This window comes from Pelmatolapia mariae, linkage group LG2, assembly GCF_036321145.2.
Source record: "Pelmatolapia mariae isolate MD_Pm_ZW linkage group LG2, Pm_UMD_F_2, whole genome shotgun sequence".
Classification (NCBI taxonomy): Eukaryota; Metazoa; Chordata; class Actinopteri; order Cichliformes; family Cichlidae; genus Pelmatolapia; species Pelmatolapia mariae.
This window is the reverse complement of record NC_086228.1, coordinates 32,060,357-32,204,535: the sequence shown is the minus strand read 5'-3', so window position 1 is coordinate 32,204,535 and position 144,179 is coordinate 32,060,357. Positions and strand designations below refer to the sequence as shown.

Here is a 144,179-nt window from a genome sequence, read left to right as displayed (position 1 = left end):
TATTACACTTACCCTCACATACACGCACACTACAATCTGTTAGCACAAACACACCTCCATACAAAACTTGCACATAAACATGCATGCACTCACAGATAGGGTTTTCTCATGGACAGAGTGTAGGCCACCGGCGCTGTGCTCCCAATCCATAAATCATAATATTTCAGCAAAAGCAGAATTTCATTTCCCTGCAGGCGTCTTATCAGGCTGAGGAGGGATATACAACCCATCACAATGCTCGTTTATTATCTCCATGAATAGGCTGTGGCAGGGTTACGGCTATAACCCACTGAGAGCAACCGGAGACTGGATTAGACTATTAACTGGAATAGCATATCAGGGCTAAGTCTTTTTCCTAAAGCATCAGTATCATGCTCCCCTCAAGATATTCACTATCCAGATGCAGCCATGGCCATAGTGGGAAGTCTCTTTCATTGGTCTATCATTATCTATTCTCTATTGACTTGCACAGCTGAGTGAATTGGGGTCCCTGCAAACCCATTCTGGCTCCAACCTGAAGCCTCGCCTTGTTAAAACACTACTGCACTGCTTTAGAGGCTTCATCACAGCCATTCCAGGGCATATTATTACATAGTACAACCTGCTGCAAATGGCAAAATTAAACCTGCTTCAAAAGGCTAAATTAAACTTATAAACACTGATGGACTGGGTACATCACTCATAGGCAGCCTTCTGTTTGATTAACTCATCATTATTCTGTTAAGTTAAGTAGAAAAGACTTAAACTTTGCTTCCTTTGCTGGATTGAAACATGAATATAATATAATATACTTGAAAATAATTTGATATATTATTTTGGGCTTTAAAGGTGAGTTATTGCACACAAACTGCCATGTTAAAATGCAAAATTAACAGTATGAAAAGGCAGTTTTGATTTCTATGTATATGTGGTCATGGTAGTGCAGTCACAAGAGAATTAGAAGAATGAAGATTGAAAATGCCACCTGGGGAATTGCACCACAGGAAATGTTGTTCTAATGAAGCGTAATTATATTACCAGTTAATCACAAAGCACACAGGCTCATTATTGACAAGGCAGAGGCATGGCAAGTTCATTCCAATAATGCGTTAAACGAATTGTATCAAAAACAAGACTGGAGCTGCAACAAAAAGGGACGTTGGAGAAAAAAAAGATGTACTTTTGCAAGATCTTACAAAAGTTTTGCAAGATCCTGAGAAAAACTTTTTTACCTGCATTTATCATACTGCCATCATTACCTGTGAAGCTGTCCAGAGTATTGCAGCTGGTTGTTCATGAATTCATCCAAGATCACCAGGTCAGAGTATACCTTGCAAAGAGTGTTTTCCCTGCCACAAAAAAATATCTTCAAATGTCTCTCACAAAGCACTGAGTTAATGCCTTTTTAGTTTAGGCCAAGTTTAAAGTAAAAATCTATTAATCTCTCTTCTGGGTGTTTGACTTCCATTGCTATGGTTATTTTCCAGGTGCAAGTAGTGACTTGAAAGTACATGGACTTAAATGAAAAACCTTTAAGAAACCTATGGCCTAAGAGGTTTATTCAAGATGTTTCAGTGCTTAAAATTCTAGTATCTTAATAGCCTTAGGAGCTACTGCAAGATATCTGTGGACCTCATGAAGACATCAGCCCTTGGTTTATAAAGCATTGTTCTGAAGCCTCGAGGTTAGCAATTTCACTGTTGCTGTGTTAACGCATGTGATCAAGGTTGCCAATCTGTGGGTAAATTCTTTGTCTTTTCTAACCATAAAACCTTCCTCCAAATAGCATCCAGAACACAAAACATCATTTTTGTTTACCTATTACATTAGAGAGTAATACAGATATTTCAATTAATTGCATGTGTAATTAATTATGATTAATTGTAGAATTAACACCATGAAATTGCTTTGAAATAAATAAATTAATCATCTTAATGTGTTAGTAGCACTCCTAAAATCAGAGTGTGAGGTCCTGCCAGACCTCGGTGCAGTGTTCAATACCGCTGACCATAATTTTTTATTACAGTGATTTCAGCACTCTGTGGGTACTGAAGGTACTGTGCTGCAGTGGTTTGTATCATAGCTATCTAAAAGACTCCAATTTGTTCATGTAAATGAACAAATTGGAGTCCTTCACACACTAAGGTTAATTATGGAGTTCCACAGGGTTAAGTGCTAGGACCAATTCTGTTTACATTATACATACTTCCTTTTCGTAGTTTCATTAGAAAGCATTGCATACATTTTCACTGGTATGCAGCTGTACTTTCTTGGAGTCATTTTTTACCAGAATATGTCATTTAATGTGCATATTAAACATATATGTAGGATTCTTTTCTTCGATTTGTGCAATATCTCTAAAATTAGAAACATCCTGTCTCAGAGTGATGCTGAAGAAATAGTTCACACATTTATTACTTCTAGGCTGGACTACTGTAATTCATTATTACCAGGATGTCCTTAAAATCCAAAATGCTGCAGCAAGAGTACTGACAGGGACTAGAAAGAGTTGTCTTCTTGGCCATATTGATTTCTCTTTTCAGTTAAATCCAAAATGAAACTTAAAATCTTTCTCCTCACAAACAAGGTACTGAATAATCATGCCCTATCTTACCTTAAAGACCTCACAGTACTGTATTATCACACCAGAGCATGTTGCTCTCAGACTGCTTTTTACTAAGTAGTAAAATGGTATCCAGATCCCTATAATCAATAAAAAGCTATTCTATTCTATTCTATCCTAGACTGCTGCTTCTTGTGTCATTTTGAGGCTTTGAGGCAAAGGCATGATGATAGACTGTTTCCCAGAAGGGCACCACTGATCCGACTTCAGCCCATGTCTTCCCAGTAGCAGCGGCTGTACCAGGCTTAGAAGCTAAGCTACACAAGAAGCCAGGAGTTGGACTTTGCTGTCATAAGTGAAGCCACACCATTGAAAGCATTTCACAGATAGTGTGAGCTTATCCTTCTTATCACCCTCTGCTGACAGCCTTAGGAGTCAGCAGACATGTAAAATCCACAAATCATTTCATTAAATGTTTTGAAGATGTTCAGGCCGTAGCACTCCACTCCACTAAGATGATATTATACGGTAAGAATGAATTAGCATCACAAGAATTTGTTAATCTTTTCCAGATTTCACCTCCTGCTGATTTTAACATTAGTTAGACATCAGTATGCTGAGATGGAAGTCAGCGGGCTGCTAATGGGCCATTTTCACAGAGCAGGACACACTTTTATCTTTTATTAATTAGATTCTTTTTATTTGACTTTTTTTATTTTCATTAAAGCACACACTACAGTAAGCATGTCTCTGTCTAGCTTTATGTGCATCTCTTCAAAGTGTATGTATAAGCTACGTTCTTATTTCATCTCATCTACCATATTATATTCTATGATCTTGAATCCGTAACATGCTTTAGGAGTATCAGCAACTTATTCTTCAACATATTATTTTATCCACCCACACCTCATATTGGTGTGTGAGATCCTGCTTTTGAATAATGTAAAGATCTCTTTTTATTTTTTGAACCAGATGTTACAACCTCCTGACCCTCTGAAAAAATACAGAGCTAAGGCACCTCTATAGTAGTCTATGGACAGGGCATGGTTACCCTAGTGAGTGCAGGAGTTATAGTTAGATAATGAATAAGTCTTCTGTAGTTACCAAAATGGTAAATGGCTACCAAAATGCTAAATAACAGCTTGAGTGTATGTTTTATACCAAGTCATACTTAATTTTTGGTAGACAATAACAGGTCTGCTTTTTGCGAGAAGTTCCCAGTTTTGGTACATGTGCTCACAAACTCTGTCTAAAAATAAATGTTTGGTGGCAGCAAATGATTAAATTATATTTTAAGGTCTCTACAAGCAAAGTGCAAAACACAAAAGCACAGGAAATAATTGAGAATCTGCTGGTGGAAAACACGTGTTTCATGCTACACTAACACTGACTTTAAAGGTTTTTCAAGTGGGACTGCTCTCATGTCTTCAAACTACCAAATTTAAATGTGTCAAAGCACCAACATCAAGAAGTTGGGGCAATAACAGAGGCATCTGAGAAAACATTACATTGTACCTCAGACTAAGAATATACACTGAATAGGAAAGTAAAAAGTAAAATTAACTGGTACTTTTTTGGTAGCACTTTTTACTACGTGCCACATTCACCCTTTCATACACAGATTCATACACAGATTCATACAGTGCTTTTAACCACCACACACTCACTCCAGTGGCTGTATTGTGGGCAATTAGAAGTTCACTATCTTGCCTAAGCACACGTCAGTACACAGACTGGAGGAGCCTGGGATCAAACCACCAACCTTCAAATTGATGAATGACCTAAGCTGGCAGTTCTTTGTTTCTTGTATATGTAGTGTGTTTCCTGCAGAGTGGCAAAAGTACATTCAGATATTTGTGTTGAAAAATACTGCAGTAAAATTCAATGTACTGATTTAAATTATTTACCAAAGTAAAAGTAAAAAGAGTACATGCTGTGAAATTTAGGAAGTAAAAGTAGCTCTTTGAAGGATATTTCTACCTGCTATTTTTGTGCAAACCTAACTAAACATTGTGTTATATTAATATAACAATAAAATAATGTTAGTGGACGGGAATACAAAACTGTTTTTTGACTTTGCTTCCATACCTAAACAAATGAGTGTAATCAGAGGTTAGAGTGAGATTCACCAGGTGGAGAAAACCCTGTTCACTCGTAGTGCTGTAGTGGCTCAACAAAGGGAAATGTACCAGAATTCACAGTAACTTCTAATAAGAGCTCTAGTAGAGTTTCTTTGATAAGCTGATATGTATTGCTGCTGCTGCTGCTGCTGCTGCTGCTGCTGCTGCTGCTGCTGCTGCTGCTGCTGCTGCTGCTGCTGCTGCTGCTGCTGCTGCTGCTGTTGCTCTGAGGTTTACTGCTCTTTCATGTAAGCAGGTGTTTCAGCTACTTTGGATAATTTCCATTCTCTGACCCGGCATTATACTCTTTATACTATGTTTATACTAAATAGTTGAGAGTTGGAATTATGCAAAATTCAGTGAATGAATATAATCACCAGTTCTTAACTCTTCTCAAGCTTAAATTAATCTCTGCTACCACTCATGTAACCTAAATCTGATCATGAAAATCACAGCCACTGCGCACCAGGCCGAAACAGTGCTTTACTGTAAATTCATCACAATACAACAAGATAACCTGTTTATCCTGCATTAAACTGCCTTGTATTTTCATGCAAACTTTAATTACCACGAAGTTAGTACACCTCAGTTTATTTGCAGTATAGTTGCAGGACAAACGGATCCAGTATCTAATTTTAAAATAGAGGACATGTAAGCTTTAAATTTCCAGTTTTTGAAAAGCAAATAAAACCTCCCATTTTCCTCTCCTGTCCTGCCTTTTTTATATCTTTCTGAGTGAAGTTATCTCACACTCTTTTCTCACCCTGGGAAATACACCAGCTGTAACTTTAGCAGCAGATACGCTGTGCAACAAACTGCACACAAACAATTTGTGTGTTTCCTGATCTTTGTTTAGCAAACATTGGCTTTGAAATTAACTACCACTTAAAAAATGTTACTCCCTTTATGCTACCTCCTCATCTGTAATGCCAGTTAGATGCTGAAGTACCACGACCACAACCTAATGCCATCTGCACCAAAACACATTTCTAGATCCTTCTGGCCCACTTTAACCCCTGAGTATGTCCCTACAAATGATGTATAAATGATATGTTTTTGCCTCTTTCATGTGATATGCCCTAGTGATGGATATACTAATAGGATTTTCTCTTATGTTGGTTATTGGTCCCTAATGTGTAGGCACACAGTTAAATTAAATTAAAACATGTTAAATCTAAAGTAACAAGCTTGTTTTGAAACTGTAAGGAGTAGAACAGATGTTTGTGTTAAAATGTAGGGAGTAAAACGTCGTTAAATACTTAAGGAAAGTATAGATACCTGAAAAAGTATTTGTACTTTGCCCCACTTCTGGTTTCGTCTAACAAAAAATATTGTTCCAGCATTGAGCGTTGTTTAAAAACATTCTGTTGAAAATGAACATATGTGAACTTTGATGGAGATGAAATCTCCCATTGGCCTGTACTGAGCTAACATACTGACTGGCTGTTCATCAGCCTAAGAGGAGGAGACATTTGTGACTCTGACAGCTGATTGGCTGTCTGAAAGTCATCAGAATGCAGCCATGCGTTGGATTGGCTGCACACCTCTCAGCCAAGCTGACATGCTAATGTCAGTGGAATAGACAGTGATAATGTCATTCCAGGTAGATAATGTATTTTGACTAGCTGAGATAGTGGGATTATTAGCATGATAATGAATCCAGACAATGAAAGCACAGTTAAAGAAGATGATCAACACTGACAAGTCAGCGATGAATAACTTTATTATTTTCTATTTTAATTTAACATTTTCCTATAATTTGTCTTCTTTAATCTAACCTTAAGCAGGCAGGTATTAAAGAATGAATTCTGATTCAGAATGACAGCTATGCTGTTACATTACAGCTGCTGGAATGACATATTGTTATACTATGTAAAGGAAATCTAAATGAAATGCAGCTATTCACCTTCTGTTTAGAACTGTATCTCTCTGTAAGATGAGCCATTGAGAAACACAGCTTTTTTTCACTGTTTGAAGTCTCAAAAAAAAATTGTGTCACAAATAAAACATCTGGGAAAATAGCCGTGTTTTAATTCAACTTATCCAAGGACCCACAAAAGAAGAAAATCTCGAGCAGGCATGTTTATCAGGCATTTGAACCATAAACATAAAGATAGACATCGACAAGAGGTGATTTCTGTGTCTGAACAATCATGAATATGCATTATCTCTAATGGCCAGCAGGGGTAGATACTCTGGAAGTAGAAAATAAATAAACTACAAGAAAATGATATCAACTCCTGACATCTATGGCCTCAGTGAACACCTTCCTGATAAGTTCATAGTTTTAAGTCCCCGTTGAATACATGATGTTCATAAAGGATAAGATGTCTTGTGCTTTTGCATCCTGACTTTGTTTCATTTCTTTTCTTTCTGTCTGTACTGGTCTCACTGGTTTCATCTGTTTCCTGAACATTTATATCCAGTCATCAGTTTACATATAGACTGTACACAAAAGATGGACACAGCCACGGTCACACGGAGACACACATGCCTGCTAATTACTTGTAATGACCAGGCTAATAAAACACTACAAATACACTCACGAAACTGAAGGACAAACTTCATGAATACTCTTTTTGCACTCAGCTGTGAAGATGTTTGTTTCTGCTGCGATACCATTGACCAGTTTAACATGGGAGTCTATGGGAACTCATCTGCTTCTGAAGTCAACTACAACCAGCTGACGTTTTTCAACATTCTTGGTTGCTACTTGCTTTTGTCACCTATCATTTGGTTTTTAATATTGTAATGCTTTAATGTTTTAGTGTTGTTGTCCAGTGTTGATTTAGTTATAATATAAAACATAAAATAGCATAGGGTTAGAACAAGGGTCATCACCACTGATGACTTCAAAGGGTTGAAAAAAAAATCACATAATTGTTTTCTTTGTTTTAACGATCACAACAAATCACATTATTTTAAAACAAAAACCATTTAGGAATACAAACATAATTACTGTCCAAAGATAGTAACTTATAATGAATAATGTACTACTGATGTTAATATAAAGTTTACAAACACGTCATTGCACAACTCCAAAGGATATGCGGCCAATAAATGAAAAAGCAAAGTTGCACAGAGTGAAAGCTGCTTCCATAATAGATTTTTTATGCAATTTTATACACCTGTCCTGTGGAAAGCTTTCACCTTCACAGTGTTATATGTTTCTTTTACATGCTGATTCAGTCCCCTAGCAGTGCGGCAGACAAGACTTAGCTCACATTTCGAACTGTTACAGTGTTGTAATGTGACGTCTGCGTTTGTGACGGTGGTCCGGATATGCTGCAGTGTTCGGCTGCTTGCATTCAGATGCAGATCTGCACTAATTAATTCTCATGTTAAAGGGAATTAAACATTATCCTGAAGAAAAGAGCATGCCGGTGTGAGTCGCTTTAATATGTAGACCAGATGAAACGAGAACTGTTTTTCTGTGATAGACATGCATTTATTCACATTTCCCCTAGCCAATTTCATTTCAATGTGAAATGAGGAGATGAGGTTAGGGGACGCAGAGAGGAGAGTTAGCTAATAGAAAACAATGATCGCTGTTTTATTCTCTGGAGGCTATTCTGCTGTTGTCAGTGCTCTCTCTTGCAAGCCGCACAATGCTTAGAGACAAAGAGAGAGATCAGTGGGGCCAAGTGCCTCTTCTAAAACACACGGCAGCTTATTAACCCCAACATGCACACACACACACAGACACACGGAGCATCACAGCGGGCTGCAAACCATATCAGGGAGTAATATATTGAGGTTATATTCAGGTTGTAATGGTGTTATTAAAGCAACAAGCTCAGGCTGAATAGAGAGAAAATCCTATTAAAATAATTATAGAGTCCTGGGATAGTAGTGAGAGTGAATGTGTGTGTGTGTGTGTGTGTGTGTGTGTGTGTGTGTGTGTGTGTGTGTGTGTGTGTGTGTGTGTGTGTGTGTGTGTGTGTAAGTTAAGAAAAGGAGAAAGCAAAACAGCTTGGCTCCATATGTTCAAATATAATAGCCTGTGTGTGTGTGTGTGTGTGTGTGTGTGTGTGTGCGTGCGTGTGTGTGTGTGTGTGTGTGTGTGTGTGCGCGCGTTTGCGTCCTTGGCTAATGTCTAGTAATTGACTCTGCTAATAGTGATTGCCAGCTAATTTTATTTTCGTCAGCTTTTAGCTTAATTAGAATGCATTGCTGCTATATTCACTCAACCTGGACCTCTTAGAAATAATTATTTCTACATCTAATTATAGAGTTATATTGTTACAAAAATTATAGTCCACTAGGTAGCATTAAAATCTAATTCAAAAATCTAGGTTTCTCTTTCTCTGCATTTCTTCTGTCAGTAGCTTTAGGTATAGTTTAAATATTAACACAGAACACTGAATGTTTGTATCGATAGCCTGTGTGGAAAAATACAACATTATTCTATTAATTAATACAAGTTATTTAATTTATGTGGGGCCTTTTCACCATAGACGTTCTTTCAAGGTGCTTTGTATGAAGACTCTATAATAGAAGAACAAGAGACCCACCAATCAGATTATCCCATATGAGCTCACATTTGCTGACAGTAAGGAAAAAGAACTCCCTTTGAACAGGAAGAAACCATGCCCAGGCAAGAGTATACACTTGTAGTGACTGTTTGAGGAATAGTGGGAAAAAAAATGTTTTTGTAATTCAAAACCAGAATTTTTTTTGATACTTTTGATGTTTTATACACATATATATATATATATATATATATATATATATGTGTGTGTGTGTGTATATATATTTTTATATATATATATATATATATATATATATATATATATATATATATATATATATATATATATATACTGAGTCGATGTCTCATTCATTCTTGGCATACTGATTGAAGTCATCCATGTACAAGAGGTGGCTGACGATTGCTCCGTTCCATAGTCGGTATCTGTAGCCAGTCTTGTCAATGACCTTTTCTCTGCCCCACTCATGTATTGAGCCGTGTGCCTATTCATCTTAGCCGCTATGGTGCCTGATAGGAGGTTCCATGTGATACTGAGGCAGGTTATTGGCTGGTATTTGGATAGGACCGGTCCCTTGTCCGGCCTTCAGTTAGCCATTCTGGGTGTCTGTCATCATGTCTCTCATTGACTAGCAGCTGGTTCATTTGTACTGCCAGACACTCATGGAGTGCAGTCAGCAGACGTGTGTAGGCAGCTGGATCGCCTAATGGTAAGACTACGCTTATAGACATGCCTATATACAGTATATAAGACCAGTTTACAATCACCTCCCAGAGAGCAAAGTTCCTCATGATTAACCTGTACCCCAACTTGCTAGTAATATACAACAAAACTGTAATTACAAAAAAAAAAATTCATTTCAGTTCAATTTTGTTCATACAGCGCCAAAACAGTTTATATTAAGGTAAGGTGAAGTAAAGACTGTACAATAATACAGAGAAAACAGAGAAAACCCCAACAATCAAATGACCCTCTATGAGCAAGTGCTCTGTGAAAGTGAAAAACTCCCTTTTAACAGCAAGAAACTTCCAGCAGAACCAGGCTCAGAGAGGGGCAGCCATCTGGGGTGATGGGAGGAAGACAAAAAAAGAAATTGTTGTTTAAGAGAGCCAGAAATAACTAATGATTAAATGCAGAGAGGTGTTTAAATACATAGTGAGCGGAAAAGGTGCCTAAAGAAGAAATACTCAGTACATCATGGAAAGCCCCCTGTGGCCTAGACCTATTGCAACATAATAAAAGGGACAATTCAGGGTCACCTGATCCAGCTCTAACCATATAGTTAGAGCTTATCAAAAAAGAAAATCTGAGGCCTAATCTTTAAAGTACGGAGGATGTCTGTCTCCAGAATCAAAACGTGCAGCTGTTTCCCAGTCCGAAAGCTGAAGGCTCTGCCTCCCATTCTACCTTGAAATATCCTAGCACCACAAGTAAGCCAGCAGTGTGAAAACAAAGTGCTCTATTGGGGTGATACGGTACTATGAGGTCTTATTCAAGATCTTGTATGTGAGGACCAGGGTTTTAAATTTCAGTTAGGATTTAACAGGGAGCCAGTATAGGAGAAATATGCTCTCTCTTTCTAGTCCCTGTCAGCAGGGGCGGATCTAGAGAAATTTTCTTAGGGTGGCATGAGGGTGGCAAAGAAACCAAATGGGGTGGCAAAATCAAAGCCTTTTTTTTTAAACACATATGCATGTGGTTACATATGGTTAAAATGATTCAAATGCAGAAAGTATACACGTTTTTCATATTGTAGCGGGCCAGGGCTGTTCGGGGTTGTTCTTACAGTTATGTTTGTTTATGTTGCCATGGTTACAAGTGACGCTCCCTCTGCGACTGTGTGTTTCCGGGTGAGAGAGCGCCTTTTTGTGTGTTGTTGTTGTTGCTGTGTATGTTGCCGCGCTGAGCGGTTGGCTAGCGGCAGTGTTCTCCAGTAAAAGTAAATAAACGGCTGTGCTTCCTGGCTAACACGGCGGAAAGCAAGACCGAACGAAACCTCTGTCTCCTCCTTGCCTGAGCTCGCCACATTGGTGTCAGAAGTGGGATAGCTCACCCTCGCCATAATGGAGAGAGACATTCGGAGGCTAGAGCAAGCTATCGAGGAGAACATTACCCGCTTGGGAAGCTGGCGATTGAAGAGAGAGGACGTGAGCGGCCATGTAAGTCCCCCGACGGGTCCCGATGGCGTGAGCGCACCGCGGCAGCAGCCCGCCACGACCGACGCTAGGGCAATGCTTGATGGGCTGCCTCCGTCGGCCGACACACCGGGCCCCCGACAGCGAGCAGTGATGCCTGCAACGCCAGCTAAGGTACCGAAATATAACGGGCTAACCCCGCTAGACCCCTACCTCTCACAAGTACGGCTAGCCGCGAGACATAATGGCTGGAGCGACGAGGAGGCTGCTACACACCTAGCGCTAGCATTGGAAGGAGATGCACTGCAGGTACTCCTTGACCTAGCCGCGTCAGAGCAGCATGAGCTCCAGGCCCTCACCATAGCACTCGAGAGGCGATTTGGGTAGCGGCACTCCACTGATCAGAGCAGGGAGCAGCTGACCAACCGGAGCCGTAGGCCGGGGGAGAGCCTGGGCACCTTTGCAGCGGATGTGTTGCTGTATGCTCGTCGTGGCTACCCAGAGTTCCCAGCAGCAGCCCGTGAGGAGCTTAGCCTGCATGCTTTCCTGCGAGGACTTTTTCCAGAGCGACTACGCCAACACGTCCGCCTGGCCATGCCTCAAACACTCCGTGAGGCACTCCTTGAGGCTGAAAGGGCCGAGCTGGTGCTCGCCTCTCCACCTAACCAGCAGGTGCCCCCCCCCAAACTACCCCCAAATCAGAGCCGCAGACTGCGACGGGGAGGGGGAGGTCGCGGAGATATGCCAGCTGCAGCCCTCAGTGCCCCGGAGGCGTCCTCGTCGACCCACCGACCGCTGTTACCGGTGCAATGAGCATGGCCACGTGGCGCGTGACTGCCCAGCACCTGCCCCGACGGCCAGAACTACGAAGCCTCAGGGAAACGGGGTGGGAGCGGTGTAGCGAGGGGACCACCGTCCCAGCTTCCTGTCCCCCTCCAAGGACGATGCACGGTGGTGGGCCGGGTTGGGCACCTCAAGGGACTCTACCTGAGCTGCTGTGTTGAGGGCCAGCCATGCCGGGCCCTGGTGGACACGGGGTCTACCATTTCCCTGATACGACCTGGAGTGCTCCCTGAAACGTCCGGGTCGTTGGTGAAGGGTTGGTCGCCCACCGACACCCAGCTGATGACAGTGACGGGGGAGAGAACTGATATGCGGGGGAAGAAACCGTTGCAGATCCGAGTGAAGGATCTGGAGCTGGTGCACGACTTCTGGCTTGCTGACATTCAAGACCAGTGCATCATCGGCCTTGATCTGCTGACCCGCTGGGGGGCCTGCGTCGACACCGCAAAGCGGGCTATCACTCTTGGCACAGAGACTCTCGCCCTCCAGTGCGGTCAAAAGCAGGGAGCGGAGGGGACCAGAGCCAGACGAGACAGGCGTCGGGCAGATGCCGCTCAGCAGATTTCGGGTGCCGGTGGCTCCGGGTCATCTCTACTCACCTCAGCCCCGGCCTCTCAGCCCAACAAATCTCCCTCGACCGAGACAACCGAGGCCGTTGGTGACCTGTGGCAGCGCAGCAGCGTAGGTCTCAATGGTGATCAGCGCCAGCGGTTGAGGTGCCTCCTGGACGAGAATGTGGATATCTTTGCCACCAGTGACAAAGACTGCAGGCAGACAGGGCTGGTCCAGCGCACCATCGACACCGGCTCTGCCCAACCCATCCGTCTGCGCCCACACCGGCTGCCCCTCTCAAAACGGCAGGTGGCGGAGGAAAAGATCCATGAGATGGCTGCGGCTGGGGTGATCGAGCCATCCAACAGCCCATGGGCGGCACCCGTGGTCCTGGTGGGGAAGAAGGATGGCAGCCCGAGGTTCTGCGTGGACTTCCGCCAGTCACCAAGAAGGACTCGTACCCACTTCCACGGATCGACGAGGCCCTAGATTACGTCAGCGGCTCCAGCTGGTTCAGCTCCCTCGACCTACGCAGCGGTTACTGGCAGGTGGAGCTAGCCCCCGAAGCAAGGCCTAAGACTGCATTCACCATTGGACAGGGGCTGTGGCAGTTCAGGGTCATGCCATTTGGGCTGTGCAATGCGCCAGCGACGTTTGAGAGGCTGATGGAGAGGGTGCTTGTGAACATCTCTCATAGCCGCTGTGTTGTGTACCTGGATGACCTGTTGGTACACGGTGGCGACTTCGACAGTGCACTGTCCCACCTGAGCGAGGTCTTCGGTGCCATCCGTCGAGCCGGGCTGCGGCTCAACCCTGCGAAGTGCCGGCTGTTGACGAGAGAGACTTTGTTCTTAGGCCATGTGATCAGCGCTCAGGGTATCGCCACCGATCCCGCAAAGGTGGCTGCGGTCCGGGATTGGCCGACTCCCTCGAACGTCAAAGAACTGCGGAGCTTCCTAGGCCTAGCCTCCTACTACCGTCGGTTCATCAAAGGGTTCGCGACGACAGCCAGCCCCCTCCACCGCTTGACCGACAAGGGCCAGCCGTTTGGCTGGGGTGATGCCTGCGCTGCGGCTTTCGCACAGCTGAAGGAGGCCCTCACCAGAGCCCCAGTCCTGGCCTACCCCGACGCCCGGCAACCTTTCATTGTGGACACTGACGCTAGCAATGTAGGAGTCGGGGCGGTCCTTTCCCAGCAGGACGAGGCCGGAGAACGAGTGGTGGCATACTTCAGCCGTGCTCTGGGGCGAGCCGAGAGGAACTACTGTGTGACCCGGCGGGAGCTGCTGGCCGTAGTGCTAGCGGTGCGGCACTTCCGGCCATATCTGCACGGCTGCCGGTTCCTCCTGCGCACTGACCATGCATCTCTGACTTGGCTCCTGAACTTCAAACACCCAGAAGGTCAGGTGGCCCGCTGGCTGGAGGTCCTTCAGGGCTACGACTTCGAGATCCAGCATCGGGCAGGTCGACAGCATGGCAACGCTGATGCCCTCTCCAGAAGGCCCTGCATGGCCGTCGAGTGCCGCTACTGTCTGCGACAGGAGGAGCGGGCCCAGGAGGCGCTGGGGGTGGCTACTGCTCAGGCCACAGCCAGCGGAGGGGGATGGCTCCCATTGACCACGCAGCAGCTGAAGCGGGAGCAGGAGGCCGATGCGACGTTGGTTCAGGTGGGGGCCTGGCTGGAGGCGGCGCAACGCCCCGACTGGACGGGGGTGTCGGGACAGGAGCCCGAAGTGAAGGCCTACTACTCCCAGTACAACAACCTGGAGACCCACGACGGCCTCCTGTACCGGAGATGGCGGGCCCCCGGGCAGGGCAGAGATCTCCTGCAGCTGTTGGTGCCTCGGTCGCTGCGGTCGCAGGTGCTCGAGCTCGTCCACGGCTCGGTGGGGGCCGGCCACTATGGGAATGCCAAAACTCTCCGCCGTCTCAGAGGACGGTTCTACTGGCCTGGCTGTCGACGGGATGTGGAACTTCATGTGCACTGCTGTGACACCTGCACGGCACAGAAGGGCCCAACTCAACGCTCCACTGCCCCCCTTCAGCAGTACCTGGTGGGGGCTCTGATGGAGCGAGTGGGAGTGGACGTCCTAGGGCCTTTCCCTGTTACGGAGTCAGGGAACCGGTACGTGTTGGTGGCCATGGATTATTTCACAAAGTGGCCGGAGGCCTACGCGGTGCCGGACCAGAGTGCATCGACGACGGCGGAGAAGCTGGTGGAGGAGATGTTCACCCGTTTTGGGGTCCCGGCTGAGCTCCACAGTGACCAGGGGCGTAACTTCGAATTGAAGGTTTTCGGGGAGATCTGTCGGCGGCTGGGGGTGGAGAAGACGAGAACCACACCGCTTCACCCGCAAAGCGACGGCTTGGTCGAGCGCTTTAACCGCACGCTGGCCACCCAGCTCGCCATTCTCACCAGCCGCCACCAGCGGGATTGGGTCCTTCTGCCCCTGGTCCTTTGGTCGTATCGGACTGCGGTTCAGGAGTCCAGCCAGTGCACACCTGCCGCTTTGATGTTTGGACGGGAGCTCCGGACGCCTGTGGATCTGGTGTTCGGGTCCCCCCCCGAGCCGGAGATTGACGGTGGGCCAGAGATGGACTACTACAGGAGGCTGAGGGAGCGGCTGCAGGTGGTTCATGACTACACCCGCCAGGCCCAGGCCAGCGCCGGAGTGCGACAGAAAAGAGCCTACGACACCAAGTGTCGGGGGAGGGTTTTCGCGCCTGGCGACAAGGTTTGGGTGTACTGCCCGGTTCGCAAGAGAGGAGTGTCCCCCAAACTCTGCAGTCACTGGCAAGGGCCGGCGGAGGTCGTGGAGCGGTTAACAGAAGTGGTGTACCGTATTTGCATGCCGGGCCCAGGGCGCATGGTGGTGTTGCACCAGGACAGACTCTCACCGTACCGACCGCTCGCTCCGGCAGATGCCAGGGCAGGGGATGCTGGTGTCACCCCGTGTTCTGATCCGAGTGACTTTTCCCCCGCCGGTCGGGATCGGCCGGTGCGCCAGAAGAAGACGCCTGGACATTTGCAGGACTTTGTGTTGGGTAATGGGGTTGTCGGGGACGACTGACCCCTTAGGTGGGGGCTATGTAGCGGGCCAGGGCTGTTCGGGGTTGTTCTTACAGTTATGTTTGTTTATGTTGCCATGGTTACAAGTGACGCTCCCTCTGCGACTGTGTGTTTCCGGGTGAGAGAGAGCGCCTTTTTGTGTGTTGTTGTTGTTGCTGTGTATGTTGCCGCGCTGAGCGGTTGGCTAGCGGCAGTGTTCTCCAGTAAAAGTAAATAAACGGCTGTGCTTCCTGGCCAACACGGCGGAAAGCAAGACCGAACGAAACCTCTGTCTCCTCCTTGCCTGAGCTTGCCACAATATAAATATAGTCTATAACTTAATTATTGTCTGTAGCCCACATAATTACACACTTTAGTTACATAAAACATGTGAGTTTTGATCCTATGTACTGTATAGCCTGTATAATAAATAAATATGTAGCCCAATAACTATAAAATCCAGAAAGGTACACAACATGGGATGGTTCATATACAAACACAAGTCTAACTTAAGTTTCACGCTGTTTTTTGTTAGAAAACAATCACATTGTTACTTGCTTAAATTACACAAAATGTCAGAAATCTGCACTGTCATGAACAAAAATTTAAACCTAATTTTTTATGATTTGTTGGATTAACCCACTGAGGTCTGAAATACAACAGCCATTTTTGACTCCTTATGAGTTTACGTTTGGATTTCACCCTCAAATTGTTTCATTTTATTTTTTCCCCCTTGCCTTGTTTGGTATCATTCTTTTCAGCTCAACTGAATTTAGTTGTTTTATCACTGACATACTGCATTAGTATTACTGATCTGAAATCACACAAAAAACTTAAAATCCTAGTAGTATTTTTTTATTGTAAAAAAGCCACAGACACGTTGAGTAAATTTTTATAACTTGAAATGCAAATATAAAAATGTACATTTTGTAAACAGATACAACTATTTATCTAAAAATGCAGCCAATACACCTGCCGTTTTTTTCATTTTCATTATCATAACTGTGGATTTACTGGCCTGTAATTAAAATCTAAAAACTTTGAAGTCCGAACTTTCAATGTGGGCTGAAATAGAGACTCAGCGTGGCTGCAGCTTGTTGCTATGTCAGCTTACATCAGTCATGTGATTTGGAGGTGCAGCCTGTCTGTGGACCCCACGGGTTAATAACACTCACCTTCCTTCCATTTCCAGAGTGTAACATCCAACCACCTGTGTGAAATCCGAAATTCCCATGGTGTTGTTCAAAATGTGCTCTGGCACAATCATAAACATGGCTTGCTACTGAAAACAAGAAAAAAGCCGGTCCTGCAATGGACTGAACCATTTGTTAATGGTGGAGGGGGGACACTATGCAATATATTCAGTTTTAGCATTTATATTCACTGTTGACTGTAACTACGCTCAAACTGTTAATGCTATCTTATTTTAATAAACAGCACTGTCATATGCAAAACTGGGGTGGCACTTGGGGTGGCAAGGGATCATTTTAGGGTGGCACTTGCCACCCTATGCCACCCTTCTAGATCCGCCCCTGCCTGTCAGTACTCTTGCTGCAGCACTTTAGATTAACTGAAAGGTTTCAGGGACTTTTTCGGACATCTTTATAATAACAAATTGCAGAAGTCCAGCCTAAGAGTAATAAATGGATGATCACTCTGGATGTTTCTAATTTTGAAAGTATTGCACAAATGGAAGAAACCAGCTCCTTAATATGTGCATTGAAGGACATATCCATAAAACGACTCCTCATAGTGTTACTGGAGGCAAAGGTAATGCCATCCAGAGTAAGCATCTGGTTAGATACCATATTTCTAAGATTTTTAGTGCAGTCTTTAAGACATTCCTGCAGTTTGACTAAATGGTGTGTGTTATTTGGCTTCATACATAGATGAAGATTGGTGTCATCTGCATAGCAGTGAAAATGTATGCTATGTCTTCTGATGATACTCCCTAAGGGAAGCATGTATGATGTAAACAGAACTGGTCCTAGCACTGAACCCTGTGGAACTCCATAAATAACCTCAGTGTGTGAAAAGGACTCTCCATTTACATGAACAAATTGAAGTCTATTACAGTTTTTTTCTATTGGTTTGGCGCAGTTTTCACAAGCAATTGGTACATTTCCAAAACTCTTAGTACTTATATCACAACAGATCATCAAAGGTGCACCTTTTTCAAGCATTTCAGCATATTTTCAATTGTGTTAGTACAATACACATCATGACAAAATATCCTTGACACTACACAAAATAAGTGTTTCATCTAAATAAATGTTTCGTTCACAGTTACTGCCTTTCATAATGTTATCACTATAAAATTTTGGATTTGCATCTCTTATTAGTCAGTTTAATACATTTGTCTGTCACTTAATTCAACTGATCTTAATGTTTAATCAATGAATCATTCATTATGTCCATGGATTTCCAACTTGACTGATTGTTGTCTGGTCATTTGTAAGTTACACATTGCTGCAAGAGCTTTCAATCTAGAAATGCTAATTGCTAATTGTTTCTCCCTGATGATCACAATTAGTTACCATATAAGTAGAACTGTGTTTGAGACTTTGCACTGTTCAAATATGGAGCAGGATAGACTCGTAGGGAGAGGAAACCTTCATCGGAGAGGTGGTGGTGCTCCTCGACAGAGAGGTGGTCTTCAGAGAAATGTAGGCAGAAGACAACGCACCATCATCTCTAATGAAGTCCGGGCCATCATTGTTGACCATGTGGTTAACAGAGGCTTTACCATGGCTGAGGCTGCCAGGTTGGTACAGCCTAATTTACAAGGGTCAACTGTCAGCTCTGTCATCAGAACTTTTCGCCAAGAAAACCGGTATGTCTGCTATAGCAACTTCACTTCTAAAATATAGTACTCTATTGATGAACAACATGTAATTGTCAGTTTACAGTAATGTAATTTGTAATACTTCAATATTGACAGTATATGATTGTCCTCAGAAATAACAGGAGACAACCTGGTGGTGGTTGCCCACGTGTTTTGACTGACCAGCAGGAGTTGGCTGTGGTGGAAATGGTCAGGGCAAGGAATGACATACGGCTGTCTGAAATCAAACAGGCTATTGAGAACAGCAATGACACCTTTGCCAATGTGCCATCAATTAGCCTTCCAACGATTGCCCGGCTTTTGAAGAAGAACCAGGTTTCCATGAAACAAATTTACTCGGTTCCTTTTGAGAGGAACAATGTCCGGGTGAAACAACTGCGTTCAGAATATATTCAGGTACAACGCTAAACTGGCATGCAATTACTGTAACAGTACTGACAACTATTAGTTGTAAAAAAAAAAGCTAACTAAATTATCATTTTAGAGGGTGATGGAGCTGGATGCTGCTGTGAATCATCACAAGTATATTTTCGTTGATGAGGCCAGTTTCAATCTGGCAAAAACTAGACGCAGAGGACGTAACCTTATTGGACAAAGGGCTACCATCCAAGTCCCTGGACAACGTGGGGGAAACATCTCAATGTGTGCAGCTATATCTGAAGATGGTGTGGTAGGCTGTAGACCAGTTCTAGGGTCATACAACACTGAACACCTGATAGTTTTTTTTAAATAAACTGGAGCAGGCCTGTCAGGGAGAAGACATCGTCTATGTTGTTGTGTGGGACAATGTCAGCTTCCACCATGCACAGCTGGTTCAGGAATGGTTTCAAACACATCCTCGCTTCATGACCCTCTATCTTCCACCATATTCCCCTTTCCTCAACCCAATTGAGGAATTCTTCTCTACATGGAGGTGGAAGGTGTATGATCGCCATCCCCATGAGCATGTCTCCCTTCTTCAAGCCATGTGTGAAGCTTGTGGTGATATAACTGCTGAGCAATGTCAAGCCTGGATTCGTCATGCCGGGAGATTTTTCCCACGGTGCCTGAACAACGAAGACATCCACTGTGATGTTGATGAAAATTTATGGCCCAATGTTAATGACCGGCTTGATTAATTGTGTAAAAGTGATAAGAATAAAATAAAATAAAAATATATTTTGCTTATGTAAATGACTTGTTCTGGGGACATCTCAGGCCCTCCAAGGTTTGGAGGCCTATCTCCCCCCACCACTTCCCCTGCCGGTGGCAGACGCCCTCAGACATCGATGCGTTGGTGGTTCTTTGTGTCCGGGGGTGGGCGTCCGGGTACACACTGGCTCACTCCTTGGTGGCTGCTTATCGGGGCCTGGAACCTGGGGCTCGCTCAGGCCACTTCGGGGGTGGGGTGCCCTCGGCCTCTCGGCCTGGGGCTCGGTCACTCAGGCACAGCTGGCTGCCGGCGGAGCTCACGGGCACGTCACTGCAACCCCCCCGGCTTCTGCTCCGCGGCTGCTGAGTGATCCCTCATCTGGGACTCTCCTCAGCTCTTTCTGGGACAGTGGCGCGGCTGCCCCTCTGTTGGTCTTCCTTGGTCTCTTGTGTTCTGGGGGCCTCTGGATGTCTGGAGTTTTGATCTCCTCCATACCTGCTTCATGCCCTGGAGGATGGGACTGTGGCCCCCCCACACCCTCTGGCAGATCATTACATTAAGGAACCTTTTAAATACAAGCGCGCTCATGCTCACAGGTGTACACACAGCTGATCACACACACAAACTACACCCTTTTTGGCTCCTACCTCAAAGCACACTGTGCGCTGTCGATCTTACGTGCTGCACAATAATGTTTAATATTAAGTATTTAGTGTTATATTCCCATATATCATTGTGATGTTGTTTATTCTATTACTCTCGTTTTCTTCTGCTTGTTTTCTTTTTTCTTTCCCAACAGGTGATCCAGTCGATCGATATATGTATTTTTTTGTCTGCTTATTTTGTTGGTTTTTGTTTTTTGCCCTTTATCCCCGTCCCTCTTCTTCGCTGTTTTTTTTTTTCTTCCCCCTCTTTCTTTCTCCCTTTTCTTTTCCCCTGTCCCGTATCTAGCAAGTAAAAAAAATAAATTAATTAATTAAATAAAATAAACAATAAAAGGTAAATCAAATGGACCATTACGGCAAGGCTGGGATGGTCCATTTGGTAAAGTAAATCCGTTGGGCATCTTTCTTCGCCTTTAGACAATAATTCTGATGGCAAAAGAACCAAACGGGACAGGTTTAAAAAAAAAAAAAAAAAAAAAAAATGACTTGTTTTTTTCCTCCCTTTTTCATGTGTGTGTGTGTGTGTGTGTATGTATGTATGTATATATATATATATATATACATATATATACATATATATATATATATATAATTTTTTTGGATGTCTGAACATAAGTGTAATATTTGCTGTGTAAAGTTTTACAGTTCAGTTACACTCATTCATCACCAAGGACAATTTGAAACGCTTACCTTGTATTATTTGCTCCTGAATGAAATGATTGGTAAAAGTACTACGTTGAAAAAAGATCTTACTGTTTTGTTTGGGTGATTAAAGCAAATGTTCTCAAAATATATCACAATGATCATGTGTTCTGAAACAATGATGAAGTGGAATGAAAATATGTGCAAATACAATGAAATCATGACATCAGATTTGAAAGAATGACTAGTGGTGTTACAAATGTGATCAAATGTGAGTTTTGTACTGAGAGATTTGAAAATGCACACTTTGGTTATGGAAATAGTACCAGACCTATTTAAAAAAACTGTAGATAGATATGATTCAAGTACCTTTAAAACCTACAGCGTGCTCTAATCCCTGTAATAGGATATTATGGTCGACAGTATCGAACGCTGCACTGAGGTCTAGCAGGACAAGCACAGAGATGAGTCCACTGTCAGAGGCCATAAGAAGATCATTTGTAACCTTCACAAAAGCTGTTTCTGTGCTGTGATGAGCTCTGAAACCTGACTGAAACTCTTCAAATAAGCCATTCCTCTGCAGATGATCTGTTAGCTGTTTGACAACTACTCTTTCAAAAATTTTGAGACAAAAGGTAAGTTGGAGATGGTCTATAATTAGCTAAGACAGTTGGGGCAAGTGAGGGCTACTGCCAGCTGTGGTATGTAGTTGATTAATAGAGATATGTTGATCATATTTAAGATTAAAGCATTAATTAATGCTTTAACTTCTTTGTGAGTCTTTCAGGAATGAGGTCTAAATGACACATTGATAGTTTGGAGGACATAATTATGCCAATTGGAGATAAAGAGTATAAATAAATATCAGTGGGATTGAAAGTAGCTGTAAATAATGTTACGCCTATGAGATGGTTATGAGTAATTGTTTTCTTTTTAAAATTTTTATTTTAGAAGAAATTTATGAAGTCCTCACTAATTAAGGTTAAAGAATGCTCCACAGTGCTCTGACCTATTGTCAGTGTGGCTACAGTGCTGAAGAGAAACCTAGGATTGTACTTTTTTCTTTAATCAGTGATGAATAGTAAGATGTTCTAGTTTTACGGAGGGCTTTCTCATAGACCAGCAAATTATTTTTCTAGCCTAAATGATGATCTTCTAAATTAGTGAGACCCCATTTCCTCTCCAGCTTACAAGTAATCTGTTTTAAGGTGGGGAGTTGGGAGTTACACCAGGGAGTCAAGCACAAGTGATCTGAGGCTTTGTTTTTCAGAGAAGGTGTAGTTTCCAGCGTCATATGCAGTGAAGATGAAAAATAATAACATGATTATCAATCTCTGTGGGAGTAGAGTTCAGGTAGCTGCTCTGCACTGTGTTAGGATATGGCATTGAAGTAGATAACAGTGGAGGAATTATACCCTTAAACTTAGTTACAGCACTTTTCACAAAGTCCAATCTGTAGTGGTCAGTATTTATCAAAAGTGGTCCAAGGAAAGAAGAGTGGTAAACCAGTGATGGGGTTTCCAAGGATCACTGATCCACATGGAGAGCGAAGGTCTGCTGTGGTCCGATCCAAAAGACGAGCTTCTGCACCACAAAAAGCCGAAAAAGGCAATGCTAGTTCTGAAAATAATACACAGTGTTTACTGTGTATGGGGCTGCATCGTTGCAGACCAGTCAGGGTGCCCATGTCCACTCTTGAGGATAAAAAAGTTTTTGGCAAATATGAGAAGATTTTTCCATTTGTGGATAATGGATTTGACTGTGGTTGGCCTTAGAAATGTCTTTGTAACCCTTTCCATACAGGATGATGCCAGTTACTTTATTTCTCAGCTGTTCTTGAGGGGTTTTTTAGAAGGTGCCACAATGTGTTGTTTTGGGGATCTTTTAACCTATTCACTTTGTCACACAGGTTCTATATAAGTGGTTTCTTGATTTAACAGGTTTGGCAGTAATCAGGCTAAAACTGAACTCAGGTTTCCAAAAAAATGTAGGTAATCACAGTTAATGCACCGAGATGTGAAAGACTCACTGCCAGTTGTTGCAAACGATTGCAGTTCTTGCCGCCAAGGGTCGTGAAACTAGTTACTAGGTTTAGCGGTCACTTAATTTTTCACATACGTATGCAATTATAATTTCAAAACTGTATATTATATATTTACTCTGATTATCTTTGTCTAATATTAAAATTGGTTTGATTATCTGAAACACTTAAGTGTGACAAATATGGAGAAAAAATGAATCAGGAAGGGGTCAAATAGTTTCACAGCACTGTAATTGCCTTGAGAAGAATTATCAGAATCAGAATACTTTATTAATCCCAGAGGAAATTTTTGAATCCCTTTTCTACAGGAGGTAGATCCATATAGAGAAATGGACTTTAAATTTACTGCTATCGCTAGAGTCAATAGTGGCATATAAAGCATGGGGAGTGGAAAGAGAGGGGTGAAGGAGGGAAGTGATCAGTGCATTATGGGAAGGCTCCAGTAGCCTGAGCTTAACATATCTCAGATAACTTGATTCAGTCCTAATAGACCTTTTTTATACATTTATTAGATGGAACCACTGGTGGAATAGTATGAAAGGTTTTAAGAACATAGTCATATGAAAAAATGCAACACTGCCCTTTTAGGTCCAGCAGGTGGGAAGGCGAAGGCGAAGACTTGCTGCTGGTGGCATTTGTGCACATGTGGTTTGCACTATAACCGCTATTTAGACACTCAGATCCAAATGTATCCAAGATATGACAATGGGCTGACCTCCCAGCCCATTGTTCCTTCAGTGGGCTGGTTTCAGTCATTATGCAAATGTACTGTTTATAAGATTTGGGGAAACCTGCAGTCAGCTGAGACTGAAGAAGTCACTTGGATGAGTGACGAAACGTTTCTCCCACAAAACGCTACGTCCAGATGAACAGATTCAACTTTTGGAGATATGACATTTTGTGCACAATAAATGGTCTGGTTCTTATATAGCGCTTTTCTACTCTCCCGGGGTACTCAAAGCGCTGTATACAACATGCCACATTCACAGACTCTAAACTGAGTGCTTTTTTCTAACAACATTCACACTCCGATGGATGCATCGGAGAGCAACTTGGGGTTAGTATCTTGCCCAAGGATACTTGACATGCAGACTGGAGGAGCCAGGGATCGAACCACCTTCCGATCAGTAGGTGACCTGCTCTACCTCCTGAGCTACAGCCACCCCAGATACAAAACAGGCTGATCATTACCTGGATACTCGGTGCATGTGTACACACTCATAGTACCAGTTTAAGCCACATCAACACCCTGAAACAGGAGCAGCCAAACCAGTCATGACAGCTCAATTTTGATCATTTCCATATTTTTCCTGCTGTCAAGGAAAATTAATATTCCATTTTATGACACTTATTGTCAGCAGTTACACAATAACTGCAAAACTAAGAATTTTCTCTGAATTTTTGCTATTATCATACTTATACTGTGAGCTATTAGATGAGAATTCATAAAAAATTATTTATTTTATTTATATTTTAGGTCCCTGCAATACAAGCAAATTGAAATAGAGAAGCGCAGACATGTGCTCTCTCTGTGAACTGTGAAAAGGATCTGGTGCAAATAGTCACAGTCTTGCCACTGAGCCTGTGATCACAATTTTAAATCCCTGACATGATTTTTTTTCTCCAGAGCAGATTAAAATATTGTGTTATCTTAATTTGGTAGCATGAACCAAATCATTTACAACACACTATAATCACTTTAAAACTGCTGTAATGAGCTCCACTGGGGAAATTAGGAGGGCTGATACGTATTATCTTGAAAGAAAATGTAAGCTCGTTGACACGGTGCTTTTGGAGGCTATGAGGGCACATTTACTTTCTGTTCAGGTCCCTTTTTTAATCCTGGTACATCTTCACATCTCTTACTTAGCCTGATCGGGTTTTCAGCGTACACTTTATATTTCTTTGACTCAAAAGAAATTGATGGACACAAACCTACTCTATGCTATTTTTAATTTTCAAGACCACATTAAATATTAGCAGTGGATATGCTTTCACATGCACATCAAATTAGTGAATTAACTCGATAGTAATATATACATGATGTATAACTCAAGAATATCAATTTCTGCCCCAAGCCTTGGTATCCAGCTGTCTGACAACTCAGAGGTTAGAAATGTTAAGGTGCCTGGGTCATCGACCCAGTGTTTTGTGTTTTTGGTTCTTTGATTTTGTTATTTCATTATATTCTAGCTTTGCTTTATGGGTTATAGGATTATTCTTAGTTTAGGTTCTCTGGGTGGGTTTTGTTAGAGTTTTAGTGTTCTGGTTTTCTGTCTGTGAGCCATAGTTGCAGTCTCCCCTGTCTGCTGTATCCCCGTGTCCAGTCAGTGTCTGTGTCTGCCCTGGTCCCACGTCTCTGTTCCCTCTGTTGTAGTGCCTGCCTGTGAGTCTGTGTCTGTAAGTTTAGTCTGTGTTATGTTTCCTGTTTTACTTTGAAGGTGCATGTCTTATGTTAATGTATCTGGTTTTGCTTCCCCTGTTTCGTTAGGCCTGATTTGCCCCAGCTGTGTTTCCCTCCTGTTACTCATTCCCTGATTGCTCCCGCTGTGTATATAAGCCCTGTGTTTTCATCTGTTCGTGTCGCGATCTACCCTCTTCCTGCTGTGTGTTCTGTCTGCGTAAGTTTATTTGCAAGTTTGTTACCTTTTGAGTTTAGCAATAAATCAGAGTTTGAGTTACTTTCCGCCTCCGAGTGTCTGCACATTGGGTCCTCCTACTACCACTCCTGCCTGCACACAGCCTTCACATGACAAGAAATTGAGATGTACAATACAAAACCTCTAAAATGTACATTTAAAATGAACAAGGCAATCCTGTAGAATTAATAAGACTATACACTTGGACATTTTATACAACACATACAATAAATAAACAACCATCATGACATGCTTGAAATATCTGTACTAATGCACTAATATGAAAGTGAAGGCATACTTTCTTTAGATTCAAAGGTTTTATCTTTCAGTTCATCTTGCTATAATACACAAAACCTCTAATTTGTCTGTCTGTCCACAAACTTCTACACAGCAGCAACCAAATCTGAAACACACGTACCTCTTAGGCTACTGAAGTTTCTTATCTTTATCACATATTATTCCAAGCAGCTACTTTCAACTGGTAGAAATTGTAGTGTTTATGAAATTATTGTTCAAGCAACAGGTTATTGTTTTTTTCCTAAATTGCAGAAACACTGTGTGAAAAACATACATGCATCCCATTATTCAACAGCTTGTAGCAACACTTTTAGCAGCAATAACTTGAAGTAATCATTCTCTGTATCAGTCTCTCACATCATGGAGAACTTTGTCCAACTCTTGGCAAAGTTGTCTCAGTTAACTGAGGTTTGCAGGAATTAATTTGTGTACAGCTCTCTTTAGGACTCTGGCAGAGCATTTCAGTTAAAGGGGACACGAAACGCTACAAATATGAAGGCTAATTTACATCATGGAAACCTAGGGTTGCCAACTGTCCTGTTTTAGCCAGGACAACCCGTATAATGAGCAAAATTCGTTTGTCCCTTATTCTAACTTAAATGTGGCCTGCATTGACCATTACGTGCAATATCACTTTTGACCAACAGATGGCACTCTTAGGTCAAATCAGATTCGGGATTTCTATCAGACAAGTGCTTGTGAAACCGCTCTGACCAAAGTGTTTAATGACATATGTCTGAATACAGACAGTGGAAAAATGTCAGTCTTAGTTTTACTGGATCTCAGTGCAGCATTTGATACAGTTGACCACAACATATTACTCAAACGACTGGAGAACTGGGCAGGTCTTTCAGGAACTGTACTAAACTGGTTCAAAACATACTTAGAAAACAGGAAATACTTTGTATCAATAGGTAACTTCACATCTGAGCAGACAAGTATCACATGTGGAGTTCCCCAAGGTTCCATCTTGGGACCCCTTCTGTTTAACATTTACATGCTCCCACTGGCACAGATTATAAAGAACAACAAAATAAACTATCATAGCTATGCAGATGACACACAAATATATATCACAATGTCACCAGGAGACCGAGGCCCTGTACAGGCTCTTGGTAAATGCATTGAGGAAATTAATGACTGGTTGTGCCACAATTTTCTCCAGCTAAACAAAAACAAAACTGAAGTAATAGTCTTTGGAGCCAAAGAAAAACGATTACAGGTCACCAGAGAACTTCAATCTATACACCTAAAAACCACAAACCAGGCGAGAAATTTGGGTGTAGTGATGGATGCAGACCTAAACTTAGAAAAACACATTAAGACAATAACAAAATCAGCTTACTATCACCTCAAGAATATTTCAAGGATAAAAGATCTGATGTCTCAACAGGACCTGGAAAAACTAGTCCATGCATTCATCTTTAGCAGGCTTGATTACTGTAACAGCATCTTTACAGGTCTACCTAAAAAATCAGTCAGACAACTACAGCTCATTCAGAACTCTGCTGCTCGAGTCCTCACTAAGACCAAAAAAGTGGACCACATCAGTTCAGCTTTGAGGTCTTTACACTGGCTGCCTGTCCGTCAGAGGATAGACTTTAAAGTTCTGATGCTGGTCTATAAAGCTCTGAATGGTTTAGGACCAAAATACATCAGTGACCTCCTGACCCAGTATGAACCTTCCAGATCCCTCAGGTCATCTGGATCCGGTTTTTTATCAGTTCCCAGAGTCAGAACCAGACACGGAGAAGCTGCATTCAGCTTTAATGCTCCATATATCTGGAACAAACTCCCAGAAAGCCTCAGATCAGCTGAAACACTCAGTTTATTTAAATCCAGGTTGAAGACTCACCTGTTCTCAGCTGCTTTTGAATAAAGCACCAAATCCACACTTTTAAGCTTAAATTTCAAAACTTACATTTTAACTACTGATTTTATCTACTGTTCTGATTTTATCTACTGTTTTGATTTTTGATTTTATATACTGTTTTGTTTGTTTGTTTGTTTGTTTGTTTGTTTGTTTGTTTGTTTGTGTTTGTTTGCTTGTCTTAATCAATTTCAAATCATGCTTTTTATTTGTTTTTGCTTTTTAATGTCTCTGTAAAGCACTTTGAATCAACTTGTTGTTGAATTGTGCTATATAAATAAACTTGCCTTGCCTTGTCTTGCCTTGCCTTGTGTCAGGTCACTTCTGTCGCTAGTTAGCTAACACAAACTAATGTAAGTCTACTAGCTGCAACCAACCAACCACATGACGTCATGTTCAATACTGACAGAAAATGGCGCTAAACATGTTTTTAAAACTTTAAGCACTTATTTCTTAAATCCAGCTTCACAGACTGTGTTACATCTATGTCAGTTTTTAAGCGCAAGGCTCAGTGGTGTAAATTAGCCTTTATATGTCTTGCATTTCATGTCCCCTTTAACCTGGTCCTTTGCAACGACTGCAAAATAAGCCCAAGTCATCACCCTTCTTTTGTGTGACTTCTTTTTTCGTGTCCTTTGACTGAGCGTCTGTTTGTTTTCCTTTCCTGTTTCCTTTATGTGTTCCTGTCTTCCCCCCCCCCCCCCATACTACTTTGGATTCATAAAGGTCAGGTGTTTTGTTCTCTTACCTGAGTTTCAGTCCTGCATTTGGATCCAGCCAGTCTACCTTGACTATAACTCTCTTCCTATGCAAGCAGTAACAGTGTTCTTGATCTTTCCCATTTTGTCATAGTTTTTGTTCATTAATGACATAGTGTAATATGTAATGTGTTGCTGTTCATTTAATTGTATTTATCTCACTTCAAGACCTTGTAACCACAATTTTTATTTATATAAAAATATAGTATTTTATTTATAATTTTTTATTGTGTCCTGATATGTCAAACTTTAGAATTCAGCAAGCTTTTACTTTCTTTTTCACATAACTATCTATACCCCAGTCTCTCTGTGCTTTAGCAGAGCATTTCAGCACTTCCTAATTTACAAGAAATTTGACAAAATTGCTCCATTCCATTATTCTGACTTGTTGGTGGCAAATGTGTTTGGTCTCAGTGTGCAGATGGTGTAGCAAAGAGGAGACAAATGTGTGTATTTAAGCTGCTGAGATTCTGTGTATAGGCACATGCACATGCAACAGTTTCTGTGTGTGGGTGCACTCTGATAGACATCAGGGAGCCAGATAGCTGAAGGCATTAGGAGAGGAGAGGAGGACATTAATCTAAAGAAAATTAAAATCTGGAGCGGTGCATTTAGGATGGAAAGCGACCGCTACTTCTGATAAGAAGTGGTTAAGGAGAGCACAGATTTAGATAAATAGGCAGGAGAGAGAAAAGAAGAAAGGAGGGAAAGCCAGAGAGAAGAAGAACAGGAGGTATAGAAGTGAGGAAAACTAGATTATGTGGAGTGTGCAGAAAAAGCTGGAGGTATGGAAGGAAGGAACAACCCAGAAATGAAAGGAGGGATGGAGTCAGGGACTGAGAGAAATGAGAGGAGGTAAGGTGAAAGCAAAAGAGAAAGGGGAAATAGAACGGAGTGTCCAACAAAATCACCAGGACCTGAGCAGGCTGCTAAAATGGCCTCAGTGTGAATCTGAGTGTGTGTGTGTGTGTGTGTGTGTGTGTGTGTGTGTGTGTGTGTGTGTGTGTGTGTGTGTGTGTGTGTGTGTGTGTGTGTGTGTGTGTGTGTGACCAGACCATACTCCAGATAACCTGATGTTATTGATGCTCAGGACCACAGAGCCACTGCTATCTACATGTGCTGCATAACACAGGCATACACACACACACACACACACACACACACACACACACACACACACACACACACACACACACACACAGTGAGTGATAGCAGTGCCACAGAGGTGGCTGTCTGAGGTTAGCAAAGCTGTGCTCAACAGAATGTTGTAGATTTAAGAGTGCGGCAAGTCGACAAGATGTGGAACAGATTTAAGTGCAGCCTGCAGCTTCTGCTGTCCACTGACACACTACACGACATTTTACATGTAGACGGGGAAAGATATGGCTCTGGCTTTTATAGAACCTTTATTTCATGTTATTTACTGACTAGATATATTGTTTTTATTTGCAACCAGAAGAAAAAGATGAGAAGTTGCTAATTTAGCCACAAATATGAAAATTATTTTTCATATGTATCATGGCTCTCATAATACTGTAAAGTTTAATATAATTACTGGGGCTTTTTTATACTATATATTGACACTGAAATTTAAAAAAAAAAGATGAAAGATCAGTAGGAATAAGATCCAAGCCAACCATACATCAGATACCCAGGAATAATGAGTTGGCCTGTGTAGGGGATCGATGCCACAGATTTCAAAAACTCCTCACAATACCATAGACGTCTCCACGTCTATGGTATTGTGAGCATACCTGGAAAAAGAGGTAGGGTGAGGATTAGAGCCACAATCCAGAAACATGAAGCATTTGCAAATACTTTAGGAAGATGGTCCCATGTCACGAGCTCCTCCAAGAATGCCTCAGACAGTTGAAGACAGATGAGGAAACATAACAGGGGAAATGATGGACAACCAAGCTCCTGCATGAATGTACCATCAACGGATAGAGGAAGTAGGTGGCATCACAAAATCCTACCTGTGACTAGTAAAGGAGAGCTAAAAGAACATCACATGGGTCTGAGCATGACAGCACAAAAACAGGCCCTAAGCACCAGCTCAATATAGGCAGGAGTCTACTCTATGGGACACAGGTTGCAGACTGTGCGTAGGTCCCCCCCCCCTGAGGACTATCCAACGCATAGTAGCAGGATGCAAATTGGGACCATGTACACTGAGAGGCACAGACAAGCGGCTGGTATAGTGTACAGGAACATCTGTGCTGAATATGGACTAGTACGGATGGACTACTACGTCTCTCACAGCTCAGCACACTCCTTTGACAAGAAAGGACTCAAAGATTAAATTCACTGAGCAATTACAAACCTTGCTAACTTCAATGGTATTTGTTAACTAGCTCTCTCCCACTTTGCAGATTCTCCTTGAATATCGCTATTAAAGTTAGCAATTGCCAAATTAACCACCTGTGCTTTATTCATCTTAATTCGGTTACAAATAAACCTTTCAAACTTTTCATTACTTGTATGTCTGTTCTTTGGATCCAGTCTCTGCAAAGCCACGATAATATCGCTTTTTAGAAGCGGTCATGCCAATAAAGTACCTTTGGATTGAATTTTAAGATAATATTATAATGCAGGAAGTAGTATTCTAATGCTGCTTTCAGAATAGTAAGGAAATAGACAGTCCCACAAACCATGCTTGAACTCAGTTTACAGCACCAGTCCTCTTTCATTTATGTTATCTTTTTGTGTTCTATGCAGTGGTTTAACTGACCCAGCTGGACAGTTTAGTGTCATTTGTGGTTTTAGAGGAAGTGATCATTGATTCATGTTCTAATTAGGCAGATTTTACCAGAGTTGGAAAAAGTACAGACATTCCCTACTTAAGTAAAAATACAGATACTTGTGTTAAAAATACTCCAGTAAAAGTTGAAGTACTGATTCAGTTTCTTTACTCAAGTAAAAGTAAAAAGTGTTCTTTGATCAGTGGTTGTTGATCAATGGTCATGAGAATTTGCATATGATGAAGGAACTGACCTCCCAGCCCATTGTTCCTTCAGTGGGCTGGTTTCAGTCATTGTGCAAATGTACTGTTTATAAGATTGGGGAAACCTGCAGTCAGCTGAGACTGAAGAAGTCACCTGGATGATGATGAAACGTTTCTCCCACAAAACGCTACGTCCAGATGAACAGAATCAACTTTTGGAGATTTACTCATCTGGATGATTGAGCATGCATCAAGACGTTTTTCTCACAAGAATCAGAAGAAAAAAAGGAAAATGAAAAATATTTCTGTTTTCTGTTGCCCACATTGTAGAGGGTGTCTTTGTCTCTAAACAGTAAAATGTGTACAGTCAGGGGTTAAAGTGGATTCAGCAGGTGGGGGAACCCTAAAATTGGTTGTAATGGTTAGGTGTGAGGAAAACAATCACATCTCACAATAATTACAATAATTTCACACAAATAGCTTGTTTTTTTTGCTGATGTTTGTTGAGCTGATAGAAACGTTACATGCGAAATTATCTGCCACTTCAAAATATCGCTCCCTTTATGTTCACTCATCTTCTGCAGTTAGCCAGATGCTGAAGTAGCAGGACTGCAACTTATGGACACCTGCAGTCATTCTTGTGTTGTGCCAAAAAAAAAAAGAAAGAAAGAAAGAAAGAAAATGCTGGCCCCTGACTATGGCACACGTCATCTCATTTTATGTGACATCCCCCCCGTGATTAATACAGCAACAGGACTGCCTCTGATGTCGTACTGTTTACGCTCACATTGGTTTGATGTTTGAAGACTTGCCGTGACGTGAAATAATAACATCCCACTAATCTGTTAAACCAGAAGTAACAAGCTCATTTTGAAAATGTAAGGAGTAGAAAGTATAGAACATAGATAGTACAATAACAACGTACTTCATTACTTCCCATCTCTGGGTTTTGCATACAGGTTTTGGGTGCCAAAATGTGCGATATTAATATCCTGTGTGAGTTAGCCTGCGAGTTGGCAGTCTGCAGATTGAGTTGAGCATTTTGTTGCCTCCAGCAGCAGACCTGAGCATCCTCGCTGCAGCTGTCTGACACCTATTTAACACCACAGTCAGTCTCCTGACCTTTTTATTCAGTAAGAAAAACCCTCCATTATGGATTGTGGAATCACTCAGGTACTCTAAATGTCTGTCTGTCAGGTGGCCTGACAACTTTAGGCCACACACACACAAACACACACAAAGACTAGCAGCCACTGGCCAGTCAATCACTCAGAACAAAGCTTGGAAGCCCAGAGTCAAACCTGGTAGACCATGTGAAAGAGTGATAGTCTGTGAGGCTGTGTGTGCATTTCAGTGTGTCAGAGTGATGACTGCAGCTGTAGCAAAAGAATGGCCATCAATAGGGCTGAAATGAGCCAAACATCCATGAGTTAAATTGTATTATGTGAATCATCCATAGTGTCCATAGGGCAGAAAACGTGTGAGTTTGTCATTTGTACATTAGAGTGGGTCTTGGTCACCTCACATCATAAAATATCAAGCACGATAGACCGGGAAGCAATAACACATCTGTGATGTCTCTCAGTTACAAAAGGCAAGATTTTTAAGATCATAATTCCCTTATCTAAAAATGTGGCCACAAAAACTCATGTTGTGCAGTCTGGACCTGAAGTTAGACTAACCATCATGTTGTGCACATAAACCATTATACATACAATAGCAATGGAAACTGCATTGCATCATGTCTCTTGGCCACTTTGTTTGTTTGTCAAAAATGTTAGTTTCCTCCAATGAAAACACTGCTCTAAATTTTGACAAAATATATTTCACAGCAAGTCAGCCATGAAGAGGTAGGCCACCTAAAATCACACAGCAAGGTCAACAGATGCTGAGGTGCATGGTGCGCATGTTCTCTGAAGGGACAAAACACACTTCTCCATCCAGCAATCTGATGGAAGTCAGAACGGTACTTCTTAGGGATGGGAATCGAGAATCGACAACTGAGGTACAAGGAGTATGAATGCTAGCTTTACTATCTCGATGATAGAAGTTCAGTTCCTTAAAATGTTTAGTCTGCTTGCCTGTCAGTTCCACTCTTCAGCTCCACTTGCACTTCGTGTGCCAGAGGAGGAAAATAGCAGCGTGGATATGGACATTACTTTTATTCTTATTATTCTTTTATGCTTATTCCAATAAAAAGGATAAGAGTTCAGTGGTAAAGTGCAAACTGTGTCCAGAACACATCTGCATTATACTGCTAACACAACTTCAGCTCTTTGCAAGGATCTGAATGCTAATGCTAAGCTGTCCAAGAACCCAAAGTGATGTTAAAGTTGAGTGACTGCTGACCCTAGCCAACAGCCAAATCCTGAACTTCACCAGGCAACAAACTGTTTCAAACTGTTAGTGCTTCTCAAGTAGAATCACTGTTGGGATAACTTTAAGGTCTCTTTGTGCTGGTTTTCATCTTTGCTTCCTGTTCATCCCTAAATACTAAGTCCTCATTAGGATAGGAATTTGTGTTGGTGTATGGGACTGTGGCTGATAGAGCTCCATTGTGAAACTTATCATTATGAGACAGTGTGTTTCAGCTTGTTTTACGGAGAAATGTAACAAGTAGTGTGGCAAATTACTTTACTGGGAGAAATTAAGTAATGTACTGTATTACCTTTAGGAAAAGTCTTCTGTGTAATATGTGTAATACATTAGCTTTTTTGAGTAAGGACCTCGACACTGTGGATTTGACCATTTGACCACACAGCATGCACAAATGTAATGTCTTTGATATGCTGCATAGCCACGGTGGACAAAGTGGACAAAGCAAGGTCCATAAAGACATGGAAGAATGAGTTTGATTTAAAAGAAGTTGACTGGCCTGCACAGAGTCCTGACCTCGACCCGACAGAACACCTTTGGAATGAAATTGAATAAGAGACTTCAAGTCAGACGTCAGTGTCTGACCTCACAAATGTGCACACTCCTAAACCTTTCCCAGAAGTCAAAGCTGTTATAGCTGCAAAGGATGGGCTAACATCATATTAAACCCTATGGATTAAGAATGGGGTTTCACTCAAGTTCATATCTGTGTGACAATAGAGTGTATCTGCATTCTTGTGTTTAGCCCAGGTCACTGTGCTGATCTGAAAGTTTGCTTATTATGAGCTGTGAGTGAGTGAAGCAACAGGAAGCTAAATGTAGAGGAGCTGCAGGACAGGATGAAATATATGTGTGTGTGTGTGTGTGTGTGCGTGCGTGCGTGCGTGCGTGCGTGCGTGCGTGTGTGTGTGTGTGCGTGAGATGAAGTGTGTTTAGCAGATAATTTGTGGTGTGCAGGTGATTTCCAGTGATAGGGTTAAGGTTGGCTAGCTTTCCATTAGCCTGGACATCATTCAGTCACCTTCACTTTCACCCTTCCTCAGGCCATACATTAACATTCACTCCATCTCTGTGTGTGTGTGTGTGTGTGTGTGTGTGTGTGTGTGTGTGTGTGTGTGTGTGTGTGTGTGTGAGTGTGAGTGTGAGAGAGAGAGAGAGAGAGATAGAAAAAGACACAGAGAGAGAAAGTGTAAGTATTAATCTCCTCAATATTGTCTCCATGAAATTGACATTTGACAGTAATTGTGTAGCGACAGCAATCCGGTCCTCCCTGTGCTGTGATTGGATGAGGATATTACACACACATACTATGATCAGTCACACTTCCTGCCAGTTAACAGCACAAATATAACAGCAAAACAAATTCACACAGTCTTAAACTGGATGGAGAGATGGGTAGATTTGGATTATCTCAACACCATGAAACAGACAAAACAAGACATTTATTAGATCTGAATTAGACCTTTATTAGAGGTCTTTTATTAGAGAAAGCTTTTTATACTGAAACCTTTGCAGCGCTGTTCTGGTTCTATCAGTGCTTCTCACACAAGTCTGACACTAAAATAATTTAATAGAATTGTAAATGAGATTTTAATTTGCTTTCTTGCCAAGTGTTACAGAATATCTGCATCCTAAATATGAAGCCCCAGCACTTAGCTTAATGGCTGAATGCAACAGAAACAGAGAGCCTGGCTCTGCCCGAAGGTAAATCTTCTAATTCTGTGACACATCAAAATGTTGTTTTTTTCATCCAAGCATCTGATTAGGAACTCACGCTGACATAAATTACTGATATTTCTCTTGTATTCATGTAGCCAACAATTCATGTACAGATTTCTGTAATGTGAACAGTAACATACTATAATAGCAACAGCAAGAAACCGTAATAGGTTTATACAATAATTTATTGTAAAAGGAAAAGGATTGTGGGAAAATATGGGCCCACTACTGCTATTCTTCTTCACTGTAATTCCATTTTACAGCATTAAAACCCGACCCTGAAAAAAAAAAAAAAAACAAAGCCAGAGATTTCTTTTAAAATTCAAATTTTAGCGGAGCAATTGAAGTGGCAGCAAAAAGACAGTAGATACATATATCATAATTGTTATACACATATCATTATTATTATTGATTTATGTGTATGTGAGACATTTTTAAATGCATTTTTTTCTGGCTTGACCACTTCAGCTCTATAGTGGTATATATCTATCTATTTAAATAGATAGGCTGTTAGTGGAGCTGGTCTATTGTAATAGAGACAGTTCAGCTGGTAAATGATCTATGATCCCAAAGTAAGAACAGTAAAATAAAGATTAGCTCATTAGACAAACAAATGTGTGTAAAATGTATATTCTCCTCTGCCTCTTCTGATATCATTTGCTAATTAGAGCTCCCATTGCTCCATGTTAGCAGCAATCTAACATGAGTGTAGAGTTTTGTGCTGTAGATGCAGTCCTTCACCGAACCGGAGTGATTTTTTTTCTGAAGCTAGCCAAATGGTCATATTTGGGTCATAAAGGTGAAAAGTGGTGAGTAACTAAATATCAACCAGATGAAAGATGACCACATAAAACATTAGATGTTTACCGTCATTGATTGGTTGGATAATTAGGGAGCGATGCCTCATAATTAAGGAGGCTCAGAAGGGAAGGTAGTAGCGAGCTGCTCTGCAGAGTGAAGTAACAGGAAGAGGGAACAAGCTCCAACGGTTATTTAGAGGTATGTAAATCATGGATTCATTCAACAGCAGGATAGCTCCAGGTAACATTGACGCTGTGAATGGCCTCCTGTTTATTTTTATATAGTTTAACTATATAGTTTATAGTTATATGGATTTTTTATTTTTATTTCATTTCCTTTTATTTTATTTGTTTACTTTTTGCAGTAAAAAGTGTTTACAGTACGGATCAGTAACTAGCATGCATATGCTATATGAAGTTTACTAATGACTTCATATAAATCATTTACTCTTCATTTGTCAGGGAAAACCTAACTGCACTTTGGTACAGCCATGACAGGGTCAGCAGAAACACAACTGCTACTTTGTTAGATGTTTATGTAGGCCAGCTGAGGAAGATGCCGTCCTTATCCTGACAACCTGAGCATGAAAATACACCATATTGTTTCAACAGGGTGACAGGACAGGTTCCTTTTGCTTATTTGTTTTCTAAGTAGGGTTGATGAAGTGTTTGTGTAAATATAGTGGTTTTGTTTGTATAAAAGGTCATTTCTGGCAAAACACCAATGCCGACAATTAGCCCTCCATTGCCTGTGTCTGTCTCTCTGTTTCCTTCCACCTCTAAGCACCTTGGACAGGACCTACAGCCATTCCATCTCTGATTAAACCTAATAATTAGCTCTGTGTGTGTGTGTGTGTGTGTGTGTGTGTGTGTGTGTGTGTGTGTGAGTGATTTTTATCATGGTTTTGAGGACATCCTATTCTTCTCCAATCATCTGCCCATTCCCTGTGGGCAGAGACTAATTAAAATCAATAGTCTCCTCAGACTGACACTGAAGATTCAGCTACGATGAAGCAATGCAACCGAAAGACAACAATCTTCAAATAACTCTGCTTTCCTAGGATGTGTCTTTTAAAAGGGGGATAAAGTCAAGGAAAACATGCTTTAATACATTCACCACTGACAGATGAAACCAGTTACTTGTAATTCAAAAACCAGAGAGTGTCAATGTTGATTAACGCTGGTCTTGACAGTGAAGTCTTTTTCAGCCTGGCAAGGTGAGGGGAGAAAGGAGGAGGAGGCAGGGGGTAAAAGGTCACAGAGACATTGTTGACCTAAAGATGTGCTTGCAGAGATACACAAAAACCCTTTTCTGTGCATACAACAGATATGTCACTACAGTGCCTCAGAGACTGACTGTACAGTACATTTGACAATGCAAGCTAATATGTCCCCAGTAGAATTGGCTTATGTTGTTTATGTTTATTTATGTTCTATGAGACTGTGGTGGTTAGCAGCTCTCAGGCCAGCTAACTGTGGGTGCATAGTGCCTCAAATACGTACAACGACACCAAATGCGTAGAAGGACAAGTGTATTCATGTAGACACAAATTTATTCAGGTTTGCAGTGTATGACTTTTAAAAGTAATAGGCAGTACGATTCAAAGGCTTGGCACACATTTTCATTTCTAAGCACGACACCCACTTCTGTCAGTGAAGTCAGATGACATACACATATTAGTTAAACTGCAGTAATGTCTTAAACACATAAAGACCAAGATGACTTCTAATTTTCTGCTTCTAAGTACAGATTAAAACTGAGGTTTATGGTGCACGGTCTTAAAGATCTTAGAAATATGGCTAACCAGAATCTTACTCTGGATGAGGCGACTCCTGTTGTGATTTGGCGCTATATAAATAAAATGTAATTAAAATAAAATATAAGAAGAAACTAAGAAAAGACTGCAAATGTTTAGCATTTAAAAACACATTTTGTTCAATTAAAAAGATATATAGTACTGAAGATACAGTATACTGGGCTAGAAGGCATGTCAAATTTAGCTTAGGAGACTGGATTTGCCCAAAAGAAATGCTATTTAATTGTTTCCAATTCCCCAGGTGTGGGTCAGCTCCATCCACTACTTACCTGAAACAGAGACACAGGCCAGCCCAGTGTCTGTCACAGATGGAATTATTACATCTGTGACAGATTTGCTTGATGTGACAAAGGTTAGTTTCCTCATGGTTCCACGCAGATCTGAGGTTTTCCTCAAACATCGTTTGTGACTTTTTTTGTTTGTTTTTTACTGAAGCAGTTTGGTAGGTGGAAGCAGCTGAAAGTAGGTAAGCTGGATGTAACTGATAATGGATAATGGATAAAAAGCATAGCAATAGTATAGTTTTTAAATCTGAACATCCACCAGGTCTTCAATGAACCACTCAGTGAACTATGCTTGTATAGCATTTTAGCCACATGCAATGCAAGCAGATGTTATCTTAGATTCTTGCATTACAAATAGGTGAAAATTAACTCCAGAGGGTAAGTGTGAACTCTTTAACTAACACTAAACAGGTCACTAGTGACATGGTCATTATCACAGTGAAAAATAATGAATAGATGACGTCAGGATTTCAGATATGAACTATTGATAAAACTGTAACTCTGTAACCATTTGGAGGTATTTACTAAACATTTAAGAACTAAAGTGAGTAATAGGGACTGCAATATCACCTATTAAGCATGAATAGAAGTGTGTTGTGGCCTCTTGCACTGTGTATGTATAACTGATGTGTTAATAGTGGGATGGGTGTAGGTGATAGCAGTGTAGCAGTGTTTAGTCCCATCCCACATATTAGCAAATGCTTTCTATCCATCCATCACAGTGTGCCCGAAACACACCACCAAATAGACACATTCATCAAAGCCTCTGAAGATCACAACACGCACACAGAGACACACACACAATTGAGATACACACACATCATCTCAGCCAGATCTATGCCTCTGTGGGCGCAGCCAGCACAGTTTCTCTCTCTGTCTCACACACACATACACACTCTTGCTCTCTCTCTCTCTCTCTCTAATAGTGTTGTGGTTGACGGAGTTGTGTGTGATGAATTGTATGTCTCTTCCAGACTTCTCAAAGTAAATTTTCTAAAGACTGCTACCCATTGGAGGGGAGAGGCGATGATAGGAGACTGGTCAGTGTGTGTGTGTGTGTGTGTGTGTGTGTGTGTGTGTGTGTGTGTGTGTGTGTGTGTGTGTGTGTGAGAGAGAGAGAGAGAGAGAGAGGAGAGAGAGTTAGAAGGGAGGTCAGTATCACTCAGTAAAGCCTTTGTCTAGTGAGTTGCCACAGAAACTCTCATTCACACTATTTTTTGTTACCAAGGCCTTATGGCAGCGCAGGAGTCATGGTCAAAGGGCTTTTTGTAAGAACAGGAGTGATGCAGTTTACAAATTAACAGATAAAAGAGTAAAAAACATCCTTACACTGCAAAATTAAAGGCTTCATACGATAAAAAATAAACTAAATATCTTCATAGGTGCCAAAAGTCTTAACTGAGCAGGTCTCTACCCGGGATTTAGGTCAGATCACCAAGTCTTGAATATTTGGCCTGATCAATAATTGTAATTTTTTACACCAGTTCAAAACCTAACTATGCTCTGTTCTCTCCCTCTGAGTCTAAGAAACAATTCTTGTCCATATTCAAAACCTCCCCTAAAGGCTTCAGTGATTATTATACCGTATACTAAGACATATAAACAGCACCATGGAAACCTCTCTCTGTGCCAGGCTTTGTCTTAGTTCTGCACCTGAAACCTCAAAATCTCAAAACCCCTATTTTGAGATTTAGAGAAATCATTATTGTGCTACAGTGGGCTGCTAACTGCCAATCAAATTTTAAACCAAGGCGATTCCTTCTTTTAAAGAGTGGTTGGTTCGCTTAGTAGAAATCAGTTCATTTGAATTTTATTCATATAGCACCAAATCAGCCAACTGCTCCCAAAAAAACCCACACTGTGGAAGAGAGCCAGAGATCAACAACTAATAAGAATCACTCAGTGCATCTTGGGAAGCTGACAACAGCCCAGACCTATTGCAGTGTAACTAAGTGAAGGTTCAGGGTCACCTGATCAAACACTGATAGTATGAATAAGACCTTTAAGTAATTTATCTTGTTGTACAGCAGAGCTAATTGTGAAGTCAGCTGAAGGGTTACATTGATGCTCATAATTCACGTTGTTAGGAGTGAGCGTGACTGCGTCATAATTGTGAACAAACCCAGTTTGACCCAAAGCCTCCGTTGAAGAGTCGAGATTAGACAGTTCCAGGTAACTAGATGGCGAGCTAACCTGCTCAGACTGCTATGAAGACCCCTGAGACAGAAACCTGCACAACTGCAGATTTCATTTTCCAATTCAGCGTTGAAGAACAGACAGTTCATAACTGAGTTCAGTGTCAGTTGTCCTGCCGTTCCTACTACTTATGACATTGGTCCAGTGGTAGCTTTCTTATTCTTACTGATTAAATATAATTATTATTACACATGGGTGATGGACAACTAGTCTTGAACTCTCCCTCAACAACATCGCTTAAGCCCGTCGAACAAAACAAACCAAAACAAACCAAAACAAGCAAGCATTTTATCAATTAACTCATAGTTGACATTTTTACACAAAAAAACCTAAAATGAGGGCGTGGGCCCAGCAAGTGAAATCTAAAATGCTTCAAAATGTGCAGAAAGAGAGCTGACGCACCACCACTCTGACAAAAGCTTTTCTTCCTGTCTTTGTATAGACATTGGGGTGCCTCAAGTGGCAGAGCAGTACTGATGGGATTTCCGGCTCTTTTTAGAGAACCGGCTCTTTCGGCTCGGCTCACTAAAAAGAGCCGGCTCTTTCGGTCCGAACCGGCTCTTCAGGTTGTTTTGTTGCTTTAATTAATTTATTATTAACAATAATATAAAATTATGCACAAAAGGAATTACTAATGTAAAAAAAAGTGGTTTTATTTATATATGTTTATATATAAATATATACGGTGACCTCTAGAGACAAATCACGTACAAACTCCAAAACACATTTCTAGCTGTCAGGGCTCTGTGTGCGGGTAGGCGGAGAGGAGGATCCAAGCGCAGGACTCGAACACTGAATTGTAACTCAAAAACCTCAGCTTTATTGCTGGCATGAAAAACAAAACATAAACTGAGCCATGGTACTGAACACTGAAACACACAGGCATAATCTGATGGTACGACGCGACACCGAGCACAGGAAAACACAGGGCTTATATACACAGGGGAGTAATGAGGGAATGGGCAACAGGAGGGAGACACAGCTGGGAGAGATCAGGGCTAACGAGACAGGGGGAACAAAGCTGCACACACTAACATAAGACAAAGACTTTCACAATAAAACAGGAAACATGAATCACAACTCAGAGACACGGACTCAACACAGAGAGACAGACAGAAAATGACACATGGAACTGAACTATAAATGAAACCACAAATCCTAAAACATGGATCACAGAAACATGAAACTCTAATAATAATAATCATCATCATCATCACAACAAGAGAATGAGAAAACAATCCAAAACACCAAGATAACTGAAACACAAAGTACCAGAGAAACATAAAGAATAATCCATCATTCAAAATAAAACCAAACCATAACCACTCAAAATACTGGGTCCAACTGACCCAGAACCGTGACACTAGCGTTAACTAAACTTCAAAAAAGAGCTACCTAGATCACTTAAATTACACAATTGAAAGCATATGTGTATGGTTTGTGTATTTATACACAAGCACTCATATATATTCAAATAATAATAAAAAAATGTTCATTTACCTGTTACTACCACACACCAAATCCGGTCCTTGGTACTTGCTGGCTTGTGTAGCCACTAGGTAACAAAAGCTCAACACTGTGCCTAGCATCCTGGAGCACTTCTGTTGTGCTTCTGAGTTTTTACGTGTTTTGGAGTTTTTACGTGCTTCAGAGTTCGTACATGTTTTGGAGTTTGTGTCTCTATGGGCAGTGTTGGGAAGGTTACTTTTAAAATGTATTCCATTACAGATTACAGAATACATGCCCCAAAATGTATTCTGTAACGTATTCCGTTACGTTACTCAATGACAGTAACGTATTCTGAATACTTTGGATTACTTAATATATTATCATGCTTTTTACAACTACGTGAATGTACTATTGCTGTGTGATTTATTACTATTACTGAAGGTCCGCGGCTCCGAACCGTAGTAAAGGGACCTCTGACTAATACGGCGGGTTCCGTGTTGGGCTCGCAGCCGAAAAATAGCTTTACTTTGTTGTCTGGGTCAACTTTGCTAGCGAGAGACAGAGAGAGGCGTTGAAAGGCTGCTCCAACGGAACTTATTGTTTCGGAGGAAAACACGAACACAGCGTACAGTCGAGTCTTAATAGCTTACTTACAACTGGGCTCGTCAGGCACTCTTCTTGGCTGCAGTGGTTATTATTATATTTACATGCTTCCAGCTCCCGTTTTTGCTCAATGACAGCTCGCACTTTTCCACTCTCCTTTTTCTCCCTCCTCTTGCTCACAGACGTGTATGGCAGTCCATTCTCCCTGCAGCACGGACTACACTGCCCATGAGGCTACATTCTTTAGGGCTATGCCTGTAGCATTCTGCCTATTAGCTTAGCACAACAACAACAACAAAAAGGCGCTCTCTCACCCAGGAAACACGCAGAGAGAGAGCGTCACCCTGTAACCATGGCAACCGTAACGCTTCCGCCTGGAACAACAGAACATAGCTGTCAAACAAAACCCAAACAGTCCTGACCCGCCACAATATGAAACAGGAAAGTACCGCCGTGTAATCCATTTATTTCAACAAAGTAACTGTATTCTAAATACCACCTTTTTAAACGGTAACTGTAACGGAATACAGTTACTCATATTTTGTATTCTAAATGCGTAACGGCGGTACATGTATTCCGTTACTCCCCAACACTGTCTATGGGCCACCGTAAATATACTTTTGTATATTCACTCCACATAAAATGTAATAAATAAATCATATAATACAAAAACCAACTATTCACAGTTCAACTTTTAACTATTTAAATTTTCAGCTTTTTCCTTTTAAACAAACAAACAAACAAACACAAAACACTGCAAACCACAACACAATTAAATATAAATTAAAATATGAAAACAAAAAGAAGATGCATATTCTCTGTCATATGGGCCTGCATGGATAAACTTCTGAATCCTTTATCATCCGCAACTGAAAATAGTTGTGGATGATTACTATACCTTTCTAATGTGACCTTGTTGTCCCTGGCTCTCTTTCTCTTTCTTTCCCTCCCGCTCTGTTCCTGTGCTACTGAGAGTGTAACTACCACCCCTCTTCCCAGCACAAAGCACAAGGCTCGTGTGCGGAGTGAAGCGGAAAAAAAGTGCGAGAGAGAGGGTGAGAGAAGGGAAAAAAAACACCCCACGGCTCGCGTCGTTCACGTCAAAGATCCGGCTCTAAGAGCCATTTCCTTCGCGACCGACACATCACTACAGAGCAGGTCACCTAAATATCGGAAGATTGTTGGTTTAATCCCCGTCTGCATGCCAAATGTCCTTTGGCAAGACACTAACCCCACATTTGGAGTGTGTGAATGCTAGAACGGAAGCGCATGGAAAAGCGTGCTGGAGTGAATGGGTGAATGAGGTAAGTTTTGTAAAGTGCTTTGAGAGTAGGGTAGAAAAGGTTTGTAAGAACCAATCCATTTACCATATATATTAGTGGATAAGTATACACGTAGGGTCTTTACCTTACAATATTAAGTTGTTGCGATTTGGTGCTACAGTGGCTTGCAAAAGTATTCGGCCCCCTTGAACTTTTCCACATTTTGTCACATTACAGCCACAAACATGAATCAATTTTATTGGAATTCCACGTGAAAGACCAATACAAAGTGGTGTACACGTGAGAAGTGGAACAAAAATCATACATGATTCCAAACATTTTTTACAAATAAATAACTGAAAAATGGGGTGTGCGTAATTATTCAGCCCCCTTTGGTCTGAGTGCAGTCAGTTGCCCATAGACATTGCCTGATGAGTGCTAATGACTAAATAGAGTGCACCTGTGTGTAATCTAATGTCAGTACAAATACAGCTGCTCTGTGATGGCCTCAGAGGTTGTCTAGGAGAATATTGGGAGCAACAACACCATGAAGTCCAAAGAACACACCAGACAGGTCAGGGATAAAGTTATTGAGAAATTTACAGCAGGCTTAGGCTACAAAAAGATTTCCCAAGCCTTGAACATCCCACGGAACACCTTTATGGAAGAGTGGCAAGAAGAAAGCCATTGTTAACAGAAAACCATAAGAAGTCCCGTTTGCAGTTTGCCACAAGCCATGTGGGGGACACAGCAAACATGTGGAAGAAGGTGCTCTGGTCAGATGAGACCAAAATGCAAAACGCTATGTGTGGCGGAAAACTAACACTGCACATCGCTCTGAACACACCATCCCCACTGTCAAATATGGTGGTGGCAGCATCATGCTCTGGGGGTGCTTCTCTTCAGCAGGGACAGGGAAGCTGGTCAGAGTTGATGGGAAGATGGATGGAGCCAAATACAGGGCCATCTTGGAAGAAAACCTCTTGGAGTCTGCAAAAGACTTGAGACTGGGGCAGACGTTCACCTTCCAGCAGGACAACGACCCTAAACATAAAGCCAGGGCAACAATGGAATGGTTTAAAACAAAACATATCCATGTGTTAGAATGGCCCAGTCAAAGTCCAGATCTAAATCCAATCCAGAATCTGTGGCAAGATCTGAAAACTGCTGTTCACAAACGCTGTCCATCTAATCTGACTGAGCTGGAGCTGTTTTGCAAAGAAGAATGGGCAAGGATTTCAGTCTGTAGATGTGCAAAGCTGGTAGAGACTTACCCTAAAAGACTGGCAGCTGGAATTGCAGCAAAAGGTGGTTCTACAAAGTATTGACTCAGGGGGCTGAATAATTACGCACACCCCACTTTGCAGTTATTTATTTGTGAAAAATGTTTGGAATCATGTGTGATTTTCGTTCCACTTCTCACGTGTACACCACTTTGTATTGGTCTTTCACGTGGAATTCCAATAAAATTGATTCATGTTTGTGGCTGTAATGTGACAAAATGTGGAAAAGTTCAAGGGGGCCGAATACTTTTGCAAGCCACTGTATATAAATAAACCAGTGATTTACACACAGTTTTAATGTTAAATGACCTTCCACTTTATCTTCACTTTTATTATCCATTTTATTCCACAGGAGGGCTGGAGCCATCCTAGCCATCATAGAGCTAGAGGTGGGGTACAGTACCCTGGACAGTCTGTCACAGGGCTAACACAGAGAGACAGACAATCAATCACTCATTTTCACACATATGGACAATTTAGATTCCCCAGTTAACTTCACCCCACTAATTGCATGTCTTTGGACTGTGGGAGAAAGCTGGAGTATCCAGCAAACACAGGGAGAACATGCACTCCACACAGAAAGGCCCCAGCCAGACTGTGGAGTTAACTTCTTGCTGTGAGGCACCAGTGCTAACCATTGTGCCACCGTCACTTTTATTAACCAGTGATAAATATACAATTTTTGCCGACAGAAAAGCACCTTGTTTTCCAGAAACCACAACCAAAGTAGAGCATTACATCACACAAATGAGTGTTGGCTTTAAAATTAGTTATTGTCTTATGATCTGATAAATGACAAAAGAAGGAATGCGTAGAGAAAAGGAAAAAGCAAAGGTAAAGGTAAAAGGAAGGAAGGAAGAGAGGTAACTGATGTTAGAGTGGGAGGATTGACAGAAACTCTTCTTCTTCACTTTATATTCCATTAGTGCAGGTAGGCTGTCTTGCACTTGCGTGTATTTGTGACAAAGTGCTGACATTATCTCCCTCTGACAAAAACCCCTCGGGCAATTTCTAGAAATTATTTTAACAATGGAGCACGCCAAATGTCAGCATTTGCTAATTATGTTTATGCTAATTGTTAATTAGTGTCTTAATGGGATGATCTTAATTAACAAAAGGTTTGAGGCTGCCACTTCCAATGGGGCTGCCATAAAGGAGATGTAATTGCTCCACAGTGCTCGATGAACATGGATTTATTGGGCATTTTGACTGCAGTGTTTAATTCTATGATGGATAGAATTGCTGGATTGAGCAAAGGAAATATGGAGTGAGGAGGCCTAACAGTGTAGCATATATACAGGTACACAGCAAAGTCACAGCAAAGCTTGGCCACACTTTGGCCCCATTATATAAAGATGCCACTATGGCATTTTTCATTGGTCTGTTTGTTTGTTTTAAGCAAGAAGTCATCATATTTGTATGAGAGGTTGATGTCATCAGGTAATCCTTGCATGTTTGGGTAGCAAGCTTCATCCTTCCAAACTGTATGAGTCCAACACAGCAATATCTGATCATTAGCGCTCACCAAAACATGAGCACAAATTTCTCGCTCTGTATCTTCTAGGAGGCGCTGAACATACATTTTAACACTGTAAAGTTGTGCAATTTAACACACTTTGCTAATCATCTCATTTTTTGGAGCCAACCTCATGTGAACAATAGAAGAACTGCATTTTTTGGCACTTGCCAGCTTGAGTGGCTTGAGCAGCCATCCACAGAATATCCTGACAGGCCAAGAAAGTGGGCTGATGGCTCAATGAGATTAAAAGACAGCTGTGTGGTAGTTATCCTGTCTGGCAGGCTGCAGTCCACATAGTATGAACTGTATTAGTGTCAGTTTTGTGTAATTTCTCATTTATTTGTAAAGTTTGATTCTAGTCATGGGCTATGCTCTCTTGGTGTTACAATTCAAGTTCTTGAGAAAAAGAAAAAATGAGCATAGTGAGCGAATTAATGATTAAAAAGAAACAGTGCATAATGGGAAGCCCCCAGCAAAATAGACCTATTATAGTAAAACTAAAGGAGGATTCAGGGTCATCTTATCCAGCCATAACTATATGTTTTATCAGGAAGGAAAGTGTTAAGCCTAATTTTAAACGTAAAGAGGGTCTCTGTGTCCTGAATCCAAACTGGGAGCTGGGTCCACAAAAGAGGGGCCTGAAAGCTGAAGCCTCCCAGTCTACTTTTAGATATCCTAGCAACCACAAGCAAACCACAAGTAGTCTTTTGTTATTGTTCAATATTTCATTACAACACTTCAAGTTCTAGTGTAGTAGCAGGTGCAGGAGCTTGTAAGTGCCCTTGTTCCTCGTTGATGTAAAACAGTCACTATCACACCGTCACAGTTCAGAAGCTGGTCTGCCTAAAACCAAAGCATAAAGATGTTGTTTGTGTGTGCTAAGTTGTAGCAGCCTTGCAGCCTGCAGTCTGTATGTATGTAACAGTGAAATGAGTACTGAAGTGTAATGATACCACGTAGTCATGATCTCACTGTTGCATTTTAAAAGGTGATTTTTAAAAAAAACAACAAAAAACAATAGCATAAAGCTACGCTGCTATGTAGCTACAAGTGTCACATCTAAGATGTACTAGTTTCATGCTGTAGGGTTGTTGCTACATTACACAACTGTTGTGTTGATGTGAAGCAAAAGAAGCATCTGTCTCCATATATTCCAATATCAACTAGGACTTGCATGAACAATGGTTCCATAATGTATGGTACTGGTGATGTCACGATCCAGGGCTCAATTCTGACAAGCCCCTCCCCTGGTGGAACTCTGGGTGAGGGGCCAGCTTCCCTGATTTAGGTGAAGGATACTTTGAACTGGACTTAGTCTGACCCTTCAACCAGGATTAACGGGCTTTTTGCAATGCTATTCTGGATTCCCTTTTAGATATAAGAAGATCTCAGTCATTCTGGAGGTAGTCAGGGAAGAGCACCAGTTCTTCCACATTAAAAGTTGCCAGCTGTGTCCCCAAGGCAAGGTTTGTCACGCTTGTCCCTGGAGGGAGACCCAGAATATGGTAGGGAGATTACATCTGTTGGAGCGTTAGCAAACGATTCTTTGACCATAGAGAATCTGTGAGAAATACGAAAGAAAATAAAAAATACAGAGTGGTTGAAGGCTGCTATCGAAGCCACCTTGGCTTAAAATCAAAGCAGTGCTGACAAATTAAGAACTTCTTTACAATTACCTAATTTTTTGAGACTCTTAGTGATTCTTACTGTTGAACAAGCTCAGCATCATAAACAGATGTGTTTAATTTCCCATTGAGTCGTGTACATGTACATGGCCAGTATGACTCTGCAGTGATAGACGTGAGGCTTGTGTTTTACTATGTGCATGCAGTGGTGGTGCTGGGGTCATAAACAGCAGAGTGGATACATTGTGTTGTGGAGATAAAAGATTCCAGTGGACAGATCAATAGGCCATATCAGCCTGCTGTTAAATTACTGATAACACTATTTGCTTTATTTGCTTTTTTTTTTCTGTTGCTGCGCACATGCCACATTTCTCTGCCTGGAGGTCTTGTGTTATACTGGACAGATGTGCATGTGTGTGTGTGTGTGTGTGTGTGTGTGTGTGTGTGTGTGTGTGTGTGTGTGTGTGTGTGTGTGTGTGTGTGTGTGTGTGTGTACAAGTATTTTTTCATAACCTCACAATGACAATAGTATGACAAATAGTGTTTTTCTTGGTCTGAACTTTACATAACTATTATTTTTTACTGTGATTGAGTTATTAATTGCATCTTCTGAAACTGTAGTTTTGTAGTTTTAATTATACATGATACTGTACAAAAGATTAATTGGATGGAAGTGCAGAGGTCAGAGGATTTAGAACTTGTCTTTAAACTCTCTGGTTTAACAAAATTTTGAATACAGACAAATACAATTGAAATGAAATTCAAAGTCACAAAAATGAAGAAAATGCGATTTTTATTCAACTTTCAACCTGCACTGACCAAATATTACAAGTTGACACACAAAAGCTAAAATATCAGTAGTTTGTCTTGCCCAAATAGAACAAAATCATGGACTTTCCAGATGATACTATGAGTATAACTTCATTAAATAAGTGTGTATTTTTTGTGTATTTTTTAACTTCAATGCCTACTGCACGGAAGAGTCTGATAGCTTTTTTTTATATGCTTTATTTTGCAGTATTGTGGAAATCAACTTTATGCCATCCAGAAATTGTCACTAGTTGTGGTTTGCATGGTGAAGTTTTAGTCCGTGTTCAAATATTGGATGGCATTAAGTTTTTTGTTTTGTTTTTTTTTTTCTTTGGGGGGGGGGGTTATGTATTAGTCCCAAATTACAGACTTATTATGGACTTATTTTGATAGGAAACCATTGAAAATTTCAGGCTTTTATCTTTAATAGTGTTTGAAATATTCGATTTCAGTGTGCAAATAAAACACAGGAAGAAAATCAACAGACCATTTTCCAAAAAAAAAAAATTTATATAGTAAGGTAGAATTTCACAGCACTCATATATAGATATTTGTTCAAACTTTGGACAATAACATATTTATGCAAATTAGATATAGACGAGCAAAAAAAAAATTGATGCATCGGATGACCCTACAGTCATTGATGCAAACTGCTGTGAAGTTCAGCAGTGTGTTCCTGATAAAAATAAATACTGGAACACTTGGCTTCAGTGATTTAAGTGATACTGAAGGATAACATTTGCAGCTTTATTATTAGGTGCTAAAGCACAGCATGGTACATTTGCTAGAACATTTAATTCTAACATTTAAGTCAATTGCAACTTTTGTGGATATGTACAAGCCTTCTTCTTACTTTAGATAGAGTAGACACTCTGTGTGTGTGTGTGTGTGTGTGTGTGTGTGTGTGTGTGTGTGTGTGTGTGTGTGTGTGTGTGTGTGTGTGTGTGTGTGTGTGTGTGTGTGTGTGTCTGTGTTGGAACAGTTATTTAGTTCCCTGCTGAGTCTGTAACAATACTGATGGTTATCAGTTTAATTGAGTGGCATAAGAGAAGGTGTTACGTCTCATTTTGCTCTGTTCTTTAAACAGACTTGTCTTTGTGTTTTATTTGGCTTCAGCAAGTTTACGCTCTCATTCACCACAGGTGCCAGCAGTACAACTGATTCTGGTTTTAAAAAGTAGAAGTACTTTGTCTGTTTTCAAGACCTCAATCCACTTACTTCCTCCGAGTTCACTTTTAAGCTAAAGAGAAAAACTGTTTCATTTTGTCTTTAACCCTGCTCTGATGCCTTTTCTCTCTTCCCTGCAGCAAATTTTGTTGTGACAGATCAGCAGTTTTTATTTGTCATTTAACAGACATAATCCTTTACCTATAGATGGAATACAAATATACATCAGGTCATTTTTACTGATTTATTGTTGTGGAGTTCAAAGCTGGTAATCAGCACCTTGGACAGCACCAATGGTGACAGTGCTGAAACCATAGGCTGCTTATAAAAGATGGAGGCAGCCAGTGCAATGTCTCCCGCTGGGAGGAAGCATGTTGAACAACTCTGAATTTAAAAATCAACTCTGAGATCTGCAACTCTGAGTTTCCAGTTCCCAAACAGCTGATCCTAGTTCAGTCAACTCTGAGTATGTTCAGCCCAAGTTAAGTGCATGCATGTGATACTAAGTCATCACCAACTGAGCTCCAATACCACAATCACTATAGTAACAGATAAATAAAGAGCACATTCTCCACTGGGCCAAACAACATGTGTTAATGTGGACCATAATGTTTATCTTCTATCTAAACTGTGAAGAAAAAAAAGAGCTATTTTAATCCGCCCGGCTCATTCTGTCATTTTGTTGGCGGCTGGAAAAGGGGGCTCTTTGGAATCTGAATTGAATTGAATTGAAAGCCTTGATTGTTATTATACACAGTATAAAGAGATTTAAAACACCACTATTAAGGTGCACAAGTGCTTAGCACGTTATAAAAAACTATAAAATAATATAACTATACACATAATAAAAATACATAATATAAATACACAGTACGAGGTGACATAGACAGACAGCCAGAGAATGATGACACAGTCGGTCAGTTCAGATATTTCAGAGCAAATTACTTTTGTGCAAGTTTGAGTTAAGTATGGTGATAGCTTTGGAGAAGAAGCTGTCCCTGAGTCTGTTTGTTCTGGCCCGTATGGATCTGAAGTGCCTGCTAGTAGGTTAAAAGGATAGTAGATGGAATCTCACCTAATGGTGAGGGCCCACATTGGCAGGTGGAGCACTGACTGGAGTATCTGATGGTGGCTTTTAGCAAGTCAAAATTTGAAAAGAACTAGGATGTACCCCACAAACAACACATGTAGTTCCAGATGAAACGGCATGAGAAGTCAGCAAGGGCTAGTTACTAACAGGTGAACTGGGCTAGTAATAATAATAATAATAATAATAATAATAATAATAATAATAATAATAATAATAATAATAATAATGAAGCTAGCCCAGAGACATTTTAAATAAGGAGGGGACAAGATAAGCCATGATAAACAGATCCAAAATGGATCAGTTTGGATTCATCATGCTGTGCAAGTGGACACTGACCAGAACACAGTTTGCTGATCCATCATGGAGCCTCACATATGCTACCTTCAAGTGGTTTGGGTTCTGGGTATCACTCAAATCCAAAGCTGTTTAGAGAACTCAAAAAGAGGTCAAGTAAACCAAAACCCAACCAAGGCTAACTTAACATAACTAACCTGTTTACTTGTTAACACACAAGGCTACCCTACCAGGCACAAAAAGAGGATGCTTTCACAAACAATATATACATCTAGAAACTCTAATATAACATAAATCAACAAACAACTTGATCAACCAAGATCAGCTTATTATATAAAGATACAAATATTATTCCCCCAAAAGAAAAAACATCCCATCCATTCTCTTTCACTTGCCCTAATCAGGGTCATGAGGAATGGTGGGGTACACTCTAGACTGGTCACCAATCATAGGCAGGGGTAACACAGAGAGACAGACAATCAATCACACTCACACGTATGGGTAATTTAGAATCACCAACTAACCTAAGCCCGGTAAAAAACAAATTATTTTACAAATGTTGAACTCTTCTTTTTTCTGCTTGCTTGTATAAAAGGTCCTCTCACTCAGTTAACTAGCTCTTTGGAGCTCGGGAGAACTGTTTGCTAAAAGCGTGCACCAATATTATAATATATATATCAAATCATGATTGTGTATCATCTTATTTAAATGAAAACTAACTAGATAAAGTAATAAATAAAAATACTAAAACTCACAGTCTGACCTACAAATGACTGATCATTGATTAACATGTTATGTATCTGAAGCTTTATGCAGATAGGTTTATTTAAACAGTGCTACAGTATGCTACAGTAGTCAGAATATTTGTTTTCTTTTGTTTTGTTGTTTTATGTATTATTGTGGGGTCTTTGCTAAGAAATATTAAGCTCCTTGAGGCAACTGTTGTTGTGATTTGGCACAACTTGAATAGGGCACTGAGTTCTCTCTGTCTTTTGTGCTAGTCATCAAATGGGGTCTCACAGCATTAACTAGAACAACAGAATAATTACATAAAATTATTACATCGTTTTTTCATTTGGCATTATTACTGGACCAGAAACAGAACCTGCATTGGTAAGCACATGCTAGCTGAGTGTTTCCAGACTTTGGATCAGTGTCACATGGGGGGGGGGGGATTGTTGTTTTTTGTTTGGTGTTTTTGTTGTTTTTTTTAATTAAAGTGATAGTTGTTTATAGTTACCAGCCTGACGACTAGAAACTACTGCTCAGTTAGCATTTTATTCTCCTTTAACATTCAGAGTTGTTACCACATAGTAAAAAGAGGATTTCAAAATGCGTATGGAGTTTATATCACTTGGTGTTATAATTGTCAGAGAATCTGACTTAATTATCCAAGCTGCAGCTCGTCGGATTGGAACATCTTGTCCTAATAATGAGTAGTGGAAGTGTTTCTCACACTGTGATTGGATGTGACAGGAACAAGACAGCTGATGACAATGGAGGCAATAAGTGGGCAGACACGAAATAGAAATTAGGAATGTTTTTTGTGAAGAGCACTTTTGGTCCTACATTTCAAAGTACTACATAGTACTACATAGTATTTTTCAATACTAAGTATTGAAAAAGCACACATCCTGCTAGGATCTCAAAGCAGAATGCACGTTTTCAGAAGGAAATGTGAGGAAATATTACATTCAGAGGAACATTGTGTGTTTTATCACATACATAATGTGACAACTTCCTCAAACTGGTCGTTTTAACTTCCGTGTTCTTACCTGGACATGACTACAAGATTAACAGAATCTGCTTGTGCTCACAGAAGAAACTTCAACTTTGTAAATCAGCACCAACAGCCTTTAAAATTTCCAAAAAGACCTGGCAGAAAAAGACTGTGAGGGAGAAAAATACAGTAAAAGCCTTGTCAATATCTCGGTTTACATCTAGATTTAAAAAAAAAAAAACTATATTGGTTCCTGTATACAGACAAACTATACCAAAAGGGGCAGAATCACCTTTTTTGTTGAGAAAGCTAAGGTCTCTTGACATCTGCAGTAAGTTGTTGAACATGTTCTGTCAGTCTGTGGTGGCAAGTGTGCTGTTCTGTGCTGCAGTCTGCTCGGGAGGCAGCATCAGAAACAAGGATGCAAGGAGACTGGACAAGCTAGTGAGGAATTCTGGCTCTGTAATTGGAGCCAGACTGCTGGTGAAGAGATGCACATTAAAAACCCAAACCCTGGAACCAGATTCACTCTGTGCTAAATTTTATTGCTATGAAACAAAAGTGATGAAATGAAAGTCTTGAAACAAAATATATATCATAGATTGCACATGAAAAATGGTCACTGTGATGTAAGTTTCGCAGTCCATAGATGATGTGTGGGTGCATCAGACAGACACAGATGGCTGCTGATATGTGCTGAATAAAATAAATAAATAAAGCCTGTTCCACTTTGCAAGCAAGAACCTAAATGTTTTTCTACTTAAAGGAAAGTCATATATGCATTAACAGTCTAGAGGTCCAATTTAGAGAGACAGACTGTGTTGGTACCCACCACTGATGTCCCAAAAAGACTTCAAATTTTCCTTTTAGAAGAAGCCTCAAATAAGTGGTGACTTTGATAACCTAGAAAGGATCCCATCATTGCTGCAATGAGCACAAGCTGCTTTGGAGAGCTTCCATTATTTAGTGAGCTGCTCTTTCCTCTTTTAACTCCCTATGCAGTGAATGGTACCATTGTCATTAGCCTTTTGTCTTCTTTTTCCCATAGTTCATACTCTTCTATATCTCCTCTCTGTTTAACTTTCCGTAGCTATCTGGTCCAAGTTAACAGCTTGCAAAAGCAGTCTTGTACAAAGACCAGTTTTGGTGTCTATCGATGATTTCCCTTAATAAAAGTTTTGAATGTTTTTTTTTTAACCGTTGGATTTTATTATGGCTTAAAAGCATAGCTGTGTGGCCCCTTTGATTGACAAATATGCTGACATAGGGAGCTGTAGCTGTATCCCGTCTGCTATCTGCTACTCAACTGGACTTTTTAACTATGTTTGTGCTGTTGGTGCCTTTGGAGCATTTTAATGGGACTATCTGACAGATATTGCCTTGAGGTACAGACTATCCAAGAGCTTTGGAGTTTCACTTTTCATTTGTCATTTAATTTTATTTTTGCTTGATTCTATTAATCTGCCACTCAGCACTAATAGCAGACTATGCAGCGGATGTGTTTGAAGTACTTGATGTGTTTCTGGACAACTTAGAACTCTCCTTTACTGAAAAAATGGTTTGTCATTACTAGAGACATCTCAGTGCAGAAAGATTGAGATAAGATATTTCAATAACTGGTAATTCCATATCTCCACAGTCTGGTTCTGAACTCGGTTCTGCAAGATGACAACTCATACCCCCATAGTGTGGGTTTATCAGAGACTACCTAAGAAATTTGGGAGAGGAGGTTAGAATGGCCTGCCTGCAGTCCTGACCAGCAGTTTGTGACCAAGCTGGTGACCAGCACGAGTATGAGGTGCCAGGCTTTTGTGGTTCAATTCAATTTGATTTTATTTATACAGCACCAAATCACAACAACAGTCACCTCAAGGCTCTTTATATTGTAAGGTAGACCTTACAATAATACATACAGAGATAAACCTCAAAATTATATATGACCCCCTATGAGCAAGCACTTTGGCGACAGTGCGAAGGAAAAACTCCCTTTTAACAGGAAGAAACCTCTGGCAGAACCAGGCTCAGGAAGGGGCGGGGCCATCTGCCGCTACCGGTTGGGGGTTGTGGTTGTGTATGCTACTGAGGCCTGTCTGTTCAATGAATACATTGCTGAGCTGCAAACATGCCTTTTTAATTCAGACTTCAGTCATCCAATCTAATGACAGTAAAAGAGTCAACAGCAGAATAAGCTGTTTGTCATTATCAGAGGAGATCTGGCAAGTTTTTCATGGGCACAACCCACCTACTCAACTCTGCTGCTCAACCCCTTAATGCATTTTCTTTAGAAATGTTGGACCATTTGAGGGCAAATAAACAACCATTCCAGTGGTATAAGACCAAACGCAGATTCCCTTACATTTTGTACTGTGTGTAATACATAATGCTTAAATATAACAAAATAAAGAAATAACAAATAATATTCATGCAGAATCCTGAAAAAAATGCTACACTTACAAGTGCATATAAATACTTCTCACAGTGATCCTGCAACAATGTGCCCTTCATTAGCTGAAGGACTGTGAAGGGACTCTGGTGAAGAGAAGGTTTCCCTCTGTGTCCTTATAAATGTTGTCAAGTGGCCAGCTATGACCTGATTAGCTGGCCAAGGTGTGTGTGTGTGTGTGTGTGTGTGTGTGTGTGTGTGTGTGTGTGTGTGTGTGTGTGTGTGTGTGTGTGTACGGGTTCGTACTATCCTGGTGGGGACCAAAATCTGACTTTTACTATCCTGGTGGGGACTTTCTGCACCGTGGGGACCAAAATCCAGGTCCCCTCGGGGTTGAAAGCAATTTTCACACTCAAAATGCGGTTTTACTGTCAGGGTTACAATTAGGTTATGGTTAGGTTTAGGGTAAGGGTTAGGGTTAGGCATTCATTTTTAATGGTTAGGGTTAGGGTAAGGGGCTAGGGAAAGCATTATGTCAATGGGATGTCCCCACGAGGATAGCAAACCAGACATGTATGTGTGTGTGTGTGTGTGTGTGTGTGCGTGTCCTCCCAGCAGTAAAGCGCATTTTATTGGAGTTAACACTAAGGTCAAATAAAGCAGATTTATTTCTATGGATTACTAGCACTCTGCTAGCCAGTCCATAAAACAGAAACCAATCACTGACACACACACACTCACTCACACGAAGGACTGTGCGGCAGAGATATCATTGCTACTGTGTGAAAGAGCCACTATGAGAATAAAGTGTTATGTTTAGCCATTTTAGCCCTGAAGACCCACAAAGACCTTAAAGTGATTCCAGCTTTTTAAAGTAGGACAGCCTCTCTCATCACCTCACAACCTTTTCATTTTTACTCTTCTGCTAGTACACACTGTCAGTGTTTTGTGCAGAAATCCATTTGCAAGTCATTTTCATGGCTTTTTTATGTGTTACTTCAATACAGTGCAACACTGTGGACACTGGAGTTGGATGTTTGCTGATATATGATGATTAGGGTAGAATCATATTTTTAATAACCACTTATTGCTAAAGACTTTCAGATTTTCTGAGTTTCTGAAGGATATGAAAAAACAAGTGGGTAAGATTATTATTATTAGGTTGAATCAAACAGGTCTGAAAAATTAAAAGCACTTTTTCTTTTTTACTAATATCCCATTAATGCAGCATCACGGGCACAGAGGTAGGTTGCAACAAACCAAGTGACACAAAATGAATATGGGACATGTCCATTTTCAGGTCAGGAGCTATAGGATTGCTGTATAGCAGCTGTGCAGCTGTAATGAATGATTAATTGATTTTCAATTAAGAGCCGCTAAAATGGTACTTCTAAACTTTGAGTTGCATCAGCTTCCAGATTTTTCTTTCTTTGTCAAGAGCACGATAGCTCATAAAAATTGATCTGCTGGTCATCTATGCATGTGCATGTGTGGTCAGCAGTTTGAATGTCTTTGTTATAGCAAGCACAACTACAAAAAGCCTCATACCCAGAGACTAGAAATATTATTGGGACTAGTCCCAAAATATTATTGGGACTAGTCCCAATAATATTTCTAGGAATTATTCCTAGGAATAAAAGGAATAAAAGGAATAAAAGCCTTGAGGCCATCCTAGTGGGTTTATACATTAAGAGACAACCTTTTTTAGTGATCTTGTAAAAGAAAAGTTGTCTCGGACATCGTGGACATCTGGCATGCTATGTAGGGAACTGATGGACTATTCAGACCACGATTGTGATCTTATTAATCTGATTTAGCAAGCACGCTTTTCGACAAATATGGAGACTCCATGGTTAAGAGAATGTGAAGGCATAGTATCAGTACTTTTAAAAAGTCTTGATCATTGAGCCAAAGTTACTTATGCCATGTTCATGCTATATGAAATATGTAATAGAAATCCAAGAGAAGCTCAATAGGTTTTATTTTCAGTCATCCTACCACCTTCTGATTTCATTCTTTGCTACAATACCAGAGCTTTTTCACTTAAATATTAAATAACATTGTTTTAGGACTGGGTATTAACAGACAGTGTGTTATAGTGCAAAGTATTCAATGATAGACAGTGTCTTTGGCTAAACTAACTGCTTGAGAACACACAGAGAGAGAGAGAGAGAGAGAGAGAGAGAGATCACTGAGCTGTGACTTCCACCAATAAAAACTCATCTGGCCCCACAGCTTCACTCCAGCCGTGGGGTTTCCACAGGGATCACTAAAATGACCTTCAGTCAGGTGGGGAAGCAAGGGTGAAGTCACCCTTCTGTCAATCTGAATCTGCCCATCAGTCCATTCATCCATACTTTGAAATAATTTAATTTAAAAAACGTTTCCAAAATTCAGAAATGACAACATGAAAAACCTACAGAATAATGAGCAATATAATATGAATAACATGAATGTAGGTTTTTTTTGTGGGGGGGGGGGGGGGGGGGGGGGGTTTAAGTTCACCAGAACTGAATTTTTTGGAGTCGCTGATTTCAGTCTTGGTTACGCTTGTTCAGCATGAATATGTCACAAATAATGCTGAATTTCACAACTGACTCAGTTTGAAAAAATAACATCCACTGTATTATTTTCCATCCATCATGATTTTTTTTAGATTTTTGATAGAATAAGCCAGCCAGAGGAGTCAGAGTTTACACTGTGAGCACAGCAAACATCCAAACCTGCCCATAAGGCCTCTGGATGAATATATAGATCACTAGAACAGTGCTTTTATTGTGAAGGGACAAATACAATTAAACCTCTAACAGTTGATTCCTGCAGGTTTATAGATAGTTTTATACCATCAGGGATAAGAAGATTCCCCAAGAGTTTCACTGCAAACAAGCAAGATTATAGGCAAATATATGTTTGTTTGCTTGGATTTCTTTGTTATGTTTTGTTTTTTGATTGTCTATTTATTTAAAAGCTAAACATATCTTTCTTTCTGCTAAAAACTCACAGTTTGAAGTCTCAGACCAAAGCCAAGATAACCAGGTAGATATGATCACTGTTGTTTTCTCGGTATGCCTCATGACACTGAACTTAATATATAAAGTCAGGAGAGAGAGAAAAAAAACCCAAAACACATTCCTGAAATGCAGTCACGTCCTTAATCTACTTGGACTCTGTCATCTCTCTTCTCTTTTTTCTAAACACATATATATATCAGCATTTTATGTTATAGCTTTATTTTACCGATTACAATATTACCTTTGTAGATTGTTGCTACACTGTTTCAATCCTGTCATTATAAAAGAGTGGTGGAATTGAAATAAATTAAATATAAATGGATAAAGGTGAGAAAATAGGGTAGGAGACAGGCAGAGAGACACAGAGGGAGACAGAGAGTTTAATGATTCCAGATGAGCTGAGTGGTCTGCCTGACAACTGAAATGAACAGGAATCAATAGTGAGAGCGTCTGTCTGCAGCAGATAAGACACACACTCACAATGTTGACTATTAAAGACGACAGCTTGAGATATTACACTATTAGTTATGCTATTTTTAATCAGCTATCATATTTAATTAATTCTTCAGGTCAGATTCTATCTGAGTGTATAACAGCGAGGTGTGTATGGTGCGAGGATTCTGCCTCTGTGTGTGAGTGGAGGATGGGGGGCTTTTACCCCTGTAATGGGGAAGAGGAGGAGGGCTAATCTAAAACACAGAACCTTGAAAAGACACAAAATAAAAAAATGGGAGGAATAGAGGAAGCGAAGAGATGGATAGTAGAAGTATAGCAGCAGAAATAAAGAGAAGATGGGGAAAAAATTCACTGAAGCTATATCTATAACACTAATAAATAAAGCTGTACTGCTCAAGGTTTTGAAATCCAGTGGATTTGGACAGGTGTCAGGTTTGTTGATAGTAGACAGATTTTGTCAGCACACTTTATTCTTACATTTTTGAAACCTGTTTTAAAGTATTACTGTTTTTTGTCAGGCCTTTCAAGCTTTGAGAGGCCTCATTTAGATAGTGATAATGTAAACTCACAAGTGTGACTACACTGCATATAGCAGCTCTGATCACTGACACTAACAGATACAATTATTCTGACTGATATTACGATCAACAATAATCAAATTAGTGCAGCAAATCTCAAATCCAGTCTGGTGGCTCTACGCTGAAAGACCAGCTCCATGAACATTATGTTTATGCAGAGCCAAAGCCAGTGGACACAGTGGAAGGAGGGAGAGATGAAAGTTGTGGGTGTGATGAAAGCCTCCGTGTCACACCACACCTTGCTCTGACCAGCCACCGGCATGAGATCAGGCAGCTCAAGCTGCTAATTATAGTAATTATGATTCATTACCGGCTGAGATTAATTTAATAAAGAGGAGGCTGAGCAGAGCTCATTAACCTTCATTAGAATAATTATAGACACAAGACACACACATGCTCACATACACATGCGTGCTGACTGTTAATCGGGAAGGGGAGTTCTCCCATAGCATCTGTTGGCCCACACTGTGGAAAGTGGGACTACCACTGTATGTGTGTGTTTTCTGTTCGTACTGTCATAGTGAGAAGCAAATTTCATCATAGCAATAATAAACTCAGACAGAAAGGACACATATTTTGCAAATTTTGCAAATACTACTATACACAACTCAAATTGATATGGTTATTCTTTTTTGCTGTTTCTCTGGCTTCTTCCTCTCTGAATACAATGGAGCAGCACTACAAATTGCATTAAAGAGATATTAGGGTCAAAGGCCAGAACGCTAGGCACACAGCTCATTACACTCACTGATGTGTGGAACCGGGGTTGGACTGCTCTTAAAACTCATTCTTTTAAGACTTTAGCGGTTAATATTCTTCTAATTTGACATATATGAACCTCAAGTCACATGCAGTGAGGCTGCTTGGCTGGATTTCAAATACAGAATAAATAATAATAATAATAATACTTTTCCATATTCACTTGGCTGCATCAACACTTCCTCTCTGTAGCACTGTGCAGTGCAATGGTGCTGCTTTATGCAAATATTTTCCAAGGTAAATAAGCTGCAGTGATGTTTAATATAGTTAATATATTGACTATTTTAAAATAAAGCTATAAAGCCTCAGGGTGGAAGCAGGAAGTAGATCAAATGGGTTCAGCTCTCTGATTGGTTAATCATGTCCCATTGTTTCAGTCATTATTTTACTCAACTTTTAATTTCTTCCTCCCAAGGATCATTGAGCAAGGCAATTACATGGAGCTGACCTTGTGTATTAGGACCGGGGAGGAGGACAGGAAAGATGTCCCGTCACCTCGCTTTCTTTCTTCTTTTTTTAATATTTTCCACAACAATATTTTTTTTAAAGTGTGGCGTTAGAGCTTCCATCACCATTCCCCTCTCCTCTGTGGCTGAAAATGAGAGTCAACGGAATATTAAGTCCCTAGTATTAGAATAAACACGTCGTGTGTTAAATCAAAATCCAATTCTGTGGTCTATTATTTTCTGGCATAGTAATGACTGCCAAGGATTAGGAATCAATATTTCACTGCAGCGGGGACATTACCGGCTTTATTCAGGCCGTAATTGAGTTTTGAGAAAGGCCCTGCCCTGGAATCTGCATTAAAGATAAGCGCTCCCTTTCATGTGGATGCACAAGTAAAGTGCGAGCGAGGCGGCGTATTACACATCAGCTATAAATTAGAGCACACGGCTGTTAACCTCCGAACGCTAATGTAACTCGCTGGTTAAGGCTAATTCTAGAACTAATAACTGAGCGCTGTGACTGTGTTCCAACTATCTGTACACCTGCTACACGTTTACGTCACCTGTTGGCGAACAAAGCAACATTTCACGAAGCGTCAACCTAAACAATTTAGCGTCGTGAGATCCTCGAGGCGACACCGCGCGCTGTAAAGTGGGGACAGCCAGCGCTCTTCCCGCTCTGTCTCTATTTCTCCGCGTGCTCTGATAGCGAATTGGCCCGGGCCACACAGCACCACCCGCGCGCTTGCAGCCTCGAGATAATAGCCTATTAGTGCAAGTGGGATTAATTTGTAGCCAATTACAACCCGTAGAGTTGAATAAGAATGCATAAATAAGGAGGGAGATGGCGACACACAGGCCTACACACACACACGGGGACAAATGTATGGTAGAGGCTCCTCGAGTGGCCTGCTAAAAGCCAAAAACGGAGACAAGAACTGAGAGAGAGAGAGAGAGAGAGAATGAGAGGGGAGAGAAAGGGTTCTTCACTTAACTAATGGGGGGGAGAGAGCAAGAGAGGGGGGCGCAGGCTAGTTTTAACTATTAGAGAGATAGATCAGTCTGTCCCGCCTTCAACTCCTGTCAGGCTTCCAGAGCGCGCAAGGCTGGAGGTCGGAACGTCGCGCGCTGTTTATGTGTGCGTGCCAGTACGGGATAACGGCACCGTACAAGACGGACAGACAAAAGATCGCCGGAGACGCTGAGTTGCAGCGGCCGATGTAGAGGATGAAGGCCGGAGAGAAGAAGTTTAAAGTTTGACGGAAGCAAGAGTCCAGCTAAAGCTCGTATTCTGCCCAGACTGTCCGGATGCCAATGGAAAACTTTACCTGGGTGAACACACCACTTGAGACAGAATGCTGACGGGACACATGAACCGGCCTGTGGCGTGAACTTGTTATTTGAAATGAGTATCATCCAAGCTCTTTAAAACGACTTGGTGTTGATTTGTTTCTTTAAATTTTCAACTCTAACGGATTGTTATTATATGGGAAAGGGAGAGTAAAGTGATGAACCGGGACAGAGCGGATGGGGTCCAGACCGTGATAAGCCGGGAGAGAGCTGCGGCGGGGCCAGTGACGGACGCCGTGCCACCCGTCATGAGTCGGGACAGAGCGCTACCGGCGCCCAGCGGCGGGGACGGCGTCCAAACTGTGGTGAGCCCGGACAGCGGTGACTTGTTAGACGGAGCCGCCGCAGGGGAGAAGCGGCTCTTCTCCAGCGCGACCGCCGGCGGCAGAGATGCTCAGGCCACGGAGAACCACTCGGAACCTCCACCGACGAATCCGGTGTTGGCCCCGCCACAGCAGGTAGGCTAATACGGGCACGAGCAAACTTTATGAAGCGCTACCGGAGCGGTGCGTGACTGTAGCAGCAGACAGTAACGGCAGACTCTCAGGTAGCCTATATAGACCAGTGGACAGGACACAACCGGGACACTGCAGCATAAATAAAAGAGCATCGAGACAGACAGATATTACATTTGTGAAAGAAGGAAGGCACGAAAAGTAGCTGGGCTAGCAGAAAAGTAAGAATTCTTAGCAATGGGAGCAGCCGAAGCACCGAAAACTGAAGACGGTTTTTAAAATAAAATTATTTGGTTACTTTGTCCTGTTGTGTAACTGCTATGATTCTTTGTTTTTAAAATGTATGTGTGGCCCGTGTTGTCATGCTATGGGTCATATTATGGAGATGAGGCCTTTAATAAAATGCAGCTGGAGAATGTGATCGGAAAGAGACAAAATAAAAAGTTCTAAATCAAAACCATTCAAATTCGTTCCCGTAAAGAAGGACACCGACTTTTATTTTGTTATTATTATTATTGCTCTGGATTAATTCAAGCTATCAGGGTTTTTTTCGTTCGTTTCTGAACGAAATTCATTGATTTCAGAATAATTCAAAGTAGGCCTGTTTGTAAAGACGGGCATTTCTCTATATTTTTTCCATAGACGCGAATTTTGTTTATTCTTAAATAAAACGTGATTGTGTTTATTCGCAGCTCTGATTGTGGTATTTTTCGATTAGACTATTCTTATCACCAGTTGTTAATACGCCCCTGGGTCTTTCTCCAGAGGCTCCCTGGGATTATTTAAAGAGAGAATTACAATATTAATGTAGGATTATTCATGTCGACATGCTCAAGACTGGCCTCATTAATAAATGGATGATCCTAATCAGGATGTAATGCAGGGAGGGGTGGAAACAGAGTCACTGCACCACCTTTTATCTGTCTTTTACACTTGGCTACCTTTTTGACTCCACATAAATTATGATATAAAAAGTCTGAACATTTCTACATCACACAGTAAACCTTATGCCCACATGCAGGTTCAAACAATCTGGGTAAAGCAGTATTTTACCTTAAGTGTAAGCCTTCCCCTGAACTCACATATTTTCCAACCAATTACGTGTGGAAATGTAAAACTGAAGTTTTAGAAATCTATAGACTGCACTGCTTAAAATGGGATTGATTCGTTTTTCTTCTGATAGCCTATTGACCGCTACACAGCCTGCGCAGGAAATGCAGCTGATCTGTGTTCATGTTTGCTTTATGAACACACTTTACCGTCTGTTTTATTGGATGTGATGTGTGCTACCAACACCTAACACTGGGATTTGTCTTACTTCAGTCTTTGACTTTAACACTGCTTACTACTAATAGTAATAATAATAATAATAATAATAATAATATTTAAAGTGATCATTATTAATATTATAATTAAATATATAGCAGTTAAAATGCGTGGCAAAACGTAATTGTGGGGGGGACAAGAAAAAAAAAAGCAAGTTCAAATAAATTCAACTATACGGGATAAAAGGCCGGCGATAATATCTTGTTTTTTTAACTAAATAAATCATTCCCATTTGTTACTCTCCAGGGCCCCATCGGGCACCGGACAACTTCTTTCTCCGTGCTGGACATCCTGGACCCCAACAAGTTCACGAGCAGCCGGCGACACCAGCTGCAACAACAGCACGTGAGCCACCGCGGCGAGCTCGAGCAGAGCGTGTACGGAGCGGAGAACCGGAGAGGAGGAGTCGGGGAGCGCGAGCCCAGCCTCGAGGCCAGCAAGGGCTACGGTGCAGACGAATATCAGAGCAGTAAGTCTACGTGGACTTCAAACCAAGTCCATTATTGAATCATTTATTTATTTATTTTTCATTTCCTTTAATTTCCCGCCATTGCGTCAGTAACGTCTTTTCCTCCTGTTCAAATGTCTTTAAAGGCAGCTGAATTCGGTCGAACTGCTTCTGTTACTTTTGAAAGTCCCCTTTCCTTAGAAACCACTCTGCTTTTAACGATTCTGTAACATCCTTTAACGTTTTCAGAAATTTGACCTGTTTTTTTATATGATTAAAATAGGTGTGCGCGCGAGCGCGCGTGCTCGCGCGTTTGTAGTTAGTAATTAGGTTATTTATTTTCTGTGTCATTCAAATCATATTTATTCTTACCCGTGAATTAACTGATTTATTCATATATAGTTAAACATGCCAACATTAGCCTGAGTGAAACCTAATCAATGTAACCATTTTACATAGACCCCAATTTCGAATATAGAGCTTTTCCATTTCTACTTTAATATAGCCCATTTACGCTATTTATAAATAATACATATTTTGTGAACACCGCTAGGCTTTTCCGACGGAAGAAAAGTGATCCGGAAGAAGGCCTTTCTAATTCTGTTCATATTTTAAGGGCACTGCATTGTTCTGTGTGGTTTAACTGTGACCTAAGGATTCTGGTTTTAATTACCCACCAGTTGTTGTTGGGCTTTTGCTTCGTCCGTATCACGGAAATATTTTCTCACTAAACCCTGGTGTCACACAGAAATCTGTGTTCCAGGCCACTTATTCGGTGAAATCTTGTGATGATGTAAGAGATCAGAAAACTCACGAGTACGGACCATTAAAAAAATGGAAGAATGGGGAGAACGGTTCTTTTCGCAAACGAGCTCTCTGGTTTTAAGTTTTAAACAGCATCTGTTTATATCTAGAATTAAAAAGAGCAAAAAAGTTAATTGGCTGCAGTTCCTGTGTGATCGGTATTATTGGTCGGTAAATACTGGCAGGTGTGCACTAAGTTCATGGACGCCACGTAAACGCATTAGCTCCAATCAGCTCCATCTCCTCGATTTTATATTATTATACACCAGTATTGGACGTCTTCCTCCTTTTTTTCCTCTTTTCTTTGTTTTTTCCGTCACATTTTTATTTTCCTTTTTTTTTTTTTTTTTTTTTTTTTAATCTCTCATTTGTTTTAATTAAATTTTCCGTACATTTTACAGATTTCAAATCAACAAAATTCTGACTTTATTTTTCAGAAGCAGATACAGGCATATACCCCACATCATAAATAATTATAACTTCGTGATATAGTCGAGCTGGATTAAAAACAAAAGCTCAAAACAAAAGAAAAAGAAAGAAAACAGTAAAAACATCACAGGAACACATGCACTGCTGTTGTAGTTTGTATACTATTATTCTGTTTTATTATACTGACTTCCAAAAAAGTATCCCAGCACAATGAAACTAGCGAAATAAATATCACGTACAAACTATAATAAATATAGTTGTAACTTCAAATAAGGCTTTATTTTTAGCGACTGTAAAATCAGGCCTTTTTAAAAAATAAAAATTTAAATTAGAATCAGTATATGATTAAATGGCTGGCATGTATTTAGCAACAACAAAACCAAATTATTATTAATTTCTGTTTATTAGAAAATGGACAAGAAACCATCTCACCAAGCATCATGGTTCCTTTATTCTTAATTATTTTTATTAATATAATAATAAGTATTATTATTATTATATATGAGAAAAATGGAAAAAGTGGACATTTTATAAGTAAATTACATGTAAAACATAATCTTATTGAGCTATCTTTTCTGCACACCTGTAAACCTGCTTGTTTTTTTAATTTCTCTCAGGTTCTTCTGTCTACATCATCACAGCTAAACTAACCCTTCTGGGTTAGGTTTCATACATATTTTGTCTCTGATTTAATCTGTAAAACTACACAGTCTTACTCCAAATGATCTAACACATGCTCACTGTCATTTTTTAGTGGAAATCATGGAGGTGGATTTGTCACTGGTTAATAAATGCTTTTATTTTCTCACTTTTTTGGGGGGGGACAGTTATAATGTAGGACAATATAATGTCTTACATTATACATTTTTTAAAAAAATATAATTTAGTATTATTCAAGGTGTAGTTTACTTTTTCTTGCCATTTAAAACTGTTGATGTTGTCGATATTAAGGACAAAGGGAACAGCATAATTGGGCCAAAAATATTCAAACCAATAATGTGAAAAAAGCACACACAGTATCTCTCTAACATTAGCAATAAGAGCATTTGCAGGGCTGTAAGCACATGTGTGCTGTACATGTTGAGGTGGACTGTGCTCGGTGTTTTCATGACATGTACGTGCACAATGCACAAACTGTATGAAAGCTTAGCGTGAACGTCCAGATCGTTTTTGTCCCTAACGTATAATTGCACTACTGAGTGCAGAGTAACCTGGCATTTCGTATTCCACATGTAAATGCTTAATTTTTCAGTATGACTCTAACAGCAGCCTCTAAATGTTTGGATGATACCAACTCAGAAAGAGTTACAGTTTCATTAAAGACTAAAGCACCATGTGCTCCTCTGAAGGGCTGATGTAAAAGCAGTCGATTTGCAGCTAAAATATTTAATTGGACATTTAAGAGGTAAGGATCAGTGACATTCCAACAATGCCTATTAACGTTTTTCTGCTGATCTGTGGTACCTTAAAATCCACCATAATCCAATGCTCCATTGTTATTTTAGCACACTATTAGTATTCAAACACAATTTCTTTTACCTGATAATCATCTAGTATATTTTACAGTGTACAGTAATGTATGGTGATCAGTTTATGGTCATTTCATACCTTTTCGTTTCGTCTGAAGATACTGTTTTCAGAACCTTCTTGATCTAATTGCCTTCTTATTTCTGTTGATTTTATCATTTTATTTCCAAATATTGCCCTCACTCATTTAGCCACAAATGAAGTAGGACACCACAGACTTATGATGCAGTAATCGTGTGATGAGTAAACTCCAGAAAGTGGAGCACATAGCAAAAAATGATGATGGATACTGGATGACTCAGTGATTAATACTAATGGAGAGCAGAGAGTTGGCAGCTCAGTATCAGCAGCTCGTTCTTGCCCTCTGGCTGTTTACTCAGGTTAGGCTCATGGCTACTCTGTCTTTGGAAACTTGACGTGTTTATTCGTTCAAGATATTTTTAAATTCAACTGCAAGTTTCTGAAGGAAGCGTACAGTGGCCATAATTGGGACCGCAGTTCAACACTCACTGATTATGCTGGGAAGAGACTGTTTTTCCATATAGCAGATAATTAAGCTAATTACAATCCTTAGCTACATTTTTTTGATTAATTGGCCTACCGTGGCAACAGTAATTATGAGGAGATAGGGGTAAATAGATGGGCCAGTAAAATTAGTACTTAGAAGACCACTGTTTGCTTTATGGCCAGCATTGTTTCTTCTAGCTGTAACCATTTCATAATCCATACTACCAATTTATTACTGCAACCAAGAAGCTGAACCTTAAAGTATTTATTTGAAGCCAAACCTTCTTCGCAGTGAAGATGTTTAAGGGTACCTAAATTTACACCCTTTGAAAAAAATGTTTCTGATTGTAACTGATGAAATAAGAATTCAGTTTGATATTACAGAAAAAATAAATTAAAAAAGCTCTAGTCATTTTATGAAGTCTCCATATTGTGAGCTAACTTGTTCATATGCATATTTGTCAGACGCTAATAATTGGAATTACACAACGCACTGTGCTCCCTCTTCCTCGCAATATTTTGGTATCTTTGTTTCTGTAGCTGTGACATTTGGTACCAAATCTAGTTTAACTAGCTTAACTTGCTAGCAGTGCAGGACCATGGTTAAACCATGGGTTTATTTAGCCTGCCTAAATATCTTAAGGTATTGGTAGTGATCCAGGTAGTGAACTACTTACATAAGCCTAAACATGAGCTTGGTATGCCTTAATCTGAAGAAACCACTTCATTAAGCTACTGTGGGTTGTAGAGACAAACCACCTGTATAACCATATAGGATGGAGAACTTGTTGGATGTTACATGTGGCTGAACTCTTTGTTGTGTGCGTTCTTCTAGAGGAGGGCTTTATATACAGAAGTCCGGATGAGGAGGACTTCCACAGATCTGGGACCCCGGACTCAGAGGCTGCAGACGGGCCCTACAGCAGTGAGGAGAGCAGCTCGGCTCTTCCCAGTAATGGAGACAGAGAACTAGGCCAGCACAGCCACCAGGATCCCAGCAGAGACACAAAGACCCCTAACGGAGGCCCCACAAGCCAGATCACCAGTCCCCAAACCAATGGGGGCCAAGGGGCCAAGCCCAAGAGGAAACGCTCTGGCTCAGACTCCAAGTCGGGGAAGCCCCGCAGAGCCCGGACTGCCTTCACCTACGAGCAACTGGTGGCGCTGGAAAACAAGTTCAAGTCCACACGCTACCTGTCAGTGTGTGAGCGCCTCAACCTGGCCCTGTCCCTCTCCCTCACTGAGACCCAAGTTAAGATCTGGTTCCAGAACCGGCGAACCAAATGGAAGAAGCAGAACCCTGGAGCCGACACCTCGGCCCCCACCGGCACGGGTGGAGCAGGAGGCACGGGAGGCACAGGGGGAGGAGCGGGAGGAGGCTTGGGAAGCCTCAGCCCTCTGAGCCAATCCCCTCCAGTCAGTGGGCATCTGGCCATGCACACAGGCTATGCCGGCCACCATCACCCCCCTGCTGGGAGCCTTGTCCAGCTGCCTTTCCTCACCGCCAGCCACGTCCTGTCTCCCTTCATGCTGGGGACACAGAGTTATGCTGCACCTGCGTTCTACAGCACACACCTGTAGATACACTCTCACACCTGTAGATACACACACAAACACACACAGAAACCCTGACTGAAATGTCCCAGTATGAACTGCAGCACAGCGTTCAGCTCCTCCCCCTTTTTTACTACCAGCGTTTAAAGGCTTTAATTTTATTTTGATAGAATGTTAATATCTTGCAGAACTGTACATAAATCTATGTTCTAGCTCTGAATGCTGTTTTAAACACTGTAATAGACAAATAGTTGATCTCATTGTTTTCTTTTCTAAAGTCTGTAAAAATATTGAATGTTTATTTAAGACTTGAGAATGGCTTGATCTATTGTCAGTACCATGTAACTCCAGCTGTGATCGTTTTCATTTCTTTTATTTATTGAGGTGGTTAACAGTTTCCATAAAATCCTTGGATGTACTGAGTCCTCAGCTCAACATGGTATTGTCCTTTGATATTAAAATGATGACAATTAAACAGAAAAGTATCCCAGTAATTGTTTTTTTTTTAATAACAGTGAGCTGAAGCGTTGAGTGCTGCAGTGCCTCAGAGGTAAGTAACTTCCATGCAGGGTTTGGGTGTGAAGCTAATCCTGGGCCTGTTGGTTGGTTTGGATATCTGTGAGATTTCCTGTTTGTCAAAAACAAACCAATAAAAAAATCCAAATGGCAACTGGAAAATATTTATGCGAGGAAGGGGTTTGCGACAAAACAATACAAATCTCAAAAACGATAAAGATAATTACAGTGAAATGACTTTTCTTTCATAGAAATATGAGACGTGATGAATATAACGTCGATTAAAATCTTTCGTTAATGTTTTGACAGCACGATAGGCCAATGACAATAAGAATAGCACTGAGCCGAGCCAATCATGTGCCTGGAAAACAGACCGAGCCGCGTGATACGGATAAGTTGAAATAGTCCGCACAGACCGCAGCAGGAGCAGCCGGACAGCACACGTGCAAAGTCCACTAAGAGTGTGAGCGAGATTTTTTTTTAATAAAAGGAGCAAGAAAATTGAACATTTTAACGAAAACTGGAGCGACAGTGTCACAATGTCACCATTTTTTTTTGTCTCAAAAGACCAGAAAACTGTTGAAAAGAAGCGAGAGAGTGCAGTGAGAGTTTGCAGTTTTTGCTTCTTTGTCGGACTTTAAATAGTCATACTGTGCTTGAAGCATGTTCCAAAGAGCCAGTAACAGGAACATCTGGAGCAGTGCCATGCTTGCGTAGCGCACAGCTGTAGACATCCCATTTCCCCCGCTGAACAGAGTGTCGAGCGGCCTTTCTTTAAACATTTCATTATTTCAGATGATTTTGTTTCAGTTCAGTTCCTTCAGCTGAGTGTATGTTCTCCTTTATTTACATTTGAGCGCCTTTAATTTATAACAATATATTTTTTTTGAAATTTTATCTTGTAATGATGTCTACAATATTTATCCGGAAGTGACAAAAATGTAGTTTTCTGTTTTATTTGTCTGTTTTTGTAATACTTGAAGCTTTTGCTTGGTCAGGATTAAACAGAGCTGTATAATGTTCTACAGGACATTTATGGTCTGACACAAAATGAAAAACATTTAATCAAAATGAATCTTTTATCTTCAGTTAAAAAAAAAAACAAAAAAAACAAAATCCAACTCTCCAACTTATTTTAGCTTACGAGCCTCAGTAGTGAAAAAGAAAGTTTTCACAGGACTCTCTGCAGTGTTGGGAAATCTAAGAACATATTTAAGAGGAAACGGCATCAAATCTATTTGGTTAATCAGTCATCGTTAAGTGTAACCATCTCTTTGAGTGGATTATTTTGTTTTATGTTATTATCAGAGAAAAGCGCCAGTGTTAGTCTCTGTTGCTTAAAAGGGGAAAGTGCTGTGGCAACCAGCCTGCTTTCCAAAGTGTTTGCTGCTGCTGTTAAATATGAAGAACATGATTCACACACTGCGTATAAAACATGGATCTAGTCACCCTTACTGTAAGCCACCCTCAAATGGCCATTTGCAAAATAGTTTTAGGCATTTCTGCATTGGATGCATTTTTCAGCCCTCCGCCCAAAATAGGAACAACAAAGGAAGTAGAGTCTGCAGCATGATGTCAAGACTGTGTTCACTGACATCGACAGAACGTTGTAATGACAGTCAACGCTGAAGGAGGTCAGATATACTCCAGAAAGACACGCCTCCCGGATATTAATGATAGAAAGCTTCTTAAAAAAAAGCAGCGGTCACCTTTCAGTAGTTGTATTTTTTCATTTAGTAAAAAGTGATATAGAGTAGTATTTTTTTAGTTTCACATGAACTTTGCATATTCATGCAGTGTCAGTCTGCTAGCATGCCTCCATCACTTTCTGCAGTTACTCCACTGCAAGAGGCCACAAGTGTTTCAAAGGTGCGTTGATATAATCCCTGAATAATTTGTGCAGTGTGTCCGGGTGCAGGTGCAGTGCATATCACTTTGATTCCCATGCTGAGACCCAAGATTTCCCAGCACAACATCACATCACATCCTGAACTTAGTGCTAAAATTTAATTGCTTCATATAGAATACCAAGTTAGAAGACATGGGTACTTTGTGCACTCATATCCAGTAGCTTACAGCCAATCATATGAAACTGCTTAGAGCAACTGAAGTTCTAGTTTGGTTAATAGTTTAACTTGAATAAGCTGTGTTGAGGTATGGGTTCAGATCTCAGCACAGCTTAAACAAAAGAGTGTTGATACACATTTGGCAGCACAATTAATGCTTGAAGCTATATTATCACAGTTTTTATTTTATGAGTTTTTTTCCCCCAAAACTGGTATAAACGAAACAAGCCCAAAACAAGCCTAAAACAGATACATTTGTGTGGGCATCGTGTGGGAGTCTATGGGAGTGACTGACTTTTAGAGCTACAGCTCCTCGTTCCAGCACACCTGTCAATCACGGCAGCCACACCCCTGATTTAAGCTTTACAACTGTTACGAAGGAGGAATCCACTGTTTTGCAGCAGGCTGTAAACATGTTCCGCAGTTTTTGCTGTAAACTGGACGTTTTAACATGACGGTCATTGAGGACTCACTAACTTTTTTAACCAGGATCAAGTGGCCACTAGAGGAGCTGCAGGTTTTAGCATTTATTATTATTATTATTATTATTATTAATAACAATAATAATAATAATAAGAATAAGAATAATAACCTGCAATAAAATGATAGCTGATGTTTGGACAGGTGTGGATGCAAGCCAGTGGTCTCAGATTGCCCAGAATACTCTCATTAGATTTGTTATAATGTCATCATTGCAAAAGTACTGACTGAATAACACGTTCCGTGTGCCTGTCAGACAGTACAAAGGAAATACCATGTTCCGCATAGACAAAATTGCTGCCTTTATGGATAATATAGAAGTCCAAGGGATTTAATGATGGTGAAACAGTCCGGAGTGAGGTGGCAGGCCAGGCTAAGAAAGTCTGAGTGTTTCAGGAACGGCATGTCTGCTGGGGAGGAGTGCTGGTGGATCCTCATGGCATCAGATCAAGGCAGCAGCAAGCAGTGAAGCCAGGAGAGGCAGAGCAAATCATGGATGAGCTGAGGCTTTAAGGTGTCCCATGGGAGGCCAGGACCAACCCTACAAAATCCACAATCAGAAGTCAGTGGAGTACAAGTTCCATCCATTCATCCATCCTCTCCTGCTTATCCAATACAGGGTTTAATGGGGGCTGCAGCCTATCCCAGCTCTCATAGGGCCAGAGGCTAACACAGAACACTCACATTCACACTTACAGCCAATTAAGCTGACCCCATGTATGTCTTTGGACTGTGGGAGGAAGCCAGAGAGAACCCATGCAGACATGGGGTTCTCCACACAGACACGCTGACGATGTGATCCCAGAACCTTCTTCTTACTGTGACACAACAGTGCCAACAACACCATGTTGCCCCTACCAGGCATTATTAGTTGTGCTATGAGAAATGTAGGATCTTGTGTTACTGAAGCTAAATTACATTTAGTTTTAACCATTTTTGAAAAAACATTCTCTGTAAGACGTGTAATTTGATGGAAATGCATTACTGAGCTGTCAGTGAGTTCTTCATTAAGTGTAGAGAATCATAGATCATAGAGAAAAGATGCAAATCATTTTTCTTAAGCTGCAGGATGTCTGCTATTCTCGTGATATGTCACTGCAATGTAAACCAAATATGACCTGTCTTTTCAATATAGTGCTGCAAATATATATTTATTTACTCCCCTTAGTTGCCACTTATTCCTAAAATAGCTTCACATGAGAACTTTCCTACAATCAGTGTTGTTGTGTTCAATGAATCTCGTTTAAAAGGACAGCAAAAAGGCAAAAATGTAACAAGATGCAGGTTTACAATTTTATTCTCACTAAAACGCATTTGAAACCTGTCAATCACACAAAACACCAATGTAATAAGAATATAGAAAGTGTAAAAGTCAGTTGATCATTAGCTTTAGCAATCAGCTGTCACAGAAGTCATATCATATGAAACAACTTTCATGTCCTGTATCGAGCATCAGCTTTGAGGTAGAACACACAGAATCCTTTATCATCAGATTTCCTTTATCATCATATTTCCCAGCAATTATTGAAACACTTCTTCTTTCATTACAAAGAAACAACAACTCTGGACTCTTAACATTTCACCTTTATTGTACAAAACTGTGGATCAAGTTTGGCGATTCAGTCTTCCAGCTTCCGCCTCCTTCACTGTTCCCAGCCCTGTTCCTACAGAGTCAGCCTCACATAAGCTCAACTACAAATACAAAAAGTTCCAATTTGAAATGTGACAATGCATTCTTTAGCTCCTTGTTTCCCTGAATCTCTACAAGAGGTGGAGACATAAAAGAGACATATAAATAACAAACGATAAACACAGGAGCGGTCCTGTAACGGGGGCTGAAAGGTTACTAAGAGCAACACTCCACCCGTCTGACTTCAGTTAAAGGCACACGAGCTTAGTTGAGAGCATAGTTGAACTGGTTGGAGAACTTGTCGTGTTTTCTCTTGTCAGCCTTATTCATCACCTGAGCCACTCTTCTCAGGGAACTCCTGAAGGGAGGGAGAACAGAGCAGGGAGGAAAGCAAGAGAAGGACAATGAGAAGGATTGATGGGAAAAATCCAAAGAAACAACAACTTTAGGCCCAGGAGCTAAAACCCATTCTGCTCATTTCTAGCTCCATATTTCTACTCTTAGACTGTGATACTTGCCTCTACAGTTTAAAAAATTTTTTTTGTAGATTTGGTGAAAGAAAAGAAAACAAATGATGTGTTTTTTGTGATATGATGCTAGTAAGTAAAGTGCCTAAAATACACTGATTAATTGGGTCTTAGCTAGCCTACCCATAAATAACAGTTTAGCAGTTAGGTGCCTTTTTGAGGCCTGTGTTCAGTGGCTTAACTTTATTTGACTCGATGTATGCCACACTGTTTTGTCTTTGACAAAGTTTCCATCTTTTAGCTAGTTGGTCGTTTCCAGTTTCACCAAGCACATGTTCTTAGCTCCTACACTCAGAGAATCATCTAGAAGCTGAAGTTAGCATTCGTACTTGTTAAAGACTTTCTTCTCTAGTCTGCAGCGGGACGTGTAGGTGCTCTGCTTCAGGTCGCTGAGGTGGGGGTATTTCTTCTTCTTTCCTTTCCTTTTTTTACCGCCCAGCCGGTCAGAACCCAGGTCCTCTCCTGTTGCTGCCTCAATGTCTCGCATCAATTCTGCATCTCGCCAATCTGCAACAGAAAGACAAATGTTACTCTGCTCCTGGAGGACGTTTAGGATTCTCCCACTCTTCATCTCACCTCATTCAGAGGGATGAAGAGGCGTGGCTCGGTACTTTTGTCTATATAATCCAGCAGTTCGGTGCAAAGATCTGCCAGGTGGAACAGAGAGAGCTGCCGCAACAGCGGGAAAAGATCAGAGGTCCTGAGAAAACTATGAAAACTTTTCATTTTGTCCTCTTTTTTCATTTCAGCTGAGATTTGTTCTGTGCAGCAACACCTGTGGCTTTGAAGACAGCAGTGAGCGTCCTGTAGCAGCACAGCCAAGGGATTAAAAGAAATACCCGTTCACCATCAGACCAATTCATGTCAGCCTGGACTGATATCCTGCCCCAGGATCCCTGCCAGGATTTACAAACAGGACATTATGTTGTCTTCAATGAGACTTGGAACCAGTGTTTAATTCAATATGGCCATTAGGAAAATGTTTTCTGAGATCATAGACTAAGGCAGCTGAGGGGAATTTTCTCAGACTTCTACACACTATTAATTATTTAAAAGAATCCAGGTTTCACTTATTGTCCAGCTTTTCTATACAGCCTATGGACTAAGATTAAGACTAGGACTGAAGCCTTAAACTGGACTTAAAAAAACAAACAAACAAACAAACAGCCATTTAAAAATGTGGATATTAAACTTCTCTCTGCATGCGTACAAAGGCCTGGTGCGTGTAAGGTTACTCCCTGTATGAGCTGCTATGATAGCCTAAAACTTGAACAAAAACCAATTTGACTGAGAAGTGTAATGAAGTAATTAGAAGTGATAATGTAAATGAGCTCACAGCGGACGGCCTTCCAGAGCATGGGTCGTAAACAGCGTGTCCTACGGGCTCATTCGGATGCAATTTTGGTGTTAATGAAAACTGTAACGTCATAATTCTGGCTGATAAAGTAAAAGCAGCTGTAATGCAGAGCAATGACGATCTAAATGAAGAGACATTTCTAGTTAATGATGTACTGCGAAGGAATTCTAGATAAACCTGCGGTAATGCAAAGTAATTACACCGTGATTGTGATGGGACTGAAGCCACACTCAGTGCTCCGTCAAAACACTGACCCCAGCTCAGAGTGAGCGTGTATGCAGGGTTATTAATCAGCTGCTCTGACCCCGGGTCTGACTAGACCTTCAACTATCCCTCATCACACTCTCACACACACACGAGCAGTAATTGAAAAGCAGCTGGTGTATTTAGGGGAATCATTACTGCTATAAGAGGAGCAGCTGCATTTAGATTCATGTGTGTTCAAAGTGTGTGTCACTTTGTTGTTGAAAGTTTCAGAGAAAATAAAAAAGAGAAGAGATGAAAGAACAATCAAAAGAAAAGCACGAGAGGAGAAAAAAGACAGGCAAGCGAGAATAACAGTGGGAATTTAATCAGTGTTGCAGCAGGGCTCTTTTCTCTGTCAACACCTCTTAGTCCATCCAGCTGGGGTCTGTGTGTGTGTGTGTGTGTGTGTGTGTGTGTGTGTGTGTGTGTGTGTGTGTGTGTGTGTGTGTGTGTGTGTGTGTGTGGTAGGGCAGGGGGCAGAGGTGTGTGTGCGTCTGGGGTCTTTGGTTGGTTCAAATGTAACTCGGTTACGCATCACTTAACACTAGGAGCCTGCATATATGTGACAGAGTAGCACAGCATCCATTTCCCTCCTCCCTGTCAATCACCTGAATAGACTTCTTATTTTTTGGTAAGAGTGTGTGTGTGTGTGTGTGTGTGTGTGTGTGTGTGTGTGTGTGTGTGTGTGTGTGTGTGTGTGTGTGTGTGTGTGTGTGTGTAGGTCTGAGTCAGATGCATAACGCAACATACAATTCTTAATATAAGACAAGAGCAGAGCTAAAAAAAAAAGAAAAAAAGAAAAAAGAGTAACACAGTCATGAGAAAAAGAAGATTTTCACAGACCTCTGTGTCTGTGTAGTCTTGTAAAAATCAAAGCATACCCCATTGGTTAATAAATTGTAGAACCACCTTTAGCAGCATTACCTTGAAATAACTGTCTTCTGTGTGACTTTACCAGCCTCTGTTCTGAGCTCTGTACCAACAGAACTTGTGCCCCGCCCCCAGTTCTCTATATTATCCAGGTGAAGCAGTGTTGCAATGATGTTGTAATTAAATGTTGCACCTTGAATGTGAGAAACTAAATAACATTTGAGGTCAAGGAAGGAAGCCAGGAGCGGTGCAGCTTTCCACACCGTTTCCATGGCAACGATGATTGATGATTTATTGTTATTCTGAACATTTTGGGGCTTAAGGTTTTCATACAAATAATAATAATTCTTAGTGTAATTATTAGCAGCTAGCCTGCCATTTGTTCTTATGCATGGTCAAAATTTGTTCTCTAAGTCTGAACGTGTTAAAAAGTTTGTACGTATGATTTACACACATATTCTCATTCTATCTTGAATGTCACCTGTAACAACCTGTCATTAAAAATGACTTCCATTGTTGCTAGATGTCGTCACTTGCAGTCTAATTTCTTGGCACTGTCCCATGAATGCTGGAGAATCTGGATTTTGGCAGATGTATTCTACTTTTTCTTGTGTCACTTTTTATTCATTCATTTATTTTAAAGGGTCACTCACTACTCCTGTGTGCGCCTCTGCAGGCTCCTGCCTTACACCTCAGACACTATTTAACTTTCTAGTTGGGGTGGCTGTAGCTCAGGAGGTAGAGCAGGCCATCTACTGATCGGAAGGTTAGTGGTTCGATTCCTGGCTCCTCCAGTTTGCATATTTCCTTAGGCAATATACTAACCCCAAGTTGCGCTCCGATGGATGAATGTTCGTGAGGAAGCACTGAAAACGTAGAAGAAAAGTGATTGGGTGAATGTGTTGTATAGAGTGCTTTGAGTACTCTGGGAGAGAAGAAAAGCGCTATATAAGAGTCAGACTTCCTCCTTATTTCTTGCCTAGAGGTGCAGGCTCCTCTAAAGACACATTGTCACCTCCGCTTTCACCGCTTCACCTGGAGAGAAACATGTTTCCTTAGATTGAAAAACGGGGCAGGGCAGTATGCAGATCGTAGTAGAGATCGTACAAGGCTGTTGTTTCCGAACAAGTCCAACTTGCTAACGTAAAATAGTAATAAGAACAAAATAGGCTGGTACGCACTTTTCATAAACGTTGCGTGGGAACCAACTTTCTGCGCAGAATAAGAACGATTCCATACAAATATTAGTAAATGAAGCTCGTCTTGTGCTTTGTACAACCTTTTACAGAAAAAAGGCAAGGTTTTCTTCTGGTGACCCTTCCAAACCCTGGCTGTTAGTTCCTCTAGTTGTACTGTCATAAACTCTAACATTTGACATTCTGAGTCCTGCAGAGACTAAGATGTAACTGGCTTTTTTTGTTTTGTTTCTCTGAGCATGGGAGCATCCCAGCATATTCACCCATGGCAGGGTGAATACGCTGGGATGTGTCCTCCTGGAAAGATGGCGACTCTCTTGACTGTTTGCACTTGTGAATAATCTTAATAAACTTCATATCATCTGGTAATGACTTCGTAACCTCTCTAATACTGATGGGAAGCAACAGTTGCTGATGCTCCTGGAGTTCCTGGATGCTCCACTAATTCTGCTTTTTCCCACATGCTGATGAACAGTTAATCAAGTGCACTTGATTAAGAGCATCGGGTTGCTACTAAACTCCTATGGAAGCAGTAAAGTAGTACTTACTTCAAAGGACTGTACAGAGTCCTATGAAAACTTTTGTGGCTACATAGTAGCAGTATTTCACTAACAGTTGTAAATAGAACTGAGTGACCATAGCAACAGATGCCTCTGCAGTATTCACCAGAAGACTGAAAAATAATCTTCACTATGATTTACAGGCTGTAGCTTATAGGAATCTGTGTTCAATTTAGCTTTTAATCCGGAAACTTGACAGCAAATGGATTCAATTAAAACACAAATATTTATAATCTTTGATTTCCTCTATTCCCTAATTGCATTTTGTGTTGTGGGTGTGTCTGTCTATAGTTTTCAATTTCTAATTTGGTTGTTTTTTTGTAATTTCACACCCTCAATAATAATATGGATAATAAATTGCTTCTACTTTCTAATAAGTTAGACATAGTTTCTTTAGGCTGGCTGTGTGCTTCCTCACCACCTGCTGCTTCTCATCTGTCAGTGACCAGCTTCATCAAACTCCATTAAGAAATCCTTCGCTGCCCTACTGACTTCAGTATAAGGAAGCCGACCAGGAAGACTGACACTAATCTCGACCGGCTTCTCATCAGCCAGCTCACCCTATTGTACTTTGTTGACTTGTGGTCATCTGGAAGCAATTAAGCAGGAAGGTTCAGCCATTGCTTTGTGGACACTGCAGGATTAATATAGCTGTAAAACATAAAGGCACTGCTGCTACATGACTGACAGTAACTTAAAGAAGACTTCCATGATGACAGTGCTCTTGTACGGCAAATGACACTAACAGCTAAAGTACTTCTTATCCTCTAAAAGCCTTTTTCTCAGCGCATTCAGAGAGGATTCAGACTGCTGACATATTGTACTGATGGAATTTTATGGTAAGGTTACATCAAGTGAAGCTTTTGATTTTTATTCTCTGGTTGACAGAACTTTTTGGTAACACAACTGTACTGTTACAAATACACTTACAGTCAGAGTCTGATATTAGGTTCCTTGGAGCGGCCTACAGAGATGGTTACTATGGGCAACCCTTGGCATGGATATAAAGCAATAATTCAGTAAAAACAATTATGTTTGAGCGTAGCTGCTACTGTGGGAAGTGGTCTGTGTGTGTTACTGGCCGTTTAGGCTCACTGTATGTGCCTGTGGATGTTTGAAGAGGTAAAAGCAGCTGAGGCCAACAGTTCATCAAGTTATTCAGGCCAGCGCCCCCCTACTGTGAAGCTGATGTGTGTGTATGTGCGTCTAAGACTCTTGGATCGATATTGTAGTTGGTAACAAAAGATGCTATTTCACAACTCACTGGACTGCAAGCTACGGCTACACACACACACACACATGCACACGCACGCACGCACGCACACACACACGCACACACACACACACACACACACAGCAGCTGGTTAAGACACTGCAGGCAGCTGCTGGACATCCTGCAGACTGGAGACGCAGCCACACGACCTGAGCTGTCCCTCACATACACTCATTTCTAATTCTGTCGCTCTTGGTTACTCTCAAAGAAAAGCTGAGCATTTTTAACTCTTCCACCTCTAACTCCAGGTCCTGTCTTTGTGTCAGTGCCACAGCCTGCATACATCATAGAACTCTCACTACCACCTCGGTCACACATCACCCTATACACCTGCCTCCGTCTCATTCGTGCATGTTTTCCATCTCATTTCTACAGACTTTCAATCCTCTCTACTCCAGAACATACCTCCCCCTCAAGGCTTGACTCCCTACACTCACTTCGAGCATCTCCATAGACTCTGTCACCCTGTCCATAACCACAGGCTCAGAGGTCAGCCCTGATGTAATCCCAGATCCACCCAGAACCGCTCGCATATTTCTCTGCCACTCCTGACTTCCTCCTCCTTGCTCTAGAGTCACAAAGACTCAGTGCAACTCTGTGTGCCCTTCCCTTACAAACCTTTGATGCTATTGTTAAAATTTATCCCTCTGATGACATTTCTTCTGTGTGATTCAAATTTGTTTGTATTTTTCACTTCTCACCAGGCTGCTGCTCTCTCTTCCTCCTTTCTTCCTGCTCCTCCCTCTCTCGGTCCTCCTGCCGGCAGGGTCGACCCTCCTGGTCTCGTGGAATGATGGGGCCATGGAAAGGACACTGAGGAGACACAGGCCTTGCTCAGTTTGGTGAACCAGAGGGAGACCAACAGTTTCTCACTTTATGAGTTTATCCTGTTACCTTGAAGCGGTCTTGCCGCTGACAGAGCTTGCCATCACTCAGTGGAGCTCTGCAGAAATGGCTAACAGGAACGAAGCTCCCAGGGAAGGAGATGTATCTGCTCCTGCTCTCTGCCAGCATCTCTTCATTCTCCACCTCCTCCTCCACCTCTGCTGGAACCCAGAACTGGTGCTGAGAGGCTGACCTGCAGCGGAAAGAATGTGACACATGGTTTACAAACGTTAAAGAAGAGTAAACGCTCTGTAGTTTTAATATTATATTAAAATGATCCTTTTTACTTTATCATCTGTGACACAACACACAGATCAGTAAACTAGGGACAGTGCTTGTCTGGTGCATACTTAATGATCCTGCCAGCGCTGGGCTGCTCCTGACCCCAGTAGAACAGGTCCAAACCAAATGGAACCACTGGAGCGTTGACACTGGTCTGCTTTGAACTGGACTGAGATGAACTGGGCTCCGAGGAGCTGCTGCTAAATGGAACACATTTGGAGAACCATTAAAAACCTTTTCAAGTTACTCAGACTTCACACTGTTCTAGTCTCTCCTTTATATTTACAACAGTTGGTGTCACTGAGACATAATACGGCAGTGTTACTATATGATTATAATGTAGTGAGAAGAGGAGGGGGTGGGAGATGATTGCTGGGGGTTTAAAGAAAGCAGACCTGCAGAGGCAGCGATCAGACTTCACCTGGATTCTATGGGTGGTGGCATCTTCTCTCTAAGGAGGTGCAGTGTGGCGACAACAGAGGTTGGATCCTGAACCTCTTCTGCAAGCTGCTTTAGCCGCCTCATTGAAGAATAGGAGGAGGAAGAAAGTGGAGGAGCTGCAGGTTTTTTAGTGGAAGGTTTCTTTTCTGCGACTGATCCTGTTGAGGTGGAAGGAGAGGGATCCAAACCTGCGAGCAGAGAGAGGCGGATATCGAGATGCAAGGACTGGTTCGTCTGACATCTGGGTTTATTTTCGCTCCAGCTCCCAAGAACTAATGGTGAAAACACGCAGCCGCTGCTCACTCTTCCTTCCTCTGATTAAAATGGCCAACATCAGTGGTGATCGCTAACACCACCTGCTCATTAATGTCACATGAGAACATGGCCGCTGAAACTTTAGCATGCTTTATGTGCTCTCTCCAAACTGCTGAACTCTGCTTGAGCCACTCACTCTTACATATTTTGCTTCTTAGGAGCCAGACTTGAATTTTTTAAAGTGGTATTGAGCGATAGTTCTTGAAACCTTCACAGAACTTTCTGAACTCCGAGTTGTGTTCATTGGAGTGTGAGCGTGTGCGCACATTAGACAGAAAGTAAGTGCAGAAAAATAGTGCTGAAAATGTGTGTGAATGGGTCAATGAGGCATGTTATGTAAAGAGTTTTGAGCACTTGAGTATATAAAGAAGTCCCCTTTTATTTTCTGCCAACATTGGTACATCTGGGATTACTGCCTGATTTGGAGTGCCGACAGGAATGAAGACAGACCTCCAGCAATGTGGGGTTATATCTCCAGGATAAGTGAAGTCAGACGCTGGCTGTTTTGTGTGTGTGTGTGTGTGGTCAAGCACAACATCATCTGGAGTCTCTGGGGATTGAACAAGACTTAAACACACACACACAGCAGGTGAGATCAGAGGGATGCAGTAAGCCGAGAGCTGCCAACATGCTGATCCCAAACATTATTAGGACTGACCCGAGTGCTTCAGGGATTCAATCACTGGCACAAGAGACCAACACAAGTCATTCACACGGTGGACAGTCTGTTCAAACAATAAGACAGGTTCATATTTTTCGACTCTTTCTTCTTCTTTAATTAAATGGTACATGGACTGTTTCTTATAAAGAGCTTTTCTTTTCTATCTGAGCACTCAAAGCACTTTGCAAGCACTACTTCCTATGGGTAAGTGCTTTCTATCTAACATTCACACATATTCATACTCCAAAGGATGCACTGGAGAGCAACTTGGTGTTGGTATCTTGCCCAAGGATATGTGGCATGTAGACTGGAGCAGGCAGGAAACAAACCAGCAACCGTCTGATAAGCAGATTACCTGCAACAACATTTGAACTAGAAAAAGAAAACCAGTCAACTTAATAATATAAAAGATGGCTAAAGCTACTGTGACATTCGATTAGTAAAGTTCTGTCTTAAAGCCTCATTGTTACAATCACCTTCTTACAATAATCAGAAAATGACAAGCAAGGGATGAATTTGAAGGACACTGTATGCTCAATGTAGCCCTGCCCTAAAGCATAACCGGCTTTATCATCCTTCTGGACATCATTTACTAAATGGACATGCTATTTTCAATAACACTCAAAGGTAGTAGCTGAGGCCATAAACCTGTCAGAAAAGCTGTGTTTCTGAGGCCACAGAGCAAAGAAGCTGAAGGTCATCTACCCCCTGAGCTGCTGGCTCACAGAAGTAGCCACCATCTGGTCATCAGGAGGAATGCAGATAAAACACCTGGAAGACCTTGGAAGTCTATCATTTATACACAGTCCACTGGAAAGCATGCATTAACTGAAATGACTCAGTGACACAGTGATGTTTTAATCACTCTGTATTCTTTGCACTGTTTAAGCTTCAACCAGCACTCTTTGTGTCCTCTTCTCCTGCACTGGGTTCTTTTGGGCACGAACTGCAGAATCAGTGCCACCAGCTGTTCATGCTAACAACAAACTGCTAATATAACAGCAGTAGATGGAAATGGGGAATAAAGTCAGGGACAGGGAAAAACAACATAGTAACTGTGATCACGATTTCCGTAATTTACTGCTTTGCAAATGGAGTTAGTGAATCCGGAGAAGATACAGGCAGTCACCGGAAACGAGATTCGAGAAGCATCTAAAATGACAGAAAGCAATCACATGGATTTTACAAGCCATCCTGAAGACTGACTGTGCAATAACTGAGACAGGCTCGTTGAAACAAAATACATCTACTTCCAGAGACTGCACAAACAAAACCCCAACAATTCAATCAACTGGTAAACATCTTCCTGATTTTTAGCTGTGCAGTGGCAGGCATAGATCGAGATCTAGGTAAGCATACATTTCCTATATCAGAAATATGATAACGAGACATGAAACTCAAAGTGAAACTCAGCTGAAATCTATGGGATGATTCTGTAAGAGCACAGCTCATGATAGCTGTATAACGTCCAATAAACGACATTTGTTGCTGATAATTTTGTGTTTTTTGTTAAAATCTGATTTGACTGGTGAGTGTAGTTTTACATGACAGTGATTTTTTAAATAATTCATGGCGCTTTCCCAGTTCATGGAGATTGGGAATTAAAAATACCTCCCCAAACACACACACACACACACACACGCACACACACCTGCTCATTTCAGAGCACCAAATGGAAGAGGTTAGTCTGCTTGTTGTGGATGTTAAGACACACAGATCAATGGGAGGAAATGTGTATAGTATTGTTTGTGTGTGTGTGTGTGCGCGCGCCTGGGTTGTTAGAGAAAGAGACAGAAATGCGGGGGGTTAACAGGGTGCAAGAAAAAAAGAGTGAAAGAGAAAGAGAGGAAAGGCAGGAAGAGGTATTGATTTTCCCAGGTTAAGCAGGGCCTGTAATTAAAATGTTAATTTGAGAAAGAGAGCGATAGTGTACTGACAGCAGAGAGAGGGATAAGAGGACTGATAATCAGGATGACAGAACAAGACAGAGGGGTGGAATGAGAAAGTGGAAAGAAGGGGACATGGGAAGACGGGAACCAGAAGGAGTGGACGAAGTCAGGAAGAATTGAAAAGAAAGAAGAGGAAACGCTAAAAAATGATAAATGTGATCCACTGGCAGAGATGAAAAGAGTGAGAGGAACCGAAATGCTATTGTGATCAGGGAAATTAGGAGAGAAAGGAAAAATGGATATGATAGGGGAGGAACAAAGACAAACTCTCACCCATCCATACATCGGATTTTAAAATCTAACTCTACTTTTGATCCTGCAGGACCATTAATTCACCAGGTCAAACCCCTCACCTCTCAACCCAACAGGAACAAGTTTTTCATTTAGTGAAGACAAAAATTAAAGCAGAAAAAAAAATGAAGCTGCCCGTCTGAGTAAATGCAACATTTGGTGTTAGACATTTACATTTCAGCTAGGTACTCACTACAACGTGTTACCATGGGTTCAACAATCCATCCTTACATTTATAATTATGCAAGAGCAATTTGTCCAATCACATTTGAGTTTCTGAAAACTCCTGGACTACATCTAAAAATCAGCAAAAACTCCTAAACATTTGGATTAAAGATGAAAGCCTGTACCGGATTGTTTGATTGAACATCCACTATAGTGATGTGTACAGGCAAACGAGAGAAACTGTCAAAGTCCAAATACTTCTTATTTCTTTACAATTTAAAGAAGATGGCATTGGGACTGTGTGTGTGTGTGTGTGTGTGTACACGTGTGTGTGTGTGTGTGTGTGTGTCCATTTGACGATGGGTGGTAAAATCTGAGTGCAGGGCTAATAGGGGCTCATTAAAGAGGTTGCATTGTTAATTTGGTGTGGCCCCTCTAGATCATTACCTAGGCCACTAATCACCCTGACAAACACGCGCGCACACACACACACACACACACACACACACACACACACACACAAGTGCACACACAAGTGCACACACACACACGCACAGCTGTTTTGGGCCCATCAGATATAATCTAATTACTCTAACGTCTAACTGATTAGTAATGGAGGGAGGCGGGAGTGGATGGGTTCACAGGTAAAACAGGCTCAGTGTGAATGTAATGACTCAGGAAGGTGGTGCCAAGCACTCGCTGGGGGTCAAAGGTCACAGTGCAGCCAAACTACATAGCTGAGCCAGCAATAAGTGCCTGGGCAAAAACATCCTGTGTTATGATGTCATTAACACTAACACATAAATATGGTCAGTCTCTCTTACACACACACACACACACAGTATATAACTTCACATATGAAATCGTATGAGTGATGGAGGGGTGGAGGCAGCGCTGCTCATGGCAGAACACACTAAAATCCTGAGAGAGGTTTTAGTATTTACTGTTGCCTGGAGCTTGTACCTCGTATTAAAAACAGTCAAACTGCAACTTAGATTTGCAAAAAATGTTATTATGTAGCTGACATAGCAATAAAATGCACAGGCGGCTGGTTACTGACCTGAAAATTTGACCTTTAACCCAGTTTGCTGCCTGGAGGCTAGACATGATCCATACATGTCCAATGCGGCCATGGTAAACGAGGGACTCTCACAGCCATTCATATGTAAGCAGCAGAAAAAGGCTTGCAGAAACAAGAGTGTCTCTATTACAAACCTACGCTGCCTTCAAATCAGGAGAGATCAGCACACATCATGCAGTTTGTCTCATTTCAGCCACCAAACATCTTTGGCAAACTCCCCATAAGAAACTGTCTTTCTGTTTTTTTTATTTTGTGGGAAATCACAACACAACTTTTGTTTCTTTTATTTTTAAAGTGACTCCTATTTTTATTTTTTTATTTCTGAGTGCATGTCCAAGAGAATGCAGCTTCACTGTAACAGACATCTGAGATGGATGCCAGCACACGATAACTTTTGAATATTTACCAAGACATGGACATGGACTAAGTATTAATTTATTAAAGTCGGATTAGTGTGTGATTAGTTACGGAAGAGCACACAGAAATGCAAGAGCTTGCCTAATGCAGAGCGGGAACGGTTGTACCAAGCTTTACACATCCAGGGAGCAATCACAGTCAGCTTTGTGATTTCCCACAGAATCACAAAAAACATCATACCATTCTCTGATGAGGAGTTTATCAAAGAGTGTCTGGTCGAGTCTGTCAGGCTAAAATGCCCTGAAAAAACGAAGAATGAGAATGTGGCCCTCTCCAGGCAAACGGTAACAAAACACACTGAGGACACTGCAGGACATCTGGAGCTTCAGATGAAAAACAAATACGACAATTTTGGCTCTGGACAAGACTTCTGATGTCTACAACACAGCCCAGTTACTCATCTTTAAATATTGGATAATGACAGAGTTTTAGATTACGGAGCAGCTATCGGCTCAGTGAAATAGACTACAGCAGGAGTGGTTTGTTCACAGAGGTAATGTCCGGATAAAAGTGATTGAAATCAACCCAGAACTGAAATTGGTAAGTGCTAAAAATTAACCATATTGTTGATGTTTTAACTAAAATAGTTAACTTGACTAGAAGTTTGTTGCACTTTTAGAGGACCATGAGACTGAAGATGGTGACATAGGCTACCACTCAGCTGTCAGGTGGCTCTGCCTGGGCAAAGTGTTTACTGGCCTTTTTGATGTTGCTGAGCTGGGTAGTGCATTGATTTTAAAAAATATACTAGACTGTTGCTTTGGCCATGTTTATCATCTCTGTGATTACTTTTGTCTTCGGCCTTCTTTAGCATTAAAATCTGTTTGGACGAGAGACAAGCTATAAAAACCAATTCAACACTTTGAGTCAAGTTAAGACATTATGTCTCCTTCATTTGTGATGTCATGACAAGGGAAGGCCATTAAACTGTCAGTCTACTGTCCAAGAGACAGTCTACTGTCTGAGAATCAGTAGAAAATAGTCAAGGCAAAAGTTTTATTAAACACACTTAAATGAAAACTGAAAGCAGACATCCTCTGAAGCTTTTGAATATATTTTTTAAAGGAAGTCAAACAAAGTAAAAACAAAACGACCACTTGGGCAGTTTTGGGACAATATCAATGATGGAATGACTCGTCTTAAATTTCAGAATAAGGGCTTGTTATGGACAAACAGTGTGGACAAACTATCATGAATGTTTCCTCATTCAAACTCAATTATACTCATTAAAGATACAATTTGGACTAATGATATCAAAATACTGTTCATCATGTTGGCTGCTTTTCCTTTGTATTTTGCAGAAACTTTTGTGGGTACACACACATAAATCCACTTAAGAAGCACATTACCTTCGTTTTACCAGCTGCCGAAGGCCAGTACTTTAAAGCGCGATCGTTTATTTGTAGAGTACGTGTGTGGATCTCAGGAGATCAGGACAGCAGCTTTGTAGCTTAACCTCACTATTTGTGCACGTGTCTGTAGATTTGAAGTGCACACGCATGTATGTTTGCGTACATAAACTCACCGTACTCGGCTCGCAGATGATCTGGAATGTGTGGCTCATAACCTTCTTTCTCTGGAACTTCATCAAAATCATCATCATCGTCGTCGTCCTCCTCCTCTCCATCTGAAGAGACCTTCATCTGAGGAAGGGGAGAATCGTTAGCTTTTTCATAGTTTTGAGTGTGAAAAAACAGCTGCTTTATTTCATAAAAATTATGTCCTTTTATTTTTAAGCATCCAGTTAAAGCAGCTGCAGGAAACTCCACACATCTAATCTAATGTTGTAGATGCAGTCATGTAAAAAAGATGGTTTTTAACAGACTTTATGAAGTCCTGTAGAAAAACATGAATCAAGAAGGCAAGTAGAAGCCAGATGCTGCTAATCCACAACAACAAATGCACGCACACCTCAACAAACAGAAACAGCGTTGTAAAGAAGATTGAGCCAACATTGTTCTGGGAAAGACTAAATGTCATGCAGAAATTAATCATTTCAAGTTACTTAAGGTGGTTCGATGAACTATTGAACCATGGGGTGCAAGCTGCCTTCTATCAGCCTTAACTTGAATCTTTATTTTAACTGTTTAATGACAAAAATGGGCCATGAATTTTTTTCACATACTGCATAACCACAATCAATCTAACAGCGCACACTACTCTGTCGCAGCACCTGAATACCGCTGTAATGGCTGCACCACTAGATGGCAGCATATACAATTTGTCACTGGATTCACCCATCGTGCGACTCTCCCGCGAATCACTCTGGTTTTCTTATTAGCTAAGGGGAGAGGGATGACAATGTGTGTGTGTCTGTGATGAGCTTCTATCAGTAGTAAGCAAAATTTATGGTTTTTAATTTCCTGGTGAGCTTGTTAGCCATTGGCTGGGCTACAATGCAGAACACAACACACACACAGGCTCATTTCCATAACACAAATCCGTGTGCGTGCATGCATTTGTGTGCGGTGGCCCTATGCTTTTAACAGCTGAGGAGCCACACACACAGAGTCACACGCTTCAGTCTAGCAGTATAATAATCACAATGATTAGTGTTATGAGGAGCAGTAAAAGCTAACGTTAAACTAACCTCTAATTCCCAAACGCCTCTTTTTCATTAGAGTGTAATACCCGATTGTGTGTGTGAGAGCGATAGAAGGCTGCTGCGTTACTGCTGATAAAGCCCATTAAAATGTTAGAATTGGTTTACCAATAATGAGTCCCTGAATAATTACCCACATGTCCCTCCCCCCAACATATATACACGCACACATTTACAGCTCAACCACAGGACAGACTCAGTTAACCGTGTCACAAAGCTGGATACACACCTCTTGATCCACTATGCAGAGACCAATTAAAACACTTCATATTACAATACTCAACATTCAGTTAACAAGCAACTAAACAATTAAAGCCTAATTACCTCTCATTAACGCAGCTACAAAGGCTGACATATTGTGGAAGAAGGTTTGAATCAGAGAGAAATTAGACCTCATTTATGACATGTGAACAAATACTGTACAAGTGGATTAAAACCTCTATAATAAATATGCATTAAATTACTTCAATTTCAATTCAATTATATTTATACAGTCGCCTCGAGGCGCTTTATATTGTAAGGTAGACTCTACAACTGGGTACATTTCAATAAGACTTAATAGAGAAAGGCTCGAGTTTTGCAGCAGTTAAATACTTTTAAAATTAGAAACACTGACATGAAGTCATCTGAGTGAAATTACTAACTCGCTAACCTTTAACCAAAATAACTAGCTGCTGTGTTTATTGTAGCCACAGTGCAAACCGTCGATTCAGTCATCCACCTTGTGTTTTTTGTCTTTGTTTACTGACTGTTACTGATATTTACAGGATTTTGAGGTACTGTGACAGCAACCCTTACCGCTGGCATTTTAACCACGCCGTGTTGTTGTTGTTTTTAAATGTAGCTTCTGAAACGGCTTGCTGCATCAGTATGTGTTATTGGTGGATCACACAGACACAGATACCTGCTAATAAGTGCTAATTAACATATAAATACAAAATACAGTTCAGTCATTTAAGTTGCCAAAGTGAGGTCCGCACACAGTTAAAGCTGTGTGTGTCAGCATACCTGTCAATCAAAGCGTCATGCTCTGATTGACAGGCTAGTTGTAAAATAATTCATTCACTCACCTTTTGTTATTTATCATCTCATAAATCCCAATTGCACCAGGCTCTAAACATTTTCAGATAAAACCAGCCATGATAAGATGGGAGTCTATGGGAACTAACTCACTTTTGGAGCTAGCTGATTAGAGGAACTGCAGGGGTTTTTTTGTGGGGTTTTCTTCCTTTAGTCAATTTTCACTTCAATTCAATTTTATTTATATAGCACCAAATCACAACAACAAAGTGCCTTATACTGTAAGATAAAGACAATAATACAAGCTTTTTTTGGACAGGAAACGGTACGAGGAAGAAGCAAACCCAGGCCCGAACCCCCGCAGCCTCGTAACACTGCAGACACTGCAGACCATGTACATTTCCCAGCTTAGGTGTTATTAATACAAATGATCCTATTATTCAAAGGAAAGATTTTGCACAGTGAACATAAAGTCTGAGATACTGATACTTGACTTACATTTTTATTATTTGGAAAAGCTGAAAGAATACTGTTAAACACAAGGGTACACACATTTTAAACCCCAAACTTTCTCTGTTACTCCACTCTGCTGCTATCCTTATTCATCCTCGGAGGACAACGGATCCACACACAGCAAATGTACACACACATATACACACAGATATAGTCTCTATAGGTTTTTTGCTTGTCTACTTTAATCCCGGCTGGTTTATTCTGTTCTGATCAATGACCTAAGACTAAGAAGTGATCACCCAGCTGGACGAAAATCCTGCCCTAACATCATCCTTTTTCCCCCTCTTTCTGCCTCTTTGTCTCTAATTCACCTTAATTTAATCCTGATAGCATCGAGTCCTGTCGGCCGGCCTGGCAGAGCTGTAAGTCTCACAGTAGAATTAGCTTTCCCCTAGAAACATTTTGCTGACGGGCAGAGCACTTAAAATATGGCTTCTATTCCCCCACATGGCTGCACGGGGGGGCTGCTTTGCATTTTAACAGAGCTTTGGTTTATTCCCTGGGACACACACACACACACACAGAGAAAACCACACGGTAACACTGAGTTCCCCACGGGAGATAAAAACTGCTTCTTTAACTGAAACTCTAGATCTAGCAGACAAATTAGAAGTGATAGTTTAAGTAAAGCGGAGCCATGCGTCACTGTAATAGGAAAAGGACAAAACAAATATTGGTAACTTTCACATTAAAAACAGGCCCAGATAGAAATAAAAATAGCTCCGGAACAGAGCAGAATAAATAAAAAGTTGTTTAAGTAAAGCAGGGCTATGTGTTACTGTAATGGCAATGTTTACTGGCAAATAAAATAAAGCAGAGAAATGGGCAAGGATGAAAAATAAGCATTCCTTTAACAAGCAAATAAAAAGAGATCTGTTGAAATTGGCTGCTAAAGTTGAGACCATACATTATTTGGGCAATAAAGCAACCGTTGTGGGTTTGCAATGGCGACTACCTACTGAAACTCATCCCCCAAAAACTCTGTTCTTTCTACCAAACTGTCATTTTTTTTCCTAAAAAAATCTATAACACAATCTATAAAAACGCCACTAAATAATAGCATGTCAAAGTAAGAGAATTTAGGATTTTCTCTGGGTTTTCACTCTAACATATTCGAATAACACCAGAGACAGATGCGATCTTGATGCTGTGAGGCAGCACTAGACACTACTCTGACACCAGGATGTTGGTGTCACTGGCATCACAGCTGATACGATACCATCAGCACCTACAGTTAAAAGTCAAATTTGATCATCTCTAGATTTCATCTCATTTCGGTGCAGCCAATGAGGTCAGCGTATGGAGCTCTATGAAGTTTTCTACTCTTGGATCTATGCAATGTCATAAGGGATACCCCTGACACGGGCACTTCTAGCTTCTGTTCTCGCTGGCAGCCAATCAGAAAAAAGAGAGTTACTTTCAAATGGAGGCGCTGCACCAAGACGCCGCATAAAATAAACAACAAGTAATTTGAACTGCAAACCAGTGCACACACAGAGATGGAGACAAAGTCCTGAGCTAAACTCCATCCGGGGTTCAAGTAACCGATAACTGGACAGTGACTGTGAGTCAGGTCACCCAACATCAGTTGGGGATCTTAACAATTCTCTAATGTCTGGCAGGAAATCCCAACACACGCCGGTAAGCTTTAGAGTGAAAGTTGTTACAGCAAATGTATTTTGATGTTAAGATGTGCACACAGTACCTGCCTCAGACCCACAGCTGTGGGGGGAAAGGTGCAACGTATGTTCCTGCATCCACAGGTGTGCTGCTTATTCAGCTTCTACGGCGTCTCACCCTCTGTCCTCCCCCTCCTCTCTCTTAAGTAAGACTCTTATCCTTTATAAAAATGATGTGAGGGCGCCGCCTCGGACAACTGCTCCCCTGACTTCATTTGTCTCTTGGCAAGTTTGATGGCGCTGCGTTTAAAAACCCATTCAATCTTATAAACCAAAAATTAAATGTAGTCGAGTGTGATGGGCACTCAGTGCATCTGCTATTTATATGCTAATGTACACTCAGCCTGCCAAGGCCTGGCAAATTATTACTGCACAGCCATAAGTCAGGTGTATGGCAGAGAGGGGAGGGGCAGGTTAACCAGCACACAGACACACATGGAGGGCGAGAACAAGAGTGAGAGCAGGAGGAAGCGAAGGGGAGAAGGAGAAGGAAGGAGGAGAGGAGACGAGAAACGAGAAGGCGAAAAAGCCCTAAAACGCTGCCTGTGCAGACACGTTATATATAGCTCTCCGGCAGGCTATGCACACACTCGGTGACGAGATAATTTCATTGTACATTTGAGGCCGAAATGGAAAATGTCTTTCGGGAATACTGACTGGCTCTAATGCCGCCATTATCACAAGGCATTTGCTTTAAGAGAGGGCAAGCGAGAAATAGTTAGCTTAATGAACACATCATACACAAATGCTTTTCTAAACATACAGTCATCTTCCTCGGAATATTACGCATAAATTACATGCGCACATCTGTGCAGATATTAGAAGCTGAGGCATGCGCATGGGGACGGCTTCTGCTATGTAACTCTGTGGTTCTACTTTTCAGCCCAAAACTGACACAGTGCCATTTTATCACCTTTCCCTTCTGGAGTTTGTAGACTATATCATACGTTTCCCACCTGGCCTGGAGGCACGGGTGGCTCAACCGCCATCTTTGCTATTTTAATCATTAATTACGTTTACTTATAAACCTGTAAGTAACCCATCTGTGAGACCCTGCTTCAATTATTACCACTGTTACAAGATATTACTTTTTCCATCTTTGCTTTGTTGAGGAGACCCAAGGTCTGCTGCCTCTGATTGATTTCAACATATTTACAAACTAATTAGGCCTAAAGCTTGCAGTGGAGCCTGACCTATTCAGGGCTTGATTTGCCACAACATCCCACATCTCTATTACCATCTTGCACTTCTATTCATTACTACCTAGAAGGATCCCATGGGATCCACTCTAATGACAAAAAGCTTTGCACTCCCCTCTCTCTGTAGTCTCTTCTCTGCTGCTTTACCCCCATTACCCTCCCACACCACCAAACACACACACACACACACACACACACACACACACACACACACACACACACACACACACACACCTTTGTCTCTGGAGAGCAGTCAGCTTATATGATGTATAAGGTGACATCTTTATTTCACTAACCTAGCCTGGCAGGTCTATTAGCCAGCCTGGAGCTTCTCAAACCTTCCCCTGTCAGCGAGCTTATTTTCAGCTGTCTAGTTCATTTCCCCCTCCCAGCCTGTCTCAATCTGTGATCAAAATAGTCATTATTATACACTGTCACCTACTACCATAGTGAAATTACCCTGCTATTCTATTTTACTAGTAAAACTACTGAAAGCTTTGGCGAGACAATTAAAATGTCCAGAAAAGCCTTTCAAAGAAGGACCGGGCTATGGAGCCTGGTTTGGTCCTTTGGTCAGTGATAGACCGTGACTATCCCAGTGCATCCATCATTTCCAATTTGGAAACCCTTCCTCTTTCATACTATCAGAGATCCTTGATGAAACCAGACTGTGCTCACTCTGATTCACTGCATTATACTCCAGTAGCAGAACCATCCTCTTTTGTAATTCCATTTCCATCCACTCATATTTAGAGAATTATGACAATCCAGGGTCTCTGAATCACCAAATTCTAATCACATTTACAGCAAGTTCGCTTTGAGCTGGTATACCAAATTTGAATGGGCTTCTTAGGACTTTGTGCAATGTACCCTATAGACCTCCAAACTGCAGTCATTTTGCATTAAATGATTCTAATAAGCACTGCAGTACCAAGTACTTCACCCCTTTGTCCGTTTTGCTCCACGTAAAAGAACCAGACTTCGCAAACTTGCTACATCCATTTTTTATATGCATGTTATGTGCACAAGATGATCCAATCAACCGAGCCGACAGTTTTCTGACTGGCCACAAATGAATGAACAACAATGAATGCTGGATGCGAAGTTCTAAGGATTTATATGAAACCTTTTTGGCCAAATCGAGCAGGCAAATTCCCAAAGGTACTGAGACAAGTATATTTTGGTGTCTATGTTATGTATAGAACTGAGAGAAGCCGGTCCATTCAGAGAATGGATGTACGCATGAGAAAGAGGGAGGGTTGGAAGAGAAATAGAGAGATAGTCTTTCTTTGTTTATCTCCAGTGAGAAACAGGCGGCCATATCCATTGTGCTGTGATAAGATGGGTTATCAGCAGTAAACAAGGCCCTGGCCTGTATGAATGGAGCTCGGAATGACTGAATATAGTCTTAAAAACAGATATGTTTAAATAAGTCCGCGTGTCTTATCCTTTCCTAAACATTAGCCCACGTTTTCAGTTTGCAGGGTTCGACAGATGCATATAGGATTCACATCTCATAGCTCTTACTGAAAATGCATTTCAAGCAGCCACTGTTCTAAAAAGTATGCAGGGTACTGTAGAAGACGCTGCAGGAGACAGCGCTAAAATGCTTAAAGTCCCTCCACACGAAACACAAAAAAGCTTTTACTAGCTAAACAGCACCAGCCTCATACCTGCAATTTAACAATATTAAACCAAACATCACATCATCAAATAAATTGGATTTTCCTTGTCTTTTGACCTCATGTCACAGCCTTCATCAGCAGACAGGAAGCACGTGCAACTGACACAACAAAGAAAAATTCTATCAATGGATAAAGGACAAATTTAAAAAAGGTCAAAATGATCATTCAAAAAGAAAGAATATAGTATATATTTAGAGATGCACGCGTTTCTATTTGACTCACTATCCTGATGTTATTTATTCAGAGGCAGCCTAAAGTGGCCATTCAAAGAACTGCAGTTTTCATTGTTCAGCCCCAGACACCAACAAATCCTGCAACGCTGCATCACCAACGTAGTTATATTGCCAAATAGTTACAGACTAATATCTATAGAAAAAGGTTCATATTGTCTGGAAGCACAAATCTATTGTGATAACATTGCTCGCAGAGGTAGCAGCATTCTGAACAAACCTCTTGGATGCTACAAACGAATTAAGTAATAGCAGGAGTCTCGGTGTAAGGTGCAATAGCAGAGCCCTGTCAAGCTAATTCTACCAACTATAACACGTGAGTGTGCCAAACTGGCATCTGTGTGATTATTGGCATGAAAAATGAAAGCTTACAGATTCACAGGGCCATTTCCCCCCTACACCCTTTACTTTTACTTTCCATCCACAATGCAAATTCTTCTTTACTCCACCCTCCTAGATTCTCTTTTCTCATTATTTAAACAAGGAGCTCTATCTGCTTCCATAAAGCTGCTCTTCCTTCTCTGCAGTTCACCCGTTATGGGAGACTATATTGAGAGGCCCGCTGTGAGAGAAACCAATCGCGTGGTGTGTCAGCCGCCCGACAGAGAAGGACCCAGTAATGGAAGGCCTTTTAAGGTTAAAAAGGAAAAGCTAATTATGATAAAGGGGCTGTAAGTTGTGTGGTTATCACAGTGCTGGGCCTGCTGGTGCAGCAGACTGGTCCCTGACAGTGATAACCAGGCAGAGTAAGACGCCCAGCGCTCTGTCACTGTCACTGTGCCACTCTGTTCAGCTAAAGATGGATTCAGACTCTACAAATTTTATGCCTTTTTTCCCCAAACATGTAATGTACTTTGCATTTGTCGGTCCTTTAATAATGGCAGCCTGCACTTGATTCTCTAGGATTTGCCTCTTTTTCCCCTTTTAGAAATTATCTGCACTTCAAGTATGTTGTAAGCATCTCTAAAACAGCAACTGTTCATCATTAAACCGTTTCAAATAATATGAAGTAGAGCTCTCGTGAAATGACATTTCCTCTGGTCGGAGGGGCCGCTTCTCCTGCCCCTCCTGCTCAAACAGCAGCAGAGTGGCGATTCCAAGTCAGATACAGAGGCAGCGAGATAGACCTATCAGCTATCAAGCCACGGGGCACATTAGCGGTAGTGAAGTGAATGAATGGGTACATCCTCCCCCTTGCTCCCCAATTTCTCCTCTCTCCTCTAATGCATTATGCATTGTGGCTGTACCTCGCTACTATCTCACCTCTCCCAAATGTCTCTACTATTAATATTTCCATCCTTGCTATCTCTATCTCTCATGAGACTTGGAAGCCCACGCAGGAAAAGATGTTCAAAGAAGAAAAAAGGAGGAGGATATTTTATAGCCTTGCACGTCAAAACAAAAAACAATGATGATGTGTTCGCTTGGTGACACGGACACAGACAGCCACAGACACAACAAGGCTTGTCCTCATAGTACGCTGCGTGCTAGCAATGTAGCAGATGTGCAGCTGCAAGAAGTTAGTGGCAACCCCACAGCACCTTGCCCTCACTCTGCACTGACCAAATTTATATGACTTGGACCCAAAGGGACCCTTGCACAGTTCAAAAAGATTACAATAAATCCCTGAAGAGCATCTACATGACAAAAGGGCAGCGATGGGTCTCGTTCAAAGTGTGCGCACTAATCTGTGGTTAACTGTGCATATAAACTCCACACGTACACGATTAAAGACACACTTTCACATAATATGTGCACGCACGTTTTCACACTCTTACCTGCTCTGTCACTAGCTAACCTTTTAGAGATAGCTGCACATTAGCTACAAGCCCTGGAGGTACAATGTGAGACTATACTAGACTACGTAAGATACCACTTACTAACATTTCCCAAAATACTCTCTGACTGACTCAGTCAGAGAGTATCATGGCTCGGTGGTGACAAGCATGTGAAGCTGTGTTGATGGAAGCTAGAGCCCTTCTGGGACTAATGCAAAGCTTTCATTGATATCAGCCATCAGCTGTTAAAAGTGAACAGAGTCAGGAATGTATGTCTCATATTGTTTTACGTTCTACAAAAAGAAAACAGCATATTGTTCAATTTGTCTTTTGTAAAATTGATGCATAAAATTCAATAAAAATATCTGAGGGAAAAAAAGTGAACAGAGTCTGGGCTAGATCCATTTTCTTCTGCTTATCCAATTCAGTGTCATAATGGAGCTAGACTCTGTCATAGGAACGGGGAAGGGCAGGGGAGACCCTGGACAGGTTGCCAGGCATTTGCACTCACATTCACACCTGTGGACAGTTTAGAATCACCAGTTAACCTAACCTTACTAACTGCAGGTCTCTGGATTATGGGAGGAAGCCAGAGTACCCAGAAGGAACACATGAAGATGTGGGCGACCGTGGCTCAAGAGTTGGCAGTTCGTCTTGTAATCGGAAGGTTGGCGGTTCGAGCCCCGGCCCGGACAATCTCGGTCGTTGTGTCCTTGGGCAAGACACTTCACCTACCACCTACTGGTGATGGCCAGAGGGGTCGATGGCGCGATATGGCAGCCTTGCTTCTGTTAGTCTGCCCCAGGGCAGCTGTGGCTACAACTGTAGCTTGCCTCCACCAGTGTGTGAATAAATAGTGGAATTGTAAAGGGTCTCGAAAAGCGCTATATAAATGCAATCTATTATTATTATTATTAAGACACGAGAAGAACAAACTCCACGCAGAAAGGCCCCGATCAGATGGTGGATCATCTTGTCTATGAAGATGGATCCCACGCGATCCAGGCTGTGGGGAGGCCAATCCATGACCGATAGTGTGCTTTTCTATCCTAGTATGCTTTTACTGCACCGGCAGTGTGTTTGGGATCATTGTTATGAAGCCGTTGCAAACGCTTTCCAGATGGTGTTGCATGGTGGATCCAAATCTGACAGTATGTTGTACTTTAAATAGTTTTGACAACATCAGAATCAGAATACTTTATTAATCCCGAAGGAAATTATGCAACACCACTTAAAGAAATGCAGACAGAAACCATGACAGAGCCTCCAGCATGTTTTACAGATGACTACAGACAGTCTTGTACCTTTCTCCTTATTTTAAGTCTGGATTCATCGCTCCATAAGCCTGTTGCTACTGGCTTTCCCAGGTCAGATCTTTGATGAACGTTTCTTAAAAACATGCCTTTCACATGCTGTTTTAGGGTTGCCACAGTCAGGACACTCTGCAGACTATGACAAGAACTCCAAGTTTTCTACCAATAGCACTTTTGGGATTACCTTGTTAAAGCCTCTTTAAAGTAAAGAAATACTGCTGTATGTCTATCAAAATGTGTCATCTTTGACATTTTTATAGATTCAACTAAAGAAACAAATTATGATGATGGATGAGAACAGATGGATGACCCAGAACATATTGCCAAGACAACAAAGAAGTGGCTAAAGAAGAGTATAGTATTCCTCTCAACTTTGCATGCGTATCCAAAAGTAAATATCACCTTCAAAGCCTTTACGTACAACGTATTTCTCTGTCATGTACTGCTGACATTGCATAGAGTGAGGCTTCAGTCAGCTTTACTACATATACAGTTGTAGCCATCCACTGCCAAGCCTGATTCTTTGTTAGGTGCAGCAAAATCAAACAAACACAAAGACCCAATTTAGTCCAAATGTACCTTCCTCGATGTAAAAGTGAAACTTTTTAAAAGGGAGTTGATGACATATTGAGTGTCCTCGGAGAAGCAGAGATGACAGTGCTGACTCCAGAAAATTCTTCTATGGGACTCCATTAAACTTCTCTCTCCAAATACAAAGAACCTTTAAAAAGCAATTTATTTTAATGGGAGTTTTGGTTGAGGAATCGGTGTTCCTCTATAAACATACTCAGGTTGCTGCTGCAGGAGAACGCAACAGAATTTAGAGAAACATGGAGCTTTTTTCCATCAGTCACTCCAGGCAGAGAGGCAGCCAGTTATCAACAAAGCACTCAGCTACAGCTGTTCTATCAGAGTGCCTCACTCCTGTACTATCACCTATGTAATGGAAGGCTCCACTATTTGATTTACAATAGAATGCTGCCATCTGCTGGTTATCTTCTATACGAGCGCCAAATAAATCTGCTCACACTTGGGCATGTTAAATGTAAGCAAACAACTTTTTTTATTATTTAACAAAAAGGGAGCACTGTGTCTAATCTTAACTACGCGCTGTATCATTAACTATAACTCACCACTTTGCGGACCCTGGCCTTGTAGTCGATGTGAAGCTCTTTGTGTTTCTGCAGCGTGGCTTCCAAAGACCTCTTCAGGTCAAGTGCTCTTCTCAACAGTTGCTCCTCAGCACCTGATTTGGTGAACACCTGCACACACAGGGAAACCAGAAATATAGGTAAGATGGCCATACTCAGACAGCTGGTCAGGCTGTCCTCAGTAATGTGACCAATAAAAATCACGCTGTGAGCCAGCAGGAGAGGGTTTGGTGCTTTCAGATGCTGAAATAATCAAAATAATCATGGATTCCAAAACCATGGTTAAGCTAACATTAGGAACACTGATGTATCATAGCAGAGCCACTGCAGGTATTTACACCAGTATTTGTTCTCTCTAAAACAGTAACACAGTTAACGCACAGAGACAGAGGCAGACTTTCTCCAAACTCTCAGAACAAACACTGACTACGTTCTCTTTGTCCGCAATCTTATATATGCTGCTTATATATTCTTACATACACTGTAGAAGATACAAATAGATGCACATCAAAAGAAGCAATGTTCTCAGAGTACTAAAGTATGTCTAAAATAATATCTCACCCTCTGTTTACATGGAAACACAAGTGCTCAGAAGCTTATTTTCATGTTTACCGCAGCGCTAGCATAGAGGCACTCGAGAGTCTTAAAAGAATGTAACACCATAATAAACACACAAGGAAACAGTTAACTACACAGGAGCAACCGCTGTTCAAATACCCTGCTTTTGGCATTTGAGGTGTGTGTGTGCGTGTGTCTGTTCTTACCTGAACCCAGCCCTGCACAGCTGGCAGATGTTTGGTTGTTATGAGTTTATGGAGGTCTATCACAGTGGAAACCACTGGCTCGTTATCCTCCGTCTCCTTCACATGAAGACCTGGAAGAAAAACAGCGCGCTCACTCCGCTGACTGTGCTAACACATTAACAGGAAGGACTATTAGAGGCCTGTTTTGAGAAGGATTCTCAAAGGTTTGCTTTATGCTCATTAAACAGCATGATACATTTACTCTGGATGCTGCTGATCACACACCTGGACACCACTGCTCTACTCAGAAAATCCCCATGATATTATTTAGACATTTGTATATGAAATGCCACAAGTGCAACATCCTTCATGAGTTATATTAGAGTCAAACATATTTGTGGTGCATATTTACAGGCTTTAATAAAACAAGTGTGAAAAGTGAAACAGGCACTGTGTTATGTCTGAATGTTAATGACTGAACTTTCTGTAATCATACGTGACACATCGAGTGCTTTACACAGACAAGAAATCTCTTCTGCTCCCAAACCCTCGTCTTCATTTCACTAAACAGACCAAAGGCCTCAGTCTTCAATGAATTCATTACCAGCATATGAGCATTTATTTTTGCCCTGTTGAGGTAAAAGCGCGAGCACTTTCAGCACTGTATTCAGCTCTGATACAAAACAAGCAAATGAGTGAAGATAAAAAGTAAAATGTTCATCATATTACCCACACATGCACATCACGCTGACACACAGACATGATGTGACATAAACTGTGACTGCTGCTCTTTGCCTGATAAAACATCTAACACATTTCTGGATGTAGTAATTAACCATTTTCATCACTTTGAGTACAGTCTGACACACAGCCCTACAAATAAATGGTTAGATTGGATAGTGTACGAATGCTACACTCTAAATTGCCAGTTTATAAGGTACACTGTATAAAATGTATTAGGTTAATAGTGTACAGAGACTGTTTCGGGGAGTAAAGTTTGTAGTGTGTTCAAAGGTTTTGCTATGATTTATTATTTTCTTCACTGGAGTTTCAACGTCAAGCTTCCACATGTGTGTGTTCTACGCACCAGGACTGAGGTTCAGATCCAGACTGTAGGAGTGAGATATGAGGCCAGAGTTCCTGATAAAGTCTTCAACATCAGCCTCTTCTTCTTCATTTTCTGTATTACTTTCCTCCTGCTCGCTCTCTTCTTCTTGCTCCACCTCCATGACTTCCCTCCTTTCAGCTTTCTTACTTTTGTCCATTTCCTGCTTCTCCCCATCCTTGCCTTCTGTACCTTCAGACCTTTTCTTTGTTTTTTCCCTCTCTCTTTTCTCCTTCCAGTTCTTTTTGTTTTCCTCTGTCATTCCCATGCTTCCTGTATTTTCCTCTCTTTCTTGGACCTTTCCCACTCTGCCATCAGCCCTCAGGTCTTTGCTGCAGCAGGGCTGCTCATCATCTGAAGGACACTTAGTGGCTGGCTGGGAGTTGGAGGGGCTGCTGTTGGCTGTTTGGATGTCTATGGGGCTGAAATCTGGGAAAAGCAGCCTCAGGCACGATTCCATCTCTGTCAGCGTTGCTTCTATTTCTTGCTGTGACTCTAACAAATGAATAAGAAACAATATAAAAGTCTTAATGCCCAAACATTAATAACACTATGTGTAAAGATCCAATTACAAACAAAACCACTGAGACTTTGTGTGTTTAATAGTTTCTGATAATGGAAATAAAAATATTGGTATTAAAACTAGAAGCAGAGAATAACACGATGTAGTTTTACCCTCCATTTCTTTAGCTGCTGCTTCTACTTTCTCCTTGTAGATCCTCTCCATTCTCCTCCGTCTTTCCTCCTCCCTCGTCCTCTCTGCTACTGTTCTCGCCTCAATGTCCTGGAAGTCTACCTGAAAGCATGCACACATTGTTGATCACAAAAACTAGAGAGTATCTTCTCAAATAGTACCCCATCAAAATCTATCCATGCACACAAAGATGAACAACTGCCTTTATGGTGGTTCCTCACTCACAAGGTCAAAACAATGCCAGAGTCACTGTTGCAGGTGGTAAACATATGGCTCTTTAACATGTCTTTACACATCACCAGCATCATGCAATTTCCAGAATCTATAGTGTACTTCTATTTTTCATAAAGTCCAACTGCTAGAGGATTTTTAAGGCTGATACTGAGAGTTCTGAAATCGAAATCCGTTAATCCGGAACACAGAACGCTTCCTAATAACACTCCTTTTACCTCGTTGTTTGTATCATACTGCCTGTGGATCTTCTCACAGGTAATTCAGATGTTATTTCAGTGTGTTTCATGAGTGTGTTTTCCTCATGTAATGTAGTACAGGGCCTTGCGGCGGATTCAAACTGAGGCCTCTGCATTAGACTTATACCACATGGGTTGTTTCCAGTTAATAAAAGTCACTCTGTATCTCTGCATCGCTCACCTTTTTAACTTGTTTGAGGAAGTTATAGCCCAGTGCCAGCTTCTTATAAGCAGAGCCATAAGACGTTTGCCATGATTGCACAGTCTGGACTGCCAGAGCTCTCAGTTTCCTGGCTACTTCTTTAGGAGGAGGGAGGGGCTGCTCTGAATCAGTCTCTACCGTCAGCTCCAAGAACTCCTGTGGGAAGAAGAGAGGTGGAGGAATAGATAAGGGGGACACAGAAAGAAAGACATCCTAATATTAAAGCTGAGTGTCTGTATCGTTCCTCTTTGAATGGAATTCACTGTACGTGGATTTATCCTACACAGATCACTTAGTGGGCATACGTGAACCGATATCAGCCGAAAAGCTAAAAAGACTTTAAGTTTGCCTTTGCTCCATTACTTTTTTTGAACTTTTTCATCAGCTTTTTTATTTTGTTTTTAGTGTTAATTAACTGTAAGACTGGGATCCGCTCACAACAAACATTAGATTCAACAGTTAGCAGTGCTAATGGCCCTAGACAACCACGATGTCTAGGGCCACACAAAAAAATATCCCGGAGGCTCTGTCACAGGGTAGCATTTCTGCGAGTAGCCACACTGCTTTTGTAGCAGTGTGGTGACTGCTATAAAATGCCATCATTGGCCTTATTCTGCCAGTAAAAATCCAGGTCGTGTAATGTTTGGTGTGCACTGGATGATCTCAGATGATTACTAGTTACTAGTAGCTGATTTACCTGGAAGTTGTCTACTAGCAGCATCCTGAAGTGGTGTGACCTGGAGAAGAGCTCACTGGCGATCTGGAAGGCAGATAGCCGGATCTCAGCATGTTCTTGGTTTAGCTGGGACATCACTGAGTGGTATACATGGTCTATGCAGTCATTAGACACTCTGTGAGGAATGGAGAACAAGTGGAGAGTAATTAGCCCAGTAACTTTTTCTTTTTTAAATGTTATGTTATGAATCACGAAAAAACTTGACATCTGTTGTACTCATAATGCTGAAAAAGAATTAAATGACTGTATTTAACATGTAACCATATTTTACCATAAATACTGTCAGTTTTCATAAAACCTTTCTGGAGCAAGCACGTCGTAGACAAGTTAATATACACTTACATAAAATGCTTTGGATGATAAGGTATTATTGTATTTAATAAATAGCTGTTTTCTTTCGTTCTTCGTGTAACCTTTATTTGACTGTCCAGTAACTTTTTATCAGTACGTGGGAAATTGTGATTCTCATCCTGATGTAGATCCTCTGTGGCAGGCACGTGCAGGGGGTGGGGCTTGAATTTAATTATTAATCACAATTTTGCTAAATAAAATTATCTGGCTTGCATCGGTCACATGACTACCATTGACCAATGCTCGCCCTTGATGGCAGAGCGCGCTGGTTGCGAGACGCAGACTGATGCAACAGAAACCAGTAAGTAGGGTGTACAGCATACACTGTAGGTAGAGTGTACAGCCCGATCCGGCAGGGAGGTGTGGGATGCCAGATCAGGTGCCCCCCCTCCTGGCTCTCCTCTCTCCTATCTTGTCTCTTTTGTCTTATTTGTCTCTATCACCCTTTGAAGAAGTGAGGCTCCAAAAAATTTTAAAGTTTTAAAAAATTGTAAAATTTTACTTCTCAGTTGCAGTGAATTGATATCCATCCATCCATTCGCTTCTGCTTATCCTTTTCAGGGTCGCGGGAGCCTATCCCAGCTGTCTTAGGGCAAGAGGCAGGGTACACAGGTCACCAGTCTGTCGCAGGACTAACACACATACAAAGACAACCATTCGTTTTCACATTCAGTCACGCATTCACACCTATGGGCAATTTAGTGTTTCCAATTAACCTATTCCCATTAACTGCATGACTGTGGGAGGAAGCTGGAGTACCCAGGGAGAACCCAAGCGAACATGCAAACTCCGCACAGAAAGACCCCAGCCTGATGGCGGAATTGAACTCGGGACCTGAGGCAACAGTGCTAACCACTGTGCCACCGTGCTGCGGTGAATAAATTGTAGAAAACTAAACAGAAGAAAGTAGAAGAGAAATAATAATTTAACATAAACCAGTGACACCCTCATCCAGGGCCTGATCGACCCTGGATGAGGGTGTCTAGTGATAATGGCCGAAAAACCCGATGAATTCAAGGTCCACTACTGATGATGTGTCCCAAAATTTTAATATTATAGTCTAGATTAGATCTCTATTCCCTAAACCTAAGCAAGGAAGGTAAAAAATGGCAGATTAGCATGTGATAAAAGACCGAAACACCCCGTGAAGTTGAGGCACACAACGATGTGTTCCGCTGGTAAAGTTTTTGGGCTGCCTTTCCTCATAACAGCCATCCCTCAAGACTTTCTCCATTTGAAGCAATGGATTATCAGGGACTGTAACATCTAGTCCTTTTATTGAATTATAACACACAGGAGTATTAGGTTATTATGTACACGATGGTAAATTGTCTTGTGGCAACTGACGAGACAAATGAGCGTGCTGTGTGTGCAACAGCGCGACAAATATTACCTGTCCTTTTATTAACTGCACAAGTGTGCTGGTCATTAGCTGCTAGCTAACTGAGTAAGAGTGTCATGGGTCTGTAGGTCTGTCCACCGCTTTAGGGAACATACTTAGTTTTAAAGTAAGTTCCCTGCCTTTCTTGGGGGTTTATATTTCACTAAAAACTGATATGCATATCCACATAATTATGGATTAAAACACACTGTCTTTCTCAGAAAATACATTAAGAAACAGATTATATTAGATTTACATTTCAAATAAGACAAAATCCTGAATTTACAGCAGCAAAAATGATTTTATCTCTACAGTTTAAACATTTAAAAGCTTTCTGCACAGAGCGGATAGTCAAACAAATTGAATCATCATAAATACATTATTTAATATTTATTACTTTATTTTTTTATTCTTATGACTTATAGCACCTGGAATAATTAATAAGAAAAGGATTCTGGATCACACCATGATGAAAGTGGCCATAGTATATACAGTGTAAAATGTCACTGTATGTGCATGTGTGTGTGTATTTTATGTGTGTAGATTTTTTGGCTACATTCTTATTTTATTGTAATCTCATTAGACTTGTTCTATCAGCTACCATCTCTCCTGTGGACTTTTTACTCTCTAAAGTCTCAGATCAACACAGCCCTGCCCTCCAGCACTATCAGCAGCAACAGTAACCCCTCAACAGCAACACTGTACCCATCAGGTAAAACATGGGCTATGTTTGCATTGCATTGTCCCCACTTGATGACAATGATATAGTATGAAGCGATATTATATTAGCTTGTTGATGACTGTGGGTTGTTGTTATTCTATGTGCCCCTTTTTAACTTTGAGCGCCCACCCCTTCAAACATCTCTGCAGGGCCCTGCTCTGTGGTGTGCTTAAGCAAACCTCGTTTTACTTTTGATATTCTCTCGACAATCTGCTCGCTTGATAACAGATCTTGATAGATTCAAGGTTTTCTTACTGTGTTGTCAGATCTTTGCAATCCTGACCCCTTTCCAAAGGATTGTTATAAACACATTTTGGAGTCTTTCATTTGTTTCATAATTCCACTGTACACCCAAAACTAAACAATCCCTGTGTAAATGCTGATGCCATACTTGCAGAGCTTTTTGACCTCCTTCATTTTGTCTTGGTTGAGCTGTGGCTGTCCTGATGTGGTCAGTTCCTCCACCAACTCCGATAGACGCTCCCTCTGAGACAGCTCCATCACTATTCATCTGTACACAAAAACATACTTTTAACTATACGGAGTGACTGAAGTTACACAACGGTAAACCTTTGCTCTGAATTAAAATCTTTCATATTAAAATTGGACAGCTGGCAATGCTGAAGTTGAAAAACTTGTTATTAGCATTTTAGGTACACCACTGCTATTTTTAAGCAAATCATCTGCCTGTTATTTTTCACACCCCAGTATGATCCACGTTAGTAACTGGTTATACACAAGTAAATAATCTCTAAATGTGACCTTTATAACAGTCGCTGACACAAACTGTTTCCTACTGGCGGTGAGTATTAATCAATCAGATATTTGTGCAGCGTTTTTTATTTTATAGAATTTAACCAGATAGAGAAAAATATACACACTTGAAATCAAAGAAACAAAGGTGGAGTCATTCAAGGCTAGCATCCACCTAGCTGGTACAATCCTAACAAAATATGAACACAACAGCATCTGCCGGTTAGCTACTTACCAGCCACCAGCTTGTTTAAACACACTGAACCTCAGGAAGGCTTCTACCCGTTAACGAGTCCCCTCGGTGAGCCGCTTCATTCATGACAAGGATCAATAACTGAAACGCGGCTGTTTTACTCTGTTTACATACGGCATCGTTTAGTTATGTCATGCATTTCCTGAAAGTGAATGTACTACCGGTTTGACTTTTCAGAATAAGAGCTTCAAACCGTGCCTGTCGATTGTGCTTTTTATTTTACTGACTGTAGCTCATGGCTGTCACTCAGGGGTGAGTGGGCAACAACAAACAGCTGCTTTTCCTAAACAGTTCTTCAACATCGGCTGCAGTCTGGGTTTGAGAGAGGAGAGGATTTCCAGTGTTAAAAAAAAAACTTTTTTTTTTTAAAGTGACCCCTTGTAAATAAATGTTTTCCTTTTCAGTTGATTCACTTGTTACAACAACACATATGTAGTATGTATGGGGGCGTGTCCAAATCATGGACCTAAGTCAGATTTTATACGGGCCTTCGCTTTTACATTAAAATGAAACAAACAGAATTACTAAAATGTCATTTCTCTTTCCACCTCATGGTGGCAGCACAATCTGATCTATGTGACAACACTGAGTGATCAAAGTACCATTCACAGAAAGTTGGGGAATTACACAGAGAATAGATCTATTTGCATTCTTTACCAGATTAATCTTGAAAAGCTATCTTGTACGCATGCACGACTGCAAATACATCTACAGTGTCTGCACACTTACTGAAATACAGCAGAGAGGATAATCTAAAATAAAGTTTAATGAACATTTTTGTCTGGAAACACTTTTTTTTTTTTTTTTTTTTTTTTTTAAATTGTGGGGTTATAAGTTATTTTCTTGAACATACATCAACAGAACACCATCCTTTTCAAATAAATAAGCACATGAATATTTTGAAGTTATCAGTCCAGAGTGAAAATATTACTACAAAATCAACCACACCCCCAAAAGAGCTAAATCTATCCAAATCTGACTGCAACTTGCAGCACATTCTTGTTAGTTGCAGTATTACCAGACTATAACGCTTAAATTTCCTGTAACCTATAGAGCAGAACATATTAGTCTTAGAAAATAAAATTTCAAATACAATCCTGTTTTTTTATTTTAAAACTGATGAAAATCGTGTTTCCATTGGATGTGAATATTGGTTTTGAACATGGAAAGTCAGGTTGCCTAAGTTACATAAACAGTAATTGTGGTGGGGTGTGGTCTGTGGCTCTGCTGCAGGGAAAGGGTGGTGCAGTGGGTTCAGATCGGGACCTAGAGGAGAGAGAGGAGCTGGAAGTGGACTGCTACACCTGGCAAAGCAGACAATGCTTTGCCAGGTGTCTGTCACCAACAACACTCGTTCGTGTTACAGTATCATTTACACTGTCCACCGTACAGAGTGGCATGACTTTAAAATTAAATGTCAAACAGTTTTTACATTCCCATGTAGTCACAAAGTCTGTTTGAAAATGGAATTTGGACTAACGCATTTTCACTTTAGCATGTACTCAAGTAACACAAAAACCTATTTTGAAAATAAATTTTTACAATTTCATTTTCAACTTTACATACTTATCAGTCCCCTCACGTTTCCAAAGAAAACTCAAAGAGCTGGTTTTCATGAGGCATACAGAAGGGGATCTGGGGCTAAGCACAGCAACTTAAGGGTTAACCTTAAACATGCAATCATACACTGTTGTTTAATACTGTAATGTATAGCACTCTATTCCACATTCAGATACTTCAGCTGTGGCTGCAGCTGTTGCGTTTCTTGACGGTCTTCATAAAATGCGTCGCTCTGCTGCCAGTAAACATATCCAGGGTCTGTGATCAGTCAGACGTTGCCAACGCTGCCTTCTGCATGAAACTCTGACTTAATAACACCCATAACACGCGCACTTAACCTAACCTGATGTCTAATGTTAGAGTAAGTGAAGCCAGTTACATTGTGGCAAAGTGAAGATGCTTCAAAGCACATGACCCAACTCTTGCTTCCTATCAAACGTGCAGCGGGACTACATGGCCATCACCATGCCACCGTCACTGTGAATCAATTCCTACTGTTACACATTCACTTGTGACGGCAACCAGAAGAGAATTCATACAGCAACACGGATCACTGTTCTTTGGGATTAGCGGTGTGGGTGCAGTCAGTATGTGCACATCATCTATAGCATCTGGAACACATACCTGGACTACACCACCCTACCCATTCACCACAGTGATTAGAAGAAAAGCAACGTTATTGATGGTAAAATCGTCCACAAAAACATTCTCGATGTGACCTCTCAGAGAGGCCATACGAACAGCTTCAGAAGTGTGGAGAACATTTTTAGGCAACACATGAAGTATTTGTTGGTTGTGTTCATGCTGACTAATCGCAGATCTGTCTTCCTCAGGGCCAGTTCACTCGTTATGTCCTCAAAATTGTGTTCCTTGTGGTGCTCTTTGTCCACTGCTCTGCGATTGACTGTCTCACCCCAACAGAGTAAAAGTGCCAGCTCCTCAATGAATGCCGTGTTCACATGAAATGTCAAAGTGCTGTCCTCTGATCATTTCATTTCGAATTGCAGTGCATCTATGAGTTCTACAATCTCCTCAAAGTAGCTGTTCTCTTCTCCTAGAATTATTTCTGACTGGATCATTTCCTGGTACTCTTGCTTCAGAGAGTGAAGAGAAGCCTGCAGAGAGCCATCTGAGCGGTACTGATCCAAACACACTGGAGCCATTGCCAACAAAGCCTGGAGAGCCTGTAAAAACACAGCACCGACTCTTAGGGCGAGCTCTTTTAAATAGTTGTTATACTATTAATGTAAAATAGATGAAACCACCCACCTTCTCTCTGTAGTCATTCTCTGAAGACTCCAGGAGCTGTGGGACCAGAGTGCACCAGCCCTTCTCCAACAGCTCCTCCTGCAAAGACACTTTAGAGTACTGACGCCGCCGCTCATCATGAGACGCGTCCAGTACTGGGTCCAGACCTCCCTGGAAAATCAGCTCCTGGAAGAGGAGAGAAGAGATCATGAGAATGATCCCACAAGCTGGGCACTAGAACTCTTAAAGTCCCAACCTTCTACTAATACCACCTTTAATTATTCAGATCATTTAGACCTTGTATTTGAAGAGGTGTACTGCACTGGGCTTGGAATCTAGGAGCAGGAGCGTACGTTTACTGTACCTTCTCAGTAATCATATCATATAACATGGTGACGATGCGTGTACGCAGAATTCCACTGTTGTCAGTCCTGAACAGCTCTGACAGGACCTGCAGACCCCCATGTGTCAGGAAGTGACGCTGTGCATAGGGGAAGTGACGCAAGAGGGAAGCCACTGCAAATAGAACCTAAACAGAACACAGAACACACACACACACACACACACACACACACAGACACACACACACTTCAGTTGTGTGTGTCTGTGGAGGTTCTCATTCTTACAAGTCATGGTAGTCTTGAGAGCTTCCTAGATGAGAGGTGAATCATCTTCACAAACCTAAACAAGTCCAGTTGCCTTCTTTTGTCAAGTTCTCTGTGCAACGTGTTGTCTCCAACTTTCTGAATATAAACTGTAAGCTGTGTGGGTGTGCTTACCTTTTTTTTGACTCTGACTTGCTGAGCAGTGGCCAGCGTGGTTAACAGTGTCTGCAGAGCGCCATTCTCCACGGCTTCAACTTGAACTGCTGGATTACTGTAGGACACACACAAAGTGTGACAAAGCTGACAGCCATGTTTGCTTTCAACTCAAGTGTTTTGCTCAGAAGAGATTTGAGACTTTCAAGACAGAAAGTCTCGTATTCAACTATTTATTTGACTATTATTTGGCACTTTTCTAAGCCTGGAAGTTGCTGCTTGGCTTTCAAAAATTCAAATTTGGTTTATTTCCAAAAAGAACCCAAAACCATGATGTACCACATGTTGTGCAGCCAGTGTTCTGTGGCATTATATGATTTCATCTGATAAGCTGCAGCACTGTTGGAGTGTCATTACAATCAGGGTTACTGCAATACAATTCAGTCACATAGGAAACAAGAAAAAAAACAATGTTGTGCACAATTTGTAGAGAAAAGTCAAAAATGTATTTAAAATTTCAAAAGTAAAACCACCTGTTTTGATTTTAAACAGCTACAGAAGCCTGATGTGATCATAGACACCACTGTACAGCAAGAAGTGACATATCTGCATATCTGGAACATCTAGCTCAGACTAATCAAGCTTAATCAAGTCTAAATATCATACCTGGCTAATGCAGAGCCCAGGACAAAAGCAGAGCTTTCCTGTAATCTGAAGTCAGAGCTGTTCAGACCTTCTAAAATGAACTGGAGGCCCCCCATGGAGCACAGAGTCTGAGCATTATCCACCTAGCACACATACAAGCATGCATGCAAGATTAGAGACGGGAAAATTCAACATAGTGTGAAACATCATCCTGTGTGTGTGCATTACCTGATGCACCAGATATTCGAGCTCCGTCAGGATGCTCAGTCTTTGTTCGGTAGTTGAGTTGCTGCTGTTGAACTGCTCCAGCAGACGCCTCATTATCTACACATGCAAGAAACTTCATTTGACTGAAGCACAAACGTTTCACAGTAACAGCTCACTCAAAGTCACGTCACAATCATACATGAGATCCAAGAACACTGATGTACCTGAACATCCGTCTCCAGCAGCAGGTCCAGCTGAGCCATGTCTTTCTTCAACTCCTCCATTGTGCGAAACTTAGAAGCCACAGAGTCCTAGAAGCGCACAGCGAGCAGTGGAGACACAGTAAAGTCTCATATGTGGGCACACTTAAAGCTTCTGCTGCCAGCACGTAATCAGACTTAAGTTCAACAGTGGCATTTGTGCTGCTACCTTCTGCTCTGTGTCCTTGCTTGCAAGCTTCCAGTCCTCTTTTATCTTCTTCATGGCTCGTTTCAGCTCATCGGGATTAAAGGAAGACCGGAGCTCTTCTTCCTCCCTGCAAATGTACACTTTTACTGCAAAGCCATTTTATCTTTTACTACTACTGCCCCCTACTGGGTGCACTTTGCTGGAAGAAGTATTAAAGGGAGAGAAATAAACTACTGTCTGCAGACTGAGGTTTTAGCCTGGACCCCCACCTGTGCTCCTCTGTCCAATATTTCAGCTGCTCTTCTCCCAGTCTGACCTCCCTCTCACCTGTTTGCAGATTCAGCCTCACATGAGAACCTTGTGGCACTGCCTGACCTGTGTGTGCACAGACAGAGTTGCTCAAAATAATTATACAACTACTGAATATTAATTATGAAACTCATGAGCTCCCAGATTGCTGCAACCCAGAAGCAGCAGAAAATGGATGGATGCAAATACAAACTGATGGTGTTTGAGTCAGCTGGGTCATGGTGGGCATGTAAGTTTTCTGGACTACAGTGAGTCTGGCTGTACAATCAGACAGCATTACAGCCATCAGTGATTTGCTGAGGCAAAAATGGAGAGACCATTTTTGTTCTGCTAATGGCTGTGTATATGTGATATAAGGTCCCACATAAAGGCCTTTAGTATGTGCAGCATACTATATACTTATAGTATATACATTATAATGAAGTACTCTGAAAATGTTTTGAACCACCCTTCATGCTAGATTTTGCTACATTTAGATTTTCTGCTTTCTGAAAGTCTTTCAAAGCCTCTTTGTACACTGGCTGCTTTTTCACTTCTTTTCACTCTAGACTTTGTACCTTTTGGTTTGTTAAGCCACTTAACACCGAATCATTCAAGCAGAAAAAACACCAGCTAGGTTTAAGGGTGAACCAGACAACACTTTGTTACTAGCTTGTAAGAGACTAAACATCTGTTTCGTTGGCCTTATTAACATGGAGATTGCTACAGTTACTGGGACTCACTCCCTTCTGGAGCCAAAGTGGCCACCAAAGGAACTGCAACATGGGTAACTGTTGATTGTTGCATCAATAATGGTTATTTAACAAAATATTGGCTATCACAATAACTGTGTTGGTACGGTTAAACTTCATAGATACTAAAATACTAAAATGATGATTTTCCATAGAGAAAATTAAACAACCTCCTATTGTGAGGTTACATGACAGGAGAATCAAATAAATTCCATATGGAGGCTTCATCTATATTTGGTCTATCCTCATCTGAAGCATTAGATCATACACAAAGTTGTATTTATCTTAGGACTGATTGTCATTATTCAGAACCAGAGAAAAAGCCGGGTAAAGGAAAAAACTGAGGGCATTACCTGGTTTAAGTGTCTGCCACTGCTCACTGGGCTGGACAACGTCTAAATCTCCTTCATCATCTTCCACATCATCTACTGCCACATCTTCCTCTTCACCGTTTACAGTCTCATGTTCTGTGTTTTCCACCACGATTAAATCTCCTCCAGACTGCACAAAGAGAAACAGGATGGGAAGAAAATTAGGCACCTCCCTGGTTTAATGACAAACACCTTTCTTTGGGTTTCATTCAAACTCAGATGTCATTTCTGATGGGGCTTAATTATTAAATTGCTACTGTTTTTTATTTTTACTTCATAGCTCTTACATCAGCATACAAGCACTGAGAAGTGACAGTGCACAGAACAAAAGGCATTATCGCTTTTAGCATGTAAAACAAGGAGACCAATTCTGCTGATTTGCAGCCCTTAATTTTTATTCTTTGCATGAGTCCCAGTACAAGATATTGTCATTTATGGTGTACTGCCATAAAAACACTGATGTCTTCCTTTGTTACCAGTGAGAGTTACCTCAGTTAAAAGGTAACAGCTTTTATCACACCACTAATTCCAGCCAAGTCCCAGCTGCAGCTGAAACACATGTGGATATTCTCATGAGTCTTCAGTTTGCCTACAGCCAGGCTTTGATCAGCAGCTCTTTCCCACCCATCACTGCTGCCAAATCCATCTTATCACAGGTGCAGCGAAACTAAATGACATGCTCTCGAACATCTGAGAGCTTTAAACACCTTATCACAGCAAAAGGTTTAACCTACCTTGTGGCCAAGAATGCTGGCTATGTGACAGTAATGCAGCACCAAGAGGACGGCCAGGATGAAGGAGGTTCCCCCGACATGAAAGGGTATCAGCTTCATGGTGACTGGAACACAGAGCATGGCATGTCAGAATTAGCTACCTTCAGGTGCTTCCTGAGCTTTACGAGGGGGGTTAACCACTACACCACTGGTCATTATTGCTGTTCTCCAGCCCTAGGCAAAACTCCATTCACTAATCTCATGTTTTAACCAAAAAATGGGAATAAACTACTTTTTGTTCAGTCTCTGGTGATAATCTGCTTTGAGAAATATGTTGATTTAAAAAGTCAAGATGTTGAATGGAGTCTGGCGTGACTCACCGGGCTGTGCATGAGCGTCTTTAGAGATTGGCTACCAAAAAAGTAACACAATGATAGCTCTACACATGTTTGCATATCTAGGCGACACAATGAGCACGTAAGTAACGCCATAACAGCTGACAGCTAAGAGTTCCCAAATCCCGAGGAACCAGAAAAGCTGCGACCAAGGACTGCTCCATGATGGCGACAGCGTTTAGGTTAGCAAACACACTCACCAGTCCCAGCGACACGAAAGCAGCAGTGAAACTGAAGCGATGCTATTGCCTTCACCTGTTCTGAGCCCAGCACTGACAGTTCCCGGCTTCCCGCAGACATCCGAAAGCTTCTGCTACTTTTCTATCGATTCTCATTGGTCCACGTACAGCTTCTCTTCTTTGAGCTGCGACACAGTACACAAACCTCCCGCTGCTGCCACCTGCTGGTGTAGTGTGTTATATATTCAAATAAACGGGATACAGCAGCTGTTGTCAGAGGTGGCATATTTTATACATATTTATTATACAGTATACAGTACATAAAACTTGTGAATTTTGATTTTATGTAACTGAAATGTTTAATTATGTGGGCTAAAGAAAATAAGAAAGTTATAGAGTATATTTATATGAAACATATGTATACTTACTGCACTTGATGTATTTTAACGATATATGTTGCATATCACCGAATGTAACAAGAAAGAATTGAAAAATGAATATACAGGATGTTGGAAACATTTTAATAGATTTAAATGTGTGGGTACAATTGTAGAACAAATATGTTATTTATAAGAACAGAAGTTTTTTTTTAAAGACTATTAGAAATGACAGCAGCATCATATACATGTCCACATGTGACAGTGTGTAGTCCAGGCCTGATGAGTCCTACTGCTGAGCGCACTGGTTCTCCATGCTGCTGTTAGAACTGACGTGGATCATCTCCACTGCTTTCTGTTTCTTTCTCCTCTCCTCTCGTTTATTCTGCTGCCGTTTCTCCTCCATCACTCTCTCCTTACAGTCAGCTGAAGGAGAACTGAGAACAACCAAAAAAATGCAATTCAGTTACTGCTCATTCGGCTCCTGATCTTACAGTTTTCATCTGTACTTAGTCAACAAAACTATGTGCCAAAACAGGACTAAAGTTGCGCTGAGACTATTTATTTTTAAACAAGCTTATTAGTGTCATTAGAAGAAAAAGCATTTGACAAAGTAAAAAGGACCTTTCTCTTCAGCACTTAGCTTCAAATATGGTTTTGGCAAGTCATTCATTCTTTCATTGATTCAGAAGAACACTAAACACTTTGACATATTTGCAATTTTCTTTGAGCAATATGACAAAACCATAAAATTAAAGTAACACAACAATTCACAGCAAAAAAACAAAACAAATCAGGCCTGATGCTTTATTATTAGTTACTAGACCCACTATGTAACAAATTAGAATAAACCAACTTCGCAGTAACTCTTTAAGGATGCCTGAGCTTGGACAGCTCAAAATTCTTCCCTCCCAACACTAAACATTTATTTATATAGCGCCAAATCACAACAGTTGCCTCACAGTGCTTTAGATTGTAAGGTAAAGACAACAGAGAAAACAGAGGAACCCCAACAATCATATGACCCCCTATGAACAAGCACTTTGGTGACAGTGGGAAGGAAAAACTCCCTTTTAACAGGAAGAAACCTCCATCAGAACCAGGCTCAGGGAGGGGCGGGGCCATCTGCCATGAGCAGTTGGGGGTGAAGGGTGGATGACAAAAGTCATGCTCTGCTATTGAAGGCCTTTTTTTATTGGCCAAATTGCAACACTGGAGACAAACATTCTCTCCTATACCAACTATCAGTGTTTCCAATAACACCTACAAACAACTGATTTATTCAATGACTACAAATTCCACTGAAAAAACAAAACAAAACACAACCAAGAAACATTAAATTTTCCACTCAGCACTAAAAAGCAAATATTACACTGTGGACTAGAATCAAACAGCCAATCAAAATCACGCCCATTATCATCATCACAAGGAGCATAGATATTACAGAGAACAATGCCTCAACTTTTCAAAACCAAAGATTAAAACTCATGAAATCCTTCCAGTTTAACAAATACAGATAAAATGTTACTAATAATCCCCTAAACAGAAAAATCACCTGTATTTATGCCTTAGCTCCAACTTGTGGACAGAAATTTATGTACAGTCATGTAAACCAAGTAAGAAGTAAACTACCTTGGCGTCTCTGCAAGGCCAGGGTTAAAGCCAACGCTAAAATCCCAAGAACTTAGTTGGTCGTACAGATCCCTGCTGTTAGTACATACCTGGGGTTGGGAATTACACTAGCTTCGTTTTCACTGATCTTCACACACTTTGCAGGCCGTGGCTCAGCCTCTGAAACTGCAACAGTAAACGGTGGTACAATTATTTAGTGCTTTGTCCTCGCTGCAGTGAGCTGCTGTAATGGTACTGTGACTCCACACCTGCTGAGGAGCTCAGTGGAGGATGCATGTCAGCCTCGGGGTCCGCAGTCTTAGAATCAGCTGTATCTGTCACCACAGCAACGGCCTCCTTGGTCCGGTCCAGCGGTGCCTCCTCCACGGAGGGTGTGATGTCAACAGGAAGTTTCTCTTTCTTTCTCTTCTGGATGAGATTCTTCTTTGCCTCTGGCAGGTGACAGCAGACTTACAGAGCTGCAACAACCCCGGCGCATGATGTGTACAGAGCGGGCGCACTATGCTACATACCTTTTGGCTCATATTTGTGTTGGAGCTCCTCTACTCGCAACTGTAACTTGATCTTGTCACTCTGAGCCTGCAGCAGAAAATGGAAATATCCAATCAAATAGCAAATATAAGATCACAGCAGATACAATAGTCCACATCCTGTTCTCTGTATTTTAGCCTCAAAATGAAAATGTTGAATATTAACAAAGGAGAACATTTCCTTATAAAAATCCCATCATGGGGGCTAAAATTTACAGCTCAGTAGAAGAAACAAACCAAGTACATATACCAACTAGAGCTACACGATTACTGTAAAACTATGAAGTTATTTTAGTATTGTTACTGTTTTAGAAGAAATTTTATGATTACTTAAGATTTCCACAGAAAACACTACCTAGAGGTAAAACACTACCTCTTGTGCTTCCATCTGCTTTGTAGCGCAATAGGAGCCACAAAGGTGCCAGCACAATTACATAAGTGTGGAATGAGGGATTCTGTCATCAGTGACCATAATGGAACAGAAGACTGCAAATGTTTTAAACTGCACTTGTAAGATACTAACACAGGGAAGTGCTGCTGGCAGAGCAGTCTGTTACCTGTTTGAGCAACCGCTCAGATGTGAAGAGTTTCCTCTCCAGCTCCAGAGCTCTCTGACTCTCTGACAAAGACTTCATCCTCTGAAGAGAAAGCTCATCTCCCAGACGCTCTGCATCCTTACTAAGAAACAAACACACACACACACCCTATTTGAAGCCAAAGTTAAATATGTAGATGAAATAACTGAAGCCTAACCTTCTTTGTTACAGTAACAGTTTATTTTTTATCCTGAAAATATCAAATCTTCCCAGTGTAGACAAATATATGCGTTTTAGAATTACAAACACTGATTCATGAAACCAAGAAAACCAACCACCTGACCCAGACGTCCTGCATAAAGATGGAAAGACAGACAAATCCGTTATAAATGGATAAAAACTTTTTTGTTCTGCAATGGTTTCTTTAACCGCACAGAGATTCTACTTCTATTCTAATGTCTGAACCTAATTACTGTGGCCGTTTTCCCACTTTCATCCAAGTCCAACAACACCGTTACATTAAGCCAGACCTTCCCAAAGTGTGGGGCCCTTAGAGCCATTGCAGGGGGGGCGCGGCATGAAAGAGGGGGGGAAACAAAACGCTTGGACACTGCTAGCACGGGGCGGCCACAGAAACGCAAAGCAGGAGATGAAGCGTAGCTGAATATGTTTCCAAACGAACTTCATTCCAAGCCAAAGACTAGAAAATATGGTGAAGCATATCTTCCCTTTGGCTTCACCTGCACAAGTGCTGAGGTAGGTCTCCCTGCAGAATTGGTTTTCCCTGCGTCGGGAGCAGAGCTGGGCTCTCCAAATCACGGACAAACAGTATCCCACAGCTGTTTATGTTTTTAAACCCATTTTGCACAGAGAGACATTTTGTGAAAAATGTATTGATAGCAATGTTGAATATTATTACACAGGAAAAAACAACTACATGTAAAATAATCACACCGTGACGCCTCTGCCTTTCTAAATAGAAGGACAGTAACTGTGTATATGTAAGCCTGTAAAACCTGCAGACAGTCAGATTAACAGTATTGTGTCTCTATCTGCCATTCTGCAATTCATCTCATGTAAACAATAACGTGGCGCACAGCGTGACGTGGAAAAAGGCACATACCTTTGACGTTGCGTGATTAACTCTGTATTCCTCGTCCACGCGTAGACGCAAAAAAGGAGTTTTAAATAATCTCCGTTTTCGGTGATTCGAAACGTCGTTTACGTGTGGACGAAACAGCTGCGTTTCCAAAAATACCCATGTAGGTGCGGACGCAGCGTGAAAGAGTTAGTAGTTTATTTTATTACTACCTGTAATTTATTGCAGATTACTTGTATTTGCTTAATTTTTTACTAAATGTTTGACGTGTGAAATAAACCGCAATGGAGCAAAATATGGGTGTGTGTGGTTGGAGGATGTGTTTGTGCGTGTGCGTGCGCATGGGGGGGCGCGAACATTTTTCTTGTAAACAAAGGGGGGCCCAGCAAAAAAAGTTTGGGAACCACTGCATTACCGTCTATAAGGTGACGGAGCATGACTTCAAGTTGTCTCCAGATGAATGGGGCTCAAAGCACTGGCTTCTTCACATAAATTTACCTGTAATGTATTTTTCCCATCGATCCAACCTGTTGTCTTTTTTGTTTTGTTTTTTAACGCTACATCAACCAATTTCCAACATGTTTTTCACGCTTTCTCATTGTGTCAACCTGAATATCTCAAATTAAAGATAAATTGTTTAACATTGTTTCACTGACCTTTCTTTAAAGCACTTTCAGTGTTCAAGTAGAGCAGAATAATCACTGTATGAGCATCAGTCCATTTATCATGAAAGTGAACCAAGACTTTATGCTGTTCTAACGAGCCAATAATCAGACATTTATGGATGCATCTGTCCCAAAATATGGATCCAGACTCTTGATGGCAAGAAAGGCCAACTGACAATTTCATTCTTTTATACTTTTCCAAAACATATACTGAAAAATATTAAATACATGAAGCTGAAATTTCACAGTACTCATTATCTATGTCCAAACTTCAGATCATTATATTTCTAGGCAACCTGTAGATGGTCAAGCAAAAGGCCAGAAAACAGCCAAACTCACACAGTGTTGCTGAGCTTCATTTTGAGCAGGTCGGTGTAGTATGTTTCATCCTGGCCATCTCCATCATCGGCTGGAGCCGGATTAGCTGGCTGAGACTTCAACAACATCTACACACGGGAAAGACGACATGTGACTATGTGCCCGAATTAGGAGAGCAGGGTGGAGCATTTTATCTCATAAGTAAAACAGCACAAGTTCATGTTATGCGAGAGGCCTAGTTGAGCTCCTGTTAAAGCAGGAACATCCCATTTGTTAGAAACACAGCTCTATCTGAGACTGTAGTTTTCTGTAGATTTTGGACTTGTTAACATCCAGCTCTAATTTATAAATGTTATGCTACAGCCTCTCAGTCGTATGCTGGGAAAGTTTTCCAGTAAGTAGGAGTAACATGTGAAGTAAATCTTCTTTAAAAGCATTTTGTGTAATTGTCTGTGGAACAGGGCAGGTGTTACTCTTGCACGAGCACACACACTTTCTGAACGTGAAGTCGTTCTACAAACTGCACTGGCTGTTAAGTTCTCACCTCCACCTTCTCCAGTCGCTGCAGTTTAGTCATCAGACACTGGATCTCTCCATTTTTCTCCGACAGCATGGACTGCAGTCTCTCCAGCTGAGCAGGGTCAGCCCTGGAGCCCTGCAGCTGCATCAGAGTGGCTATCTGCACCTGCACCAAACACGCACATCCATCCTGTCAGCCAACCATCAACCAGTTACAAAACGGCAACCGACCAGATGAGCTATCGCACGCTACCTTCAAGCGCTGCATCTGCTGTTTGCTAAAGGCGTGTGTTTTCTGCAGCGACTGATACTGGACCTTCATACTGATGAGCTGCCTCTCCATCTCAGCCCGCTTATCCTCCAGCTGCAACACAACATGGAACCATTTACTGAGGTTTCAGGTTCGATTCAAGATCGAGTTCTCAGGAGCACAACTCTGGACTTACAGAGAGACCTGCTGTCAAAGGAAAGTGTGACACACCTCAGCAAACAGTGAGTTCCCTTTGCTGTTTGGATCCTGGGCCTGCTGAAGAACCTGATCCAACTCGATCTGCAGATCCCTGTTGGCCTCACGAGATTTCTGTCATTACAGAGAGACAAAGACAAAGACTGAAGCGACCACTCTTTTGCTCTGGAAATGCTTAATGATGTGGTTAATGCACAGCTTACTGTGTGAAACTAAACACGCTTCTCTAAGATTTCAAAATTGGATTGTATTATCAACTTTGCCCTGATTAGACTATCACAGGACGTGACTGCAGCAGAGTCAGAGACAACCAACCAAGCAGCAAGTACGAGCTTCATCAGAGCACATCAAACGCACAATATCATCTCCTACTTGCCTAATTTCAATCGTTTCATTAATATTTTTAGATTATTATATTGTTAATCTATTTTGAGATTAGTGAAAGTGCTTATTTAAGAATTTTCCAGGCATTTCCAGGTCACCCCTCGTGTGACTGCACAATACAGAGAACAGCAGACTGTAACATGTTTACCTCTAGTGCATTGAACCAGGACACCGCTTCTTTCTCCCTTTCCTCCTTCTCTTCTGTGATTCGCTCCAGCTGCCGCTGCAGGCTGCTGTTGCTCAGTTCCAGCTGCTGCTCCTTGTACTGTGATTCCTGCAGTGCCTGCTCCAGCTCCACCTGGCAGACCAAAACAGATTACACCACATGCTGATTCAACACCCACTTCAGAACACCTCTTCTTCTCATGCCATTAATGATTGTTATTCATCTAGGTACTTCTCGTGTTAGTTGACCTGTTTGGTTGACATGGATGGTACATGCTTTGTGGTGCTCAAAGGACCAAAAACATCTGGAAAAACTAAGCAGCTTGTCAAATCCACAAGCCTTTCTGTGAACAGCTTAACATAGCAGCTCAGCTCTGGATGGTCTCTATTATCACACTGTCACTGTGAGAATGAGCCGTCTGTAGAACCTTCCTTTGTAAGTCACTCACTTTAACGTTCTCCAGCTCTGTGATCTTCATCTGCACCTCTATCATCTCCGACGTCATGGAACTCTGTGTGTGTTCATTTAGAGCTCGGAGCTCCTCCATCTTGTTATTCAGCGTCTCGGTCTGCATTTCCAGCTTGTGTTTCAGCTGTTTTTCATTCAGCTGTGACTCTTCTAGAGAAGACTGCAACCTCAGGATCTGAGACAGCAAAAACCACAATCACAGGTTGGAAAACAACATGACAGCGTGGATCCATCCTGCTGTGTACCAGTTAGGTTGTGAGGGATATTTTCTTGGTACACTCTGAGCCCATTAGCACTACCTGAGCATCGTTTGAATCCTGCAGCATATCTGAGTATTGTTGCTGACCATGACCCTTTATGACCACAGTGTCTCTATGGCTGCTTCCAGCAGTGTAATGCACAGCACAATGCAAAGCTCAATTCATGTCAAACTGGTTTCTACAGCAGAACAATCACTGTACTCATACTCAGAGCACCTTGGAGATGTGGTGGAATGGGAAATTTGCATCATGTATGTACAGCCAACAAATCTGCAGCAACTGTGTAACTCCATCATTTCAATATGGACCAGATTCTCTGAATCATGTTTCCAGCCCCACAAAGAATTAAGGCAGTTCTGAAGGCAGTAACAGCGTGGTATACCTCAACAAGTATCTTACTTTACTGCTCTAACAGCCACTCAAGAATCGGGGCTTTTACTGGTGTAAGATACCATAATGCATTTAACCTCATAACTCACATAGATACACATAGTACACATTTAGCATAGCTCCCTATCCCTAATTTCACTCATTAGTACAGGCCTCAAACCAGATGAGACCACGTGCTGTTGTACCTTGTTGTGAAGCTCACTGAGTGCCATGCTATGAGCCCTCTCCAGATGTTCTTGTTGTTCTTGAAGGTGCCGTTTCTGCTGATTCTTCACACAGTCAAAGTCCGACTGCAGTGATTCCAGCATCCGAGTTTTCAGCTGCAACTCCTTCTGCAACGAGTACTTGTCTTGCTCGAGAGCCTGTGGCACACACATCAGACAAAGATAGGTGGAGAAGTCTGAAACAATGATGAAGTTAGTTTGGATGACCAACAGGGCGGGAAACTTAGGAAAACAATGACTTTTGTATTGGGCTCATGGCAGTTTACTGGAGCTCTTTCTCTTTATTTGTATAAGAGCGGACCTCAAGGGCGTTGGTCATCTCTACTCTTTGTTCATCCAGTCGGTTCTGCAGCTCCACCTGCTGGTTGAGGAGATCCAGGCCAGCTTGAGCAGCCTGATGAACCTGCTCCTCCTTCTCTCTGAGCTGGATCCTCAGTACCTTGATCTCCTCTTCTGCTGCCATCTGGAAAGGGAAGGACACAGAAATGTGTGTTAAAATCTGTTGTGTGCTCCACTCTGAAAAAGCCCAGGAGCTCAACAGTTTAACATCTGATGCCAAATGCTAAGTGACAGCATGCACGGTCTTAGAACGAATGGATTTCCAGGTCCTCACGATGACTGTACTATGAGACTGGATCTGCTTGGTGTCACCGTTCTTTTATTGTCTTAATAACAAGTGTCCACGGACACTCTGCAACTGCCATGTTGACAACACACATTAAAAAATGCCACAAACACAACAACCAGCTGATCCAGTCCAGCAGTAACCAGTATCATGGGATCATTAAACAAAATTCAACAACCTGCACTGTCATAATATCTTAGTAAGGACTCACAATGTGTCTGAAAGGTAATATATATATATATATATATATATATATATATATATATATATATTTCTTATATATTACTGTCACTTAGAGCCTGATGCATCTGTCTGATGCAGACAGATGCAGCTTTTGAAATCTGAGAGCTCACAGATCAGTGGGACTAACTGGAAGCCACACAAGTTCCTAACCTGTTTGTCAGTGTAACACAGGTTTGTTGCTGTAAAGCTGGGATCCTACTATTATATAATATAGGTTTTGAGTTTTTTTTATACTCCACTGTCCAACTCAGAAACAATGCATGTATTTAAAAAGTGACACACAAAAGTAATCAAAAAAGGCTTAAATAAATGCAACCGTTTATGCTAACGTCTATACCGTGTTCTCGTTTATTTTGTAAGAAAGTGCTAATGATATTTTCTTTTAATTAGCAGCAACAACTCTACTATGGGCAGTTCTTCTACTGACGAAGTGCCTATAAGATAGATAAACTGACAATAACAAAAACAAGGATTAAATATACCTTGTTAACGATCAGTCAAAGCGCCACAATTTGAATCCGACTCCAACCAGTTATCGCGACAACTTGACTCGGCGAGACTTTTTGGGGATTCGTCAACCTGGCGCTGTTGAGATATCGCCCTCTAGGTATGGAGGACCGAGAGACTTGCGCACATCGAAATAAACAATTTCATTGATAAATAATTAATTGCGCAATTAAATATTCATTAGTACCTTCATTTACACATGATTTTTTTTATTATTAAAGGAATTAATGTTGTGATAAATTAATGGACTGTAAAAACAGTAGTTACAAATAAATATTTCAAAATGTATTAATCCATTGATAAATTCAATTTATTTTAATTAAATTTAAAAAATAGTCAAATATGTACTCAAATTCAACAGGCTTTGGATGGTAGTGAAGAGATACCAGATGGCTGGGAATGTACAGCTGCAGTGCAGAGGGAAACTGCCAAGGCGGTGTTTGGTGTATCCTCTGGACAGAGGAAAAAGGACAGAGATCTGGATGTGGAATGTGGAAACACTGGAAAGTATACAAGGGTGGGTGGGGGGGAGAGAGATAGTCATGAAGATAAAGAAAGTAAAGAGAACTGCTAGATGTACAGCAAAGACATAGGAAACGGCTTGTAATGAGCTGCATGTGAGACCGGATCTAAGCAAGGTGAAAAGGACTTGGCTAGGAAGAGAAATCAAGCTGGTAAGGATGTGCAGCATGTTAGAGAGACTAAGGGTACAAATGGATATGCGACTCTAGTGGAACGGATTTTAATTGTGGGTTAAAGGAGAATGATTAGGAATTAAAGTAGAGGATGCAGACTCAAACATCACTATGGCACCCTCTCCTCCACAAAGTGCATGTTGCTAGTCTCCTGTGTGGGTGTTTCCTCATCTCTCAGAAGAGTCCGAGCTGTCATTCACAAACGAACCTACACACAAAAATTTAAAACATAAAAATCTACCAATGAAACAGCAGTAATTTAATCACTTTTGTGACGGCTGGGAAATGCATTTTTACAGCATTTAATGTAGTCATTACAAGATTCAGAGAGAAATTGTCTTTGAAAAATATAAACAGAATCAATTTCAGTTTTGTATCATTATGTTTTTTCTATGAAAAATCTGAAAAGTGGCAAATGGACCCGTTCTTTTACACTTTTTTATACTCAAGCACTCAAAGAGCTTTACAGTGGCTTGCAAAAGTATTCGGCCCCCTTGAACTTTTCCACATTTTGTCACATTACAGCCACAAACATGAATCAATTTTATTGGAATTCCACGTGAAAGACCAATACAAAGTGGTGTACACGTGAGAAGTGGAACGAAAATCATACATGATTCCAAACATTTTTTACAAATAAATAACTGCAAAGTGGGGTGTGCGTAATTATTCAGCCCCCTGAGTCAAAACTTTGTAGAAACACCTTTTGCTGTAATTACAGTTGCCAGTCTTTTAGGGTATGTCTCTACCAGCTTTGCACATCTACAGACTGAAATCCTTGCCCATTCTTCTTTGCAAAACAGCTCCAGCTCAGTCAGATTAGATGGACAGCGTTTGTGAACAGCAGTTTTCAGATCTTGCCACAGATTCTCGATTGGATTTAGATCTGGACTTTGACTGGGCCATTCTAACACATGGATATGTTTTGTTTTAAACCATTCCATTGTTGCCCTGGCTTTATGTTTAGGCTCGTTGTCCTGCTGGAAGGTGAACCTCCGCCCCAGTCTCAAGTCTTTTGCAGACTCCAAGAGGTTTTCTTCCAAGATTGCCCTGTATTTGGCTCCATCCATCTTCCCATCAACTCTGACCAGCTTCCCTGTCCCTGCTGAAGAGAAGCACCCCCAGAGCATGATGCTGCCACCACCATGTTTGACAGTGGGGATGGTGTGTTCAGAGTGATGTGCAGTGTTAGTTTCCACCACACATAGCGTTTTGCATTTTGGCCAAAAAGTTCCATTTTGGTCTCATCTGACCAGAGCACCTTCTTCCACATGTTTGCTGTGTCCCCCACATGGCTTGTGGCAAACTGCAAATGGGACTTCTTATGGTTTTCTGTTAACAATGGCTTTCTTCTTGCCACTCTTCCATAAGGGCCAACTTTGTGCAGTGCACGACTAATAGTTGTCCTATGGACAGATTCCCCCACCTGAGCTGTAGATCTCTGCAGCTCGTCCAGAGTCACCATGGGCCTCTTGGCTGCATTTCTGATCAGCGCTCTTCTTGTTCGGCCTGTGAGTTTAGGTGGACGGCCTTGTCTTGGTAGGTTTACAGTTGTGCCATACTCCTTCCATTTCTGAATGATCGCTTGAACAGTGCTCCGTGGGATGTTCAAGGCTTGGGAAATCTTTTTGTAGCCCAAGCCTGCTTTAAATTTCTCAATAACTTTATCCCTGACCTGTCTGGTGTGTTCTTTGGACTTCATGGTGTTGTTCCTCCCAATATTCTCTTAGACAACCTCTGAGGCCGTCACAGGGCAGTTGTGGAGCTGTTTTGCAAAGAAGAATGGGCAAGGATTTCAGTCTCTAGATGTGCAAAGCTGGTAGAGACATATCCTAAAAGACTGGGAGCTGTAATTGCAGCAAAAGGTGGTTCTACAAAGTATTGACTCAGGGGGCTGAATAATTACGCACACCCCACTTTTCAGTTATTTATTTGTAAAAAATGTTTGGAATCATGTATGATTTTCGTTCCACTTCTCACGTGTACACCACTTTGTATTGGTCTTTCACGTGGAATTCCAATAAAATTGATTCATGTTTGTGGCTGTAATGTGACAAAATGTGGAAAAGTTCAAGGGGGCCGAATACTTTTGCAAGCCACTGTATATAACTTTTTGGGGGAAAAGCCTTTAGTGGTTTCTGTCCAACATTCACACGTTTGTAGGGCAAACTGGTGGAGTAGGGCTTAAACCACCAACCTTCCAACTGGTAGATGATCTGCTCTATCCTCTGAACTTCAGCTTCAGTGTGCGTTCTGGATCTTTACCAAACATTTTATGAGGTATAGAGATTATAGCTGCAGTTTCTATTTAAGATATTTGGTTTCTAAGACACGCATGTTATTTCATAGCATTATTACATTTATCTCTTATATTTACCACATACCACACATGAAACTAAAACACAACACCATATTTTTTTAACCTATTTAAGTTTCTCGAGTTATATGAAAACCCCAGAGAACATCTCAGAATTGTTCCTGGAAGTCCAGGAATTCTGTAAATCCAGTGTACTTTGCCCTGGAGGTCCATTTGTTAAGACATAGGGGAGTCTGATTATAATCTGCTATTCCATTAAATAATCTCCAAATTTGCATAAGACGGCTTTAGTTTTTATTTTTTCGGCTGCAGCCCTGAGTGTGTACAGGTCTAAGATCAGCTAAAGAAGAACAAAAAACAAAAACAAATCAAATATGGGCTGAGTCTACCTGCATTTGATCCAATTTATATATTAATGCCTATAATACTTAATTGTTCTTAACCCTTTAAAACCTGAACTATAAAATCACACTTTAATTTTTTGATAATGGAGTGTTTGCTGAACCTTTAGACAATATATTAAAAAATATATCAAATTTTAATCTGCATATATGAGTTTTAATTTGTATCACATTTGCTACATAAGCCATATTTTTGCAGTGTAGTCATTAAAAATGTGTCATGCACTTTATATGATTTTATGAGGTTAAAAAAAAAGTCACGCTGATGATGTAGAAGTCTCAAAAACTCACAAAAACACACACTTGGCTTTAAAGGGTTCAATTATTTCACAGCCAAAAGGTAAAAAAAATATATAATAAAATAAAATGCAAGGAATAAAGTTGCATCTAAGAATCTGTATTTATTACTGATGCTCATTCGGGAAACACAAAGGCTTCAGACACTTAATAAACTTGAGCTCCTGCTACTATTCGCACACAGAGATCTTCAAAGAATTGTATGGATATTTTCTGGAAACTTGGTTTATCAGCTGACGGTGATTTTATACCTGTTGATATTTAATCTGGAACATAACGTGCTCCAAAGCACAAGTTACCATGGCGATGTACAGCAGTAAGTAGTAAAGCAGCTTTGCAGCGCAGGGTTAGCCCCAGAGTTAACCCTGAAATCCTGCTTCATAGTACAGGCCTCAGATGCTCAGATGTGATTTTCATCACCTTCCAGGATCAAATAGGGAAATTTAGCTAGTTATGTAAATGTGTAAACCACTACAGTATGGAGTCACTTTACTTTAGCGTGGTTATAATCTGAGTGCTGACAGTACAGCTCATGTTTGGTGAGTTAACAACCTGCCATTTTTCTAAATGGCAGGTTGTTAACTCACACTTCTAGATTACAGTTTAAGAACTAAGAAGCACAAATGAGCTGGTATCTGTGTGTCTCAGACTCGGGCCCTATTGTTAGCATTACCTGATCACTTTACTAGTGCTTAAAATCCATGAACCAAAAGAAAATGGGCAATAGCGACAGATCTTTTCTATACTGTCTTTCAGTACCAACTAACCCTTTTCCCACTTCTGAACATTATGACCCTCAACTTTATCGATATAATGTAGCCATTTTTAAGTATGTACAATTGTCTCACACTTTCACGGTTGTAGACACAGCAGGTTTAGATCACTTCAGTTTAATCAAATCTTCATCACATCCTATTCATATATTAAACTTTCCTCAAATGTCCATAAAGCTCACATCAGATTCACACATGATCTTAGCTGTTAAATGATCATCGGTGCTCGATGCTTGCTGGTGTTTGGTCAACAGATGATCTAAGCAAATAGTGTCAATAATGTCAATCTCTGTGGTATCATACATCTAGAACAACCTGCAGTACACAATGCTGCTTTTTCTTTTTATTTACAAGAAACACTTTCATTTTCTCCTCAAGCTGCAGCAATGGAGGCGTCATCCAACTGTCGACCCTGAGGCTGTGGAGAAAGACAGAAACGATGCTTTAGCCCAACAAGAAAAACATCTCCACTGTTACCTTAGTGTTTATGGGTTTCTATGTGTGTTACCTTGACGAAGATTCGCTGGGGCAGGAAGCGTTTCAGAGCTTGAGTACTGAAGTTGGGGCAACGTGGCAGGCTGATGTTGAGCTGTGGTAGTGTTTGGTAACCAGCCATCAGTGGATAGTAGTTATACAGCATCTCCTGCTCTGAACTGGGGAGGATACGGAGACGCACCTACACACACACAAAAATGGATTTCTCATGTGCAGCCAAAAAATAAGGCTAGGTCAAGGCAGTCAAGATGAACCTTGAATGAGGCAATGTTTGCAAGTTAAAGTGATCCCGGACCGTCTGGTACAATCAAGCCAGAAGCCACACAGTAACTCTTTGTAAAGCTAAAATACATGTAGTTTTATATTTACAGATAGACAGAAAACACACACATGCAAGTGTCACTAAAGTGCTGCATGAAAATCTGATTTTCAGTGTTGATGAAGCACGATGACATCACCAAAACTGTCCATCAATATGACCCGTCAGCCCTTATAGCACGATTCCTACAGGTGGCGCAGCTGTACCTGTTTGAGACCAGAAAACATGAAGGCATCGGATGGTTCCACGGCCATCTCCACCTCCTGCACCAGAGCCGTTCTGTTTTCTATGTGGTAACGCACAGGAAGAGACTCCCTGACTCGCCCGAATGACGGTAAATCTATAGCCAAAAACATCAAAACACAACAATGTAACACCACCAACAGCCAACAGAGGTTAACATCTTTCACAATAGCAAATGCAAATAATGAGAACATTTCTTGAATTCTACTTAGTGTATTGGAATATTATCTGTAAAATCAGGAACACTGTGTGCATGCGATGCTTGCATACTGACCAGCGTGGATGTACAGAGGCACCATCTCCAGGACCACATGAGGCAGACTAACTATAGTCTGGATGAGAGGACTGTCTGGACTGGAGGAGTTTCTGTAAAACAGAGTTTTAGAAGTCTGTTCAAGTCCTCTGAAAACCCAGCAGCAGCATGCCACAGCCTCCATTAACGTGTATGTACCTCCTCCATGATATCAGGTACTGTCCTGTAGCCACCGTGTTATTGATGTTGGTCTGTGGCGGGCATCGGAGACAGAAACACTCACTGGCACACTCCCCTGTTTGTAGAACAACTGAACACAAACACACACTTTTTACTTTTCAGTGATAAATCTAAACACGAAATTTTAGTTAACTATTTTAAGTACTCGGGTACCTTCCTGTAACTGTGACTGAAGCTGCGGTGTGTTACTGGTCACAGTAAGAAGCTGCAGAGAAGAGGAAGTCAGGAGGAGAGGCCACGGAGATGACGACAGGATATCAGTCATTAGGAGAAAGGGAATGTCCACTGATACCCGGTCCAATGGCTCAAACTGCAGCAGCACACAGAAGCAGAGACTTACTTACTTATAATACTTTTTATTAGACTTACTATAAAAAGACTCATTATCTTACTTTAACAGGATGAAATTTATTTAATCGAATGCAACATACCAAAGCTCCTGCTTTTCTCTTTACTTGAACCTTTTTCTTACTTATTTTTTTTGTCCTTTACTTTGTACTTGGAGTGTTTGTCTGTTTCAGTAGATTTTTTCTCTACATAATTTGATTCTAATTCTAAAAGAAGCTGTCATACAAACAGGTTGTTGAGGTAGTTGTATGCTAACTTACTCTAATGTAAATGTAATCAGGCAAATCTGGATATTTCTCATTTCCCGCTTTTGTATTTTATGATATTAAGCTTATGCCCTCTACCCTTGCCCCCTTAAAGATCCCCTCACACCTCCCTGACTATTAGTAAAATCCAAGCTAAAATGAAAACAGGAAATCCTAAATACACACCTTGGTGGATACAAACTTGACCGAAACCTCAAATGGAACAAGTGTCTCTATGGTTACCGTCTCATCCTCGAGAAGAAGAGGAAAAAAAGAGGTGTAAACCAGAAAAGTAAAACAAATGTTAACATCTGGTTATCACTGAGCCGTCTGTTAGCTGTATTGTGCGGGTCAGATGAGCTTTCTACCTTGTGACACTTGCACATAATCTGTCGTCCTTCTACTGTGGTGTCGATGCCGTAGGCCACGTGGAACAAGAAGACCCTGGGTCCGGTTGATACACACTTGACATACACGCGTTTCTCCAACTAGAGGCAAACATACAGCTCACAAACTCAAATTTCTTCTTTTGCTGTGAAGAACCTGACAATGTTAGTGTTTTGCGTGGTATGCTGAATTAACATTTTTTTTGTGAGAGTCACCTTTTCGCCCGGTTTCAGCTCTCCGAGAGGCACATCGGGGAGCAAAGAAGGTGCGCTGTCATCACAAACCTTTGATCCGTCAAGTGTCACGTGAGTGGTCTGGCCTAGATTGGCATCCTGACCTGAACATGCAAACCAGGATAAACGCTAAATTAGCATTCGTATGCTGCTGCATGTTATTGAAAATGATTACAGTACTGATGTACCTGGTTTGAGGCCAGCAGTTAATTTAACATCTTTAGCCATGGCCTCCTCCTGTGATTGGACAGTGAGCTTGATGCAGTACATTTCATTGGTGAGTGCAGGAGGCTGGTGGCTCAGCTGAACAGAGATCTTTGGGACTCTGGAGATGATCCTAAACACAAGAACCATTTCTGCTGATTCGATCCCAGCATGGACACTGACACTGTTCAAACTGATGGGTTGGTAATCGCTTTTTCTGACTCACATGGTGCTGTGCTGCATGGTCAAGCTGTCCCAGTCCAGCTCCTGACGTGCTTCGATGTTACGGCCCCAACGCCGTGAACACCTGCTGGCCTGCAAGGCTTCATGTGCAGACGCAGCGTCTCCACCTGCTCCTCTCCAGCTCACAAACACACAGCGACCACTGTCGCCACCCAACATCACCTCGATACCCGTCATCTATAATAACACACATATTAATCACTGTTTCTATCCATGTCTCTCTCTCTCGCAATCACAAACAAAAAATTCTCCTTACCTCTATCTTCTTACCAACATCTTCAGTTTTTGCCACAAAGCTGAAATTGTAGCATGTGGTTTTTCCTGGTAACAGACTCATGGCCTCCTGGCCTGACCACTCTGCCACACACCACTGGTTATACTCCTAATAAACAAAAACACCTTTATTCGTCACATACAATACCCCATGAGTGTTTTACGGCTGAGGGATAGAAAGCTAAGCTACTGCAGCATAACCATGAAAAACAGTGAAAGTAAGGTTGATGTTATTTTCAGTCACAGCTGTCTGCACTAAAACGAGGTGAACATGAACGAGTCTGGGTTTTATTACTGCAGAGGTTTTTTAACTAACCATGGTGACCATGCAACATAGATGGTGATAATTACAGACTCAAGTGGATACATGAAATAAACACAAGACTAAATGTGTTCAGTTTGTGTGGACTGAGAGCACACCAGCTCACGTGAAGCTGCTTTTGTGGGACGTTGTACAGACAAAGCGCTCCAAGCTGGTACCTGGTTACTGAGGCTGACAGCTAGCTTGCTGAAAGACACAGGATGAGGGCAGTCAGCTCGGAGGAAGACCTGCAGTTGGACAGGCTGGTCCACATGGAAACTGGGGGACTGGAATTTGGCTTTACACTGGACTGGCGTAAGAAAAAAAGGACAGCTATTATAACCCATTTATAAAGAGATATAGAAGAATGCTGCATCAACTTATTACTTAAGAAGGATCTCCTTTTATACTAAACTCTTTCTAAACCCAGTATCATTCGTCAGCATGCACCTTTTCTTCCTGCCATGTACACGATAAAAGAGGAGAACTAAAACCCCTTTTCTGACCGAATCGTGTGTTTACTAACTGAATGGGATGTAGTCTTGCACTTCTATAGTTAGTTCATTCGATCCAGCCAAAGCCATGCGGTCATTCCACAAAGACCTGGCAGCAGTGACAGAAGACGGATCACACTCCGGCTCAGCATCTGGGACCTCGTTCTGGAAACAAGAGGACAATTAAAATACGTGGATGCATCAATTTTGATTTAACCTCTGCTTAGCTATTCTGAGCTTAACAACACAGCTACAAACTGCAGCTTTTAAGCATTTAATTCCTACGAAACACACTACAATTATATTAATGTTTGAAATCCACAACATGATTATTAGATTCGTGGAATCCTTCAGCTCACCATGAGGACTTTGATGAGATTCTTCTCAATCCTTGACTTTTGCTCCTCCTTTAGGGTGGAAGCTAAAAGACAAGATCAGAGTGAATCTTCTGATCTGATATTATTCAGTTTTCCACTCAAACGTCATGTTTAATATTTTAAACATCCTTGGACAGTTGCAACAAATTTCTCAGATTTACCACATGCAAGTAATAAGAATGTTCTGAGCTGCTAAACAAAAGAAGAAAAGGTGTCAGCAGCAGTTTCTAATACTACTCCACAGATTAAATGATTATGTTTTACAGGATTATTTGGCATCTTTTGTTCTTTAACTATTCCTGATGTTTTGTCGTAGGGTTTTCAGTTTTCAGTTCCGTCTTTTTCGCACGTGTAAAATTAATTCTCACCTCTGCCCAGCAGCTCCATACAGTAGATAACGTAGTCCTTAATACTAGCCATCAGATAAGCACAGCGTAGAGCTGTGGTCAATATGGCTGTCAGGAGACCCCACCATCGCTCTGTGCGATAGTCACACATCACATAGTCCAACAGCCTGATAAGAAAACACACAAATGAATACACACGATTCTTCACACACCCTGCTTTCTAAGATTGAGAGGTAAAAAGTTCTGTTCACTTTCCCCTCAAGTGTGATGAATTTGTAAGATTCTGGGTGTGATGTGTCCTGCTCTCAGCTTCTATATCAAAATAAAAGTGGGATGTAACTTGGAAAAGCTGTGTCTCACTTACTTCAGCGCCTTGGTGTAGTCTTTTGCATGGTAGTATTCCTCTCCCATCTGCACCACTACAAAAGATACACACAGTGAGACGAGGTGAAACGACACAACAGAGCGCAAATAAAAAAACCTGTAACACAACAGCTGCGAACTGCAACGTGGTGATATTAAAAAAATCACCACAGTGTCGATGTTCTTTATAAACTACGGGGATAACTAAGGATTAGAACATGTCCACCTGTAAGAAGGTAACCCAGTGACTATAAAATGCTAATCATACGCACTGAGGTGGCTCTTCATTCGAGGACACTTGTACTTCTTAAACTGGGCGACAGCGTTGCTGAGAAGTGCTATTATCAGCTCCTGCAGGGGCAGAGACACCAGAGGTATCGTGTTTAATTCAACCTGACAGGAACTAGAAGAAGTAAACACAATTATGAGAATGACACAACAAAGAATCAAAACTTCAAAGCTGAATGTTCATGTCTGTGTGTAAAGCATTTTCTGCTCTAGCTGGGATAATGCGTCATATGCAGAGCAGCCTCTCATTTTCTCTGTACAAACAGGACCTCAGCATATGATGTGCCAACACATTTAGATTCCCGCAACACAAAAACACACAATTCCTACATTTTTCTTGCTGTATTTAAGAATTCTATACCTTTGAGTATCTTCAATAGTACCAAGAAAAGCTACTGTTGTAGAAAGTACTGAACACAAACAAATCACAGATCTTTATAGGGATTGGCGTTTTGAAAAACTCAATAATCGAACCCAAAGTGCGCTTCAACTGATTTTTAGATGACCAACTGTACCTTTAGGTAACATTTTCTCATGGATTAAGCACTTTTTCCACTAATGTCTGAACCTTTTAAAAGGCTGCACACTGACTTCTGTGGGCATGTGAAGGATGCACGATGAAAGGATGTCAGCGTCTCCCTTTTAACGAGCAACATCATCTTATCACTAACATAAACAAATGATTAGCTCCCAGAACAACAAACTCTAAATTTTAAGCTACTTCACAAACCAAGCTGGTCATTTTCAAATGATTTTATCAGCTACCACTACTAAACATCACTGGCTCCATACAGTGTGGTTAAGTTACAGATAGTTGGCTAGCTTTCCAAACCGCTTCATCTATCAAACTAACTGGCATGTTAAAAATAGACTAGTTTAACTTCATATGTAAGGCTGAGGGTGTGTGTCATTAATAACAATTAATTTTTTTTAAAATAAGCAGGACTAAAGCAGTAAAATATTGCTGTGTGCTCTTACAGAATGTGGTACATCTCTCTCTTTAATCTGCAGAGCTAGAATCCCCGTCTTCTCTTTTTCAGCATCTGGAGGATCAATACCTGGAAGTGAAGAAATACAGACATAATTACTGAACAAACTCTTGATATTAGGGTTCATTTTGGAAGGTTTAAATTAGAAGTAGTGGTACACGCAGCATCAGACAGCAGAAGGATCCTCTCATAAGCTTTCTAAAGGCACGTTGGATGTGTTACACGTGTCCAAAATAAAATATTTCAATAAAATATTTAGACAAGATCACTCAGGACCTAACAGCTAATTAAAGTGTGTTTGTTACTTCAGAGAAGCCAGCTGTCCTTTTAAAGCAACAATCTAACAACAGTTAGTCTGTTTACTGTTGACCTTTACCATAGGGGTGTGTACACGTGTCCTCACAACAAGATAAAGGAAACGTAAACAAAATATGGCCAAATTTAGAAACTCAAAACAGCTTAATCATGTACTGTCAAGTCTCAGCTAGAGTACATAATATTGCACAAGCACTGTTGTGCGAATTTGTGAATGAAGCAGTAATGAACATTAACACAGTGTCTGAAACCAGCAGTGTTATGTATTCCATGTCTGTATCTGTCAACATACTCTGTTGTCCCTGTCTCCAAGGTCTCTGGCCATAGAAATCCAGTCCTGCGCCTTGGGTGTCCAGAGGGTCGGGGGAGGGGTAACTTGCACCAGCCTGGAACAACCGACCAACAAAACTATTAAGCTGTGTTTTATATGTAATATGATAATTAGAAACCTCCTAAAAGAAGTTACGATTCAGTTGCATTTTAAAGCGGCGAGTTCATGCTATCTTTGGTGTTGCTGGTACATTGAGGCATAGTTACAGTAGAAGTACCACCATCACCTGACAGAGCTGCTGTGCCAGCTGCTTCCTGTCCTGACTGTAGCACGCAGCCTGCTGGTAGTAAAATCCAGGGTTCTGGGTCTGGATTGCAGTCAGTCCCAACTTTATAGCTTCATCAAACAGTTCCCCAAATGACTGGAACCTGAATGGGGCAAAGTCGAACAGTCAGACAACAATCTGCAGACATGCTGTATGGATAGTCACCTTTCTCACTCACTATGTGTTAATAGACCTCTCTGCATCGAATCATATCTGTTATTAATCTGTCTCTCTTCCACAGCATGTCTTTATCCTGTCTTCCTTCTCTCACCCCAACCGGTCGCAGCAGATGGCCCCGCCCCTCCCTGAGCCTGGTTCTGCTGGAGGTTTCTTCCTGTTAAAAGGGAGTTTTTCCTTCCCACCGTCGCCAAAGTGCTTGCTCATAGGGGGTCATATGATTGTTGGGTTTTTCTCTGTATTTATTATTGTGCGATCTACTGTACAATATAAAGCGCCTTGAGGCGACTTTTGTTGTGATTTGGCGCTATATAAATAAAATTGAATTGAATACGCATTATAAATAAACATGAGTCCTTTGTATAATTTACTGCCTTCATGTACATTCATTAGAGGACAAGTGTGGGGCCTTTTCACTGTGGAGTTTGCATGTTCACCATTGTGAATTAACATATTTTTATTATAAGGTTTAATCACTTCATCTTGTTCCATACAGAGGGTGATGGACATGTATTCATGACTATCGGCCACATGTGTGATTTCTGTGTGTTCATATCCAATGAGCATATCTCACTGTTTAGACATCCACGCAGAGTGCTCAAAGGCTAGTTCAGCGCTGCCGATCTTCTTCTTACACAGGTCGATGTGCTTTCGGAATTGGGCTATAGCATCTAGAGGAGTGTTATGCTGGAAACACAGGCGGCAGATCTACAGACACCGAGAATAGGAGAGAAACATAAAGGGAGAAGTGTCACAAAAGGTACAGTTTAGTTTATAGTATAGTTGGGAGTGTGTTTACCAGGACTGTTTGATGATTCATTACTTGTTGTTGGCTTTTTATGCTTTTTCTGGCCCCTGTTCTATTACTTGGCACACAGGTTGTTTTTGTGGCAAGCTCTGATCTCCTTTTTGGATTTACACCAACTCCGCTAACTTGAACTGCAACCATGACAGTAGCTGACATTAACTGCTACCTGGAGGGCCAGACACGTCACCACGTGGAGAACAAATTCACACAGCCAAGAGCGTGTATTTGTAGTTCACTCACAGAAGACACTGCTGATTAAAATGCTCAAGTTGTTTGTCACAAACGACTAGGTAAATACACGCGTGTGTACAGACATCCCTACTAATGTTGAGTAATTTAAAGACATGAATATGACAAAAAGTCAGATCCATTGCTGTTTATCTGAAGAACAGTTACACAAAGGACAAGCACGACTGTACCTTGTAGTTGATGAATCCAGCCATAGTTTTGATCTCCAACATGTTGGTCTCATGTGCTCGGAGCTCGTGCACAAGACTGTAGGCAGTTCTGTAATACCTACAGACACAAACATACAAGATAAACTGATCAGCTATTATTTAGGACGTTGACTATAGGGCTGTTAGCACCTATTGTGAATCTCAGGACACACACTTACTTGAGAGCATTTTGGGTGTCCTGCTTCAGTTCACTGAAGAAAGCGATTTTAAACTGATGCCTGACAAACAGCAGCTGGGAACAAAGAAGAGAGATTAGAAAGCTGTTCAAACGCAATGACTTCTTACACTGTGTTTGCCTTTCATCTCTTAGCAGCTTTCTAAACTGTTCTATTACTGGATTCATTTGAAAAAAAAAAAATACTGAAATGACCTTAGATTAGGTTTAGAATAAATTTCAGTTCAGCAGATTATTTTTCATTCTACAATAATCTGTTAGAGACCCGTAACCTCATGTGTGACACCTCTGTCTCAAAGTCGCTTCAATGGATCACCCAGTCAAAGTGACAAAAAAATAAGACAAGATAATAGATAATAAGACATGCATCTCTGTATTGTGAAATGTCACAGGTGTGAAAATGTACTCTGAGCCCAAGTATTACTAGTTAAGGTGCACCACTCTGAGAACTATTAGCTGGACAAAGTTTGGGGTCTTATTTTGATAATCTTTTGAGCCAGGAAAGTTTTGTCACATGATAGCAGTAGTTCTCCTACAATCGAGACACCAGGGGTGTGCTAGGAATCAAACTCAAAACAGCTTTCTTTGTGTTAACTGGCTCAACAAAACCTTAAACCCTGGTCAGATACCAACTTTCTTTGTGAACTCAGGCTTTTTGCTTTAGGCTTTGCATGCTCACACAAAGGAGCGTTTAATGAATCAATAAAGCTCTTCTTTAATCATTAGTTAATATGGATTAAACAAGTGCTGCCTACTTCATTCAGTAAAAACAAAAAAAGGCAAGAGTGCTGCTCCAAATGAAGCAACAGAGCAATGCTGGTAAGAGTAAACTGAACACATGATACTCAAGAAGTGGATTCAGTCTGATACTGTCACATAATATATGAGGGGGTCGAAATAACTTCAGTAACCGGCCAATTGATTGATTGATTGATTGATTGATTGATTGAAATCATGAATGAATTTTCTAACCTGTGCCCTTTTCACTGTTATTCCAACAGTGTAAGGCATACTTGCACTGTCAGGAAATGCAAAAAAAAGCTAGCTGAGTGCAGGCAGCACCACAGCATAGGCCATAGAAGACAACAGGAAAAGCCAGTATTCCACACTCAGCATGTTAACTGGTTTCTAAATGGTCTGTCTACAACCTCTGATTGTAGAGTTACAATTTTCAAATAGTGCTGGCCTGATGATCAAATGCAATGCTTGCTCAATTAGCCACATGACATGCTGCCAACCACAGAATATTTGGTGTGATGTTCTCCTTCCTAACTGAGACAATTTAATGTTAGCAGAAGAGGAACTAATGACAGAAAAATGGATGTGCATAGAAGAGGGCAGTAACAATATCGTAGAGTCATCACAGCTTGACTGATTTATTTAAAAGGTATAATTTCTGCATACATCCTGTTTGTGCAATTTCTGCTGTGCACTGAGCATTTTGATAGATTCACATTGTTTGCATAGCACCTACAACTGCTGTGTAATAAACAAATGAAAAGATCAGAAACAGCACGAGACCTTTCATGTATCCATTCACTGTTCATGGAGGAACATGGAGAAACATATTCATACCTGGTGGGTTGTCTTGTTGAGGAACTCTTTGTGAGATTTGACACGCCGAATCTCAGTGTAATAGTAGGTCTGAGCATGTTCGTAGAACGCGTTCTCCAACCTTTAGAATCACACCAAAAAAATACTCAGTGAAAACACGGACTTCACTTTAAATAAGGTCACCGGCTCAGTCAGTTGTAGGTACCTTATAATGTAGCCCACTAAGTGGTCAGTGTGAGGGAGAACAAAGAGGCTCTTGCCAGACAGATCACAGGCATGACAGAGAGCTTGTGCCCTCTCTGATGCTACCAGGTCCTCTCCTGTGAAACAAAGATAACAGATGATAGGCGTCAGCATGGTCTACAGATTTTTTTTTTTTTTTTGCATGACTGTGAAATAAAAAAAGCTGCCATGAGCACATATTGTTATTTTGTAGAAGGCTCTACCTGGAGGCAGAGGAGTTTTCTTCTGGATTAAAACCACAGCCACTTTGGTGTTTCTACCCTGAAGACTGGTCCTAAAGGTAGACAAATGCCACACAACAGAAAAAACTCACTACACATTTCCGAGAAAACCCCCCCCCAAAGGCATTTCACAAATTTCATTTCACCCACCTAACAATCTCCACTTTAGTTGCACATTCAGACTGTTTCTCTTTCCACTGTGGGTCATCCCAGTCCAATTCATAGAACAGAACTACAAGAGCAGGTACCAGGTTTAAATGTTTGTTCATCCAGCCGGTTTTCAGGATGCCTTTAGGGATGTACCACTCATATGATGTTCGCTAGGCACAGAGCAGAAAACAGTATTGTTGATAGCGGTTAGTGTTTTCCTACATTTTAGGAGTGATGCTGTTATTTGCAAGTGTGAAAATGACATTCCAGTAATAGTTTGAGTTTTACTGGGATATAATTTAGTGTAAATTTCAACTTGTCAAAGATTTCTCAAGCTGCAGCTCACCTTAGTGCGACATTTTGGGTACTCGTGGTCTCCTGGTAGCACTTTGAAAGAGATAGGGACTCTGTCAGCACGACGATTGGCACAGAAGGCATCCCAAATGGCCCGGTGCACAGCATTGTATACCACATCCAGGCCAGTCAAAGCCACAAATGCCATGGGCCGGCAACATAGCTCCGGAGGAAGCTCCCACTGGGACCCTGCCATCCTGATGGTTCAACAATAGATACACCTACACAAAAAAAGGCAATATCACTGCAGCAGCATCAGATACCCCCATACATCAAGCCTACAGTTGAATCAATAATGGTTAATTATTTTCAATCAATACTCTGCCGTGTTTCAACAGTTTGGTGATGGAAAAAGAATGAATGTATGTAAAATATATTTTGCGCAATCACAACGAAATTCAAGAGGAACCACTGAAGATGAACGCAGGGACGTCTGACCCGGCAGAGTTGGGACAAGCAGCTGAGTATAACAAGTATTTACAGTATATGAAACAAAGCTCCACACTTTTGAAGGAAGAAAGTAAACAGACAGGTCTCCCATTTATACAAAAATAGGTTAAATGCGGACAGCACTGTATACATTCTGACGGCCAGAAAAATACAATACAAATACAGACGCCTTAAGACAGAAGCGGAACTGAAACATGATTCGGCTAACGTTAGTGACACTGCATTTAGCGTCCGTAATAAAACACATACAGAATCACGAAACGACAACATACCTCAGTGCATCACTTCAAATGAATTTGTTAGGGGCTGAGCTCAGCAAGCTTGGTTAAGTTAGCTAACTGTACTTTATGTACTGTTAGCAGATCACTAGCGTTATCTTACAAGGTTAACGCTTAGCATTAGCTAGCCAATGGGCGAGGTTGCAAATGTACCTAGTACACATACACCAGGTTTAGTTCCACACTGCGTGACTTCTTTCTAGCTAAATTCTACCTCCGGTCACCACAAGAACACGATGTGTCAACCTCGAAAAGCTAGAAAATGACAGCTACTCTAGAAGCGATTGCTGAAGGAATAACAAACTCCAGCTAGTTAGCGGTCTAGCAGAAGTTCAATATCACTTCCGGTGCGACTTTTCAAAATTAAAGTGCCGTTGAGTACCAGTTTTTTGTGGTTTGTTCTGTCAGGTGACGTTTTTTTGTTTGTTTTACAAGAAAGGGAAATGAGAAAAAATAATATAAGGATACCAATCATGGCTCTTCACAAAACCTATACAAAGAAATCTGCTCAATGTCATATTAGAAAATTATGTTTTAGACATGATACACTGAAGAAAATGAACGACTTTGATTATTTGAATTATATTTTATATAATAACAGTATATTATTTTCATGCCTTCTTCCTTTAATAGTTGCCACAGTGGATTATCTTCCTCCATCTCACTCTTTCTCTTGCATTCATCCATAAACATTCTCTGCAGCGTTCCTCTTTTACTCCTGTTTGGCAGCTCCAACCTTTGCCCAACATATCCACTATCTCTGCTCCATACATGTCCCAAACATCTCAGCCTTGCTTCCCTAACATTGCCTCCAAACCACCCAAACCTGAGCTGTCTGACTGATATAATAAAAAAAGTCTCACCATCTTCAAGCATCACCCCCACTGTTATATGATAAGTATGATATTTAGCATGTCATTGTTGCATTGCAGTCTAACTCTATCCGTACTGGAGTTGCTATTGTTGTTTTTATGCCTCATCTAGGCCTCACACAAAACCATTATCACTCCTAAGTGCTAAGGGATGCCATGTCAACCAGAGCGTCAGCAGTTAACGCTGGAGGGATGAGAAATGATGCATTTCATTTTTAAACTTTAATGAAGTGCAGCAGCTGGCTACATGTGTAGGAGTCAATTGTTAGGCACAGTGCATTTCTTTGTTTTCTATGCAGATAATAATAATAATAATAATAATAATAATAATGGATTGCATTTATATAGCGCCTTTTGAGAACCTCAAAGCGCTTTACAATTCATTCACTCTCACATTCACACGTGTACACTGGTGGAGGCAAGCTACAGTTGTAGCCACAGCTGCCCTGGGGCAGACTGACAGAAGCGAGGCTGCCATATCGCGCCATCAGCCCCTCTGCCCATCACCAGTAGGCGGTAGGTGTCTTGCCCAAGGACACAACGACCGAGACTGTCCGAGCCGGGGCTCGAACTGGAAACCTTAAAAAATAATAAAAAAAAGCGAAAGAAAGGGTGGCAATTCAGATGGCTTCATGGACAGGAGGAGTAAAGAAATAGCTCATGATGTGTTGAAATCTTTCAAGGTAACAGGTTCAAATAATGTTTTCAAGGGTTCTGTAAATGTGAAAGACTGTTGGAAATAAACAGAATGGGTCAGCTGTAATGATCTCATCTCCATCATCTATTCCTGCACTACACTGAGAAAATCTGCCTGATTTACACTTCAAAATAATCCTCTGTGATCTTATGGTTCACCTTGGTGCAGCACATACATTCATCCTCTGTTTGAAATTAATTTTTTGGCTCCCCTCCTTTAAAGGCCGCTCCTTTCCTCCATTCCTTTAAGCGAACTTTCTCCTGATTAACTCTCATAAAAAAAAGGTGCGCAGCACTGCTGTGAATACAACTGGAGCTGTGTGCCTGATGTGACCATATTTGGGATATCAGCTCTTACTGACATCATACAGACTTGTATGATGTCAGTAAGTAGGAAAAAACTGTAAAATATTTATCTCATTACTTAAAACTTTAGCTGTGTTAATACTGAAATATCCATCTACCAATGAAAAAGGATATATTGTGGTGTAAAAAGTGTTTGCTCCCTTCCTGATTTCCTTGGATGTCTGTCACAAACAAATGTTTCCAATCATCAAACAAATTACAATATAAGACAAAAATAACACAAGTACACACAAAATACAGTGTTTAAAGGAAGGTGCTTATTATTAGGCAAAAAAAATCCAAACCTACATGCATGATTGTTTTTATTCAGCCACATTTTTGAGTCTGAACCATGTTTTTAAGGTCACGCCATCTCAATCTCATTCTGGTCGGGACTTTGACTAGGCTACTCCAAAGTCTTCATATAGTTTTTCTTAAGTCATTCAGAGGTGGACTTGCTGGTGTGTTCTGGATCATTGTCCTGCTTCAGAACCCAAGTGTGCTTCAGCTTGAGGTCACAAACAGATGGCCAAACATTCTCCTTTAGGACGTTTTGGTAGACAGCAGAATTCATGGTTCCATTTACCACAGCAAGTCTTTCAGGTCCTGAGGCAGCAAAATAGCCCAGACCATCACATTATCATATTTTACTGATAGTATGATGCTCCTTTTTAGAAATGCTCTGTTACTTTTAAGTGAGTTGTAATGGGACACACACCTTCCAAAAAAGATCAACCTTTGTCAGTCCACAGAGTATTTTCCCAATAGTCTTGGTGACCATCAAGAGTTTTCTGGCAAAAGTTTTTCAGCAGTGGTTTTTGTCTTGGAAAAAAACGCAAGCCATTTTTCCCAGTCTCTTTCTTATGGTAGAGTCATGAACACTGACCTTAGATGAGGCAAATGAGACCTGAGGTTCTTTGGATGTTGTTCTGCGGTCTTTTGTGACCTCTTGGAGTGATCGCTGCGCTCTTGGGGTAATTTTGGTCAGCCACCAAAATTAAGGTTCACCACTGTTCCATGTCTTCTCTAGT

The 144,179-nt window shown here is 41.2% G+C and overlaps 5 protein-coding genes across 7 annotated transcripts; 1 reads left to right on the top strand and 4 right to left on the bottom strand.

Moving 5' to 3' along the window:
- The first annotated feature begins 62,719 nt into the window (after positions 1-62,719).
- On the top strand, positions 62,720-69,638 carry nkx1.2lb (NK1 transcription factor related 2-like,b). Its single transcript, XM_063487628.1, has 3 exons — positions 62,720-63,019; positions 64,589-64,811; positions 68,893-69,638. Exons 1-3 carry the CDS (start codon positions 62,720-62,722, stop codon positions 69,636-69,638), a joined length of 1,269 nt encoding a protein of 422 aa, XP_063343698.1.
- A 4,325-nt stretch (positions 69,639-73,963) lies between these two features.
- Positions 73,964-108,124, bottom strand: uvssa (UV-stimulated scaffold protein A). Of its 2 annotated transcripts, none has more exons than XM_063498893.1 (15): positions 107,381-108,124; positions 106,784-106,903; positions 103,901-104,054; positions 103,183-103,359; positions 102,513-102,633; positions 101,820-102,332; positions 100,754-100,863; positions 99,972-100,100; positions 88,345-88,462; positions 81,921-82,128; positions 81,568-81,699; positions 81,227-81,410; positions 81,034-81,145; positions 75,160-75,337; positions 73,964-74,661 (listed from the first exon to the last, which is right to left on the bottom strand). In XM_063498893.1, the coding sequence occupies exons 2-15, from the start codon at positions 106,891-106,893 to the stop codon at positions 74,568-74,570; spliced, it is 2,340 nt and encodes a 779-aa protein (XP_063354963.1). In that variant the 5' UTR covers positions 106,894-106,903; positions 107,381-108,124; the 3' UTR covers positions 73,964-74,567. The 2 variants fall into 2 exon arrangements, with proteins under 2 accessions (XP_063354963.1, XP_063354972.1); XM_063498902.1 differs by having other exon boundaries at positions 81,568-81,696.
- Positions 108,125-108,180: 56 nt separating this feature from the next.
- On the bottom strand, positions 108,181-115,077 carry sil1 (SIL1 nucleotide exchange factor). 2 transcript variants are annotated; one of them, XM_063498960.1, is made up of 12 exons: positions 114,999-115,077; positions 114,370-114,473; positions 113,618-113,765; positions 112,494-112,599; positions 112,246-112,351; positions 112,041-112,127; positions 111,838-111,933; positions 111,631-111,752; positions 110,986-111,082; positions 110,571-110,735; positions 110,228-110,392; positions 108,181-110,142 (listed from the first exon to the last, which is right to left on the bottom strand). In XM_063498960.1, exons 2-12 carry the CDS (start codon positions 114,466-114,468, stop codon positions 109,945-109,947), a joined length of 1,389 nt encoding a protein of 462 aa, XP_063355030.1. In that variant the 5' UTR covers positions 114,469-114,473; positions 114,999-115,077; the 3' UTR covers positions 108,181-109,944. The 2 variants fall into 2 exon arrangements, with proteins under 2 accessions (XP_063355030.1, XP_063355021.1); XM_063498951.1 differs by having other exon boundaries at positions 114,944-115,058.
- A 361-nt stretch (positions 115,078-115,438) lies between these two features.
- On the bottom strand, positions 115,439-124,409 carry spdl1 (spindle apparatus coiled-coil protein 1). The gene is made up of 14 exons (XM_063487617.1): positions 124,307-124,409; positions 123,258-123,419; positions 122,918-123,094; positions 122,063-122,257; positions 121,597-121,746; positions 121,080-121,178; positions 120,852-120,962; positions 120,624-120,764; positions 120,101-120,207; positions 118,019-118,139; positions 117,444-117,510; positions 117,180-117,362; positions 117,021-117,096; positions 115,439-115,736 (listed from the first exon to the last, which is right to left on the bottom strand). The coding sequence occupies exons 2-14, from the start codon at positions 123,417-123,419 to the stop codon at positions 115,589-115,591; spliced, it is 1,737 nt and encodes a 578-aa protein (XP_063343687.1). The 5' UTR covers positions 124,307-124,409; the 3' UTR covers positions 115,439-115,588.
- Positions 124,410-128,075: 3,666 nt separating this feature from the next.
- trappc11 (trafficking protein particle complex subunit 11) lies at positions 128,076-141,567 on the bottom strand. The gene is made up of 30 exons (XM_063498819.1): positions 141,230-141,567; positions 140,500-140,728; positions 140,154-140,323; positions 139,986-140,056; positions 139,745-139,859; positions 139,561-139,660; positions 137,969-138,042; positions 137,772-137,868; positions 137,119-137,252; positions 136,329-136,470; positions 136,064-136,157; positions 135,446-135,525; positions 134,452-134,530; positions 134,181-134,235; positions 133,838-133,983; positions 133,452-133,513; positions 133,125-133,257; positions 132,778-132,908; positions 132,281-132,406; positions 132,008-132,201; positions 131,766-131,914; positions 131,560-131,681; positions 131,326-131,445; positions 131,144-131,209; positions 130,518-130,674; positions 130,323-130,434; positions 130,146-130,237; positions 129,835-129,968; positions 129,323-129,490; positions 128,076-129,232 (listed from the first exon to the last, which is right to left on the bottom strand). The coding sequence occupies exons 2-30, from the start codon at positions 140,701-140,703 to the stop codon at positions 129,188-129,190; spliced, it is 3,372 nt and encodes a 1,123-aa protein (XP_063354889.1). The 5' UTR covers positions 140,704-140,728; positions 141,230-141,567; the 3' UTR covers positions 128,076-129,187.
- Positions 141,568-144,179: the final 2,612 nt, after the last annotated feature.

Bases quoted from the DNA above. Each gene is read 5' to 3' on its own strand.
- uvssa (XM_063498893.1), bottom strand. From the start codon at position 106,893: ATGGAGCTGTCTCAGAGGGAGCGTCTATCGGAGTTGGTGGAGGAACTG. The intron at 102,333-102,512 runs GTAAAACTACAT...TTCATTTGTTAG, and splicing joins AGCAGCTAAAGAAATGGAGG to AGTCACAGCAAGAAATAGAA. The intron at 74,662-75,159 runs GTACGAATGCTA...CCCTCCCTTCAG, and splicing joins GAGAAGAAAGTCTTTAACAA to GAGTTCCCTGAGAAGAGTGG.
- spdl1 (XM_063487617.1), bottom strand. From the start codon at position 123,419: ATGGCAGCAGAAGAGGAGATCAAGGTACTGAGGATCCAGCTCAGAGAG. The intron at 123,095-123,257 runs GTCCGCTCTTAT...TGTGTGCCACAG, and splicing joins AGATGACCAACGCCCTTGAG to GCTCTCGAGCAAGACAAGTA. The intron at 120,208-120,623 runs GTGAGAACTTAA...TCCCGTGTGTAG, and splicing joins AGCGACTGGAGAAGGTGGAG to ATGTTGTTGAAGTCTCAGCC.
- sil1 (XM_063498951.1), bottom strand. From the start codon at position 115,043: ATGTCTGCGGGAAGCCGGGAACTGTCAGTGCTGGGCTCAGAACAGGTG. The intron at 110,736-110,985 runs GTAAGCACACCC...TGTTCTGTTTAG, and splicing joins AAGTCAGAGTCAAAAAAAAG to GTTCTATTTGCAGTGGCTTC. The intron at 110,393-110,570 runs GTACAGTAAACG...CTCCTCTTCCAG, and splicing joins ATGATATGATTACTGAGAAG to GAGCTGATTTTCCAGGGAGG.
- trappc11 (XM_063498819.1), bottom strand. From the start codon at position 140,703: ATGGCAGGGTCCCAGTGGGAGCTTCCTCCGGAGCTATGTTGCCGGCCC. The intron at 133,984-134,180 runs GTAAGTGAGACA...TTTTCTTATCAG, and splicing joins GACTACACCAAGGCGCTGAA to GCTGTTGGACTATGTGATGT. The intron at 131,915-132,007 runs GTGAGTCAGAAA...TCTTGTGTTTAG, and splicing joins ACCATGCAGCACAGCACCAT to GATCATCTCCAGAGTCCCAA.
- nkx1.2lb (XM_063487628.1), top strand. From the start codon at position 62,720: ATGAACCGGGACAGAGCGGATGGGGTCCAGACCGTGATAAGCCGGGAG. The intron at 63,020-64,588 runs GTAGGCTAATAC...GTTACTCTCCAG, and splicing joins TGTTGGCCCCGCCACAGCAG to GGCCCCATCGGGCACCGGAC. The intron at 64,812-68,892 runs GTAAGTCTACGT...GCGTTCTTCTAG, and splicing joins TGCAGACGAATATCAGAGCA to AGGAGGGCTTTATATACAGA.